The sequence below is a fragment of the Ceratotherium simum genome, chromosome 12 (assembly GCF_057802395.1).
Source record: "Ceratotherium simum simum isolate JZ-2026a chromosome 12, ASM5780239v1, whole genome shotgun sequence".
NCBI lineage: Eukaryota > Metazoa > Chordata > Mammalia > Perissodactyla > Rhinocerotidae > Ceratotherium > Ceratotherium simum.
In genome coordinates, this window is record NC_141911.1 from 44,619,031 (window position 1) to 44,731,691 (window position 112,661).

The 112,661-nt window shown below is 37.0% G+C and overlaps 1 protein-coding gene across 20 annotated transcripts; it reads left to right on the forward strand.

Moving 5' to 3' along the window:
- The first annotated feature begins 14,868 nt into the window (after positions 1 to 14,868).
- On the forward strand, positions 14,869 to 110,220 carry ELF2 (E74 like ETS transcription factor 2). 20 transcript variants are annotated; one of them, XM_087437605.1, is made up of 12 exons: positions 14,932 to 15,029; positions 40,545 to 40,632; positions 42,133 to 42,371; positions 59,770 to 59,935; positions 93,904 to 93,957; positions 97,380 to 97,493; positions 98,900 to 99,073; positions 101,358 to 101,396; positions 101,763 to 101,849; positions 105,870 to 106,062; positions 106,947 to 107,294; positions 108,015 to 110,220. In XM_087437605.1, exons 3-12 carry the CDS (start codon positions 42,300 to 42,302, stop codon positions 108,640 to 108,642), a joined length of 1,875 nt encoding a protein of 624 aa, XP_087293731.1. In that variant the 5' UTR covers positions 14,932 to 15,029; positions 40,545 to 40,632; positions 42,133 to 42,299; the 3' UTR covers positions 108,643 to 110,220. The 20 variants fall into 20 exon arrangements, with proteins under 20 accessions (XP_087293743.1, XP_087293731.1, XP_087293733.1 ...); XM_087437607.1 differs by having other exon boundaries at positions 98,936 to 99,073; XM_087437606.1 differs by lacking the exon at positions 14,932 to 15,029 and adding an exon at positions 15,650 to 15,667.
- The last annotated feature ends 2,441 nt before the right edge of the window (positions 110,221 to 112,661 follow it).

The window sequence follows — 112,661 nt, forward strand, 5'->3', positions numbered from 1 at the left end:
TGCTCCAGTTCCTCCTTCTTCGGCCCAGTGCACTCCAGTTCCAGCTTCTTTGGCCCAGTGCACTCCAGTTCCAGATTCTTTGGCCCAGCGCCATTTCAGCTGCAGCTGCTTCAACCAACCCACACCCAAGCCCCAGCTGCTTCTGCCTAGCTGTGCTCCAGCTCCAGCTGCTTCCACGCTTCCTCCCCAGCAGCCTACACTCAGCCACACTGCAGATCAGCCAGGGGCGGACAAGAGTGCCCATGGATTGAGGTGGGCCTGAATACCTAGCCCTTGACCCCCACCTAGCGGCAGCAAGAAGAAACTGCGACCATATATTTTCACTATGAGGAAAGGTAAGCCAACACTAACAGGTACCATGCAAAAATATATTAAATCTCCAGACCAAAAGGAAAATGACAAGCACCCAGAAGTCAACCCAGAAAGCACAGAAATGTATAACCTTAATGACAGAGAATTCAAAATAGCCATCATAAAAAAGCTTAATGAAATACAAGAAAACACAGACAGACAATTCAGTGAAATCAGGAGTTTCTTCACAAAAGAGATTGAAACTATGAAAAAAAACCAATCAGAAGTCTTAGAGATAAAAAAAACAATAGAGGAGATAAAGACAAATCTGGAAGCCTTAAGCACCAGAGCTGACAATATGGAGGAAAGAATTAGCAATATTGAGGACAGCAATGCAGAAGTGCTCCAGATGGAGGAGGAAAGAGAACTAAGACTCAAAAGAAATGAAGAAACTCTCCAAGAAATATCCGACTCAATTAGGAAATCCAACATAAGGATTATAGGTATTCCAGAGGGAGAAGAGAGGGAAAAAGGAGCAGAGAACTTGTTCAAAGAAATAATATCTGAGAACTTCCCAAACCTGGGGAAGGAGCTGGAAATACTAGTGAATGAAATAAATAGATCCCCTAAATATATCAACATGAAAAGACCCTCTCCAAGGCATACAGTAGTAAAGCTGGCAAAAGTCAATGACAAAGAAAAAATATTAAGGGCAGCTAGACAAAAAAAATAACATACAAAGGATTTCCTATCAGGTTCTCAGCAGATTTCTCGACAGAAACTTTACAGGCTAGGAGACAGAGGAACGATATATTCAAAATTCTAAAGGACAAAACTTTCAGCCAAGAATACTCTATCCAGCAAAAATAGTCTTCAGATATGATGGAGAAATAATAACTATCCCAGATAAACAAAAGCTAAGGGAGTTCATTGCCACAAGACCCCCACTACAAGAAGCGCTCAAGAAGGCCCTCATCCCTGAGGAAAAAAAGAGAAAGGAGATTCAAAGTTTTGAACGAGGAGGAAAATAGGTCGACAAAACCAGAAAGATTGCAGTCCTCTATCAAAATAGATCAGCAAACACTTAATTATAAAACCAAAGATCAAGAGAAGGTAAGCACCAAGCATAAATATAACCTCATCATGTTAAACACGAACTCACAACACAAGAAGGAATAAGATGTGACAACAATAACATAGAAGGGGAAGAGAAAAGGGATCGAATCGACTTAGTCTAAGGGAATAAGAGGCCATCAAAAAATGGACTATCACAGCCATGAGATTTTTAATACAAACCTCATGGTAACCACTAACGAAATAATCAGAACAGAATCACATGTGATAAAGAAAAAGAAAACTAAGAGAACCCACATACAGAACTACCAAACTGCACTGGTAGTCTGAAACACATGGGACGAGAAACAAAAGAAATGCAAAAGAACCGGAAAAAGAGTGATAAAATAACAACAACAAGCTCCCATGTATCAATAATTACCCTAAATGTAAATGGACCGAACTCTCCAATCAAAAGACACAGAGTGGTGGGATGGATTAAAAAACAAGACCCAACAATATGCTGCCTCCAGGAAACACATCTCAGCTCTAAAGACAAACACAGGCTCAGAGTGACAGGATGGAAGACAATACTCCAAGCTAATGGCAAACAAAAGAAAGCAGGTGTTGCCATACTTATATCAGACAAAGTTGACTTCAAGATAAAACAGGTAATGAGAGACAAAGAGGGGCAATATATAATGATAAAAGGGACACTCCACCAAGAAGACATGTCACTTTTAAATATATATGCACCTAATACAGGAGCACTCAGGTACATAAAGCAACTATTAACAAACCTAAGAGGAGATATTAGCGACAACACAATAGTAGCAGGGGATCTTAACACCCCACTCTCATCAATAGACAGATCATCCAGACAGAAAATAAATAAGGAAATAATGGACCTAAATGAAAAACCAGATGAGATGGACTTAATAGACATATACAGAGCACTCCATCCAAACACAGCAGATTACACACTCTTCTCAAGCGCACATGGAACATTCTCAAGAATAGACCATATGTTGGGAAACAAGGCATGCTTATATAAATTTAAGAAGATTGAAATCATAACAAGCATCTTTTCAGACCATAATGCCATGAAGTTAGAAATCAACTACAAGGAAAAAACCAGGAAGGTGACAAAGCTGTGGAGACTCAACAACACGCTACTAAACCACCAATGGATCATTGATGAAATTAAAGGAGAAATCAAAGCATATGTGGAGACAAATGAAAATGAAAATACACCGTACCAACTCATATGGGATGCAGCAAAAGCAGTCCTGAGAGGGAAACTCATAGCAATAGAGGCCCACCTTAACAAACAAGAAAAAGCCCAAATAAGCAACCTCAAACTACACCTAACAGAATTAGAAAAAGAGGCACAAACAAAACCTAAAGTCAGCAGAAGAAGGGAAATAATAAAAATCAGAGCAGAAATAAATGAAATTGAAATTTAAAAAGTAGAAAGGATCAATGAAACAAAGAGCTGGTTCTTTGAGAAGATAAACAAAATTGACAAACCCTTAGCCAGACTCACCAAGAAAAAAAGAGAGAAGGCTCAAATAAATAAAATTAGAAATGAAAAAGGATAAATTACAACACATACCACAGAAATGCAAAAGATTATAAGAGAATACTATGAAAAAGTGTATGCCAACAAATTGGACAATCTAGAAGAAATGGATAAACTCCTAGACTCATACAACCTCCTGAAACTGAATCAAGAAGAAATAGAGAACCTGAATAGACCAATCACAAGTAAAGAGATTGAAACAGTAATCAAAAACCTCCCAAAAAATAAAAGTCCAGGACCAGATGGCTTCTCTGGAGAATTTTACCAAACATTCAAAGAAGACTTAATACCTATCCTTCTCAAACTATTCCAAAAAATAGAGGAAGATGGAACACTTCCCAACACATTCTACAAGGCCAACATCACCCTGATACCAAAGCCAGGCAAAGACAATACTAAGAAGGAAAACTACAGACCAATATCCCTGATGAACATAGATGCAAAAATCCTCAACAAAATATTGGCAAACCGAATACAGCAATACATTAAAAAGATCATATAGGGCCGGCCCCGTGGCTTAGCGGTTAAGTGTGTGCGCTCTGCTGCTGGCGGCCCGGGTTCAGATCCCGGGTGCGCACAGATGCACCGCTTCTCCGGCCATGCTGAGGCCGCATCCCACATACAGCAACTAGAAGGATGTGCAGCTATGACATACAACTATCTACTGGGGCTTTGGGGGAAAAATAAATAAATAAATAAAATTATAAAAAGATCATACACCATGATCAAGTGGGATTTATACCAGGGACACAGGGATGGTTCAACATCTGCAAATCAATCAATGTGATACACCACATTAACAAAACGAGGAATAAAAACCATAAGATCATCTCAATAGATGCAGAGAAGGCTTTTGACAAGATCCAACATCCATTTATGATAAAAACTCTCAACAAAATGGGTATAGAAGGAAAGTACCTTAACATAATAAAGGCCATATATGACAAACCCACAGCCAACATCATACTCAATGGGGAAAAACTGAAAGCCATCCCTCCGAAAACAGGGACAAGACAAGGGTGCCCACTCTCGCTACTCTTATTCAACACAGTACTGGAGGTTCTGGCCAGAACAATTAGGCAAGAAAAAGGAATAAAAGGAATGCAAATAGGCAACGAAGAAGTGAAACTCACGCTGTTTGCAGATGACATGATCTTATATATAGAAAACCCTAAAGAATCCATTGGAAAACTATTAGAAATAATCAACAACTACAGCCAAGTGGCAAGGCACAAAATCAACTTACAGAAATCAGTTGCATTTCTATATACCAACAATGAACTAACAGAAAGAGAACTCAAGAAGACAATCTCATTTACAATTACAACAAAAAGAATAAAATATCTAGGAGTAAATTTAATCAAGGAAGCAAAAGACCTATACAATGCAACCTATGAGACATTATTGAGCAAAATCAATGATGACATAAAGAAATGGAAAAATATTCCATGCACTTGGAATGGAAGAAAAAACATAGTTAAAATGTCCATACTACCCAAAGCAATCTACAGATTCAGTGCAATCTCAATCAGAATCCCAAGGACATTCTTCACAGAAATAGAACAAGGAATAGTAGCATTCATATGGGGCAACAAAAGACCCCGTATAGCTAAAGCAATCCTGAAAAAGAAGAACAAGGCTGGAGGCATCACAATCCCTGACTTCAAAACATACTACAAAGTGATAGTAATTAAAACAGCATGGTACTGGCACAAAAACAGACACACAGGTCAATAGAACAGAATTGAAAGTCCAGAAATAAAACCTCATATCTATGGGCAGCTAATCTTTGACAAAGGAGCTAAGGACATACAGTGGAGAAAGGAAAGTCTCTTCAATAAATGGTGTTGGGAAAACTTTTGCAAGACAGCCACTTGCAAAAGAATGAACGTAGACCACCTTCTTTCGCCATACAAAAAAATTAACTCAAAATGGATCAAAGACCTGAAGGTGAGACCTGAAACTGTAAAACTCCTGGAGGAAAATATAGGTAGTACACTACTTGCCATCAGCCATAAAGGGACCTTCTTGAATTCCATTTCTACTCAGACAAGGGAAACCAAAGAAAAAATAAACATGGGACTTCACCAGATTAAAGAGCTTCTATAAGGCAAATGAAACCAGGATCAAAATGAATAGGGAACCCACCAGCTAGGAAAAAATATTTGTAAACCGTATATCTGACAAGGGATTAATCTCCATAATATATAAAGAACTCACACAACTGAATAACAAAAAAACAAACAACCCAATCAAAAAATGGGCAGAGGAAATGAACAGACACTTCTCCAAAGAAGATATACAGATGGCCAATAGGCACATGAAAAGATGCTCAACATCACTAGTCATCAGGGAAATCCAAATCAAAACCACACTAAGATATCACCTTACACCTGTTAGAATGGCTATGATTACCAAGACAAAAAGCAACAGATGCTGGAGAGGCTGTGGAGAAATGGGAACCCTAATCCACTGCTGGTGGGAATGCAAACTGGTGCAGCCTCTATGGAAAACAGTATGGAGATTCCTCAAAAAATTAAAAATAGAAATACCTTATGATCCAGCTATCCCACTGCTGGGTATCTACCCAACGAACCTGAAATCAACAATCCAAAGAGGCTTATGCACCCCTACATTCATCACAGCGTTATTCACTATAGCCAAGACATGGAAGCAACTCAAGTGTCTCTCAACTGATGAACGGATAAAAAAGATGTGGTATATATATACCATGGAATACTACTCAGCCATAAAGAAAGACAAAATTGTCCCATTTGCAACAATGTGCATGGACCTGGAGGGTATTATGTTAAGTGAAATAAGCCAGAAAGAGAAAGACAAACAGGGCATGATTTCACTCATATGTGGAAGATAAACCAACACACACACAGATAGAACTGTTTGGTGGTTACCAGGGGCTAGGGGAGTGGGGGGTGGGCACAAGGGGTGGAGGGATGCACTTATATGGTGACTGATAAACAATAATGTACAACAAAATTTCACAATAAAAAAAAAAGAAAAGTGGAAAATAAAATTAAATTAAAAAAATAAAAAATAAAGTGTTTGTTACCTAGCATACTGAATGATTTTGGGCCTGGTAAATATATACATATTTACTGTAATTTTTCTCCTCCTTTTTTCTCGATTAGATCTTTGAAATCTTTTTCCTATAAGAATAGAAACAGGCAGTACACCTGGAGTACACAAAAGACTCTTGCTTTCTTATCTTACGTTTCATTCCTTTACCCCATTCATTTATCTCACCCCAAAAACCAGCTACTAGAAGACAGGATCCTGGCTAAGATATTTTTGTGGGGAGAGGGTTTCACAAAGTCAATCACATACACCACGCTCCTGTGAACTACTCATTGATCTCCTTTGGAGATATCTAGACCATTTACAGAAAAACATACTGTTGCCATTTGAAAATTTTACACTCAAAAAACTCAGTGCTACTCACTTGGTCTGATAACCAGATGTGCATCTTATTCAATACAAATTTGTCCCTTGCTCTTCTCAGCAGCTGTCATTTGGAAGTTCAGTCCTTTAGGGCCTGAGAGGCAGGATTTAGTGCCTTTGCTCTAGTGTCTAGCTCCTGCCTAATTTAACAAGTATTACATTAATAATTGAAGGGCTCTTCGGGCTAATGGCAAATAAAAAATATTAAAGACTGAAAACTTCAATAAAATAAGAATAATTAAGTGTTCCTTCATATAAGTGTTGGAAAAATACCAAAATTGGCTTATAATAGATATAAAATTTAAAATAAAAATAAATAGGACATCCTGGGGAAAAACTGAAAAGCAAAATAATTTTGAACATATAGATATGGCTAGCTATAGACAAATTGTAAAGTAGATAATTGTTTACATTTGAGTCCACAGTTTGCCTGGCCAATTTTAGTTCTTTCCTGAGATTTTCATTAGCTCCCTAATTTCCCTACTCTTTCCCTGCCTCACAAGATCCAGCATGTGGCTGTTACTCTATACCTGGCTTCCTGCCCCCCTAACACCATCTCCCTCCCGCCCTCCCTCTCCTGCCCTGCCCTACCTAGTCAATTAAAGGGAGTCGGTTATTGCTAAACTTCCTCCTCTAGGCTTAAGAGCATCAACATTTCCAAAGACCTTCCTCTTCCACCCCCTCCCTTCCACTTCAGTGACCTCAAAAAGGGAGCTTGTAAAAAATAAGAAAACCTGGATTCAAATTCCAACTCTGCTTAACTGTATTAATAAAAGCGAAGCATTTAATTTTTTAGGCCTCAATGTCCTCAACTGTGGGATGATTGAGTTGGAGTAAATATATATAATATTTCTGACAGATCTAAGAGACTAAAAGCTGGAGGTTGGGGCCTGCAACCTTGCCTCTGCCATCTGTCGCAGCTTGCTTCTCTAGTTTGTGCTGACCACAAAGGCACCTGCTTTCTTCTCACACTGGGCTGTAACACAACTAATCCTTGTTAACATATTAATTTTCTTTCCCCACCCAGGTAACCAAATAAAAATGCAGACTTTCTAAGTGGGCTCTGAAATTCTCTATTAGTAGAATGTAAGCCTTTTTAGGCTTGTTGAATTGTGAACTGGGCTTCTTCACCTCCCTCAAATCATGCTAAAGGGATTGGCCTATTCGTGAGAGCATACTGTAGGGAGAAGCTGGCCTGACCACACCTTCAACCTCAGAGATTACCGCGGAGGAGGAGCAGGAGGCAGCTGAGCAGAGGGTTGGGAGCATGGAGTCTGGGGCCAGCCTGCTTGGCTTTCCTGCCCAGTTCCACTACTCACTTGCTGGTGGTCTTGAGAAAGCTGTTCTACTCCTTCAGTTGCCTCAGTTTCATAATCAGCAAAATGATAATAATACTTTCCTGACTGGGTTGTTAAGAGGATTAAAAGAAAGTACATATTCAGTCAACACTATTAAGACGATGCTAGATTTCAAAAGCATTTTGTTGGTATTTAAGACCCTGACCATATAAGCACAGATATAATCAATTACTATACCTATTCATGGACTCTTGAATATTAATTTTAACTATAGAATTATTTTTATTTCCCTCTCTCCTTTACATTATGGGAATGTCCAGTCTTTCATGCAGATTCACAATATGTTAAAACTCTCAACTCCTCTTCCCATTAATTCCATTCTTTTCTGTCTGGTATTCACATTTTAATTATCATCCTCCTGTGAGCCTTTTTTTTTTTTAATTTTATTTTATTTTTCCCCCAAAGCCCCAGTGGATAGTTGTATGTCACAGCGGCACATCCTTCCAGTTGCTGTATGTGGGACGCGACCTCAGCATGGCCGGAGATGCAGCACGTCGGTGCGCGCCCAGGACCAGAACCCGGGCCGCCAGCAGCGGAGCGCGTGCACTTAACCGCTAAGCCACGGGGCCGGCCCCTCCTGTGACCCTTTTATCCTCCATATTGATTGGCTTCTTATCCTGGCCTTAAATTTCTCTCTCTCTTTTTGCTTAGCAGTCAGTGTCATCAGCAGATATGGAAAGTCTATTCAGACACAGCTCGGCAGACAGGAAGAACAGGATACAGGAGCCACAGGCTGGAGCAGAGGAAGTTTGTTGGCAACCAGTGAAGAAGGGAGTGTCTGGAGAGAGTGAGATAGGGAACATGGCCAGAAGCACTCAACCATCTGAGGTAGTGCCTGCTATGTTAGGCAGAACAGGGATGCCAAACAGAGGTGAGTAGGGCTGCAAGGTGGCAGCAGTGCCCTATGAATTTGGGGAAACAGGACAGGTGGCTAGTGTCAAGGCTGAAGCAGAGGGCAATACTTTTCATCCTTGATGTCTGAATATGAATAGTTGAAACAAGGCTGCATTTTAGAAATACTAGTGGTGAAGAGCACAGGCTTTAGAGAAGGATTCAATCTCGAACTCCACTGTCTACTGCGTAACTCTGAACAAGTGGCTTAACCTCTCACCTTACCTTCAATGTGAACTGTAAGGTGAAGATAATTATAGGAAACTCAAAAGATTATGGTTATTATTGCTGTTATTTTTTACTATTACCAAAATGCTACCCACTCTGATTAGCTGACCAGTAGGAAAAACTCCCAGGGAAGAAAGCAAATAAATAATGGGAAAGACAAGGCTTTTGGTTTACTTTTCTAATCTTTAGGGTGATCCAGGAAATGAATGGAAAGAAAAATTTCTATTAACTCATTTTAACTTAGTAGCGTGGAAGAAACAGAGTTAAATTCCCTTGAAAACTAATCAGGTCACAAATATGGAAATTTATTTCAGATCTTTCCCTATGGAAGATATTTATCTTTGTGTTTTAATTAACTACTATAGCATTTATCCTGAATTTTATTAAGAAACCAATTTTATTCAGAAACTTTAAAGATTAACAGGATCTTAAATCACTAATAAAATGTCTTTATGTGCATTTCATTTGGACTTTTAATTTTATAATAAAGATAAGGAGGCAAAATCTGCTTACAAAAATTGGTTTTAACATTGAAAATATTAGAAATTCTAACTAGAATAAAGTGTAATCCATCTTAAACACTTCAAATATTTTAATAATGCAATAAAATGTTCTTTAAAAGTAATTTGTGGATAGAATTAATAAGATGCTTCCAACTAAAGCACTATTTTTATTTTTTTTTGTGAGGAAGATCAGCCCTGATCACCCATGCCAATCCTCCTCCTTTTTGCTGAGGAAGACTGGTCCTAAGCTAACATCCGTGCCCATCTTCCTCTACTTTATGTGGGACGTCATCACAGCATGGCCTGACAAGCGGTGCATCTGTGCGCGCCCGGGATCCCAACTGGGGCCGCCAGCAGCGGAGTGCGTGCGCTCAACCAATATGCCACACAGCTGGCCCCTAAAGCACTATTTTTAAAGAGAAGTCTGCTTTTAAAATATATCAAGAACTCCAATTATGAGATTATAAGTACTTATTTTGCTAGAAAACATTACATGGTAAAATTACACGTGCAACTTATGAGGATTTAACTTCCCTTCTATATTCAAAACTTTATACCTTCTGCCTGTTTTACCTGATTGCATTTGATGGTACAAATTGCATTCTCAAGAATTATTTCATTGGATTCTGGAAACTTCACATGTCCACCCAAAATTATCTTGATTTTGTTCATTCTCTAAGGCAGGCCTCTTCTAACTTTTTTTTTTTTAAAGTTTTATTTATTTATTTTTTTCCCCCAAAGCCCCAGTAGATAGTTGTATGTCATAGCTGCACATCCTTCTAGTTGCTGTATGTGGGACGCGGCCTCAGCATGGCTGGAGAAGCGGTGCGTCGGTGCACACCCGGGATCCGAACCCGGGCCGCCAGCAGCGGAGCACAGGCACTTAACCACTAAGCCACGGGGCCGGCCCTATAACTTGTTTAATATACAATATTTAAGAGATTTTGATTCATGAAAGGCAAGATGATACCTAACACAAAAAGTGATTTTGGGGACTGGGTTCCTTTGCAGACCCAGAGTATGGGAGAGTTATAAATCATCATCTTTGGAGAAGCCCAGAAAGTGGCAGAGGGAGGGATAGATATGGTAGCTCACAAATGAGGTGGGTTAACACCAGAATACAACTGGACAGTTGCCCAGAATCATTTATTCTTTAAGGAGAGGCAAAGGAAGAGATTTTTCTGGCTGTTCTTGTAAAGTTTACAGAGTTGTTGGTAACCTGGGGATTTGCCCATCTGCAATGAGGGAATCCAACAAATTTAAAGATTGTGTCAGTCCCTCAAAATTCACTACTGTGGAATGCCCTTGTGGTAGCCAGCTTCCAATATGGTCCCCCAGTCAGCCTCATCTCCTAGGATTCATGTCCTTGTATAGTGCCCTCCCACACTGAATTAGGACACTGATTTGTACGACCAACAGAATATGGCATAAGTGATGGGGTGTGACTCCTGAGGCTAGGTCGGAAAAGGTAGCACACCATCCCCTTATTCTCTTGGACTACTCACTTTGAAACATTATAAGGGAAAATATAGCCTTATTTAATCAACTATATCTCAAAGTGCCCAAGAATTAGCCCAAGAAAGAGAATTTCCAGTTTGGGAGGGGCAAATGATTCACTGGCTACCATCGGAGAATTTAGTCTTCTCCTGTGTTTCTCACGTTGATTATCAGTCCCACCCCTACACTGGGCCCTAAAGGGTCCTTCTCTCATTTAACATTCTAATATAAAAGCAGGAAAACTTTTTCCCTTGGTTAGTCTATCATACTAAAGACAGACTGAAATTTAAAAAAGACTTTCTTGGATAATTAGAGAGAACAAAGGAGAAATAAACAGAGAAAAGCAGTACAAAAGCATTCTACCTAATACACATATTATACAATTTCATTTATATTTAATCTATATAAATTCGTGTATATGTATCTAAATGCACATAAAAAAGTCTGGAAGCTTGGGGCTGGCCCAGTGGCGTAGCGGTTAAGTGCGCGCGCTCCGCTGCAGTGGCCCGGGGTCCATGGGTTTGGATCCCAGGCCCGCACCGATGCACTGCTTGGCAAGCCATGCTGTGGCGGCATCCCATATAAAGTAGAGGAAGATGGGCACGGATATTAGCCCAGGGCCAGTCTTCCTCAGCAAAAAAAGAGGAGGACTGGCAGATGGTAGCACAGGGCTGATCTCCTCAAACACACACACACACACACACACAAAAAGTCTGGAAGCTTAAATGCTAAACTATCATTTATGTTTACCTGTGGAAGGGTAGAGGGATAGGATAACTGGGTCTGTGGAGGGTGAGAAATGGAAAGAGAAACAGAGATGGAAAGGAGATTTGGCTTTTTAAAAAGTTTATTTTGTATTATTTGAAAATTGATGATGAGAATGTATTAATGAACCACTTGTATAATTCAAAAATAAATTGTGGAATATTAAAAAATGGAAGCAAAAGCAATCTACTTACAACATAAAGATCTCGTATTTTATGATCATTAGCATGTTTCTAGGACTACGGGCCACATCAGCCCTTTCCTGCTGAACCTGAGGTCTTTAGATGCTTTGCTACAAACTTTCTGGGTTTCTTACTTGGCCAGCTTCCGCAAGGGATGTGTCCTTTCCAAGACCCATTATCAAAGAGCTGCCTTAGAGACATCAAGTTTGGCACCTTCAAGGCCAATACCAAGAGAGCAGATTGCTCCATCTCCTATTGTACCAGTCAATGATTGCAACACTAGTTGTGGGTAGCAAACCACCCTAAAACACAGTGCTTAAAACAACAGTCCTTTTTGTGTATAGGTCACTGGCTCCAGGCTGGGGATGGTTCTACACCTGCTTCATGTCTCTCATTCTTCTTATACCAGCAGACTAGCCAAGCATGTTCTTCACCTTGAGAAATGTAGGCATGTGATAGAGGCAAGCAGACACATGCAATACTTCCTAAGGTCAGGTTCAGAACTGTCACACTGTCACTTCTGCCCATATTCCTTCGGCCAAAAGCAAGTGGAATGATCTAATCCTGACATCAGTGGAGTGGAGGAACACACTAGTGAGAGGAACACCAAAGCCACATTTTGAAAGGCATGCATGCACGGAGCAGTGAAGAATTAAGAACAATAATGTTATTTACCACTGTTATCCACCTGGAACTTTCCAGCTTACTTCCAATTGGCAGTAGGGGAGATATATTTCTTCTCATGGTAGCTGAAAACAGGAATGATTTGACCCAGCAGGTGAGATCTGTTCCTAACTATAGAATTGAGGCTTTGTCCTTGCATACTCCTTAATATGCCATGTTATTGTCATGGAGATGCAGTAGTAATGATTATTAATTCTATACAAATATCAAAGTGGACAATCGTTCCCATAAATGATAGGTTATTTTACAGGAAATAGATTAGAAATACTGCCCTAGAAAGGGTGCTGTTTGTATTATCCTGTTTATTGTGTATTAAAGGTTTGAATGTTATAAAGCGTTATAAATCCTTTAGTTCAAAAGGGTACCAAGAGTCACCATATTTTAGAACTCAGGAATCCATAAAATTTCATCAGAGTTAATGGGACCTCTTTGACTAACCCTATTTGCTATCCAGGATTCCCCTATGTTTAAAAGTAAAAATCTTTTAGGAAAAGGAGTCTCCGGAGTTGCTTTTTAAGATGGGAAAGGAAGAATTACCCCCCCAGTAAATGAAGAGGCATTAAGAGTTTTAAAAAGAGAAAGAGAAGATCACTAAATTCTTAGGTTCTTCAGAAACTTAAATCAGCGGGGCCTCCTGTGGTTGACTGACATTTGAGCCCTAGTCTAGGGTTATTTCCATGGTTCCCACGTTACTTTCAAGAACTACCACTTCTGTTCCTCCGGGTTTCTTCTTCGCTCAGGACTTCGCTCAAGCCGCAAAAAGAGGAAGGCTGGAGCCCAGAAAAGAACCTGGTGCACACAGCGCCGGGGCCATCGGAGTGCGGCTGCAGGAGCCCGAGAGGGGGGCGGAATCAGTCCCCACGCACACCGGGACAGCCACTGCTCTTTGTTAAAGAAACAAATACGAGAAAACGCGGCGGCGGCGAAGTGTGGTGGGGGGGAATAGACTGAGGCGTTTGTATGCATAACTGTGCGTAAGAAAGATCATTAATGAGGCGCTCCAAAAGCAGGACAACCCAGGGCACCGTGTCATTGGCTTTTGTGCACTTGAAGGCGCGTGAGTGCCCTGCTCAGAGGTTCCCCTTTGTGTGAAAGTGGGAAACCAGAAGCGCGCAGCAACTGCTGGGTTTTCATTTTCGAATTCGTAGGCACTTGGACCAAAATGCTCCCGCACCAATACACTCCCGCAATTCTCACGCCAACAATACTCGGACTTTGAGTTACTTCTCCGTTGCTGACCGAGCGACGAACGACAATGGCTCGGTGCGGGCGCCCGCAGCTCCGGGGGCAGCGCCAAGGGGCCGCCCGCCGCGCTCCGCAGCTGCGCGCTGAGCCCCGCCGCCCGACACTCAGCAAACGCGGGCACCAACCGCCGCGCGGCCCGGCCGTTGGGCGGGTGGTAATTTCTGGGAATGGGGCGGGGTCGGCGGGTGTACGAGGCCTGGCTTCTGCCAGCGAGGAGGAGGAGCGGGCGGCGCCGAGGGGCGCGAGACCGGCGGGGCGGTGCGCCACGAGCGTCACCGGCCGGGGCGGGGCCGGGGGCGGGGCCGGCGGCGCGCTCCTGCCCGCCCGCGCCCCCACCTTTTACTTAGTGGAGGCTGAGGAGTGCAGACGGGAGAGACGCGGGCTAGGAGTTTTTCCAACCCCCCGGCCCCCAGTAACTGTCAGACTGCCCGAGTGCGGAGCTGTCCCTTGAGGAGAAGAGCGGGAGTCCAGAGCTGGGGATGGGGTGACTGCCGGGGCGCACAGGGGACCTCAGAGAGTGGCGAGGGTGTGAGTGCGGTCCCGGCCGGCTGGGAGAGGCGGGCGGCGCTGCAGGTGCACGCGCGGCCCCGCCGCCCCCACGCGCCTGCCCGCGCGTTGGAGTCCCCGCACCGGTCCCGGGCCGGAGCAGGGAGCGGGGTGGGGGTGCCCCGAGCAGGGAGCGGGACAAGTGGCGAGAGTCTACCTGAGAAGGCAGGTTTGGGAGAAGTTGGGGGATAAGGGGCGGGCGAGATTCGAGAGAGCCACCGAGGCAGGTTGGGCGGGCTGGCGGGGGCCGAGGGCGGCGGGGCCCCGCGGGGTATAAATAGCCGGCCAGGGTTTGACAGGCGCGGCGGTGGCTGGCGGTGTCGCCCCCCTCCCCCCCGCCGCGTGGGGAGGGGAGGAGCGCTCGGAGCGGGCGGGGTGGGGGAGGCGGACTCGAGTGTCCTGGTGGAGGCGGCAGGCGGCCGAGGGGGAGGAGCCGAGGCGGGGGGTGGAGGGAGGGGGCCGGGAGCGGGGCGAGGGCGGGGGCCACCATTGCTCCCCGCGCCGGGCTCTGTGTCGCCGCCGTCGCCTCGGCGGTTGGGGGTCGGTGGGGCGGCGCGGGCGGGGGGCGCTGCGCGGGGCGGCGCGCCGCTGTTTTGTCTCCTCCTCTCCCAGTGGAGCGGCTCCGGCTGCCGGGGAGGCCCCGGCTCCCTCCGGACGCCCGGCCAACGGCGGCGGCGGTGGCGAGTCCGCGGCCCTGCCGAGAGGGAAGCGACGCCGCGGTCTTCCCAGGCGACGCGGACAGCAGGTAAGAGCGCGGGCGGCCGAGGCTGGTGGGAGGGAGCGCCGAGGGCGCGGCGATAAAGCCTCGCTGTCCCGAGTGCCGCCGCCTCCCTCCGCGCCCCCGCCCCGCGCCTGTGTTGTTTGCTCCGGGGTTTGCGGAGGGGTTTTCCGGAGCCTGTGGCGGTGACAACGGCGGGGAGCTGGGGCACGGGGCTGAGTGCCCCGGGCAACGGTCGGGGAGCGGGACTTGGAGAAAGGGGACGGCGCGCTGCGCGCCTGCCCGTGGGGGGCGCGGGGCGCGGGGCCGGGCTGAGGGAAGAGGTTACGGACCCCGGCGAGGGGGATGGGCCGAGCGCAGCTGGTCTCGCTGTGTTTACATCTCTGCGCGAGTCACCTCTGCCGAGAAGCGGACTGAACTGACCCGCCTTATCCCGCGGGGAGGCCAGGGCGGGGGTCCGGCTCCGGAGGAAACGCGTCCTGGGAGGGTCGGGGAGGGCGGGAGGCTGCGGCCGGCGCCGGGGCAGGGCGGCGGGCGCGGGGCGGGACCGGGGAGGCTCCGGCCGCTCGGGGTGGCGTGGAGGGCTGGAGACCAGTTTCCTTCCCCGTCGGGCCTTCTCGCCGCGCCTTACCTTTCCCTCCCTCCGCCGCTGGCTCGCACGGCAGGTTGTATTCTTTTATTCTCGCTCTCCACGCCGGGGCCCTTGCTGCCGGTGCCCCCTATTCCCCGGGGGTAGGGAGGCTTGGCTCTGATAGGAATCTGTTTTTTAAACAAAACAAAAACGGGCTCTGTAACACGCGCGTCCAGTGACCGCCTTCGGGATCTCTCTTCGCGAAGCTGGCCCTCGGGGACGGCGCTACTGGATGTTTTGGGGGCGCGGGAGGAGGACGGTGAGGGCTCTGCTAGGGCTGGTACAGACCGCCTGAGCAGCTTTGCGAGCAGGGCAGCCGAACCCCTTCTCTTGCTCCACTTGAGCGTTTTTATTTCGTGTCAATAAAGGACAGAGAAAATATTTCATAACGCCAAGAGTAATCCAGATTGCATTTTCTAATGCTTCTCGTGTGCCAGCGTCTTGGGCTTTCTTTTTCTAGGAGCTAGATTGGCTGCAGAATAGCGTTTCTTTAAGTTCCTAGTACTTCATTAAATGAGGAAGGGGGGGACACTTCATTGTAAAATTGTAAATTTTCCCCCTTTCTTGTGTTATTGGACATTTACTTCAGCTATGGTTTAAATTTTAATCTGCTGGTGATAGAATAGTAATCGTGTGTTTGGTAATCAGATTTGCTTTTCTTTTTCTGTGAGTCTCTATCGAGAGGTAAATTATGCACTTTTTCTAGTGCCATAATCAGAGAATAGTGCCACAATCACAGAAGAATGTACCGTTTTCTAAGATAGGATTGGATATTTGTGTTTCAGCTTCTTCCTTTCTTCAAAAGGTAGAATGACTTTAGATAGGACTGGAAACTCTCGAATTACATTTAAAGGAATTTAGGAATAATTAGAGTTTATATATAGTGCAATACAGTTTACACATTGCTTTCATGTGGATATTATTAAGAGTTCTAGTAAACACATGAGTAGAAAATTTGAACATACTGGGCATTTGAAATTTGAATGTTTAATGTCAACCTATTTTTTAAGCAGTGATATAACTAATTACTTTGATGAATCATTGAATCTCATTTCAGACGTGTATACTCATTTACAAAATAATCAGAGTATGGTTGAAAAGAATTTGTAACTTTGAGATGTTCTCTTCTGAGTAAATAGATTGGTGACTGGCTGTGGTAGGGCTTACCAGTGTTGATGGCTCTACCTGCTCACAGATTGTACAGCAAGTTTTTTTTTTTTTTTTTAGTAACAGCTTTATTGAGATATAATTCAGTACCCTTCACCAATTTAAAGTGTACAGTTCAGTGGTTTTTAATATATTTACAGAGTTGTGCAGTTACCACCATAACCAATTTTAGAACATTTTCATCACCCCAAAAAGGGAACCCATGCTCGTTAGCCCTCACTCTCCATCCCCACACCCTCAGCCCTAGGCAGCCACTGATCTACTTTCTGTCTCTATAGATTTGCCTATTCTGAACATTTTATTTAAATAGAATCATACAATATGTGCTCTTTCGTGACTGGTTTCTTTCACTTAGCATAATGTTTTCAAAGTTCATCCATGTTGTAGCTTGAGTCATTACAGTCAACCCTCCCTATCTGTGTATTCTGCATCAGTGGAGTCAACCAATCTATTCTGTATTATATTTACCATCTGGGATTGGTTCAACGTGGAACCCATGGATACAGAGGGCTGACTAAGGGACTTGAGCATCCATAGATTTTGGTATCCTCTGGGGTCGTGGAACCAATCCCCTTGTGGATACCAGGGGATGACTGTATTTCATTTTTTTTGTCCTTGTCGTTGAGGAAAATTCACCCTGAGCTAACATCTGTGCCAGTCTTTCTCTATTTCGTATGTGGGTCGCCTTGACAGCATGGCTGCCGATGAGTGGTCTAGGTCTGGGTCTGGGAACTGAACCTGGCAATCGAAGTAGAGCACACTGAACTTAACCACTAGGCCATGAGCTGGCCCTTGTATTTCATTTTTTTAAAATCGTTGAGTAATATTCCATTGTATGGATATACCACGTGTTATTTTTCCATTAATTGGTTGATGAACATTTGAGTTTCCACTTTTTGGCTATTGTGTATAATGCTGCTATGAACATTTGTGTACAAGTTTTTGTGTGGACATGTTTTCATTTCTCTTGGGTATGTACAGTTTTTTAAAAAATTAGCTTTTTGAGTTATTTAATACCAAAAATTAATCCATTTTGAGTGCACAAGTCAATGATATCTAGTAAATATGTAGAATTGTTAAGCTATCACCAGAAGCCAGTTTTAGAACATTTCTGTCACCTCCAGAAATTCCCTGTTTGTAGTTAACCCTCATTCTCATCCCCAGCCCCATGCAACCACTGATTTGTGTTGTCTCTATAGATTTGCCCCATGCAACCACTGATTTGTGTTTTGTCTCTATAGATTTGCCTTTTCTGCATATTGCATATAAATGGAATCATACAGCATGTAGTTTTTTGCATCTGACCTTTCACTTAGCATAGTGTTTTTGGGATTCATCCATATTGTAGCATGTATCAGTATTTTGTTCCTTTTTCATTGCTGAATAGTATTCTATTGTATGGATATACCACATTTTGTTTATCTGTTGACCAATTGATGGGTATTTGGATGGTTTCCAGTTTTTGACTGTTGAGAATCATGTAGCTTAAACATTTGAGTACAAATCTTTACGTGGATATATGGTTTCATTCTCTTGGGTAGATACCGAGGGATAGGATTCCTGGGTCATCTGTTTAACTTTGTAAGAAGCTGCGAAACTGTTTTCTCAAGTGGTGGCACCTTTATGTTCCTAACAGCAGTGTGTGTGAGTTCCAGTTTTTTCACATTCTTGCCAACACTTGTTATTGTCTGTCTTTTTTATTATAACTGTTCTAGTGTGTATGAAATGGTTAACTCACTGTGGTTTTAATTTGCATTTTCCTGAAGACTCAAGGTGTTGAGCATTTTTTTCATATGATTATTAGCCATTCATATATCCTTTTGGTGAAATAACTATTCAAATCTTCTGCCCATTTTTTGTCTGTCTTATTATTATTGGGTTGTAAGAATTATATATTCTGGATGCAAGTCCTTTATTAGATACATGATTTGCAAATATTTTCTCCCATTCCTTGGCTTGGCTTTTTTCATTGGAGTCTTTTTTTTTTGTGAGGAAGATTAACCCTGATAACATCTGTTGCCAGTCCTCTTTTTGCTGAGGAAGATGGCCCTGGGCTGACATCCGTGCCCATCTTCCTCTACTTTATATGGGATGCCACCGCAGCATGGCTTGATAAGCAGTGCATAGGTCTGCGCCTGGGATCTGAACCCTTGAACCCTGGGCCACCGAATGGAGCGTGTGAACTTAACCACTACGCCACCAGGCCGGCCCCCATTGGAGTCTTTTGAATCGCAAAAGTTTTAATTTTGATGGAGTCTTATTTCTGAATTTTTTCTTTTATAGATCATACTTTTGTTTTCATAGGAACTCTGCCTAATCCAAGGTTTTGAGGATTTTCTCCTTTGTTTTCTTCTAGATATTTATAGTTTTCTCTTTTATATTTATGATCTATTTTGGGTTAATTTTTATGTATGGTATGAAATAAGGGTCTAAATTCATCTGTTGCATATGGATTGTCTTAGTACTCTTTGTCAAAAAGATGTCATTTTTCCATTGATTGTAAATAAACGTTTATTTCTGGGTTCTCAATTCTGTTCCCTTATCTATATGTCTGTCCTTATGCCGGTACCACCTTGTCTGGATTACTGTGCTTTATGGTAACTTATGAAACCAAGTAGTATAAGCCCTCCAATTTTGTTCTTTTTTTTAAAAATTGTGGCTATTCTTGGTCCTATATAAAAACTTTAGGATCGGCAAATCGGTGTCTGCAAAAGTCTTGGAATTTTGATGAGGACTGCATTGACTGTGTAGATCAGTTTGGGGAGAATTGCCATCTTAAAGTATTGAGTTTTCTAATACATGAACATGAAAATTTCTATTCATTCATTGATCTTTAATTTTTCACAGTGATGTTTTATAATTTTCAGTGTACAAATCTTAAAAAAATGTTATCTTATTGTGGTAAGAGCACTTAACATGAGATCTACCTTCTTAACTTTTTAAAGTGTACAATACAGTATTGTTAACTATAGGCACAATGTTTTATAGCAGATCTCTATATTTATAGAAGATTTCCTTTTTAATCTTCATTTGTTCAGAGTTTTTAATTATGATTGAGTATTGGATTTTGTCACATGCTTTTTCTGTATCTGTTAGTGTGACCAAATGTCACAGTTTGCCCAGGACTGTCTTGGTTTTAGCACTGAAAGTCCTGCATCTTGGGAATACTCTCCCAGACAAACTAGAATTGGTCACCTTAGTGTCTGAGATGATCATGTGGTTTCTGTGTTTTATTCTGTTGATATGGTGTATTACATTAATTGATTTTCAGATATTAAATGAGCCTCATATTTCTGGGATAAATCCTACTTGGTCATGGTATATAATTCTTATTCTGTGTTGCTGGATTTGGTTTGCTAATGTTTAGTTGAACATTTTTTGTCTATATTTATGAGAGATACTGGTCTATAGTTTTCTTATCTTGTGATGTCTTTGGATTTTGTTAACATGGTAATACTGGCCTCATAGAATGAATGAGAAGTGTTCCCTTTTCTGTTTTCTGTGAGAGTTTGTGAAGGTTTGGTGTTATCACCTCTTTGAATACGTTTGATAGAATTCACCAGTGAAAGCATCTGGGCCTTGATCTTTTTTCTTTGGGAAAATTTTAAACTACTAATTCAGTTTCTTTGCTTGTTATAGTTCTATTCAGATTTTCTGTTAACTTTTGAGTTAATTTCAGTAATTGTGTTTCTAGGGAGTTGTCCATTTCCTCTAAGCTATTTAATATTTTTGGCATACAGTTCATAATATTCTTATACATGCTTTTAATTTTGCAAGAGTGGGTAGTGCTGTCTCTCTTTCATTTTTCATTTTGGTAGCATGTGTCTTCTCTCTTTTTTACCTGGTCATTCTAGCTAAAGCTTTGTCAGTTTTGTTCCTCTTTTCAAAGAAACAAGTTTCAGTTTAATTGATTTTTTTTTCCAGTTGTTTTTTTGTTTTCTATTTCACTGATTTCCATTTTAATCTTTATAATTTCTTCCTTCTTCTTGCTTTGGGTTTAGTTTGCCTTTCTTTTTCTGGTTTCTTAAGGTAGAAGCTTAGGTTGTTGATTTGAGATCTTTCTTCTTTTCTTTCTTTTTTTTTTGTGAGGAAGATTAGCCTTGAGCTAACATCTGTTGCCAATCCTCCTCTTTTGCTGAGGGAGATTGGCCCTGGGCTAACATTCATGACCATCTTCCTCTACTTCATATGTGGGATGCCACCACAGCGTGGCTTGATAAGCAATGTGTAGGTCCATGCCCGGGATCCGAACCTGCAACCCCCGGGCCACTGAAGCAGAGTGTGCAAACTTAACCACTACGCCACTGTTTTTTTTTTTCTTTATTTTTGGTGAGGAAGATTGGCCCTGAGCTAACATCTGTGCCAGTCTTCCTCTATTTTTGTATGTGGGATGCCACCACAGCATGGATTAATGAGCGCTGTATAGGTCTGTGCCTGGGATCCAAACCCGCGAATCCTGGCCCATAGAAGCAGAATGCATGAACCCAACCATTATGCCGCCTGGCTGGCCCCCTTCTTTGCTGATATCGGCATTTAAGCAGCTATAAATTTCCCTGTAAACACTGTGTTAGCTGCATCCCATACATTTTTATATGTTCTGCTTTTTAAAATTTTCATTCAGTTCTGCATATTTTCTAATTTCCTTTACCCATGGGATATTTAGAAATGTATTGTTTAATTTCCAGATTTCATTGTTGTTGATTTCTAATTTAATTGCCCTGAGGTAGGAGAACATACTTTGTATGATTTTTATCATTTTAAATTTATTGAGACATTTTTATGGCCTTGTATGTAATCTATTCTAAAGAATGTTCCATGCGTTCTAGAAAAGAATATGTATTCTGCTCTTGTTGGGTGCATTGTTCTGTAGGTGTCAGCTCAAGTTGGTTTATAGTTTTCAAGCCTTCTATGTCGGGTGCTGATTTTTCTGTCTAGCTGTTACAGCAGTTATTGAGAGTGAAATATTAAAATATTATTGAGCTATCTGTATTTCCTTTCAGTTCTGTCAATTTTTGCTTCATGTTTTTGGGGCAGTGGTTTTAAGTATGGTATACATATATAATTGTTTTATCTTACTGATAAAATTGACTTTTTTATCGTTATGAAAGATCCCTCTTAGTCTGTAGTAATATTTGTCTGGTATTAGTGTAACCCCTCCAGCTCTCTTTGCTTACTGTTTGCATTGCATATCTTCTTCCATCCTTTTACTTTCAGTCTATTTGATTTTGAATCTAAAATGGGTCTTATAGACAGCATGTAGTTAAAATGCTTTTTTTTTTTAAATAGTCTGACCATTTCTGCCTTTTGATCGGAGGGTTTAATCTCTTCACATTTAATGTAGTAATTGATAGTCAGATGTATGTCTGCAATTTTGCTATTTTCCATATGTCTCAGTTCTTTTTTTTTTTCTTTCCTCATCCTCTACTGCCTCTTCTGGAGTTAATGGATATTTTCCAGGGTATTATTTGAATTCCTTTCTTAGTTTTTTTTTTTTTTTGGTGAGGAAGATCAGCCCTGAGCTAACATCTATTGCCAATCCTTCTCCTTTTTTTCCCTTTTTATCCCCAATGCCCTAGTAGATAGTTGTATGTCATAGTTGCACATCCTTCTAGTTGCTGTATGTGGGACGCCACCTCAGCATGGCCGGACAAGCGGTGCGTCGGTGCACGCCCGGGATCTGAACCTGGGCCGCCATTAGTGGAGCGCACACACTTAACCGCTAAGCCATGGGGCCGGCCCCCTTTCTTAGTTTTTTAACTAGATTTTTTGAGTTATTTTGTGAGGTTGCTCTAGGGGTTGCAATGTATGTCTTAATTTTTGACAGTCTACTTTGGATTGACTAGTTTAATTATGGTGAAATGTAGAAACTTTGCTCCATTTCTTCCTTCCTTCGGTCTGTTAGTATTGTCATGTGTATTAAATTTTTGTGTGTTAGAAGCCTAACAGTATGGTTTATAATTTTTTAAGGCAATTGTATGTCTTCTAAAATAGTTAAGAGAAAAAAAATTTAAACAATCTTGTATATTTACACATGTATTTACCTTTTTTGGTGCTTTTTATTTCTTTTTGTATATTTAACTTTATGGGCTGGTTATTTCCTTTCAGTCTGATGGACTTCCTTCAGGATTACTTGTAAGGCAGGTCTGTTATCAATGCATGATCTCAGTCTTCGTTTTTTGGGATTGTTTTTATTTTGCCTTTATTTTTGAAGAGTATTTTTGCTGTATATAGAATTCTTTGTTACAGATTTTTTTCTTTCAGCATCTTGAATATTTCATTTCCTCCTTTCTGGCCTGCCTGCCTGCCTTCCTCCCTCCCTCCCTTCTTTCCTGTCCTTCCTTTTTCTGTCTTTCTTATTAATTATCATTTAATCTTTTCTTTTTTTTTTTTGGTGAGGAGGGTTGGCCCTAAGCTAACATCTGTTGCCAGTCTAACTCTTTTTGCTTGAGGAAGGTGGTCCCTGAGCTAACATCTGTGCCTATCTTCCTCTGTTTTGTATGTGGGACACCACCACAGCATGGCTTGATGAGCAGTGTGTAGGTCTGTGCCCGGGATCCGAACCCGTGAATCTTGGGCCACTGAAGGGGAGCACACGACCTTAACCACTAAGCACTGGGCTGGCTCCTGGCCTCTGTTGTTTCTGATGAGTTGATTTTCTCTTTGTGCTTTCATGATTTTCTCTGTCTTTGGCTTTCATCAATTTTACTGTGATTGTGTATGCGTGGATCTGTTTGTGTTTATCCTACTTTCAACTCATTAAACTTAAATCTATAGATTAATGTTTTTCAGCAATTTGGTAAGTTTTGACCATAATTTCTTCAAATATTTTTTCTGTCCTTTCCTCCCTCTCCTTTTCTTCTGGGATTCTCATTGTATGTATGTTGGTATGCTTGGTATCCCATAAGTCTCTAAGGTTGTGTTCATTTAAAAAATTTTTTTCTGTCTTTCAGAATTGGTAATTTCTATTGATAAATCTTCAAGTTCACTCTTTATTCTGTCATTTCAAATATGTAACTGAGCTGTGCTCAATTGAATTTTTAATATTGGTTTTTATACTTTTCAACTCCAGAATTTCCATTTTATTCTTTTTTGATAATATCTGTATCTTTATTGAGATTGCCTATTTTATGAGTTATAGTTTTCATACCCTCCTTTAATTCTTTAAACATGGTTTCTTTATTTAGAGATAAAATTAAATTTTAGATAGATTTTATCCATACTATGCATTAAATTTTAAAATGATGTTTCTTTTACTTCTAAATTGTATTCCATATTTTTCTTCTGTATTTCATGATATGCATGAAAGTATGTTATTCATAAATGCTAAATTTCATCTTATAGTTTTTATTTAAACATAATTAACAATTTCCTTATAATGTTTATTGACATAGGATCAGTGTGCAATTTGAAAGACATGCCATTAATTCTGAAACCTTAGGTCAGTCTGTGAACTGATTATACAGTATAATGTCTGCTTGTTTGTCCATATTTCTTGCTGATCAGTTCTCTCTTGATAAGTGCTAATAGGTAGAAAAAAATGGAAGAAGCCTAAGAGAGCAATATAATGTGTTAGAATGATTACAGAGTATCAGAATCTTTATATCAGCCTGTACATTTAATAGTATAGTATTCATTCATTTTAGTTACTTGAGAGATTTCAGTAAATAAGATAAATACAGTACCTGTTCTTATGGAATTTATATTCTGGTGGAAGAGACAGACATTAAACATATAGACACTGATAAATATAATGAAGAAATAAAATAGGGTAATGTGATACCAAATAGAAACTGTTGGGGGAGCTACGTGGAAATTGAATGTAATTTGGGGGAGGGGAGCCATGAGGGAAATGTCTCTTTGAAGGGATGGTATTTGATGTGGGATCTGCATGATGAGTCAGGAGGACTCAGTCTGTTGATGATCTGGAAGAGCTTTGTAGCCTCGAGAACAGGAGGTGCAGAATAAGCTTGGTGTGTTGGAGGAATAGGGCCATTGTGGCTGGAGCTTAGCAAGCCAATGAAGGAGAGATGAGGGATGAATGAGGTCAGAGAAGTGGAGTGGGCTAGCCTTGGGTTGATCTTTATAGAGACCATGTTAAAGAGTTTAGATTTTTCTTCTAAGTGTGGTGGGAACCCACTGGAAAAATATTGCAATGACCTTCATTGTGTCTAAAGAGTTAATTTACAGCTCAGTATGTTTCTGAGTGTAGTAAACATATGTAGGATTTTCTGTAAATGATTTTAGCTTTATAAAGAATAGCAGGAAGATAACTTTTTCCTTGTATTTCTTCCTTGAAATTTAATTCTTTAAAAATAAAGTAAAATACCAATGTCTATAAAACTTGGAATTTGTAGTACAATTATAGTAATGGCAAAAAGTCTTGTGATAACAACTTTAGCCAATTTATGTTAGTATTATGAAATTACACTCTCAACTATAATTATGGGCTAAAATATACATTCATGTAGTTGTATGATTGACTTTCTAAATAATTTGGTATATAAACATGTTTTCTTTCACTATTTCACTAGTAAAAACAGTCACAATTATTTTTGTTTGGCTAACTAATATTAACATAGACTAATTATGACTTAAAATGATCTCAGATTAGACAGTGTGGAATATAGTCTTTCAAAGCTTTATGTGAATAAAATTTTTGAAGATAAAACTACACTTTCAAGGGGCTGGCCCCGTGCCGTAGTGGTTAAGTTCAGCACACCCCACTTCGGCAGCCCGAGTTCGGATCCTGGTTGTGGACCCACGCCACTCGTCAGCCATGCTGTGGTGGCGACTCACATACAAAATAGAGGAAGATTGGCATGGATGTTAGCTCAGGGCTTATCATCTTCAAGCAAAAAAAAGAAGAAGATTGGCAGCAGATGTTAGCTCAGGGAGACTCTTCCTCAGCAAAAAAAACCCCCCAAAAAGCAAGAAACCAAAAAACAAAAAAAGCTTTCTTTTCAAAGTACCACTATTGGTTATTAAAAAAAAGTAACCCATGGTTTTTATAAATTGAACAGTAACCTCCAATATTTCTCTTTATAATGTCATATATATTTTTAATATTTAAAATATACCCTTCTATAGGGAAACCAAATATGTTTCAAATAGACTAGATATATCAAGTCAACCTAGATATACTATAATTTGGAAGGTATTTTTAAATTACTCCATTTCTTTGTTAATATTGATTTATAATGAGTATCTGAATATTTTTCGTGCTCTTTTATTTAGTAGCCGTTTATTCTGACTGTATTCAGTATTATATGTATGGTTGTTAAAAGGTGCTTATTTTTCCCCAAATGATTTAAAGTGGCTTAACAAAGGACACATGTATATTAGAGATAATAAAATAGAAGAAGGAAACCAGGCACAAGAAAAAGTTGAGTTAGGTAAAAATTTTTTGTGCTGGCCACTGTTATGAGAGGTGTTATGTGCAAAGGTGATTATAATAGCTACAGCCGTACTCTAATGGAGCTTCTATTCTATTTTGTGTTGGTGGAGTGGGTAGAAAGATAGACAGATTTGCAATAAGCATGTAAATAAAAACCTCACCTGCATCTCATTTTAGAGGAATGACAAAAAGCTGGTTTGGGGCAGGATAAAATCCAGACAATTAAAAAATATTGTGTCTATTGCCTGATATCTTTAGTATCTTGAATATGATTCAGTTAAAGTAGGGTAAAGCTAATTTGTTTTGTTTCCTGAGCTAGCGTATGTTAATTTGCTTTATTGGGTTATAAATTTGGCCCAAGAACAAAACCAAAAAACTTCTCTAATTTGGTAATTTATGTGGTTTATAGGCATCTACTCAGCCATAATCAGTGAAAATGAGGAAACTTAGAGGGGCATTGTGGTGGATTGATTATAGGGCTAGGCTTTATAAATGATGTAAGAAAAAAAGCTCAATTTGTGGATTGGGGGTATAACAAGCAAATAATATAATGATTACAGAATTAATATTAAAACTGAGAATCTTTTGGGTTCTTATCTAACTTGAAGGCCAAAGTCCCAATATTTTCATGAATAAACTTTCCAATTTGACTAATTTTATTTTAACCTTGCAGTGGGTGCCATTTAGATACATGAATAAAGAGGTAGGTTTTCCTTATAAAACTCAATTCTGTGTTAAACATGTACCATTCTAAACTTTAAATTTCATGATTATCTTAACTTAATTTCAGATTATAATTAGTAAGAACTAGAAAATATATTCATTTTAAAAAGAATTAGTAAATTATTTCCACTTACATTTTCTCTACTAGTGTGCTTAAATAAACTTTCAGAACAAGTTCATTTTTTATGTTTTATTTCATAATCTGGATGAGTTTAGAATGTTTCGGGAAGTCCACCTTCATGAGTTTTTACTCAGTTCTTGGAAGTGGAGATGTTTTTACTATGCCATATCTAAGCATTTAAACTCAATCATGATATCACTCTAAAATAAATGATAAAGCATTTTAAACCTCCCATATATTTTACGAGGGAAAGACGGGGTCTATGTCTTCTTCATTCCAGATTATTATGGTTTTTATCTTCCTCTAAAAGTTGTCGCTGGATTGAAGTTTAAGTTTTACATTATCTTTAACTTTCTGGAATCTTCTTCATCACTGTCATCAACTGATCTTTATGAAGTCTTGCCATCATACTAGATAACAATACCATGAGAATTACTTACACTGTAATAATTATGGTAGCTGTTAAGTAGTTTCTATTATTTTTTGCTTTTTACAGATGAGTGTGAGAATTTTGAGAAGTTAAATAACTTGCTGTTCAGAAAGGAGTTAATATCTCAGATCTGAGACTGCTATCCTTAGAAAGGTCTGCTTGCTAGGTTGGCCCTTGGCTGGCATCTGGAAACTGTCTCTCAAGAGTATTCCCGGTAACTGATAAGGGTGATTCTCTGTGCCTAGATTGTTTGTACAAATAATGTGTTTATGTTGAACACTTGCTTTCCTTCTGGGGGTTCTGGAATTTTGGTACACATGAAGCAGAGGGTGACCATGTGACTAGCCCCCAATAAAACCTTGGGTACTGAGTCTGATGGGCTTCCCTGGACAGAAACGTTGTACATGTGTTGGTCATTTTTCTTGTTGGGGGAAGAAGTAAGCTCTGTGTAACTTCTCATGGGAAGGAGAGAGCATAAGGAAGCTTGCAGATGGATTACTCTAGATTCCATCTGTGTCTTTTTCCTTTATGACCTGCTGTATAGCCTTATTATAGCTATGAGTACAATTATATGCTGAGTCCTGTGAGACCCCTGACAAACGTCTTCACGACTAAAAGAGATTCTGCCCTGCTGAGGGTAAAGATTTGTGTTTTAGTTTCTGAGAAAGAAGTTTATTTCCTTTTGCCTGGTGATTAGCGTCCCGGGTACAATGGAGAAGATGACATTTAGTCCTTCAAATAAAAATAAGCATACATTTTTTCATTCATCCATTTATATACATTCTATAGGCCCATAAATGTCCATGTTCCAGGCCCTGTGGAAGAAGCTATAAACCTTGGCTTAATTAGGTAAAGGGAGATAATCTTGTAAATAGTTTAGGCCTCAATATGGGAGACTAGGTACACTTTTTCCCCCAGTTGCTTCTGCAAGGGGCCTTTTTATTTAGCACTATGTAAAAGTTTATATTTTGGTTCCAGGTATTCTTTTACTTGAAATATGGTAAACCTGAATTAGGATATGAGGCCTGTATCTGAGAATCTTTGTTTCATGCTAATATAGAATTGCAGGGCCGGCCCTGTGGCTTAGCAGTTAAGTGCGCACGCTCTGTTGCTGGCGGGCCGGGTTCGGATCCCGGGCGTGTGCCTATGCACCGCTTCTCCAGCCGTGCTGAGGCCGCGTCCCACATACAGCAACTAGGAGACTGTGCAGCTATGACATACAACTATCTACTGGGGCTTTGGGGGGAAAAAAAAAAAAAGAATTGCAGGCCAACATTTCTTCTAAAAAACAAACAAGCTCAACCCTGAAGAGAGCAAAGGAGAAAGAAATTCTGTCAGTTTCTCCCTAAGGCCTACAGAACTTCTGTGAGAGAATTCGTGAGTTAAAAAATCGTTTACGCCGCCCCCCCATCCTTGTTTTTTTTGGAAAGTGAAAAAAAAATCTGTATACTTACGTAATTTCCATTTAATATATTTTAAACCTTCTAATCAGCCCACGTTATGAGCCAATAAGGAAGTGGGTAGAAAAATCTCCCAGGGTGGGGTGGGAGAGGTTTTATGTGATTCTTTCACAGTTTTAATTAAAAAAAAAAAAACTTGTGTAATCATGAGGCACAAAAACTTTAAGATTAAGAGCATGGACTTTGGAGCCAGACTGCTTAGATTGAAATTCTCACTCTGTCACTTACCTGTTGTTTGATCTTGGGCAAGTTACTTACATTTCCCCATGCCTCAGTTTCCCCAAATGTAAAATGGGGATATTATACCTGTTCTATAGGATTGTGTAGATTAAATAGATTAATCTGAATAATGAGTTTAGATAATACCTAGCATAGAGTAAGTACTCTATAAATGTTAGCTATTATTATCCGTTTACTGTTTGGAAGAAGAAGGAAAAATATTCTAAACTAAGCTAGTTATTGACTTTCTTCTAGGATAAATTCACTTTAATGGATTCTTATCCTATCAAACCAGAATATTAAAAGATTCTTGTAAACGGCAGGTCTTTGGGCCGGCCCCGTGGCTTAGCGGTTAAGTGCACGCGCTCCGCTACTGGCGGCCCGGGTTCGGATCCCGGGCGCGCACCGACGCACCGCTTCTCCGGCTGTGCTGAGGCCGCATCCCACATACAGCAACTAGAAGTATGTGCAGCTATGACATACAACTATCTACTGGGGCTTTGGGGAGAAAAAAGGAGGAGGATTGGCAATAGATGTTAGCTCAGAGCCAGTCTTCCTCAGCAAAAAGAGGATTAGCATGGATGTTAGCTCAGGGCTGATCTTCCTCACAAAAAAAAAAAAAAGGCAGGTCTTTGCTTCCTTTTTAAATCATGAAAGTGAAGAAGTTGGCTAAAGTTTTAAAAATTGTGTGCACTAGGGTCTTTAGGATGGCAATTGCTGGATTGGTGATTTATCCCTCCTTAAAAAAGAAAAATTCTCCCAATTTGCTTTGTTGAATAAACCTTACTAGATTCTAGGTTTTCTTAATGATTGGGAATCTGCCAAATATCCTGATCACCTCTAGCTCCAGTCTCGTATAAAGGAGTTGCTTGACTACCGTAAGGCAGTTAAAACAAGTCTTTTATGTCTCTCTCTCTTGTTCTTTTTTTTTTTTTGCTGAGGAAGATTTTCCCTGAGGTAACCATCTGATGCCAATCTTCTTTCTGTATGTGAGCCGCCACCAAAGCATGGCCACTGACAGGCAAGTGGTGTAGGTCTGCGCCCAGGAACTGAACCTGGGCTGCTAAAGCAGAGCACACCAAACTTAACCACTAGGCCACTGGGGCTAGCCCTCGTGTCTCTTTTTGAATATACAGGAGGCTGTTGTGACCAGACTTGAGACTTCAATCATCTGAGCAACGGTCAGGACAGAAGCCTTGACTTTGTTACTTTTTCCCTAACCGAATCTCCTAGTACATGTCATTTTGTCAGGTTCTTACTTGACTTGGGAATTTGCTTATTCACAGAATATACATGGCTAAACACATTTATTTCCACAATTTAATATTTCTTACAAATAGTTCATGGCTTAAGTCTAGGAGTGAATATTCATATAAATTTAAGGTTATTGATTAGTAGTCAGACCTTTGTTGTTTATCTTCAGCCTCAAGACAGCTTGGATTCTAAGATGTGCTTAATGTGATCATTTCATATACTTATTCTGACCGTTATCATTGCTGCCGTAGGATTTGACTGTATGTAAAATGGTAACAGAGAGATTAGGAGGATAAAAACATTAAAGGAGTGTAGCTAGGCAGCAATATCATTTTTAGCTCCAGTGGTGACTGTGGGCAGCCAAGTCGGGTTGATTTTGTCTTGCTGTCTCTTTGCTCATCAGTTCTTTAAATAACTGTAGAGTTTGATTATTCAGAGTATTTTTAGATGATACTTCACTGTTAGATTGTCAACATCATAAAGTAGATTGAATGGGTCAACATTGATTAGGTTATGCCAGGGGAACCTGGCCATTGTTGTTCTTTGATGAAGAAACCAACCAAAACATGCCTGGCAAAGTTTTAAAGCAAAAGAGCTTTCATGCAATTTCTCTTATCCTGTAAATTTCTAGCATCCAATTTTAAATATCTGGATCAATCACCTTGCCCTCAGGTAAGTCCCATGATATGAACTCCTGCTACCCAAATTATTTCCAGTCCTGACTTATGGGCCCAAATATTTGTAAACTGTATACTCCTTAGACTTAGTTCCCTCAAAATGAACTCATTCGCATTTTCACAAGGGAATTCTTCTTTCTTTAAAAGATTCATTAATTTACTTTTTATCCCTTTAAAATGTACTAATTTTTGCTTTAACAAATTATAAGAATGAGCTTCTCAATTTTGCTGAGGAGCAATTAGATTTTAGGTATTATCTCTTCTGCTACTGCTTTATTCTTATATGAAGCATTAGCAATTTGATACAGCCCTGACTGATGCTGTCAAAGAGATGATGATAATAAATTAAGTGACATTCATTCAATGCTCATAGCGTGCCAGGCACTTTATGTAAAGAATGAAAAGAACTGAACACACCGATTTCCCAGAGTTGTTTTACTATCTTTTTATAGATGAGGATATTGAAGTGTAAAGAGATGAGTAACTGTCCAAGATTACATAGTCAGAGGTAAAGCCAACAGATATTTATTGAGCACCTACTGTGTTCTGGGGATACAGTGGCCAATAGGCTCTTAACTGTTAAATCATATTAGCTCTTAAATATAAAGCATACTATCAAAATAGTTTTCATGTAATAAGGGGGATAATTATACCTATTTTACAGGGCCATTGGAAGGATGAAAAGACAGTGCATAAAAATGATTAGTTCAATAACTAGAAAAATACATGGTTGAGATTATTATTGAGACCACTATTATATTAGCATTATAAACTACATGTATAATTCCTGTCAGACTTGGTAGATAATTTCCAAAAATAGGACAATGAAGATATGAATCAGAAGTATTTCAGGAATTGAGTTCCATATTTAAAAGTTTAATTTTACCAATAAAATGGCTAAGAATAGTAAGTTTTTTTGGGGGGAGAATTTACTGATCCAGGCAGGAACCAGTTGGGAATTTAAACTTTACATAGATTAAGATTACAAGCTACAATTCTTATTATTATTGTGATAATATTGTTAATGTTGAATAAGAATGTCTCTTTAATAGATTAAATTCTAATTGTCAACATTGTCCTCCCCCTCTTTTAAAGTCAGATTTATTGAAGTTTAATTTACATATAGTGAAATTCTTCCTTACATTTCCATGAGTTTGACAAATTCATACTGTTGTGTAATCATTACCACAAGATATAGAACATTTCTATTACCCCAAAAAGTTTCCTTGTGTCTTTTGAGATCACCTTCTTCCCACTGATCTGTTTTCTGTTCCTACAGGTTTACTTCTTCTTGAATGTCATATAAATGGAGGCACCCTTCCTCTTTCTGATCTGTTAGGTTGTTTACATGTGGTTGCTGCAATAGCAAGTAAGATAACTGACCCCTATGCTGATATAGTTTTCTCACAAGTTAGGAATTGCATCAAGAAGCAATTAAATGAGAAAAAATGAACACGATCTGTTGGAAAATTGTAAAAAAAAGAGAGTTTGTTAAAGGATTGGTAAATATATTCAATTTACATGACATTTAAAAAAGAACCAATTTAGGTGAATAGTTTTCACACTTTGGATGGGAAACTAATAAAACTAATAAAATCAATGCAGTTCCTTGGACCCCAGTTGTACAAAGTTAGATGAATCATAATCCTTGATTCATGACACACTTAAATAATTAGCCCAAGCATAGCTGTTGTTTATTTTTAGTAATATAATCAACACACATAAATCTCATTTAACATGAGAACTAGAATTCACATCACATTCACCTAGGTAGGCCTTAATATAATTTATTTTAAAATCATTAATAGAATTTTGGTTGTGTATATTATTAATTAGTAGGAGTTCCTTTTCCCCTCATTTTTGGGGGGAGGGGAATAACTTTTTCTAGTCTCTTTCAGTTTTGTTTTTGGTTTCTGTTGTTATGAATTAAAAAAAATTTTGGTGTAGTCAAATTTAGTAATCCTTTGTTTTTTGCTTTCCATGTCTTATCTAGTAATTTTTCCTTAACTGTGAATTCATGAAGATATTCTGTATTTCCTTCCGTTTAAAAAAAACATTTTGTATATTTAGGTCTTGAGTATAGCTGTAGCAAGCCCTCGTGGTCTAGTGGTTAAGATTTGTGCTTTCACAGATGTGTTGCTGTGATGCTCAAAGCTATGCCACTGGTATTTCAAATACCAGCAGAGTCACCCATGGTGGACAGGTTTCAGCAGAGCTTCTAGACTAAGACAGACTAGAAAGAAGGACCTGGCCACTCACTTCTGAAAAAATTGGCCATGAAAACCCTATGAATAGCAGTGGAGCATTGTCTGATATGGCACTGGTAGGTTAAGAAGATGGTGCAAAAAGACTGGGTGGGGTTCCGCTCTGTTGTACACAGGGACACTAGGAGTTGGAATTGACTCAACAGGAGTAACAACAACAAAGTACACCTGTAATTTATTGTGAATGGTGAGAGGTAGTGATTTAATTTTTTATCTTGTATGGATAATCACTTGTCCCAGCATCATTTATTAAATAGTCTTTTTTTTTTTTTTCCACTGATTTAATGTTGCATCTGCCCTACACAGTCATGCGTGGCTTAATGACAGGGATACATTCTGAGAAATGTGTTGTTAGGCAGTTTTGTTGTGCAAACATCATAGAGTGTACTTACACAAACCTAAATGGTATAGCCTACTACACACCTAAGCCATATGGTACTATCTCATGGGACCAGTGTCCCAAGTATGTGGTCCGTCGTCGACTGAAATGTCACTATGTGGCACATGACTGTATTTCCAGTATGCATGGGTCTTTTTCTGGCTTCTATGTTCTGTTCCATTGGTGTATTTGGTTCCATTGGTGTGTTTGACAATATCTACACCATTATTTATGCTGAATTACTATAGACTAGATAGAGCAATTCTTCAGGAGGGTCTTGGCTAACTTTTGCCCTTTGCTCTTCTACATACTTTTTTTTTTTTTTTACTAAGTCAAATTTTTTGTAAAACCCTCTTGGAATTTTTGACTGGAAATATATTGAATTTATTAGATGAATTTGGTGAGAACTGACATCTTTAAGATATTGAGCTTTCCTATCCATGAACATGATATCTCCATATATATAAGACTTCTTTAATTCCTTTCAGTAAATTTTATGATTTTCTCCACAGAGGTCTTTGTACATCTTTTGTCAGATTGGGTCTTAGATATCTTATAGTTTTTGTGGTTATTGTAAGTGATATCCTTTTTAAAAATTACATTTTCTGTTAGTCACTGGTATATAGGAAAAGTTGATTTTTATATATTGATCTATATCCACATACCTTGCGAACTCTCTTATTCTAATATCTGAAGATTCTTTTGGATTTTCTGTGTGGATAGTCTTAGCACCTACAAACAATTATTGCTTTATTTCTTCTTCTCCATTTCTTATGTCTTGATTTTTTCTTATCAAACTCTACTGATTAGGATTGCCAGTGTGGTGTTGAATTGAAGTGGTAATGGTATGTATATTTGTTCTGTTCCCAGTATCAGGGGGAAAGTTTTAAATATTTTGCCATTGAGTCTTGGCTGCATTTTTTCTTAATTATGAAATCTTATTAAGTGATTTTTATTGCATCTGCCATGATGATGTATTAATTATCTATTGCTGTATAACAGATTACCTACAACGTGTTGGTGGGGATGTGGAGAAATTAGAACCTTTATACATTGCTGAGGGGAATGTAAAATGATGTAGCTACTTTGGAAAATAGTTTGGCGTTTTTTCAAAATGTTAAACATAGAGTTACTATATGTTTCAGCAATTCCACTCCTAGATATATACCCAAGAGAAATGAAAACGTATGCCCACACAAGAACTTGTGTGTGAATTTTCATAGCAGCATTATTCACAATAGTCAAAAAGTGGAAACAACCAAAATTTGCATCAACTGATGAATGGATAAATCAAATGTGATATGTCTATGCAATGGAATATTATTCAGCAATAAAAAGAAATGAAACACTAATGCGTATTACACATAAATGAATATTGAAAACATTATACTAAGTGAAAGAAGCCTGTCACAAAAGTCTGCGAATTGTATAATTCTATTTATACGAAATGGCCAGAACAAGCATATCTCTAGAGATAGAAAGTAGATTAGTCGTTCCAGGGACTAGGGGTTGGGGAAGGATGAGAGGTGACTGCTAATGGACATCGGATTTTTTTGGGGAGTGCTGAAAATATTCTAGAATTAGATTGTGGTGATGATTGCATAACTTTGTGACTCTACTACAAACCATTGAATTATATACTTTAAGTGGGTGAACTGTATGATATGTGAATTATATCTCAATAAAGCTGTTTAAAAAAAGGTAAGTGCGTATGTGGTTTTGTTAGATATTGCCACTAAATTCCCCTCTCAAAGTGTTGTATAAATTTACATTCCCACCAGCAGTGTATAAGTGCACAGTTTTACCACAGAATATGATGTCATACATTTTATTTTATTTTTATTTTTTTATTATTTCTTTAAAAATTTTTTTTGGTGAGGAAGATTAGCTCTGAGCTAACATCTGTTGCCAATCCTTCTCTTTTTGCTGAGGAAGACTGGCCCTCAGCTAACATCTGTGCCCATTTTCCTCCATTTTATATGTGGGATGCCTGCTGCAGCATGGCTTGATAAGCGGTGGGTAGGTCCACGCCCGAGATCCGAACCTGCGAACCCCACGCTGCCAAAGCAGAGCACGTGAACTTAACTACTATGCCACCAGGCCGGCCCCTGGTGTCTTACATTTTAATTTTCTCCAGTCTGATAGGTGAGAGAAGTGGTATCTCATTTTTTAAAAATTTATATATCTCTTTGAGTGAATTTGAACATCTTTTCATATGTTTAAGGGCCATTTTTATATCTGTTTCTGTGAATTGTGTGTTCCCTATTTTTCTCTTGCATTTTTTGGTCTTTTATTCCTCTATTTTAAGTGTTCTTTCTATTTTAGTGATATTAGCCCTTTGTGATATAATATCCTATTTCTAATATCATAGATTGAGTTTTCCTTGTCTTTGTACTTTATATAAATAAAGTCATGCACATAAACTTTTTTGATGAGAGTGTGATCTGTACTCTAGGCAACTAAATTATAGTAAATATAGCAGAATTTACTTCTGAGTGATACTTAGGTTTGCTATCATTTTGCATAGATTTTTTTTCAGTTCTCAGTATTCACTGTTCAAAGTTGTTTCTCTTCTTGCTGTGCCAATTTCCCCCTCTTCTTCTAGTCCCAGACTAAATGGTGGCTCCTTTCTGAAGTCTCTCTAGAAACTCTGAGGCCAGGGTGGGTGTTCCTTTTTTTAAGTTCTCACTGTACTTTGTAGTTTCCTTTATGGCAGTTACATTATTGTAATTGCTTCTATGTGTTTCTCCTTACTAGACCCTTAGTGGTCTGAAGGCTGTCCTGGCTTCATTTTTGGGTTCCTGGCATAGTGCTGTGTTTGGTATATAAGTGCTCAGTAAATATTATTCAAAGAACTGGTATAGTAAGAGATAGGAAAGACGTGATGTCATTATAGGGAAAAAGCTGTCTTTGAGGGACAGGTGGAATTTGAATAACTAAGGAAGAGGGCACCTCTGGTGAGAGAAGAACACCAGCAAAGGGATAGGGATAGGAATTAGCTTAGTATGTGTAGTTAGCAGTGAAGATACTTGTCTGGTTGAAACATGTTTGTTTATTCTTGTAGTCATCACATCTATACCCTGTATCTACTATATGAAAGACACTGGTTTAGGTGGTATAAATCACAGATTTTTAAAACCTGGATACACAGATTTTTAAAACTTGGTCCTTTGGGAAAGTAGTAGGAAGTGAGATTAACAGGTAAAAACGAGCAGGATTTTAGAGAGCACTGAAAGAAAGGCATAGGTGTTGGGCTTGATATGGTTGATAGGAGGTGGCAAGTGAATGATCTGCTGGAAGCTGTTATTTCCCTGATGTTTTTGTGAGGGAGGTATGTAATGTGGATTGGGGGAAGAGAATTACAGAAAATGATGTTGAGCCCTGAGGGGATGAGGTTGCACAAGAGCTGAGACATGTAAGACAGCTAGGAATTGGCCAAATGGGCAAGCAGGGGAAGGATGTTCAAGATGAGAGAGAAGAATATAGAGAACTACAAACAACTGTGGTATAAAGTTGTATGGAGGGAGTAAAGGAAGATGAGGCTGGACAAGTGAGCATGGATTAGATTCGTGATTCCCATACCTGAGCACATCAGAATGAACATTTCATAACTTCTGAGAAATAGACCTAGACCCTTTGCTTATTCCTTCTAAATCAGGATGCTCGCAAAGAGGTTGAGATTTCATCCTGCAAGTGATGAGGACCTATTGAAGAATTTTGAGAGAGGCCTAACATTATTCCATCTTGAATCACCCTGATATTGCAGTAGATGGACTGGAAGGGAGGGAAAATTAGCAGCAAGGAGGCAAAGTCTGAGGCTATTACAATATAGAAAAATGATAATAAGGAAACTCAACTAGGGCAGAGGATATGAGATTAGAGAGAAGGGATCAAGAGTGAGAGTATGATGGTGGTGTTGGAGAGGAGTTGCAGATGACTTCAGGATCTCTGTTTTTTAGGCAACTTGTGTGGATGTTGGGGTAGCTTACTGAGCTAAGCACAATAGGAGAGGTAATGCTTTTAGAGTGGTAGCGGAGAAAAAAATGAGTTTAGTTTGAAACATATTGGACTTCTCCTCCCACACTTTACACCATCACATTTAATGGCAATTCCAGGTGCTCTGAGTGATATCTTTAGATTCATTTTTGACTCTTCTCTTTATTTCTCACCCCAAATCCAATTTGCTAGCAAATCTTGTCCATTTTATGTTCAAAATATATCCAAAAGTTGACCACTTTGCACCTTCTCCAGAACCTACCACTATGGTCCTAGCCACTATCATTTCTCACCTAATCATTATAGTAGCTTCTTAATTGATCTCCCTGCTTCGGCGCTTGTCCCCGTATCTGTTCTCAAGACAGCATCTGAATGAGTCTTATATTAATCAAGTCATCTTTCTGCATACAACTCTCTTTCTCCCTGGAGTAAAAGTGAGAGTCCTCACAGAGGGCCTACATGGCCCCCTCCCTTTACCTCTTTGTCATCATCTTCTATTCTTTCTTCCTGTTGCTCGCTTAACTCCAGCCACATTGGCAGTCTTTGCTGATCTTTGAACTAGTGAGGTGTACTCCCACTTGAAGATCTTGAATATTCTCTTTTCTTTGACTAGAAGCCTCTTCCCCTAGTCATTGCCACAGCTCACTCCTACTTTCAGGTCTTTACTCCTATGTCACTTTTTCACTGAGTCCTTCTTTGACCATCTGGCTTGAAATTGCAATCCTCTTCCCTGACAAATACATTAGTCTCTCCCTTTGATTCATTTGTCTCCTTAGCCATTATCGCCATCTAGATTTATACTATACATATTTTGCCTATTTTCATCTCGCCCCACTGAAATTTAAGATCTATAAGGACAAGGACTTTTGCTTTATTCACTGCTGTACCTCTAGCACTGAAACTGTGCTAGCATATAATAGGTGCTCAGTTAATATTTATTATATGACTGAATTAATTATTGGAGTGCCTGGGATACCTTGGAATAGATACTATTTATTTATACCCTATTTAATTTCACAAGGAAGTAGAGGCAAGGAAGTGCCTAGTAGACAAACTGGAAACTATAAAATGATTTAGACTGGAACAGAGATTTGAGTGAAGCCATGGCAGTACATGAGATAGCTTAGAGAGAGTGTAAAGAGTCAGAAGAAGAGTAGGGATGGGATCCTGGAAACACCTACATGTAATGGTTGACCACAGAGTAGCACTGTCCTTAGACTTAGCCGAGTGGGAACCCTGCTCTGGGCCTTGTACTTTGGAGGTCCTCATCTGGCCTTCCTCCACCTACCTCCTCCTGATAGCTTGAGGATTTTGGGAAGCCAAGGGAATTAGTCCATCTGGTACATATTTCTAGATCAAGCTCTAAGTATTTGAACCCCAGAATTCTCTGCCCATGTTGCCCCTCACAGGCTTCTTTCCTGATTGTCTCCTCTCTTGACTGTACTACATGTATGGGCTAGGCCTAAAGGATGGCCTAAAGGATGCTGCTGTTCGCAGGCATGTGGCCAGAGCTTGGACATGTGGTCTCGGATGTCCACACGTATGTGTATGAGGCTCTTTGTAGTATGGCATGGAGCCAAAAGTGGGAAGAGAAAAAGGGACAGGCTGCAGGCCAGGAGAAGGATGTATGGTCCTCCCGTGCCCCCACAGAACTCGAGGGAGTCTGAGAATTCCAAATCGGAACTTAGCCTTTAAGGTAGTTATAAAAGTGTATGTGTCAAGATAGGAGGATAGAATAATAGTTTAACAGCTTTTTAGCTTCATTTATAACTTTAAAATGTTTAGACATTAGACAGGGTATACGGGCTTCCATTTGTACTCTTGCCCCGAGCCCTTTGAAAATAGGAGTGGGCCTGCAAGAGGGAATTGAAAAGGAGTAGCTAGAGAGGGAGAAAATATATTCAAGAGAGTTTCAAGCAGGGAATGATCAACAGTGTCAGATACTTCAGAGACATTAAGTCCTATGAAGACAGAAATGTATCCATTGGATTTGACAACCAGAATTTAGTAAAAATTTCACTTGATGGTGAGGGATGCCAAACTTCCATAGAAGGAGGAATACCTGAGAAATTAGGAAGTGGAGACAGAGTATAGATTATTTTTCTAGAACCTTATCTGAGAAAGGAAGGAACAAGAGCAGTAGCTGGAGGGGTATGTAGGGTCATGGAGGAGGACTTTTCCATGTTTAAGATGAGAGAGCCTTGTAAATCTTTAGATGTTGAGGGAAAGGACCCAATGTTAAGTAAGAGAAGCTTAAGGAGAAAGAGGGAATAATTGATGGAGCAAGGCCTAAGCTCCAGTGCATAGGTCAATAGATTAGCCTTTGAAAGGAGGAGGGCTGTTTGAGGAGGCTTGGGATGTGTGGATGTGTATGGATGCTAAGTTTGGAGGGTGAGAGCAGGAAAGTGACTTATAAGCAATAATATATAGTTAACATTGTTTTATAGTAGTTTTTTGGGTTAGTCTTTTAAACCTTGATTTTATACTTTTGGGGATCTGGGGTTATACCTGCAGCCACTTGTTAAAATCCTATTGGTTGACTGAAATACAGCTCATAATATGGGGCATAGGCTATGTATGTTGGATCTGTCCCTACCCTATGCAATAATTGTTATTTAGTAGTGACTTAAAATTTTAAGTTTGATAAAAACTTTTGATTCCTCCATAGCCTAGAAATAATTTCTTTATCATGTTCATCATATAGTGTGTGTCATCAGGCTTTGGAGATGGCGTATTTTAATAAGTACGTACTGTGTGAATCATACCTATTTTGGGCAAAATATTTTTTAATAGAATTATATTAATACTGTCTTTTTCCCCCCACTAGTAGTTCCAAAGAACTGCTGGTTTATATTTTAGCTCTTGCCAAGTTGTGAAAATAGTGAAGGATGCTTAGACTACTTAACATTCAAATTGTAAGTAAAATTTATTTCTGCTATTATTATCAATATGTTCAGAAAACAGAAATTGAAAATAGTCGTTACCTTATAGATAATAGTGAGCTGTAGTATGATGGGACTGTGGGATGGGACTTTTTTTTGTGTGTGAGGAAGATCGGCCCTGAGCTAACATCTGCCAATCCTCCTCTTTATGCTGAGGAAGACTGGCTCTGGGCTAACATCTATGCCCATCTTCCTCCACTTTATATGGGACACCGCCACAGCATGGCCTGACAAGCGGTGTGTCGGTGCACGCCGGGGATCTGAACCGGTGAACCGCCATCCGCCGCAGTGAAGCGTGCGCACTTAACTGCTTGCGCCACCGGGCGGGCTCAATTTTTATTCTTAAGATACAAACACTTCCTATCCCATTTTCTGTTAATAAGATCAAAAAGAAGACTAATGATACTTAATGAGTCTTAGGTAGTGAGCTGAAGTTTCTCCTTATTTTCAGGCATTTCTTTATATTGTAGAAGGTTATGGAAATTCTTTATTTTTATCCCATATCTGTATGGTACTAGTAGTCAAATAGGACATAATATTAATGGAATGATTTATTAAAAATTTATGTTCTTTCTCGTTAAATATGCTTAATTTTTCTGCATTCTTTAATTTTTACATGAAAAAATTTTGTTAGAAATAAATCTGTAATTTCTCTGAAAAATTTAAATACACAAAATCAAATAAACTGTAACTTTTTAGGAATAGACTAATGCATAAATCTAGATGATGCACATACGGACATTCATCTCTACTAGGGGAAAATAAGCTTGAATTATGTTTACTTGAAACCATTTGCTATATTGCGTTTTGAACCAATAGCAAAAAAATTATTGAGGAAAGAATGATCAAGTAATATTAAAGGTATTCCAAGTAATTTCACTACTTTGTTTTCAAACTACTCTATTTGAAAATATAAGCAACTCAAATTAATGTTACACTCCTTGTAAAGCATTCAAAATGTGAACACAAAATGAGATTGCTACCATAAGCAAAAAACAATTCTAATTATATTATTCAAATAAACAAACTAAATGAGCCAAAGAAGAAGAGTGAAATATTTACAGACCAATAAATCATTTAATTTGTTAAATAGGCAAATAATTTTTGAAGTTGTCTCAGTCCGGCACATTTTATGTTTTCAAGGCATAAAAGATTTAAAAAATTTCTACCGAAATATTGCAGGAATAAAAGTACATCTTCATAAAGGGAGAATGTTATAACATTTTATCTCTTAGAATGTAAATATCATAACTTTACCTATGTGCAGTAGCTTGGTGTAAGACCTTATTTCAGTATATTCATGAACTTGACAACTCTAAGAAGTAGAATTCTGCCCTCTTTTGACAAAGCTGTATAAGCCTATCTCCTTTTTCTTAGTTTACAAAAATGTTAAAAGTTAGATTGCAGAATAGGTTGTGCTTTATATCCTTCCTGTATATTTTTAATAACTTTTCAAATTCTTCCTCTTTTTAGGCTCTCTGGTTAATCATCTTTAGAAGACCGGATTTTTGGATATCTACTCCACTCCATCTGTATTGACTTTTAAAACATGATAATGCAAACCTGTAACACTGGCAATCATCCATGAACTTTTAATTACATTGATTAATAGCATTTGAAGCTTCCTCAGGGAATAAACAATGGCATCAGCAGTGGTTGACAGTGGAGGTTCTATTTTGGAGCTTTCCAGCAATGGAGTAGAAAATCAAGAGGTTAGGCATCCAATGTATTACATTTCTGTTTTGTTCATAGAAACCAATGCATGAACTAATTTTGAAATTAATGGGAAACAGGTATTTGAGAGTAGAAATGTACAATGCATGAAATTGTACATGTACATGTCGTGTGTCCTCATGTAATTTAGGTAATAGAAGGTTGAGGAAAGTACTTCTGGGCTCTCCTGAGTTGTTAGAACATGCGTATATTAGAATGAACTGGGAGGAAAAAATTGAAAGAAAGAAACTGTAGTATTAGTTGAGAGAGAGATTTAAATTCCTGATAAAATCCATTGTTTTGGATTATAGAGTATGTAGGTATGTACTGTACCTAAATACCTAAATTAGATTCATCATAAATTAGAATTTGGTATGTCTTTTAGTTGTCATCTTTGTTTTTTGGTTATTCTGTTATATCTGATTCGATGTGGGGATCCATCATATTTTAATCCAATATATACACTTAAGAATTTAGATAATTTGTAAATCGTAAAAGAAATTCAGATTTTGAAATTTTATACATGTAGAATTTTGCATCATTAGCATATTTTATTTTCTTATTATTGATAATTTTAAAGAAGAAGAGATGGAAATATAGAAAAATAACAGTACCAGAAATATATATACTTCCAGGGCCTGGCTTCTGTTCCCATCGTTCAGTAAAGACTGAATATTGAAAGGATCTAAATTAAAATATAATAATGCTGTCACAATAGGGATAAATAACTTGGTCAGAGATAAGGTGGGAAAATGGAGAGTTTACTGTATTAAAAAATCTGTTTTCTCTATATTCTGTGAAAGATACTGCTGTTACTGGTAGTTAGTACCAGCATGACTGAGAAACGAGTTAAGACATCAGGCTGTGTGTTCTGGAGTCTGTATTCTTTTTCCTTCTTGCTTGGTGTCTGCTCAGTCTTCCAAGATAGCTATCGGCAAATCGAGTGGGAAGGGGATAAAGTGAAGGTACTGCTTTTCCTTTGTTCTCAGTGGACTTGGTAACTCAAAAGTTCTGTCATACTCGAATCTAAAACTGGTTCAAAGTCCGTTAAGAGAAGCCACAGCTACAGAACATACTTTATTCTCATAAGCAATTTCTACTTCTTCCTTGAAGATTCACTTTGTGAATGATCACTTCCAGGTATGATTCACCAAAGAGATCAGGGGCTCGGGGGACTTCCATCCCCTCCTGCATCACCCAGAGCAATTATTGCTTCTACTTCAAGTGCTTTCTCTTTGTTCTATAGTTTTACTCTGTTGGTATTTAACCCTATGAGGGGAGCTGCCAAGAACTATAGGCAGAATATATTTACCTTGGCTGATTGGGTACAGTTAATATGGGAAAAAGAGTACAACAGTTTGTTTCTGGAAGACTCCTTATATTTTTCTTCCTTTACATGGAACCCCAGGTGTTCATGGCCTGGAGCACTGATTATTATGAAAGAAAGAATCTGATAAATGAAATCATTGTACCAAGGCATTATTGACTAATGATTTATGTGGTAGCCTTATAGTGTGGTCACAGGCATTTTAGGTAGTGTGGCACCAGAGTTGGGGAGACTATTCTTGGGGAACTTTTTCTCAAGATTATACTGTGTAGGTACCCATTTACTTTCATTTGTTTGTTCCTCCAACAAATATTAATTAACCACTTAGCGAGTGTCACATACTTTTCTGGGCACTGAGGATAAAGTATTTCAGAATGGCTATGAAGAATAAATCAGAGCTAGAGATGGATGGAGAGGTGGTAGGGGTATTTTAATTAGGGTGGTCAGGGAAGGCTTCTCTGAAGAGGTGGCATTTTAGTTTATACCTACATGAAGTGATGGATAGGACCATAGAAACATCTGGGGGAGGAGAATTCCAGAAAGAAAGAAAAGTCCCTAGTATCTGAAATATCTTCTAATTTTACCAAGGGAGTTTTGGGGAAAGTGGTATTTGAAGTGGTATTTGTCTTATAAGCAACTTTTCAGGAATGTGTTTCATATATATATATACACACACAATAATATCTATACTCTAAAACGTAGGGTAGGGTGAGAAACTGACTTGTCAAGATTTTATAATCAATGTTCCAGAATCTGAAGAAAAAATAAATGTTTAAGAAGTAGTGGACATTTGGAGAGTTATTAATGATTTTCAGGCTTTATTTTTTATAACCTTATTCATAAAGTTATACATTTCATAAAGTTAGGATAATTGTATTTCTGACAAAGATCCCCAAAAAAGTAAACTACAATCTTACTAATGAGTATAGATGCAAAAATCATAAAGAAATAGTAATAAATATATAAAATGCGATCATATATTTAAAAAATCCAATTACCAAATAGGATTTAGATACACAAGGATAATTTAATTTTAAGAAAACCATTAACATAATATATATCCCTACTAATATGATATATGACATATGATATGTTAGTAGGGATAAAATACTTGATAAAAATGGGATTTTGTGAAATTCAGTATCCATTCCTGATAAAAACTCTTAATAATATAAATGTGAATGTATATTTCCTTAACATTATAAAAACAACTGTTACAAATCAACAGCCAGAATTCTGTACAATGGTGAAGTACTCTAGAGTATTTCCTTTAAAATTGGAAAGAGGACAAGTGTGGACACTACCATTACTATTATTTAATATTTTCCTGCATTCAGGCAAGATAACAAAAACATATATAAATATTATAAAGGAGACCTAATTATTATTTGCAGATAATATGGTTCTTCACCTGGGAAAACCAGAGGGAATCCACTGAAAACTCATTAGAACTAGTAAGAGTGCTTGGTAGTTTGGTGGGTACAAAATTAACATAAAAACTAACTAGCTAGCTTTTGTAAGGATTGTAATTAGTTAGAGGAGACCATGGAAAATAAGATCCCTTTCAGAAAATTAACAAAAAAATATAAAATGTGGGGGAATAAATATAGAAGATATCTGGGATTTATTTGAAGAAAATTAATTAATGACACTGATGTACATGAAAGAAGACTGTAGTAAACAAAGAGATATACTTTGTAATTGGATTGGAGAGATGAGAAGGGTCAGTATTGTGGAGGATGTCAGTTTTCCCCAATTAATCTATATATTTAATTCCATCTCTATCAAATGTTAGGGCAAGTTTGGGGGAAATTGATTATATGAACCTAAAGATTGTATGGAAGCATAAATATTCAGGAATAGCCAGAGCAGTTTTTGAAAAGGAAACGTGTAGCAGGTAGGTCTCATAGAAATGGGGAATTAATGCAGAAAAAATAAAAAGAGAATTTAAATATATATTTTTTTATTTTTTATTTTTATCATCAAAGCCCCAGTACATAGTTGTATATCCTAATTGTAGGTCCTTCTAGTTCTTCTATGTGGGACGCTGCCTCAGCATGGCTTGATGAGTAGTGAGTAGGTCCATGCCCAGGATCCGAACTGGCAAATCCTGGGCCGCCAAAGCAGACTGCGCAAATTTAACTGCTACGCCACCAGGCTGGCCCTAAATATATTTTTAATAGCACAGTGAATACAAGTTTTAGAGGGCATTTGCTTCTACACAAATAAGATTGGGAGTTCTTCCACTTCAGATTGTGATGGAATAACTAAGACCAGACTTATACTCCCACCATAAACAATTACGAAAATGAGCAAAAAATAAGAAACCACATTTTGAAACAGTGGTGCTATGTCTGCAAGTTTGTGTCCCTCCAAAATTCATATGTTGAACCCTGACTCCCAAAGATGATGGTATTAGGCAGTAGGGCCTTTGGGAGGTGATTAGGTCACGAGGGAGGAACCTTTATGAATGGGATTTGTGCTCTTATAAAAGGTTTCAGAGAGATCCCTTGCCCCTTCTGCCATGTGAGGATACAACAACAAATCTGTGACCCAGAAGAGGGTTCTCACCAAGTCATGCTGGCACCCTGATCTTGGACTTCCATCCTCCAGAACTGTGAGCAGTAAGTTTCTGCTGTTATTATAAGCCACCCAGTCTGTGGTATTTTGTTACAGCAACCTGAATGGACTAAGACAGTTGGACAACAGGCAGTGCAGGACTGTGCTTCCTGAGAGAAGAGCAGGTCATCTCTGTGATTGCCCTGGCTTATTGCTTGGAGCCACTTTTTGGACCACAGTGTGGGAAGGAGGAACCTAAGCAGAGCAAAATAGTCTCATTGAGTTGATGAAACAAAGTTTGAAATTGGGAGAGGCTAATCTGAGAGGAAGAAGCTGCCCAGAAGGAGAATATAAGAACTTTGCCTTGGGGTCCCTGGGTCTTTAGCTGAATGAGCTGCTCGGGTGTGGTATGAAACTCCATGAAGCCAGTCAAAGAATGATCAGAAAGGTGTAAACTCAGTAATTTACAGAGTTCACTCAGGGCTGGGAGATAGTAGAGTTCCAACCAGTTAGAGTGGAGAGTCCTTGTTAGATGTCCAGGCATTTATTAGAGACTCCAGAAGTGTCATGCTTTATGGTAGGGCTAAACTAGTGCTAGAATATAGGGTAGTCCAAACTTGCCCTAAGAAGGTTTAAAAACAAGCCTTGAAAGTTGCTCCATAAGTAACTTAACTGTCTGTCATAGTAAACATTATTAAAATAAGAGAACAAATGGCAGCACCCAACAATGTAAAATTTACATATCCAACACCTAACCATGTTAAATGCAAAGAAGTAGGAATAATATAATCTGTAACTTGGAGAAAAAACTGTCAGTGAAAACAGAAACACAAATGATAGAGATGATGAAATTAGCAGAGAAGGCTTCAAAACAGCTATTATAAATATACTCAAGAAGTTAAAACGTGAACCTCAGAGGAGAGGCATAAAGGACATAAAAGAACCAAAAGAAACTTCCAGATATAAAATATATACTATCTGAAAGAAAAATTTACTGGATAGGATTAAAAATAGATTAGGTACTACAGAAGAAAAGACCAGTGAATTTGAAGAGAGCAGTAGAAACTACGTTATGAAGCACCAAGAGAAAAACTGGAAAAAACAGAAAGACGATTTGGTTACCTGTGGGACAATATCAAGTTGTCTAACATACATGTGATTTGAGTCCCAGAATGAGAGGAGAAGAGAACAGAAAAAAACTTGAAATGGCCATAAAATTTTTCAAGTTTGCTGAAAAGTGTAAACCCATAGATCAGAGAATCTTAAACCCCAAGGAGGATAAAGCAGAGAGCAAATAGACACTAAGGCACATCATAATGAAAATTGCTGAAAGCCAATTTGAGAAAGAAAATCTTAAAAGCATCCAGAGAAAAAGATGTGTTACATACAGAAGAACAGAGATAGTGACTACAGACATCTCGATTGAAACTATGCAAGTCAAAGATAATGACTCCTTTAAAATGCTGAAAGACTAGAACTTGTTAACCTACAGTTATGTATCCAGTGAAAATGTCCTGCAAAATGAAGCTTTTTTTTCAGACCAATAAAAGCTGAGAGAATTTATCACAAGCTGACTTGTGTTATAAGAAATGTTAAAAGAAGTTCTTTAGGCAGAAGGTAAATGATACCAAATGGAAACCTGGCTACCTAAATGAATGAAAAGTACTGGAGAAATGGTTAACGTGTGGGTAATATAAAATACTTGTAAAAATCAGTTTCTAATTTTTTTAAAAAGATAGTTGTTTAAAACAAAAATAATAATAATGTATTGAGTTTACAATGTGAAGAAGTAAATGTATGACAACAGTAGAACAAAGGATGAGAGGAGGGAATTGGAAAAATACTATTGTAAGCTTTTTACTTTATACATAAAGTAACATTGTAGGTAAACTGTGATAAGAAGCATATCATAAAATCTAGAGAACCACTAAAAAATAAAGCAAAGACATATAGATAATAAGTCAGTATTTGAATTAAAATGGATACTAAAAAGTAGTCAATTCAAAAGAAGAAAGAGTAAAAGGAACAAGGAATAAATGAAGCAAGTAATGAAGAAAGAGCAGGATAGTAGATTTAAACCCTGTTTTATTGATAATATTAAATGTAAATATTCAAAAAAATCCAATTAAAATGCAGATATTGTTAAATTGGGTTAAAAAAAGCCAAGCCTGTTTATGTTTCATGCAAGAAATTCATTTTAAATATAAAAACACAGTTTAAAAGTAAAAGTATAGAAGTAGATATACCATGCAAACATTAATCATAAAAACGCTGAAGTGGTTTCAGGACAAGAATATTACCAGGGATAAAGATAGACATTTCCTAGATGATAAAAGGACTATTTCGTCAAGAAGACTTTACAACCCTAAATCTGTACACTCAATATTAGAGCTTCAAGATACATAAAGTACAAACTTACAGAACTGAAAGAGGAAATAGATAAATACACAGTATTAGTTGGAGATTGCAGCATTTCTCTTTCAGTAATTAATAGAAAATTAGACAGAAAATCAATGAGAATATGGAAGACTTGAACAACATTATCAGCCAGCTTCACTTAATGGACATTTATGGAACACATTACCTAACAGTACCAGAATACACATTCATTTCATGTGCACGTGGCTCGTGATCCAAGATAGATCATATGCTGGGCTATACGTCTCAATAATTTTAAAAGGATTGAAATCTTACAGAGAAACTTGTCTGACCAAAGCACAATTATATTAGAAATTAAAAACAAAAAGATACTTGCAAAATCTACAAATATTTGGATATTAAACAGCTCACTTTTTTTGTGTGTGTGTGAGGAAGATCAGCCCTGAGCTAAAATCCATGCCAATCATCCTCTTTTTTTTTTTTTGGCTGAGGAAGACTGGCCCTGAGCTAACATCTGTGCCCATCTTCCTCCACTTTATGTGGGACACCGCCACAACATGGCCTGACACGCGGTGTGTCGGTGCGCGCCCAGGATCCGAACCCAGGTCGCCAGCAGCAGAGCACGTGCACTTAACCGCTGCGCCACAGGGCCGCCCCTAAACAGCTCACTTTTATATAAACCATGGGTTAAAGAATAAATCACAAGAGAAATTAGAAAATATTCAAACTGAATGAAAATGAAAACACAATGTATCAAAATTTGAGAGATGCAGCTAAAGCAGTGCTTAGAGGGAAATTTATAGCTTGAAAACTAATAACAGTCCTGCATTGCCTAATGACAGAGATGCATTCTGAGAAATGGATTGTTAAGTGGTATTGTTGTTGTGTGACCATCGAGTGTACTAACACAAACCTAAATGGTATAGCCTACTACATGCCTAGGCTCAATGGTACTGATCTTATGGGACCACTGTTGTCTATGCAGTCCGTTGTTGATTGAAACATTATGTGACGCATGACTGTATTAGAAAAGGAGAAAAGGCTAAAATAAATCATTTAAGCTTTCACCTCAACAAGCTAGAATATGAAGATCAAATTAAACATAAAGTGAGTAGAAAGGAGGAAATAAAGTAAAAACAAGTCAATGAAATAGAAAGTGGACAATAGAGAAATTAAACCAGAAGCTGGTCCTTTGAAAAGATTAGTAAAAAGGATAAATGTCTAAGTAGACTGCACAAGGGAAAAAAACCAAAAGACAAAAATTACTAATATCAGGAGTGAAAGATCAGGAATGAAATGTATATATTATATATATTATACATGTATAATATACTATACATATTAAATATTATGAACAACTTAATGCCAGTAAGCTTGACAACTTAGATGAAATGGACAAATTCCTTGAAAGTCATTCCAAAAGAAATAGAAAGTGTGAATAGCCCTCTGTCTTTTAAATAAATTGAGTTTCTCGTCAAAATATTTTCTGCAAAGAAAACTGCAGGGGCCGGCCTGGTGGCGTAGCAGTTAAGTTCGCGTGCTCCGCTTCGGCGGCCTGGGGCTTGCAGGTTCGGATCCCGGGAGCAGAGTGACGCACCACTTGTCAAGCCACGCTGAGGCGGCATCCCATATAAAGTAGAGGAAGATGGGTACGGATGTTAGCCCAGGGCCAATCTTCCTCAGCAAAAAGAGGAGGATGGGCAATGGATGTTAGCTCGGGGCTAACCTTCCTCACACACACACACAAAAGAAAACTCCAGGGCTAAATGGCTTTACTGATGATCTGTCAAGCATTTAGGGAAGAAATAATACGATCTTACACAAGTCCTTCAGAAAATAGAGGACAAGGGAGCATTTCATAACTCATTTTTTTATATTACCCTGTTACCAAGACCAGACAGAGATATTATAGGAAAAGAAAACTACGAACCAGTTTCCTTCATGAACATAGAAACAAACATTGTTAATAAAATACTAGCAATCAAATCCAGCAGCATATAAAAAGGCTCATATGTTTCAAATGGGATTTATCCCAGGAAGGTAGGTTTAATCAATCAATGTAATTCATCATATTAACAAAAAGGAAAAAATCATGTGATCGTATCAGTAGCCACAGAATACCCATTTGCCAAAATTCAACATCTGTTTATTATACAGATTACCTAAATTAGTAACAAAGAGCAACTTCCTCAACCTGATGTGTTCATCTGTGAAAAACCCACAGCCAACATCATACTTAATGGTGAAACACTGAATGTTTCCTTTGTAAGGTTGATAGCAAGGTAAAGATGTCTGCTCTAACCACTTCTATTCAGCGTTGCACTGGCAACATTGCTACAGGGCAAGAAAAATAAGACCCATGGATTGGAAAAGAAGAAATGAAACTGTATTTCTTAAATGATACAGTCATGCACAAGAAATCTAGCCAGCTGTTAGAACTAATAAATCTAGAACAGGTGAATAGTACAAATCAATTGTATATATGTATACTAGCAAAATACAATTGGAAAATGAAATTTTAAAAGCAATACTGTTTAACAGAGCGTGAAAAGAGCATAGCTATAAGTTTAATGAAATAAGTGAAAGACATGTACGCAGAAAACTACAAAATATTATTGAGAGAAATTAAAGACCTGAATAAATGGAAAGATATACCATGTATATGAATTGGAAGAGTTATGGTTAAGAACAAAGTTGGAGGGCATATACACCTGATTTATAGACTTACTCTGAAGCTCCAGTAATTGAGACAGTGTGGTATTGGTAAACCAAAAGACATGTAGATCAGTGGAACATAATATAGATCCACATAAGGCTGGCTGATTTTCAGTAATGGTGCTAACGTAATTCAGTGGAGAAGAGTCTTTTTAACAAATGATGGTGGAACAATTGTATACCCATATGCAAGTAAATGAACTACAGTACCTTTTCACATTGTACACAATGAATAACTTGATTACAGAATTAAATGTTAAAACTAAACCATAAAAACTTCTGGAAGAAAACACAGGAGAAAATTTTCTCAACCTTGAAATAGGCAATGATTTCTTAGATTAAACACAAAAAGCATGAACTTTAAAAGAAAAAAAAGATGAATTGAACTTCATTTAAATTTAAAACTTCTACTGTTTAAAAAATTCCATTAAGAAAATGAAAAGGCACACCAAAGATTAGAAAAAAACATTTACAATACATATATTGACAAAGGACTTATATTCAGAATATATAAAAGAATTAGTTGGAGATAATCCATTAAAATGGGAAAAATATTTGAACAGATAATTATATGAATGGCCACAAACACATATAAAAATGCCCAATATTATCAGCCGTCCAGGGAAACGCAAATTAAAACCACAAGGAGATACTACTAAATACTTAAACAGAATGGTGAAAATTAGTGTGATACCACATGTTGGAAAGGATGTAGAGCAACTGAAACTCTCACACACTGCTAGTGGGAATGTAAAATAATATAACTACTTTGGAAAATAATTTGACAGTCCTTTTAAAATTAAATATATAGTTTACCATATGATCTGGTAATTTGACTCATAGGTAAATATGGAATAGAATGGAAAGGAAGGGAGGGAAGAGCAGGGACATTAATAGGAGCATTACAGTCATATGAAGACAGGTGAATAGATAAACATTTGATATATCCATACAGTGGAATTCTCAGCAATAAAAAGTGAACTACCTATATATGCAACAACATGTATGAATCTCAATATTATGCTAATTTAAAGAAATAAGACATAAAAAGTACAAATTTTCGATTCCATATAAAATTTTAGAAAAGGCAAGTTTATAGGGTTAGAGAGCAGATTGGTGGTTGCCTAGACCCGTTTGGGTAGGAGGGTAAGGGAGTAGGTGGTGGTTGTGGTGAGAGTTTGACTGGTATAGGGGTATAGATTTATATTATGCAAATGGTATTTTTTTTTTAAAGTTTTCAAATTACTCCTGTTGGCTTTAAGGTTTTTTGTTGTTGTTCCATTTGTTATTTTTAAATGAAAAAAATAGAAGTATTTTGATTTTTTTTCTTAGTTATACAGGATCATTTTAAAAACCAATATGGGGCCAGCCCTGTGGCTTAGTGGTTAAGTGCGCGCGCTCCGCTGCTGGCGGCCCAGGTTCGGATCCCGGGCACGCACTAACGCACCGCTTCTCCGGCCATGCTGAGGCTGCGTCCCACATACAGCAACTAGAAGGATGTGCAGCTATGACATACAACTATATACTGTGGCTTTGGGGAAAAAATAAATAAATAAAAAATTTAAAAAAAATAAACACCAATAAACTCAGACATACTGAAAAGATGGAAATCCCTCTTTTATCTGCTCCCCTGTCTCTTACGAGATTATTAATAGTTTGAGATATATTTTTCCAAACTTTTTAATGCATATGTAAAATAAATATTTATGTAAATGGACTCGTACATTAGTATTGTTCTGTTACCCATTTTTTCCTCCACTTATTTGTATCGTGGATAATTTTCCATGACAATACAAAAATGTCTGCCTTAACCTTTTAATTGATGCTGAAAACAGTCTGTCATTGTATGGATATACAGTAGTTATTCAATCCATTTCTGATGGGTTCATGTTTTCTTTTCTGTATTGTGAACATCTTGGTTAGGGGACTTGACTTAAAACTGTGTTTGCATAGCAAGCACACTGTTTTTATTTTAGTGACATATTTATTTGGAATGACTTCTGGGGTGGTAAATAGTTGGGGGAGATTAGTCCCCCAGAGCCCGATGAAGCTTTGAAAGTGGGCTTTGTCTCCCACAAAAGAAAAAATGTGCAACAAATTCATGTATTTTTAATATACTCCTGAATTTCATGTCTTTCAATGTATTTCTAACGTACAGTGATAAAGGATTACAGTACCATTGCCTTCAGCCATTTTATGGTATTTGTCTTTGGAAACTTATAATACCTGGAGAGCAATGACTTGAGCACATTATAAAAGCACTTTTTGGGTGAACACTGCAGTGTTGCACTTGTCCTGCCTCTTTAAACTAAATATCTCTCTTCTTGAATAGAAGTTTTTGAGATTACTGTTAGTGCTTATAGTAGGATTGCCAGATAAAATACAGGCTGTCCAGTTAAATTTGAATTTCAGATAAACAACAAATAACTTTTTACTTGAAGTATGTGCCAAATATTGCATGGGATATTCTTATTATTCCTTGTTTATCTGAAATTCAGATTTAGCTGGGTATCCCATGTTTTTATTTGCCAAGTCTGACTACCTTAGCTTATAGGGAACTAGGTAGGTTGTGCCAAGACCTGCTGAATCTGGATTTCATGCATTTTAATTATTGCAGATTTTGGTGACTTGAGCAAGATTATAGTAGTCTTAAATAAAATAACATAGTGGATATGTAAGTTTTTACTATATTATTGTAAAAAACAAAGACTCCTGATTCCTTGGTTTTCCACCCTTCTTCCCCAGAAAAAGTAGCTAGCTCTTCTACACAAATACCAAGCACTAATTGTCTGCATATCTGTATGCAGTGGCCTGTTATTTGGCAGAGAAAGATCTCATGAAGTTACTTGCCATTATAGATTAGCAAATGTTGAATCTATGAATACCTGTTAATATTAAAATTTGTTGAGCTTTATAATTCTTTGAACCAAGCTACAAATACTTAAATGCCACTTCAGTTTATATGAAGTGCATGTTGATGAGGAGGATATAAAAAATGACTAAGATGTGGACTCTTGCTCTCAAACATCTTACTATCTCATCAAGAAGTTGGATATATAAACAGATAATTATAATACAGGATAATGAACAGTGATAATATTAGGCAAACAACTTGTTCTAGAAGTACCTGGGATGGAAAAATTGATTCAGATTGGGGGATTATGGAAAACTCCCTGGAACTGAGCCCTGAGTGGATGAAAAGGATTTGGACAGATATGGAAGGTAATTTCAGGCTACAAAATGAACGTGAGCATAAGTCATGGAAGCTTTCATGTTTGGGAATTAGCACAAAGCAAATAATCAAGCAGCTATGTGAAGTAATGTAGGAAGTAAGGCTGTAAAGGTGCTGTATTAGTTTCTTGGGGCTGCTGTAACAAAGTACCATAAACTGGGTGGCTTAAACAGTAGTTATTTATTGTCTCACGGTTCTGGAGGCTAGAAGTTTGAGAGGAGGGTGTTGGCAGAGTTTTGGTTCCTTCTGAGGGCTGTGAGGGAGAATCTTTTCTAAGCCTCTCTCCTAGCTTTTGGTAGCTTCAGGCATTACTTGGCTTGTAGATGGTGTTCTCTCTGTGTCTTCACATCATCTTCCCTCTGTATGTCTCTCTCGGTGTCCAAATCCCCCTCCCCCCTTTTTTTTGGTGAGGAAGATTAGCTCTGAGCTAACATCTGTTGCCAATCCTCCTCTTGTTGCTGAGGAAGATTGGCCCTGGGCTAGCAACTGTGCCCATCTTCCTCTACTTTATATGTGGGACGCCAGCCACAGCATGGCTTGATAAGTGGTGCGTAGGTCCGAACCTGTGAACCCTGGGCTGCCGAAGCAGAGCTGGTGAACTTAACCATTACGCCACCAGGCCGGCCCCACTAAATTTCCCCTTTTTATAAGGACGCAGTCATATTGGATTAGGGCTCATCCTAATGATCTCACCTTAACTGGGTCATCTGCAAAGACCCTATTTCCAAATAAGCTTAGATTCACAAGTACTGAGGGTTAGGACTTCAACATTTTTGTGGGGGACACAATTCAATTCTTAACAGGTGGGTTGAGAGTTATATTTCAAAGAGTATTAAAAACCATTGTTTAGTATGTTAAAGTTTCCTTTTAGACAAACGAGGAGTCATGAAAGCTTTCTGTGCAGAGGTAATACAAACAATTCTGATTGTAATGTAAAAAGATGTCCATCAAAGTTGAGGGCAAATAGTAGGTGTGAATCCTATTATATTGTTACAATATAACAATAGCTATCACTAATGGAGTACTCACTCTCTGCTAGACCCTGTGCTAAGTACTTTGTGCATAGTTAATTTTCAAGGGGCTTTGTGATGTATGAACAATCTCTTTTCAATGTGAAGACACTGAGGTTTAGAGAAGAACAGGGTGGGGGAAGAGGGGGAGATGTTGAGAGTTTGTTCCATTTTGACACGTGAAGCTGGAGTATTGGCTGAATACTCCTGGAGTAATGTTAAGTTGGTAGTTCAGGAGATGGGTCAGAGTAGAAGACAAATATTTGGTAATCATTAGCATAGTGTTGCTATTTGAAACCTTAAGAATGAGTGGGCTTGCCTGGGAAGGTAGTATAGATTTAAAAAAAAAAAAAGGAGATGCTGGGACAGAACCTTAGTAAGTTGGCTACATTTGAGTCACTGGAGATGGAAGAAGAGTCAGAGGAGATGCTTAAAAGTAGAGTGGTAGAAAGAGAACAAAAAAGATAGAAGAAATAATTTTTAAGATGAGGTGATGGTCAGTGTATAAGAGTCTGCAGAAAGGCAAAGGAGGATGAAAACTGAAATAGAAGTTGGCCCCTATTTGACATTTTGAGAGAATTGTTTCAGTGAGGTAGTGGGATCCAGATTACAAGATATGTGTAGATAGTAAGTCAAGGAGTTAGACTATCTTTTTGAGAAGTGTATACAAATATAAGAAGCAGAGATCTGGAGCTTAGTTAAGAGAAAGGAGAATTGAATTTTTTCTTCAATAAAAGAATATTTTTGCTTTTTTATGGTTAAAGAGAAGGAACCATTGAAATAGTAAAACAAAACAAAATCCAACTAAGATATAAGAGAGAGAAGAGTGGGTCCAGAATTCTAATTGGTGGGGAAGAGAGTATAGATAGAGGAATTGGCCTTGTATAGAATTCTAGTCCTCAAGTATTTCATAGTTTAGAAAATTTGATTTATTTCCCACTGGTAGGGTGGGAGTGGGGAGTTCATAATATAAAGTAATCTCAGATTAATGTTACTATTAAAAATACCGTTAGATTTCAAAGGAATGAAAGAAGTTATAAATCCCTTTGGATAATATATAAATAAAATAGTCACTGCTTGGGTCAATGCTAGTTCAAATGCTACTTATGATGTTGCTGAGTTTCTAATGAGTGGAGACCTCATCAGTCTTTACCTATCCCATTATTCTCATTAACAGCTATTTTATAGCTAGGTGGTGCTGCCTGTAGGCTGTGGTTATAAAGCTGAGCAAGAAGCATGGAGATTCAACTGTTGGTATATCCGATTAGTGGGAAAGAATTTTTTTTAACAGTAAAAAAGTTGGACTCACATTTTTTGCCTTATACAGAGTAGGAAATTCACTGTTAATATTCAGCATGTACTTTCTTTTTTTAATTTACTGTATCTTCATTTTGTAATTTATCTAAATTTTTTGTGCAATGTTTCATCCAAAATGAAGAGTGTATAAAATATGTTTCAGTTTAAGAATAATAAAAAGAATACAGGGCTGGCCCGGTGGCACAAGCGGTTAAGTGCGTGCGCTCAGCTGCAGTGGCCCAGGGTTCACGGGTTCGGATCCCAGGCACGCACCAACGCACCACTTGGCAAGCCATGCTGTGGCGGCGTCCCATATAAAATGGAGGAAGATGGGCACGGATGTTAGCCCAGGGCCAGTCTTCCTCAGCAAAAAGAGGAGGATTGGCAGATGGTAGCTCAGGGCCGATCTTCCTCATACACACACAAAAAAGAATACATATTACCTGTTACTCAAGTTAAAAAATAGAAATGTCTAATATTTTAGAATACTAAGTGTGCCCCTCTCTCATATCCCCATCCCTGTCCCCAGAGGTGCCATTATCCTGACTTATGTGTTAATCCTTTACTTTTCTGTATAGTTTTATTGTCTGTGGATATATTCTTAAATAACATATTGTTTACTTTGAAATAGTGTACCAAGCTAACTGAGTTAGGAAAGGGGCAGCATTACTTTAGTTAGATGAAGCCTTCCAGGAAAAAGGCTGACTAGTGTGGCATCAGGTTCACTGAGTTTCAAAAGCTTCTACTCAGGTAATCAGTAAGCAATGTCATGAGTTAGTTCTTGGAAACAGAGGGCCATCTTGGTCAGGTATCTGGCACTGCTACAGTATGGACCTGGTATTGCAGGTTTGTTCAGCAAGTATATTGTCACGCAAGAAGAGTGCTGTTCTTCATTTTTGGTTTCTAAGCTGTTTGTGGTCTTCTTCTAGCACTTAGGAGTAGATCAAAGCAGGACATATCTGGGAGGTAAAATGAGTGTTCTTAGCTGATCCAGGTAGCAAGGCAAGGTGGAGTGAGTGGGTACATCAAGGCAGCCAGTTATGCATAAAAATCTGAAATAGGCTTATCTGGGCGTTCTATCGTTAGGAACAATGTCAGTGGTTATCTTGGTGATGACAGTTTATCATGCTATCTCAGGAGTCACATTGCTACAATATGGATTGGTTACCCTTTAAATCCAGTGCACAGCTCGCATCCTGGAATCTCTCTTCACAATCCTCCTTGAAGATTACTATCGTTTCTTTCCCATGTTGGATCTCCTGTATTCTGTATCCTAAGTTATTGTCTTTATTAAAAATTTACTATTTTTTTTAATAGAATACATGCTCCAGTTGCTTCTTGAGAAAGGGTGCATAGAGAGTAAATATTTTGAGATCTTTCACGTCTGAGAAAATACCTTTATTCTACTTTCATAAGATGATTTGACTAGGTGAAGAATTCTAGGTTGGAAATAATTTTCCTTTATAATTCTGAAGAAATGGCTCCATTGTCATCTTCCTTCCAATATTACTGTTGAGAAGACTGAGGTCTGAGTCCTGCTTCTTTGTAGGTGATCTGTATTTTCTTTCTAGAAGCTTGTAGAATCTTCTCTTTGTCTCCAGTATTGTGATTTTTCACAATGGTGTGCCTCAGTGTAGGTCTCCCTTAATTTTTTATACTGAACACTTGGTAGGTCCTTTCAAATGGGCAGCTCATATCCTTCAGCTCTAGAAAGTTTTCTGGAAGTTTTTCATTTCTTTCCAACATTTTTCCCCCCTATTTTCTTTTTCTGGAACTCCTCTTATTCAGCTGTTGGACCTCCTGGACCAGGTTCTCTAATATTGTTCTCTTTGCTCTCTTATTTTCCATTGCTTTATCTTTTTTCTCTGGTTCCTGGAAGATTGCCTCAATTTTATCTACAAGCCTCTGTTATTTCATTTCAGCTATCATGTTTTTAATTTCTAAGAACTCTTTATTTTTTAATGTTGTTTATTGTATTCTGTTCTTGTTTTATGGATATAATATCTCTGTGAAGAATATGAACATATATATGTGTACGTATATGTATATACCCTGTGTTAGAGGCTTTTCCTTGGATGACTAGTAATACTTGGCTGTCTGCTCATGATTAAAAGTGGAGAACTAAAAAGCTGATTGGAAATTCTGTTTTTGATACAGTACTGACGCTAGCAAATGTGCCTAATATACCTCAAAGATGCTCTTGTTTTTCCCTCTCCAGAAGGTAACTCTCCAGTCTTCTGCTGAGGTGAGGGAGGGCTGGTTGACATGGAGGAGGGAGCAGGTCTAGGAATCGAAGTGCTTTTCAAATAGCTTTAGTGGAATCTTTCTTGTTTTAACCTCCTCCTCTTTCTGTACCACCTGCTGCTCCTCCATTTCTAGAAGTAATTGGTACTGCCTTTCTGTGGATTCTCCAGTGTAAAATGTATTGTGTCAGCTTTTTCTTTTGCTGCCAGGCTATGATATTTGGCTTTCCTCGGTCTCCTAAACCACTTATAATAATACTCATCCATCCACTTTCAATCTTTCAAGATTTTCTTGGTTTTATCTCTTCTCCTTATGGGTTTATATCTAAAAGTCTTTTACTGCCTTTTAGTGAGCTTTCATAAGAGAGTGAAATTATATGCATGTTTTTAATTTGCCATCCTAATCCTAATGCCCTGATTATTTAAAATGTTTAATCTATGTCTCACGTCTTGAGACTTGAAAAGATTATTAAAAGTTAGCCCTTTTCATTTCTTGTTTTGGTTTTTACGTTCATATTTATAATACATGAAACTCATTGTGTGGACTCCTTGAGACTATGTGAACTCAAGGATTTATAAGCGAATCCAGAATTTGTGAATAAAAAGGTTGATTGTTTTTTAAATTTGCTCTTGTAGGAAAGTGAAAAGGTTTCTGAATATCCAGCAGTGATTGTGGAGCCAGTTCCAAGTGCCAGATTAGAGCAGGGCTATGCAGCCCAGGTTCTGGTTTATGATGATGAGACTTATATGATGCAAGATGTGGCAGAAGAACAAGAAGTTGAGACCGAGAATGTGGAAACAGGTAGACATCTCATAAAATGTTCATTGTTTATAACTTTCTCATTTTATGTCAACATTACTCTTGCCAGATGAATAATATACCAAAGAACCTTTTTTTAATGCTATTTAGTATAGCTTGGAAACCAGTGAAACATCTCTTGTTTAAGGGAATTTATATAGATATAAGAAGTTCTACATTATAATTCTTTGAAGTATAACGGAGTCTCATAATCATGGACCCTAAGGACAAAATTACAGGGCCATAATAATACAATTATTTTTCTCATTTTTTATGGGAGTGTGAATATTTACTAGTTGTTATTTACTGATAGAAGTCAATAGGCTAGTATATGAGGGTAACTTTTTTTAATACAAAAAATAAATATAACATTCTCATTCTATAACAGATTAAGAGTTTCTTTGAATCAATATCGTGGAGCAGTATGATTCCTTTTTTCTTAGGTCAAAAGCATCTTTGTAGTAGTCTATCAGATTCCTTCTCCCTTTTTGTCTTAGAAATTTTGGTATTTTTGTCTGTCTCTGGTGAGATAACTATATGTTTAATTGGGGATTAGTATGTATAATTCTTGGTGAAACTTTTTCGTTTTTGCCATTGACCATCAAGAAAATAGAGTATTTTACCAGCAGGATTGTAGTGACTATTTTATAATAGTAAACATGAAAATTTATCTCTAGCTATTAATGGAGAAAAAGAATCTTTATACTTGGTTTATAATCTTAATAAAAATTCTAAAGTATTTAGATAAATTTCCATAAATGTGGCAAAGTCTCATGATTAAAAATTTTGAATATTTGATTCTTTCTGCTTGTTGAGGCCCTGTAGCACTCCCTAGGACTACTAGCTTCTTCCAGCTTAAAGCTGTTCTTCCTCCAGTTTTACTTTTTGTTGAGCTGAGGGATTGGAAGTTACCTTGCTCTTCAGAGCAATGAGGACAACAGTGCCAGCAAACCCCATGTGAAGTGGCAGTAATTCACAGGTAGCTAAACACTCCATATAGGCTTTGTGACTGTAGTCTGGAGTGGTACTTGATTTAGAGTAGACATTGCAAGTGGCAGGAAGATACATGTGATTTTTTGAGTTTGGAGAGTTTTCCAGTCTGAACCTAATGTAGTGGTAGAGATTTTCTTCTTGAGGAAAAGAATAGGAAGAGCAGGTTGAAAGTATTATGCAGGATGATATTTTGAAGTAGATATTGTACTGATTTTATTATAGGAGTATAACTAAGTAGAAAACTAATAGCACAAGAAAAAAAGTAGCTTAAGTTGATACTTAAGATGATAGCTTAAGTTGAATGAAAAAAATATATAACCTGTTTGCAATTTCTGGAAAATGTCTTGATCAAAAAAATAAGGAAGACTATGATTTTGGTAGAAAATTGGAAACCTTGTAAAAAATGAAAAATACAGTGCCAAATTTGCATCAGTAGAAAATTATGATATTTATCACATTAAGATACCAGAGCAGGTGAGCCAGATCTTATTGGTTGTATAATTGATGGTCAGCACGTCATTAATTTAAATTATTCAGGTAAAACAGTTCCAAATAGGAAGCAAATATAATCCTTGTAAGGGATTTTATTTTCTTAGTCTTCTTGAACTCTGAGGGTGATGATATCTTTTGCAGGGCAGCTCTGAGATATGAGTGATTGTGATATTGAAAAAGAGGATATACAAAGTCTGGGTAAAAGAACAGTTACTTTTTGATATTTTAAATGTGGTTTTTGAATACTTGATAATATTTATTTATTTTTCTTCAACATTGAAAGGAAATGTTAGTAAAAAACTTACATTATTCTAAAATAATCTAAAAGTACCTGAGAAGTTCAGGTTACATTTTTAATTCCATTCTGGCTCATGGATTTTTTTTTTTTTTAATCTATGCTTGCTCTATTACTTCTAAAAATAAAGAATAGTATAGTATAGCTATTCTTGTCTCTCTTTACAGAACACTGTAAAACTTAGAATTCAGATACAGCTGTTTTACAGGCAATGCCAAATTCACACAGAAAACTGCTGGCTCATGCATCTATAATCAGAACAGTTTAAAACCTTTGCATTTTTTCATGATAAGGCATGCAGAAGTTGGAGACTACAATTATTTTAAATTTTAAAAGACGATGGCTCATGGATTTTTCATGTAACTTTATAAGGATTGTTACTGTATATAGATTAGTTTAGAATTACCTGATGTGAGCTTAATTTTGTTTTTATTTAAAGAATAAAATGCATTTTTAAATGAGTTAAAATCTAAATAAATTTTGATTCTTCTGACATCTAGAACATAGAAAGATGAATAAAGGTAGTTATGACTTATTGTAATGCATGTTTCCTTTTAGGTAGTGGATTAGGATCAGGTTCATTTCTTGTGGTGATAGAAATTTTAAACTTAAATTCCAGATATGTGTAGGTTTTGCAGAAGAAGCTGACTGGGAAGAAAAGGAAAGGCATATTTATAAGATGGCTATAGCATTTTTATTTGGTAAATTGGCGGAAATCAGATCCATATAGAATAAGATTTCTTTTTGCACGTCTAGGAAACACTTCTTGGAATGCTTCTACATTATAACTTAGGTTATATTAGTCAAAAAAATGTTCAACGTTATATTTATTGACTTGTTATATCAGTTCTCTGCATGTTTACATTGAGGTTTTTCTTCTTTTATTCCTATATACCCGTATGTATATATCCATACCAGAAACAATGTTCATGATATCATCCAGGCAGGAGTACTAAAATCATGTAGTGATGTACATTTAGCCATCTTCATTATTTTGTGTATAAAGGGATTTCTCATTTTGTTAGTAGTAATGATAGGCTATTTTGCTTCACCTTTTTATAGACTTAAAGACTACATTTCCCTCACAGAGCTTGTGTATAATAGTAATTCTCTCTTAAATTTTATAGGAAAAACCACATATGTTTTGAAACTTTAAAAATAGGCATATTCATCTAAACCTATAAATTGCTTTTTGATGATAATTGAAGATTAGCCATCATAAAGAGCCTTTGAGGAATAGTAATGAAGTATGGATGAAGGGTGATCTTGACTCTGGCAGGCTGGAAGTACCTTTGCCAGTGGCTGCAGACTCCACCAGTTCTGCAGCCTGCTGGTAGACTGATTTGGTGAGTTGGGGGTGGAAAGCTGGATTCCCTACTGACATTTGAAAATGCGGTTTTTATGTACATTCTTAAAAAAATTATATATATAAAGAAAATATAAATTTTAAAAGGTTATTACATATTACCATTTAAAAAGTAATAAGTTTATACTACTTAAAAAGTAACAAGTTTATGGGGCCTGCCCGGTGGCGCAAGTGGTTAAGTGCGTGCTCTGCTGTGGTGGCCTGGGGTTCATCGGTTTGGATCCCGGGCGGGCACTGACGCACTGCTTGGCAAGCCATGCTGTGGCAGCGTCCCATATAAAGTGGAGGAAGATGGGCATGGATGTTAGCCCAGGGCCAGTCTTTCTCAGCAAAAAAAAAGAGGAAGATTGGCAGATGTTAGCTCAGGGCTGATCTTCCTGACAAAAAAAAAAAAGTAACGAGTTTATACCAATGCAATCAATAATAGATAAGTTTTTATAGAAATCATTCAAGACTTGGCTGAGAAGATTGAGCTGTTTAGGATCTGCTTCTTCATCTTGCACCGTAACTTACTATATTTATCCTCTTAACCTCCTACTTTAATTTATAAGAATATATCAATAAATACTTTGCATTTGTTATGTACAAGGGCACTGTTTTCAACATGTTTCTTTCCCTCAGGGGTTAATAATTTAGTTGTGGAGATAAAATATATATATTATATTCAAAATATAAAGCGGTATAGAATCAATTGAGGGCTATTTACAAATCCAAAGAAATTCTCAGAAGAAGAAAGTTCAATTTACAGGATTAGGAAATGTTGTAGAGAAAGTAAAGGAGGGGGACAGATGGTAGGATTTGGATGGGCAGATAGGATGTAGGCAAAAGGCACTGTAGACTGAGGGAAATATAATTAATAAATGGTTGGAATATTAAAATTCGAGGCATGTTTACAAGATTTGAGTAAGTAAGACATTGGCAGGAGATTCCATTAAGAGTTGTGACTAAATTGTGATTTGAACCCGAGTTAGTAATTAGGCATATAAGAAGCAGAAAGATTTGGAAGGTTTTGAGTAGAAAGTACTATGTAATTAGTGTCTCAGTAGATACAGGATGAATTGTAGGGTAAAGATGAGGCAGGAAGACTAGCTGTTGTATTATGAGTCAAGGGATGACTTGAGAAATACTAAAACAAGGCAGAAGCAATAGGAACTTCAGAAGGGGCTTATGGAAGTGGTAGTACTATGTAAGATCTAACAAGACTTGACAGATTAGGGGGAGAGGCATAGTTAGGTAAGATATTACTTAGTTTTTTAATACTATTGCCATAAGTGATGGCGATAATATCATATAGGCATTTGAGGAAGGCAAGACTGTTTTGGGAAGCAGTTAAGTTTAGTAATAGGCATGTTGATTTGAGTTGAAGCACAGCATCTAAGGGGAAATATTTAGGTATTTAAAGATGCACAAATGTATAGTCAGGGTCCCATCACAAAAGAGATGGCCTACTCAGATTAGGATAATTTAAGGGATGCTTTAATAAATGGCTAGTTAAAAATATGTGGGCAAGCATAGGGTGACCGTAAGAGATAGGGGTAGTACTCTATCCAGAGCTAGCAATAGCAGAGCTGTTTCTGTCCTTTGGCCTAAGGACTGGAAGAAGAGAGCCCTGGAGAGAGGGACAGGGAGAATCTGGGACTTTTGGTCAAAGGACACAGCTGGCTTGAGGGTGATCCCACAAGGAGGGAGCCAGGGAATAAGTACTCTGATTTTATTCTCCTTTCTCTCTCTAATCCCCTGCCAAGGATCTCCATTGACCAAACGTAATCCGATGCCATGGGAGCCCTGTTGATGAAGTCGGCCTCCTGGAGCAGAGTGAGGGAGGGTGGAGAATAGATCTGGAGGGGCAAGTGGAAGATATCTAGTACAGCTGAAGCTTAGTAAACAAAGGCCAAGGAGAGACTGATTTGGTAATCATCCTCATTGAAGCCTTGGAAATAAATGAAACCTCCAAGGGGAAAGGTATTTGAGAGATTTCAAGGGGGAAGATATTGAAATTATGTATTTGTCTCTCTGTGATCTAATCACGGGGCACAGACTTAAGGAATTAACCTTAGGGAATGTTTACATTTTGAGGAACATGAAGGAGAGCCAGAGAGTAGTCAAATATGATAGAAAATCCTGGGTGACTATTCCTGAGCTTAATTTTTTTTTTTCTTTTTAGCCTTTTTAAGTAGCTCTCTTTAGTAGGAAGGGGAAGAATATTGATTGGGTTAGTCCTGGTTTCAGATTTCTGCTTTATCTCTTACTTGGCAGTATTTAACCTTTTCAGAGTCTGTTTCACTGTCATAAAATAGGAATTCATAAAATAAATATATAAAGCACAGAGCTTGTGACATAGTAACTGCTCCATAAGTGTTCTCTTAACTTGATTAGGACCTTTCCTGTGCCTTCAAATATGGAGAAGTTCTTTTATACATTAAAACAGAACAGTTGTTTACTTCATTATTGTATTTTTCTCTTCTCTTACACTTCTACTTTTTAAAAAAATAAGTGCTTTATACCTTTGGTCTGTACTTTTTCCTCATCATTCCTTCCTTAACTTGCTGTGCTTTGGCATCTACACTTATCATTCTCCTGATGCTCTTTATCAGATTTCAAAGGCCACTCCTCTGCCAAATTCAGTGACTCACAGAATCATCCAGAAGTAGATCCTTCCTAATCTGGCGTTCTAATCTACTGAAACACTATATTCTAGCTCTTTTCCTTGCTGCCCCTTGCAAGGACTATGCTATTTATGCATCTGAACTTTTGCTCAAATACAGTTTTCTATCAAGAATCTGTTCAGGAATTATCTATTCTTTAAGGCCCAACCACATGAAACTTTCCACAGTGATTGTGGCCTCCATTAAAACACTCCCTTTCCTCATCTTCTTTTAGACCATCTGGATTTAGGCACTTGATCTTTTACTTTCTTATACTATCCTTGTGTGTATACCCCTTTTGTTTGCAAAGTGAGCTTATAAATCCCTTGAAGACAGAGACCGTATTTTTTTATTTTGTTGAATATAGTATATAATACAGTGTTTAACACATAGCTGTTAGGAAATATAGACTGAAACAAATTAAATTTTGACTTAGTATTGTGGTATAATCAAGAATTGTTTATGTAAAATCTTAAATATATTTTATTTTTTTGTTTATATGCTAAATATTGAGTACCTTAAGGTTATTTAAAGTATAAAAAGGTAGTCATCCAAAAAACATAAATATAGTCATCCAGAACATACCAAAGGCATAATGTTGTCATAGATTAACTTCATCTTAAAATCACAGTAAGTTTTAATCATTCTTGCTTACATCTAAATTTGATTTTTTTTCTTATAATAAAAGCAATACATGCTCATTGGAAAAATTGGGAAGTATTGTAAAGAATAAACAAACCGTGAAAATCACCCATAATCTTACCAGTAAGGGGACAGTAACTACTGCTTTTCTACATTTCCTGCTGGTCTTTTTTAATGTACATTTTAAGCATAATTAATATCGTGTTATGTAATACAACCAGACTTATTAACCTTTACTAACAAACATTGGCTGAAACGGGTCTAGGAGCTTCCTACCTCTCTCTTCTGATCTTTGGGACAGGACTTTGGGTTTTAGCCAAGTATCAAAACATAAAAAGTTGGTCTTACTAGTTAAAGTAATTATCAAGAAAATTTAGAAAAATTTTTTTCATGATCAACAAAATTGTGTTCAGAGGTTTGTTGAAAAGATAGGTAAGAGTTTTTATGTAATTCAACAAAAAAGCAGTGCTTTTTTTTTTTAATAAATGAAAGTTTAGGTTTTTAAAATGCAGTTAAAAATAATATAACCAGATTTCTCTCTTGATAAATAAAATAAAGAGCCAAATTTCTTTCTTGAAGAATCTCAAGACTAAGTTGACTTCTTGATGAGCTGTGATAACTTTGTATTTGTTATACTGTCAGAAATCCTCCCTGTGGCACAAAAGGACTCTTTTAATTAGAAAATATTGTTGCCACAGGGAGGTAGAAGATCGACATGAAAAACTGGGGATCTGAAAAGGAGCCCCTATCCTAGGATTACCTGAAGGTGAAACAGATTGAGCCAGAAGGAAGACAATGCTGGTAGGTTGGTTTTTAATTTATTAAGAATGTGTACAATTTTACATTTAATTACATTTATTTCAACTACCTCTACCATATTTTTGTTTAAAGGGTGACAATGATTCCTCCTTAAGGAGGGAGAAATAATACAATAGTATTTTTCCTCCTAAACAGTTTGCTCTCTGAGTTATCTCCTGCCATGTTCCTAATATTTGTTTCTTATAGATAAAGTTCTAGGGCTATTTCATGCCTCCACATCCTTAGAAGCTACTGCTGACTGAACATCTTCAAGTCTTTTCTTTTTTTTCATTTCTGTTATTTCTGCTTCTGATTTTTCTGGAATGTTTTTTAAGAGGTATTTTCTTCCAGTTATTTATTTTCTTGAGTTTAGTCTAGTCATTAGTTTTCTAAAAAGGTAAAATGTGAATCTCAAGTTCATTTAGTTTGATTCTGGAATTGTTTGAATTATAAATGTACTGTGATTTATCAGTTAGAAAGCATTATTAGAGAAAAGTTTTTAATATTTTAATAACTGTATTGCATTTAGCCTAAGATGCCACCAGTTGTAAGAAACATTACTTTTAGACCACTAAAAGAAAAATTGCTGCCAATTATAAATTTTAGGATACCATCAGTTGTAACATCAATTCTAAGATACGTCCTGATTTCAGAGATGTCAAAATGTGAAAAAATGTACATCTTAGAATTAATGAAATATGGTATCATGCAATTAATGAATCTTCTTGAAATTCCCATTTACTTGGGAATTGGACATTAAAATATCAGGTTTATGAAAAATGGAAGTGAGTTGCAGTTGTGGAAGTCCCTGTATGTGCTGAGTAAGATCTCTAAATGCTGTACTGTCTTTTAAGAGAGGGTATTTAATTTTGTTTAAATGTATACAAAATAACCATAAGGTATTAAATTATGGACAGTATAGAAGATGAAAAAGTATTTTAATATGACATTTACTTAAACCAATAAATAGAGTTTTGTCATAATTGAATGTCACTTTTTAATTGGATTTTGTGATCTAAAAAAATGAAATGAAGCTTCTGCTTTCTAAACTATCATTTTAAAACAGGATCCTTGAAAGGCTCTTTAAAATAGCCACTGATTTTTAGTGTACTTGAATATATGTTTTACAGATTATTAATTATATGAAGGAGAAAATAGTGGCCAAAAGCAAAGAACTACCCTGTCAATTAATAAAGCAGAACTGAAAAGGAATGATCTTAAATGGAATTTGTATACTTTTTGAGAAACATCTATTTTATGTAAAAGGAGAAAGATACCTAGAAAATAGACCACTGAAGGATGTTTGTTTGGTTTTGGAAACTAGTAGCATCCATTCCTTTCCACTTAGATTTTTTTTTTTTTTAAACACTAGTTAACTTTCAATTTTACTATATAACAATGTGTCTAAGTAATACAATTTTATTAATTCAGACTGAGAGGGCTAAATAGGATTATATAGAATTTTAAATGAGTGACGCATAAGGTTACAAGTGTTGCCAAGTAGGGACAGCTCAGGGTTCTTAGATGTACTAACAAGAGTACTTTAAAACATATCTCTAGGTAAATCCATATATCCATTCATCCTCTACCAGCTCTTCCTGAGGACCTGCAGCATGTCAGGCTCAGAGTTGAATATCTTGGGGTAAACAAGACCCTGTCTTTGCCTTCACTAGGCTTTCAGCTTTGTGGAGAAGATGAACAGTTAAACATGTTATTAAGTTAAAATGTGATGAGTGTTATGATAGGACTAATGAAAGATTTAGGGAGTATACAGCAGGGGGATGCATAGGAGGTCAGCGAATGCCTCCCTGAGGAAGTGACATTTAAACAGATTTAAAGGGTTTGAAATAATTAGCCAAGCAGAGAATAGCATGGTTGAAAGTCTGGAAGAAGGAGAACGTGGCTTATTTGAGTGGCAGAAAGGAACACAGTATGGCTAGAATATGGATTGTGAGATGGAAAGGGGATTAAAATTAGGCTAAAGAGGTAAAAAAATTTTACTGTTGAGCACTTTGTGTCTCTTGGGCCTTATCTAAAGGGCAATGGGAAGCCTTTTAAGAGTTTTAAACAAAGTATGTTTTTAATACAAATTTAGTTATTTCCAAAATAGTGAGTACTATAAAAGAAAAGTAAAATAAGACAAAGCATTACCTAAAATAAAGTCTGAACTTTTTAGCTCCTCATTCACAGCTCCCTAATAGCTAGTTAACTATTCTTATTCATCTTCCACTAAATTGTCTGCCTCTACAGATTTGGGCTATAGGTATGCTCATTGCCCATACTAAGCTAAGTTATAGAGATTAAGGTAGTCACACCTTTAAATTCTTTTTGGAATTTAAAGCTGGGTGCTTAGGTACAATGCTTTTTCAGGAGGCAGAGGAATCATTGTCCCTTATACATCCTTCATGTCCATTTGTAAACTGGGAAAAGAGTCTCTAAGTTTTCTCAGATTCCTGAATTCCATCTCTTAGAGGAGGTCAACACTTTTAACACAGCTATTGTTAACTTTTGTATGCTTTTTTAATCTTTTTGTATCATGGGCCTCTTTGGCCAGATGGTGAAGCCTGTGGACCTTCTCAGAATAATGTTTTTAAATATGTAAAATAAAATACCTTGAGGAAGTTGGGCACAGATGTTCGCTCACAGCCAATCTTCCTCAGCAAAAAAAACAAAAAACAAAAAACAAAAAAAAAAAAAGGAGGATCAGCATTGGATGTTAGCCCAGGGTTGATCTTCCTCACAAAAATAAATAAATAAATAAAATACATAGGATTACAAAGGAACCAAATATATTGAAATGTAGCTTTCAGACTGATTTTTAATTGTGATATATTAATGCATATGCTTCTTTAATAATGCATTAAATAATGGAGATCTAGTGGCAGATCTGATTTACTGCTGTAATTTCAAAGTAGTGATGACAATAAATTATATTTTGAGATATCTGTAACAACTATTATATGATATGAAAATAATTTATGATTTCCATTGGTCATAACGTCACAGATAACTGCCAAAACTACTGTGGTTTGTACCTTTATTAAAATTAAAGAGGTAAATTTCAGTTAAAGTCTAAATAACAATTTTCCCAGGTCTCATCCATGTATTATTTTAGCTGTCATCCACCTTTTTCTCACCCTTTCCTCCTCCATATTCTGTTCTTTTCCTCCTCTTACTTCTGTTCTCTTTTCTCTAATAACTGATAGTCTGAAAACCATTTTAAATGTGTCACTTATTGAATACAGTTTTATGATCCTTGCTAAGGAAAAAAAAGCCTCACTTATGTAGTTGCTAGGTTTTTTGTTTGTTTGTTTTTGTGAGGAAGATCAGCCCTGAGCTAACATCCATGCCAATCCTCCTCTTTTTGCTGAGGAAGACTGGCCCTGGGCTAACATCGGTGCCCATCTTCCCCCACTTTATATGGGATGCCCCCTCAGCATGGCTGGACAAGCGGTGCGTCAGTGCGTGCCTGGGATCTGAACCCTGGCCGCCAGTAGCAGAGCACGTGCACTTAACCACTAAGCCACGGGGCCGGCCCCAGTTGCTAGTTTTTCATGTCCCTTAATTGATTGACTTAATTTAACTTATTCTAAAACATTCTTATGTTTGAAAATTTAGTATATTTCTTTAAAGGCTCATTTAATATCCTCTGACCTTCTTATTCGTTTGAGATCCCTTCTATTTCCATGATAAAATTTTCTGTGGCCAGTGGTTCTCAAATTTGAGCAAACTTCAGAACCATCTGGAATGCTTGTTAAAATACAGATTACTAGGCCCCACCTCCAGAATTTATGATTTGGTGGGACTTGAGAATTTGCATTTTTAACAAGTCGTGCGCCGCCGCCCCTCCCCCCCCCCCCCCAGGCTGATGCTGATGCTGCTGACCCAGGGATCATACTTGGAGAACCATTACCTACACTGTTGGGAACGACACCACCAAATGGAGCTTCTGCCATTGTGAAAACCCAATTAATGCTGTAATTTCTTACTACGTTATCTTATACCCATCACAAAAGATTGTTATTGGGGGTAAAAAGATACTCAAGTTCTTTCAAGTTTATAAGAGATGATGTAATGCATTATTACTACTAATTAATTCATCAGTAAGTGTTCATTGAGCATCTACTATATGCCAGGCACTATTTAAGGCATGGGGCTAAAGTGGTAGACAAGACAATTAAGGTCTCTGCATTCATGGTGCTTAGAATCTAGTGGAGAAAACATCTAACTTCACCATACTGTAAAATAGCTTTGTCACAAATTAGATTACATAAATTAACAACTCCTGAAATTGTTCTTTAGAGTTAATATTTGCAATTAAGCTAAAATAATAAACTCATGAATCATTCTTTTCAAGCAGTTGCAGCAGCAGATAAATTCTCCCTCTTCCTCTATATGCCAGTTATTAAGTACAATTGAGATACTGGTAAACTTAATATTTATCATGGACCAAGTACTATTATATACAATAAAGTACTGTCATAGCTCCTAGGGAGTAAGTGATTCAATATTAAATAAGACATGGTGCCTGGCCTCAAAGAAGCTTACTAGCTAAATTTAGAAAAACAAGCATTCAAGGAAATAATTGGAGTAGACACAGTTGGGGAAATGTGAGGAAAGACAAAGAATTGCCAAGTATGGTAGTGAATCTAAAGGTTCCAGATTGCATTATTGCCATTATGGTGGGTCATATTTAAATTTCATCTTAAGGGCACAGTTGACAGTTAAGGCCTCTGGGTTTAGGGGCAGAGGAGCAAGTCAAATGGAATTAAGAATTCCTAAATCTCACCATTTTTATATTTTTATGTGTGGAAATAGTACCATTAGAAACATGAGTGACTTCTTTTTGCCATTCACAAAAATTCAGGGGACAGTACTAAGAACTCAACCTGTTTGCAGTGGTTAGTTATAGTTTGGGAGTGGGATTAGGAGATGAGGGTAAGAATAATTTTTATTTATTTTATTTTTTATATTTCTTTAATTTTTTTCATTGAGTATATCAAGGGAAGAAAGAATATAGCCCATTTCTTCCCTTTCCATTAGATATTATTATAGAGTACCAGTTTTTATAGTAGATATTCCATATTCTCCAATTTTAAGGTCACTGTTTGGTAATAATTGGGTGTTTGATTTCTTTTCACTTTGTAAATCAGCCAAAATACATACACTACTTAAAAGGAATGAACAACTAAATTTTTAAATTTAACTAAAAATAGTTTCATATGTTTTATGTTAGACTGGGTGGTGATAATATGTAGTCATCTTCCAGGACTTACTTAATATATTTGAACAAAATGAATTATTTGTTAGCCAGAATTTGATAGAGATTTTCTTATCACTAGATGAGCTTGCAAAAGCTCACTTTAGAAAGTTTTACATCAAAAAGAAAAGTTATGTCTCTAATCTAGTTAGCATAAAGGTACTTCTTGTTGTGCATGGTGTTTGACAAGACTTTTAGGAAATCTGAATCCTTTTTTTTTCCATATCACCTTTTTTCCTAGAACTTAATTCTCAGAAAATAAAGATTTATAATGAAAAAATTATTTTGAAGAGGAAACCAAGGATTTGGTTCCAGAAGAGAAAAAAATCAAAAAGTGCTGATTTCTTTTTTAGACATTTGCTTTCTTAAACTTTAACGTCCTTTTCTTCCTTTTTCTTCTCGAGAGACATTGGTCTGCAATTAGCCTCTATTTGGGTTTACAACATTAAGCTTTATAGCCATTTGATTTGGAAAAAACCAAGGTTGGGAAAATCACATTTGTTTTTAATTCCTTTGCTACCATTACATGCCTATTATAGGAGGCCCTCAGAAGTGCCACTTATCTACTTGAGACGGGAGGACAACAATTATTATGTCTAGGCTTTATCTGCAGGCCTATGTCCTGGGAAAAGAGGCCTGCACAAAAAAAAAAGGAAGAACTTTTGGTGAACCTCATCCTTGGGAATAAAAGTAAAGGGCAGTAGCCAAAGTGATTTAAAAAACATATTTATAAATTGAATCATGATACTCCCTTCCCTAAAACCTGTCAGTGGGTTCTAATTGTACTTAGAATAATATTCAGGATTTTTAACATGGCCTTTAAGACAATAATTTGGCTCCTCTCATCCATCTAGAAACAATAACAACAATAATAGCAATAAAAAACAAAACCCTAACATTTAAAATTTCTTTACTGTATTGCCAGGAATAGTTCTTAGGGCTTTACATATTAATATGTTTAATACTCTTAACAACCCTAGGCTGAACAACTTTTCCAAGGCTAGACAGCTTTAAGTGGTAGAGCAAGGATTTAAACTCAGAAAGATAGTGAGTAGGGCTCCAGAGCCCAAGCTCTTAAACATTATACTCTGATGAATTATAGCATACCTCCCTGCCCCCAAAATACACACACACTATTGTCTTTTTGCCTTGCCATTAATCCAAACTTTACCTTCACAGGGCCCTCACATATGTCATTTTCTTTCTGGAACACATTGCTTTCCATTTTTCAGCTTCTAATTCGTAGTCATCCTTTATATCTCAGTTTGAATGTCACTTTCTCAGAGAGAGAGAGATTTTAGCAGATACTCTTCCATCTCAATTAGGACTGTTGTGTTATTTTTGTCATAGCCCCCCATTTTTTTTTTTTTTTTGGTTAGCACGTACAACTTGTGATACAATACACTCCCACAATAAGGTAGTAAATAATTCCAAAAAATTTAAATCACATAAAATATAGCACTATTGTGAGTTTAATAAAATGACCGGAGTCAATTGATGTGAAGGAGAAAGTGTGTGTGAAATGGGTTCCAGGATCCAGACTAAGGTTACCCAAATCAGTCTAAGGTCTGGTTGTGGTTTGGTGCCACCTGGTGGTAGTTGTGTACCTCAGTGACTGCTGTTTCAGGATAAAGTGGAAGATAGGAGCCAATTACCAGTTTAACTTATGTGAATTCATGTATTCATGAAGTTTTACTCTATTATATTTTTATTTGTGTTTATTTTTTTAATGTTTCCACACGATGCTTCATAAATCCAGGGCTCATGTCCGTTTTGTTTGCTAGTATTACTCAGAGCCAAGCACCAAGTAGGTTTTCATAAAGTATTTGTTGAATGAGTCAGTGACTGAGAAGACATCATGAACCAGAACAGAATGCCAGGAGTTTTTTATTTTATTTTGAGATTGACAAGTAATGTAGTTTGACTAGAGATTAGGCTTTGTAGAGGCATATGGTTGAGAGAGATAAGGCTAGAAAGATAGAGTGGAACCAGATTGTGTTGGCCCTTGAGTAAAATAGTTAGGAACTGTGTGAAATATGATCTAGAGAAGATGAGAAGTGAAAAGAAGGACGTTTATTTTAAGCAACTAGAGCATACTAAAATAATAGAAACAGAAGGTATAGCTTCCAAAATACTAAGTTGGAGGGTAACTTAGGGAATAAACTAAACTTGACCAATCTAACAATGGCAACACAAGAGAAAAAAACTATGGAAATACAAATTATTAATCAAGATAGTTAAGTCCAAAATATCAGGAATTATATTAAAATCACCTATTGTGATCTTAACATGAGTCTGTGCTATTTTTAACACATACACAAAACAAAATTAAATAAAAAGAATGGAAAAATATATTTATCAGAAAAATACTAACCAAAGGAAGTTGGTCTAATAAAATAGAATTTAGGGTAAAAAAATCTTTAATTGGGACGAAGAGAAACTCTTTATGCTGCTAAAAGAAACAATCCAGAAAATACAATCATCATAAATGTATATGCACCTAACAACATAGCCTTGATCTACCATTTAAAGCAAAACTTTCATAACTGCAAGGAGAAGTGGACATGTCTACGGAACAGTAAGATTTTAACACACCTCTGTCAAAGTTGAAAAATCAAGCAGACACAAAATTAAAAATGGCATCAAAGAATTGAACTACAGGATTGACAAATTTCATAAACTGAAGATAATATAGAACATTGTACCTAACCTAATAAAATACAACCTTGTACGTTTTTTTTCAGTTATATATAGGTCAGTTTTTAACTGTGTACTAGGCCATAGAGGAATCTCAACAATGTCCAGAAAATCAATATCATTTAAAATATATTATTTCATCATGCAATAGAATTAGAAATCAACAATGAAAAGACAATCAAAATACTTCATAACATGGGCAACCGAAAACTCATTGCTTAACTTGGATGCAAGAGGAAATGAAAATTATAAAATATTTGCAGCTAAATAACAACGAAAGCATTGCATATAATAATTTGAGATCTGACTTAAGCAGAACTCATTGGGAAATTTAATAGCTTTAAATGTATTTACTGGAAAATAAGAAAGGTTGATATAATGACCATATGTTCAACTCTAGATATTAATAAAAGACCAACAGAATAAATCCAAATTAAGTAGAAGAAAGGAAATAAAGATAAAAGTCAATATTAGTGATATAGAAAATAAACAGAATGGATTATTAAGAAAACGATAAAATTGATAAAAGTGGATGAACCTCTGTAAAGACAGGTTAAGGAAAAATGAGCACTATGAAGAACAAAAATATGACCAACAGAATAGAAAGTTTAAAAATCATAAGAGAATATTGTGAACAACCTCTTGCCAAGGAATTTGAAAACCTGTGAAGTGGACAATTAAAAATAAATATAAATTATAGCTGACTCAAGAAATAGAAGACCTAAACAAACCAATAACCATTTAAGTTCTTTAATTTCACATATGCATCTTCTCATTCAAATAAAATCCGTCAGACCCAGGTCTCTTACTAAAATTTCAAGGGATATATAATCCCTATCATATACAAACTATCATAGAAAACAGTAAAGAGGGAAAGCTTTCCAACTCATTTTAAGAAGCTAGTATAACCTTAACCTTAAAACTGATCCACAATAAACAGAGAAAATTTCTTGTCAAATTTATGTATGGTCATAGCTACAAAAATTCTAAATAGAGGATAGCAAATCAAATCTAGCACTGATTAAAAATTACGTAATGACTAAATGCATACTAGGAAGGCAGGGATGGCTAAATATTAGAAAATCTTTAATGTAATTCACCACATGAATAAATTAAAGGTAAAAACCCATATAATCATCTCAGGAGATCCAAAAGGCATTTGGTAAAATTCATCATTTTCTGAGGATAAAGACTCTTAATCTGGACTGGGACTTGATAATGGTTATATTTTAAAAATCTATAGCAAATATCATAATTAATGGGGAAACAGGATGCCAGCTAGCATTATTACTGGGGATCCTAGCAAATGCAAATAAGAAAAAGGAAATAAAAGGCATAAAGATCAGAAGGGAAGAAACACAATTGTTATTTGCAGATGGTATAATTAACACAAAATTTAAGAGAGTATGTAGATTTCAAAACTCTTAGAGGGTTCATCGGGGTTGCTGTATACAAGAGCAATAATCAGAAAATAAAAAAGATCCCATTTATAATAGTAAAAAAAACTTAATTAGGTATCTAGGAATAAATATAATAAGCAATACCTTTATGAAAATAAGAATTTAACCTTATTGAGGGATATAAATAAATGAAGAGATATACAAATTACTTAAGAGGAAATAGAAGACCTAAACAGACCAAAATCATTTAATTCCTTTAATCTTTAACCCACAAACAGGTATGGAAAACCAGACATGGTAAAGTTGTTACTTCTTCCCAATTAATCTATAAATGCAGTACAATTCCAGTCAAAATCCCAAGAGGACTGTTTTTGGTGGAATTTGACAAACTCTTAGGTAAAGATCCAAAAATGGTCTAGACAATTCTGCAAAAGAACAAAGCAAGTGTGGAGTACTTGCTCTCCTGTCCATAAAGAATGATTCTAAAGCTATAGAAAAATTTAAAATGTATTATTGGCCCACAGACAAATAGTTTAGTAGGATAGAATAGAGAGCCCAGAAACAGAGTAAGCATATATTTATACCTGGTTTATAACAGAGATGGATTTATAAATCAGTGAGAAAGGATGGACTATTCAATAAATTTTATTAGGACAGTTGGCTTTTTTGTGTGTGTGAGGAAGATTAGCCCTGAGCTAACATCTGATGCCAATCCTCCTCTTTTTTTCACTGAGGAAGATTGGCCCTGGGCTAAAATCCGTGCCCATCTTCCTGTACTTTATATGGGATGCTGCCACAGCATGGCTTGACAAGTGGTGCGTCAGTGCGCACCTGGGATCCAAACCTGTGACCCCGGGGCCACTGAAGCAGAGCACATGCAGTTAACTGCTACGCCACTGGGCTGGCCCCCAGTTGGCTTTTTATATAGAAAAAAGTGCAAATTGATCCTTTATACCTTCTTGTTCTATTTATTTTTTGAACTGATTTATTTATTCCTCTTTATTTATACAACAATCCCATCTCCCTCCCTCATAAGCATCAAATTTAATTTGATTAACCAGTATTTTTTTTAGTGTATTGAGTGCATATATCCTATTGTATATATTTAAATTTATATAAATGGTGTTATGTATCTTACTGTTTCCTAGTTTTCTTAGTAAGTACTGTTCTTAATAACCATGCGTGTTGCTTTGTATATATGTATCTAATCTGTTGCTTCTAACTGTGGCACCATACTTCATGATAGACACCCACCACATTTTACCTTTCTACTTACCCTTCACTCCTTACTTGTATCAGCTATTGCTGCATAACAAACCACCCCAGAATTTATTGGCTTGAAACAAGAACCAGGTATTGTTTCTCCTGAGCCTATAGGTTAGCTCTATGGTTCTGCTGAGATGGGTTGGGCTTACTCTATTTGTGGTCATCTGTGGATCAGCTGGGAGCTTATTGGTCTGGGAGGGCCTCAGCTGGGACAACTCAGCCCTCTTTTCTTCTTTCCAGTCATCTAATTTCTTTTTCATTTCTTATGATGTTGGTCAAGAACTCCAGTATGTTAAAGAGTAGTGATACTAATTGGCATCCCTGTTTTGTTCCTAATCTTGAAGGGAGTGTATCTGAAGTTTCAACTTCAAGTTTAATGTTTGTTGTAGGTTCTGTATATGATATGTACCAAGTTAAGGAATTCCCATCTATTCCTTTGGTTTTGTTTTTGTGTTAGTTATACATAAGTTTGGAGTCCTATCAAATGCTTTTTCAGCATTCTTTGATAAGTCATGGTTTTTCTCCTTTAATCTGTTAATGTGGCCGGTAATTGATGGATTCTCAGACGCTGAACTCTCCTTGTGTTTGAGGATACATGTTGCTCATCATTTTGCTTTAAGTTAAGGACCTTTCATAAGTAATATGGAACTATAATTTTCTTTTCTTGTATTGTCCTTATCTGATTTTGGAATCAAGATTACATTAGGCTCATAAAATAATCCAAGCTGCTTTCATTATTTTTCTCTTCTATTTTCTGCAACAATTTCTATAAAATAAGAATTAATTTTAGAATTTGCCTAAAAAGACATTTAAACCTGGGATTTTTTTTTTTTTTTTTTGTGGAGAGGAGGTTTTGGACTATATTTTAATTTCTTTACTACTTACTATTCAATTTTTTTTCTTATACAAGTTATACAATTTCTTTATACAATTTATCCAGATTTCAACTTTATTAGCATATAATTTTTCATAATACTGGTTTATTATTTTGTGTATCTATTGTATCTGTGGTTATTTCTCCCCTTTTGTTCTATATTATATTTGCACCTTCTTTTCTTGATAACTTTTGTGAAGGTCTATTTTATTAATCTTTTCAAAATCATCTTTTGGTTTTGTGAATCTTCTCTATTTTGAAAATTATTGTTCCCTATTTCATTTTTCCTGCTCTTTATTATTTCCTTCCTTCTTATTTCTTGTGTTTGTTCTGTTGATTTTTCCATCTTTATGAATTGAATGCTTAGCTTGTTTATTTTTAAACCTTTTCATTTCCTGACCTCTAAGTACTGTTTTAGCCATGTCACATATAGTTTGACATATTCTATTTTTATTATAATTCATTTCAAATATTTCTTAATTCCTTTATGATTTCCTTTTGATTCCAAGGACTATTTAACGTACACTGCAAGGAAAAACACGTATTAATTTGACTACATCAAAACTTAAAATTTTTGCGCCGGCCCCGTGGTATAGCGGTTCAGTGCACGTGCTCCACTGCTGGCGGCCCAAGTGCGGATCCTGGGCATGCACCGAGGCACCGCTTGTCAGGCCATGCTGTGGCGGCGTCCCATATAAAAGTAGAGGAAGATGGGCACAGATATTAGCCCAGGGCCAGTCTTCCTCAGCAAAAAGAGGAGGATTGGCATGGATGTTAGCTCGGGGCTGATCTTCCTCACAAAAAACAAGAAAAAAAAAAAACTTAAAATTTTTGTAGGACAAAGGATACCATAGACCAACCAAATTAAAAGTCAAACTGCAGGCTAGCAGAAGATATTTGCAACACATGTCTGAATTATTATGTAGAATATGTTAACATTCTACAGATCAATAAGACAGAAAGTGTCATAGAAAAATGACAGAGGATATGAATAGGCACTTCATAGGGGAAATGTTAATGGCCCATAAGTATATGAAAAAATGTTTATCCTAGTACTTATTAAATATATGCAAATTAACACAACAGTGAAAAACTTCTTGTCACCCAACAGATGGCAAAAATTTTTAAAAGTCTGATTATATCTTGTATTGACAGGAATGTGAGAAAAATGGGAACTCTTAACACATCACTGGTGGGATTTTAGATTTGCACAGCTACTTTGGAGAGAGTAAAATATAAAATGAAAAATACACTTATTCTATGACCTAAAAATTCTGTTTGTAGGTACATATTGTGGAGAGATTCTAGCATCCATGCTTAAGAAAACATAGATTAAGAATTTTTTGCAGCATTGTTTATAAAAGTGAAAAATGGAAAATTTATTTGCCTACCAGTAGATAATCTGATGAATAAAATGGGGTAAATTCATGCACTGGAATAATTTGTAGTATCTAAAAAGCATAGCTGTATTTACTTATACCAACATGGATAGAATGTAAATATTTTTTTTTGTGTGTGTGAGGAAGATCCGCCCTGGGCTAACATCTGCCAATCCTCCTCTTTTTGCCGAGGAAGACCGGCCCTGGGCTAACATCCATGCCCATCTTCCTCCACTTTATATAGGACGCCGCCACAGCATGGCTTGACAAGCGGTGCGTCGGTGCGTGCCCGGGATCCAACCCGGCGGATCCTGGGCCGCCGCGGCAGAGCACGGGCACTTAACTGCTTGCGCCACCAGGCCAGCCCCTAGAATGTAAATCTTGAATGAAGAAAGTAACTTTTAGAATGGCATATATGGTATAATGTCATTTATGTACCCAAAATAATACAAATACAAAATAATACTACATATCATTTTGGCATACACACACACACAAAATATAATATATACACACACGAACATAAAAGTGTTAAAAATAAATTGGAAGAATATGCACAAAACTCACTATAGTCGTTTCTTTGGAGAGATGGAATGGTGAATGAGGACTAGGAGTAGTATTCAAAGATGTTATCTTCACCTGTAATGTGTTATTTCTTAGGGGGAAAAAACTTTAAGCATAAATAACAAAATGATAACAGTTGTTGGTTCTGGGTGGTGAGAACATGACTATTTGTTACAAAATTTTTTGTAATTTCATTTATGTTTTAAGTCCCCCTCAAAAATTGTATATAAGAGATGAGTTCCTAAACTAGGAACACAGAGGTCTCAGGTTTCTAGCCTGGGATGGTGGTGATGTTATTGATAGAGGAAACAAAGGAGATCTGTAGGTAAAAGACCTTTAGGTACCAGTGGATTATCCAAATAAAGATGTTTACCATACAATTGAAAATTAGAACCTAGAGCTAAGAAAAAGCTGATTTTTGAGTCAGTACAGAAATTATATTGAAAGCCCTGGTGGTGAATGGATACTAAATACCATTTTGAGATAGTGGAGAATGAAGAGAGAACGTGGCTAAGGATCGCACTTTGCGCGAATAGTCACATTTAAGGGTTCTGTAGAGGTGGGTGAAGTCAACTGAAAAGAAACAAACCGGAAAAAGCAAAGCCAGACAGTTTATTGTCATGAAAATCAAATGAAGGAGGCCGGCCCCGTGGCTTAGCGGTTAAGTGCGTGCGCTCCGCTGCTGGTGGCCCGGGTTTGGATTCCAGGCGCGCACTGACGCACCGCTTGTCTGGCCATGCTGAGGCCGCGTCCCACGTACAGCAACTAGCAGGATGTGCAACTATGACATATAACTATCTACTGGGGCTTTGGGGAAAAATAGGAGGAGGACTGGCAATAGATGTTTGCTCAGAGCAGGTCTTCCTCAGCAAAAAGAGGAGGATTAGCATGGGTGTTAGCTCAGGGCTGATCTTCCTCACAAAGAAAAAAAAAATCAAATGAAGGGAAGGATTTCAATAGGTGGTGGTCAATAATGTCATTTGTTTGGAGAGGTAGAGTCAGGTGAAGACTAAGAGGAGGTTGCTGGGTTTGGCAATTAAAAGCTCAATGTTGACCTTTGTAGAACTTCTCAATAGGGTGCAGAAGCTCTATTGTAAGTAGAGAAGAAGTTAGTTAATCTGAATATTTCTCTTGGAATCAATGAAAATAGAATTTGACTTATAGTTGTAATATATTTTAGTTAAGAACGCCATTATAGGGTAGGAGCTGGACCCGCGGCATAATGGTTAAGTCCAACGTGCTCCACTTTGGTAGCCCGGGTTCACAGATCCTGGATGCATATCTACACCACTCATCAAGCCATGCTGTGGTGGCAACCCACATACAAAGTGGAGGAAGACTGGCACAGATGTTAGCTCAGAGCTAATCTTCCTCAAGCAGAAAAGAGGAAGATTGGCAACAGATCTTAGCTCAGAGCGAATCTTACTCACCAAAAAAAATAAAAAGAACTCCATTGTAAATTTTTTCATAAACATGCTAAACAAGAATCATGTAAAGTTGTAAAGTTTCACAGGAATTGAAAAAAAAATTTCAGAGTATTCAAGATACTACTGAAGAACCCAAACCCATGAAATCAATTATCATAAATGTTATTTAAAATAGAGATCATTAACTATTTTAACTCATTTTGCAGGGCCTCATGCACATATGGGTTAATTCATTAATAAATTCTATTTGAAGACATTTGTTTGTCTCACATCCATTAGAAGAGACTAGCTGCAGTCATCAGTTGACAGTCTTCTAGGAGTGGCTGCTAGGCATTGGGAGCAGTGTTTTGCCCAGTATAAACCATAAAGTGAAGAATCAACAAGCTCAAGGAGAGTCTGGCCCAGGGATAACTTAAGTAAAATGCAGAAAACATGAACCTAAGCCAAATTATCAGTCTCAAAAATGGTACATACTGCATCCTTACTCATCATATGGTTTTGATGATCCATAAATGCATATGGCAAGAAAACTTATGATAAAATAACTTTTGGGAGTCATGGACCTCTTTGAGAATCCAAAAATAGCCATGACCCTTCTCTTCAGAAAAAAGCACATTTCACTAACAAAATTTTGCCTTTGTGAACCCCACAAAATGCATGCCTTATGAAGGCTTTTATACATATAAATAATTTAACTTTCCTGGGTAGTAGTCCAAAATGTAGCATATACCCACTATTCTCTAATTGCATGTACAAACAGTTTTGTATATCATACTGTCTCCAAGAATTTCACCCTTAGTGGGGGTTCTATGTGAACTGAGAAGGCTTAATTTTTTTCTTTTGTTACCAAATTTAGTGCTACCAGGTGTAGTAATAGGTGCCTACAACAGAAACTTGCTCAAAGTAAGTGCTGGATAATTACTTGTTGAATAAATGAATTGAATATGTGACTATTGGTTCAAACATCTTCATTTTAATAATATTTTATGAAACCTGACTATTAAATAAAGCAAATCAGTAGTGTAAAAACTCGCAAATGAAGAATTAAACAGTAGTATAAAACGTATGAAATAATTCATCTTTTCTCTTTGTAAATCTATAGACCCACTCCTGTACCTATTGTCTATCTTCCAATGTTGATGAATCAAGCTTCACTTAATGGTCTTAAGTCACTTGATTCTAGCTTGTTGTCCTTGATAGACATATTTTTCTTAGAATTTAGTTTTCTTGATCATTTTTTCTCCTGAACATGCCCAACACACCACACCCAAGTTTTGAATTTCATTGTTAGTTTGGTTGTATCAGAAAAGCTTAGACTGTTTGGCCTTCTCTTATAGTTCTCCCAGCATTCACTGCTCAAAAATTTTTTTGCATTTTTTTCTTAATTTTTCAGAAAGACACTTAACCATTGCTTTAGCTTTTGACATTAAAAAGCAAAACTTCAACCATTTTGCAATTTACTATTCATAAATGTAATAAGAGTAAAATGGATTTAACTTTTCATCTATTTTATAACTTCTAAGTTTTATAGAAGATTGTTTTGTAGAATTTTTGACCTTGAAATCATAAGATAATGTGTGATTTTGGGCAAATTATCTAACTTCTTGTGGCCTCAGTTTCCTGATGTGTAAAATGAGGGCATTGGACTAAATCGGTGATTCTCAAATAACTCTACCATTGGTGTTTAAAGAGCTGTTATTACTAAAATAGGAAATTGGCATCCTTCTCCTAACTTATAGGCAGATAACAATTAACGGACAGAATGTCTCTGTCCTTTGATTCCTACCCATAATTTTTTTTTTTTAATTTTAAAGCCTGTTGCCGTTTCTTTGTACTAGTATCTGATAGAGCACACAATTATATATTTGGTTTTTAAAGCGTAATATATCTAATTCATGGTAGTCAGGAAAAGAGATCATGATGTTCAGGTTATTTATTTTTTGAAAACCTCTTGGTGATGTGGTCTCTATGCTCCTTTCCAACTGTAACATTTTATGATTCTGTGTACTAGATAAAGGGAAAATACAAATGAAATCACCAGAGTAAGCTAAAAATAAAAACATTTAAAACCTATATGAGATTGGAAACAATTGTATATTTATATCTTTCTCAAGAATTTTTTCCATCTTGGTTACTACAGGAGCATAAAATCATTCAAATAGCCAATGATTATATTATGAAGACTTATTTTCAAAATGGAGACACTGAAGGATGAAAGAATTGATGCCCAGACTGTAAAGAACTAAGAAATGGAAAGAACTGCTCAGCACTCGGTAGTTGAAAGTTAGAGGTCATTTACGAACTTGACCATTTTCTTTCATTATCTAAACTGTGAAATGTGACAAATTGGGACTTTAAACTGCTCCTTCCTTCTGTATTAATTATCTTTTGCTCATGAACAAATTACCCCAAATTCAGCATCTTAAAACACCAAACATTTATTATATTGTACAGTTTTTAAGCTTAAGGATTGGGGAGTGGCATACCTGCATGGTGCTAGCTCAGGGTTTTTCATGAGTCTGCAGTAATCTGAAGGCTTGATTAGGGCTGGAGGGTCTGTGTCCTAGATAGCTCAGTCACATGACTATTGGCAGGATACCATGTTCCTTGCCTAAGGGGCCTTCCACAGAGTTACTTGAGTGTACTCATGACATGGCAGTTGGCTTCCTCCAAGAGAGTGACCCAAAAGGAAGAGATCAAGCAGAGGTCTGTTTCTGAAGTCGTATCACATCACTTCAGCTTTATTCTATTTGTTAGAAGTGAGTTATTAAGTCCAGCCCACACTCAAAAAAGGAGAGGGGAATTAGGCTCCACCTCTTGAAGGGAGGAATATAAAAGAATTTTCAGACGAGAAAATCCATAGGTACTAAATGCATCATAACAGATGGGTTTTGTGACTTTGGTGTTTGGGGAGTGTTTGGGAGTAAGGGCTCTCAAGTCAGAGTGCTTGGGTTCAAATCCTAGCCCTGCCTCCTGTTAACTCTGTGACCTCGGCCAAGGAACCTTAAGATTCCTCATCTACAAAATGAGCACAGTAGTAATATCTAGTTCATAGGAATGTAGAAAGGAATAAGTGAAAAAAGGGAAGGTTAGGCATTTAGCATAGTGGCTTTTATTTCAATAAGAGTTAGCTATTATTAATGGGCCGGCCCCGTGGCTTGGTGGTTAAGTGCGCGCGCTGTGCTGCTGGTGGCCCGGGTTCGTATCCCGGGCGCGCACCGACGCACTGCTTGTCTGGCCATGCTGAGGCCACGTCCCACATACGGCAACTAGAAGGATGTGCAACTGTGACATACAACTATCTACTGGGGCTTTGGGGGAAAAAATAAATAAATAAAATTATTAAAAAAAAAAAAAAAAAAAAAGAGTTAAAGAGCTATTATTTACCATTTTTTTTTCCTGCTAGGACACAGCAATAACTTGGATATAGGGGATATCTTTCTGTAATGTTATTAGCAGAATATGAATTTGCTCTAAAGTGTCTACCACTTAGTGGTAGTGAACTACCTATTTTTTTTTTTTTTTTAATTTTATTTATTTATTTTTTTCCCCCAAAGCCCCAGTAGATAGTTTTATGTCATAGCTGCACATCCTTCTAGTTGCTGTATGTGGGACACGGCCTCAGCATGGCCGGAGAAGCGGTGCGTCAGTGCACGCCCAGGATCCGAACCCAGGCCGCCAGTAGCGGAGCGCACGCACTCAACCACTAAGCCACGGGGACGGCCCAATGAACTACCTATTCTTACTCAGTTTTTTATTCTGCTTATTAATACCTCCTTAATCTTGAAGACTTGAAAAATGCAGGTATATGTGTGTATATATACATTTATATATACATATATTCAATTCAATAATATATACAATTATTATACATATATTCATATATACTGTATGGTTTGAGTCATATTATGTAGAAGTACATATATTTTTAAGTCCTGCCACATTTATAGTTTTAATATTTTACCACGTTGTTAAAAATTCTTTAAACACGTTTTTAATAGAACAATCCACTGAATGTCTTGATTATTTCCTTCCTCAGGCTAGGCCCTCGAAATGAAATTCCTAGGTCAGAATATATGAAATTCTTTTAAACTCTTGATATAATGCCACATTGCTTTCCTAAAAGTTTGTATCAATTTATATTTCCAGTAGCAACCTATCCTTACTTGCTATTCCCAGTATAGTATTATTGGTCTCTAAACAGTATTGGTGGCTTTTGAAAGCCTAGTTACAGTAGCAAGGTAGAATCACATTAAAGCCCAGGAAATTGTTTTTACAAGAGCTTTAAATTCATAGGAATATTTTTCAGTCTTTCTTCATTAATTCCTGTTATTATTATACACACACACACACACGCATATCTATTATGTGTATACATAACTGTGAAGTATTAGGCAGGAATAGATACAGCTTCTGTTCTCTTGGAATTTAAACTATAAGGCTGACATGGATATGTATAAACATGTAGAGAGTAAAATACATACATACTATTCACTTATTAAGATATATTTCAAGAAGCAAACAGTAAGGTAAAAGTTACGTATCAGGCTTCAAACTGACTCCCACATTGAGAAGAGTGCTCCTTCTTGATCCAAGTTAACCTGTCACCTCCAGAAAAAATAAACCTTTGCCTTATATTACTCTCTTCCCTTCTAAATTCAGTACATGAAAAACTTCTGATTGATAGGAGTGGAAATTCAGATTTGTTATCAATTCCCATGATCTGCCTAAAGCCAGCAGTTACCTCTTAGTGTTCCTTATCATCCCCCACCTGGAACCGTCTCAGTTTAAGATGCTGCCAATCAATGGATGATCTTTATTTTAAGTTGACTAGAAATAAAAAAAATAAAAGTTACCAGTCATACAGTTCCTTTTGTCCAATAGGTGGCAAGTTTACCTAATGCAAGAAAGAGATCCTTACTTGGTTTAAGGGTGTTGTACTTTGGAAATGGTATACAGGTTCTTTTTGGGGGGGCGGGAATCATGGTGGTAGGGCTAGGGGAAAGGACCAGGAGAATAAATTAGTATTTAGAAGAAGAAAAAAAAAAAAAAAAAGTCATGGGCTATGCAATTGGAAGTTGCACTGATATGTTGGGCAAACTTTTGTAAAATGATATTGCATTCATTTTACCCCTGGAAAAAATTTTTTTCTCTAGATTATCAGCACAGTTCATTCAATTCAGATCATAAAAATTATACTTCGTTATTTTAAATTTGTAACTGCCAAATCTTTTTTGTGTTTATTTAGCAAATACTTATTGAGCACTTACTCTGTAGGAAGCATTGTTTTAGGCAAATTTTGTGTAGAAATAGATTTAGGGCAACATTTTGTTTCAAACGTTTTTTATATTACGAAATTTTGAAACCAGGGAAGAATTTTTTAATGAAGCCTCATCTGAGTCATTGTATTGGATTGATATCGTGTTATCAATAAATTTATAGTCACTGGCAATTTATCTCCCTCTTTTATTGTATTTCAATTTGTAGTTTATTTTTAATAAGTTTAATTTCTATCAAAAAGATTTTAAAAAGTAGATGATGATATAAATGAATACGTTTGTTTCCAAATGAACAAAATAGAAAAGAAAGGGTATATGAATTTCATGACTAGCAAATTGGGGAAGGAGAATCTAATCTCCCAGAGGTTGGCATGTTGTTTACTAATAAATACCTGTTTAGTGTGCTCTTTTAACACTTCTGTAGTGGGGAAAGGACGAAGTCGGTCTGTGAAAGTAGTTGGAAGCTCCTTACTTTCCAAGTAAAGCTTTTAGAATATTTTGTAGGTATGACTTTTTTTGTTGTTATTCCTGTTTTAAAGTGCAGCTCTTTCAAGAGAACGAGTTACATGTTGCATAAGCCTTGAAACGGCCAAAACAAGTAAAATAGCCACCTTTATTTACAGCTGCGGGACTAGGTATTAGATCTCTTCCAGGAAGAAAATTTGATTAATGGCTCTTTTCCAGAGAGGGGACAACTGCAGACTTTTCTTTCGCAGAGCGTGAAATGTGCCTCTTCCTGCCGCGGGGCCTCGTCCTAGCCGCAGCTCCCAGGGCGATTCCCAGCCTCAGGTGTCTCTCTCGCCGCGGCCGCTCTCCGGGGCGGGCGTCCGGGACTTCCTGTCTGGGCGCGGGGCGGAAGGATCGCGTTGCCAGCCGAGGCGGCCGCCGCCGCCGCCGCCGCCCCTGCCGTTAGGTGGTGGGGTTTCTCAGCCCGGCGGCGGGAGGCGGGCCGGCCTCGGCTTCCTGTCGGAGGACGCGCAAGGATCCGGGCGTCTGAGTGTGTACGAGTGCGTGAGTGTGTGTCGGTCGCACGGTGTGTGTCTCCGGCCGCGGGTTCCGCCTCCTCCCCTGCCGCCGCTGCTCACGGTGTAAGTCAATGTGAAGCAGCAGCTCCAGCCCCGGGATAAACATGGCGACGTCTCTGCATGAGGGACCCACGAACCAGCTGGATCTGCTCATCCGGGCTGGTAAGGACAGGGGAACTTTTCTCCGGTGCATCGGTGCAGCAGGAGAGGGGGTGCACGGAAGGCGGGGTGACTCCCCTGTAGCGGTCAGTGCAGGGGGTACCGTGTCCACCTCAGTCACTGGGGCGGCCGGGGGAGAGGGGGGTAGTGAATGAAGTAATGGAGGCGACGAATCAGGAAGTGATCACCTTGGAGAGTAACCTGCCTCGAATCCGGCGCTGTCGCTTCAGGGAGGGTTTGGCGAGCAGCGGCGGCAGCTGCCGGGCGCAGTGCTGGCAGCGGGCGCCGGGGAACCGAGCCGCGGTGAAGTTGGGGACTCGGGGGCGGACGAGTTGTGCGCTTCACCCCAGTTGCTGAGGAACCAGGAAGTGAGTGAGGCTGTTGTCTCTCGGCTGCGCCTGCCACGCTGTCTGGCCCGAGAGGCCGCTGCTGCCCGCCGTCGGGGGCGGCGGGCTTCTCCGGGAGCGCTCGCCACCCCCGCCCTGCTTCTTTCAGGCCGGGTCCACGAATCCGTGACTTCCGCATGGACGAGGCGGCCCCGGCCCATGTCCGGTAGACCGATACCCGCCAAAAAAATGCTCTGAGCCTCCTCTCACATCCCCACCTTGTGCGGTCTCCGGAGTAACGGTTCTGGAAAGGGTCACTTAATGTGGAGTGGCCCGGGATGGTGTTTCTCTCGGGGGCCCGCCTCCCTTGCCTCATTTAATGGGTGGCTGCGAAGAAGTAGGCTTATGCCCCTTCCCTCGTGGATTGTTTTTTTATGGGGAAGAATGGGAAGGACACAGGCTATATTTTGTTCCCCTGACCTGGAGCGTTGGGGCGTCAGAGAAGAACGTTTATTTCTGTAAACAGTGGGTGAGTGTGAAGGAGTGGGGCGGGCAGGAGGGAGTCTTGGCCCTAGGGAAGTCTCAGCACGGAATTGCCCCCTTTTCCCCTCCCCCCCAAACCTCCCACCATAGCGGAAGCGCCTCGGAGAGGACAGAACGGACAGGATTGACAGGCCTCTGGTTCCAATCTGCTCTCTGAGATGTTCCAAATAAGAACGTTGATTTCTGGGGGCGGGACTCAGGGCCCGCGCTGGGCCAATGAAGATTGGGCGGGAGTGAAGCTGACAATGTACGCATGGAATTGGAGGGAAGAGGAGTGTAAACACGGAAGTGGCCGCGGGGGTGGGGGATGTGCAGCGCCACTGCTGCAGCGGAAGGGCACGGACTTAAGTTACATAGAAAAAGCAGCTTTACTTAATAGCACACAGAGCAGTGAGGGCCGTGAGTCGATGTAGCAGTGCTTGAGTACTATTCACCTACTGTGCTAATGAGCATACATGTTCCTTTCGCCGGGTTCTATTTCATATCGCCATCGATGGGAATTGGAAGATGGGGAATCTTCACCAAAGAATAATGCTGTAAAAGATCTTACCTTCTGTTTGTATCCATTGTTTTTAGGTAGAGAGCGTGAAATTAGTAGTTTGGTTGGTGAAACTGTGATTCAGTTCGATTGGGGGAAATCACGAACACGTGTATCTCTAAATTTAACAGAAGAACTTTAAGTTCAAATGAAATCTGGAATAATGGAACTGTATGTATTGTATAACACATAATGAGTGGCCAGCCTTTTATTCTGTGAAATGTAACACTACACGTTTCAGAGGTCCCAAAGAAAAATCACAGTTTACTGAGTAGTGATTAAAACACATTTGACAGTTATTTTCTGATCAGAGCAAGAAGTTAAGTATTAGTGAATAAGAGGCAGAGCATGAGGAGAGAACTTGGTTCCTTTGTGTATGTTCAGTCCATTAATAACATAGTATAATTGAGGGATGGAGTTTTTGGCCTTATATTATTAGTACTAGCAATTCTTATAAATTGTTTGGGTCGGTGATGTTTCTGTGAGTGTTAAACATGTACATTTCAAGAAATGTTTCCAGTGGTTGTGAACATACGGAGAGAACCTTAGAATAACCCCTGAAAATTAGAATTTTGAAAAATATTGTAAAGGTAAGAGGGCTTAATTTTGCCAATAAAAGATATTTTTTCATAAGCCTTTGGAATTATCAGCGAAACTGAATGTGACCTGTCGATATTTTGCTTGGAGTGGATACATACAGTCTAAAGTTCGAAAATACCAAGTTTTATCTCCCTGTGATGAGGGTTTTAAGTTAAATGCCATTTTCCAGCCCCACTGCATTTCTTTAGTATACACAGACCTTACAGTTTCCTTTATGATTATAATGTTCTGTAAAGAATACGTTTTACATATAATTGTTTTCAAATTATTTCTTCAATCATGTCCATGTAATCTGAAGCTCCTTTACAAGCCCTATTTTAGAAGGAAACTTGAGACAGGTTTGCAGATTTACCCAAGGTTTATTCAGTGAGTTAAAAGTTGGGGAGGAAAGGTGGCCTGGAAAATTAAGAATCATGCATCTAAATTTTTATTGCTGACAATTTCCAATGGTCTTGGGAGAGTAATGTTTGTAAAGTTTGTATTTGCAAACTGGACAGAATGATACCTTTTTATTCCCTTGAGGGAAGTCATCAAGTGTTAGACATATTTCTTCCTCACAAAGATTTTACAGTCTAATTGAGACAGATGAAAGTCTATATAATACATAAATGTTAATGTAACTGCAGTGATTGCTGTAATGGGTTGATGATTAGTGTAGAATGATATTAAGGAAAACTAGAAGAGATAGCTTTAAGTTGAATATTGTTAGCATAGCTGTTCTTTCTAAGTAAGTATAAAGGACTTAATATTACCACTACTATTGTTATATGTTAAGGTACTAGAAGATATAGTTTTGCTTTTATTTTTCTCCTTTAGAGGCTTAACTATCAACCTCAGCTTTAGTTATCAACATTTATGCTGTCAGAGAAGTTTGAGTAAAGAATGAAATAAATAAGCTTATTTGTTAAAAATCACTTTAATTTTAACATACAAAATATTTTTGTGGTAAAGACGACATAATTTATGAAACTTTCATTGGCAACATGATGTATGAGGAAGAGTCTTGACCTTGAAGTCAGGAGATGAGGATATACATCTAGCTGTCACTAAACTAGCTCTGTCCTAGTGACTTAACTTCTTTAAGGCTTCATTTTCTGTAAGAGAACAGGATTGACTAGGTGATCTCTAATAAATTCTAATTATTAAAGTTATAAGTGGCTCAAGTATTTAATGGAAAGCAAAGGCTTCTCTTTTTCTTAGAGTTCTTTACATTACACCATGTGAGTGAATGTGTCTGTAAGGTCATTACGTAATTGTGAGGTTAATTTCTTTCAGCCAATCTGTGCGACAGATTGGAACTTGAGGCCATATCTATATGTTGAGTAAGACTATGATACAGATTATTTAATAATTTAGGCTAATTTCATATGTGTCTGTGTATATAGCTTATTATAGGAAAAATGAATCTCTAGTCTAGAGGGAAAACAATGTTAATATTTATGTGAAAGTATTGTGTAAATATGGTCTGGATTTTCTGGAAGATTTTCTATTTAAAATATTCTGTCTTCTTATTCTCTGGTATAGTTTCCTTGACTTTTTTCTTTCTTTTGAGAAATTGGAGAATTTGAGAATTGAGAAATAGGGTCACCAGAAGTTTTGTTCTACTTTAATGCAGTTATTAAATGGGAGGGAGAAAATTTTATTGGAAATTTAGCTTAAGTATTTTCACTGACAGAACAAATCTGTCTAGTTTGTCAAAGTTCATTGTGAAATTTGAAGTTGAAAATCTTGTTTCTAATTTACTGTAAATTGGAATATCTAGTATTGATCTTGAAAAGATCATCAGTTTGAAAAAAATTTAGCAGAATGAAGAAAATGAAGCGTGTGTTAAAACTGGAAGAGTTGGCATTAATTTTTTAAAAAATTTATATGAAAATGTGTTTAAGAAATTACCCTTAAGAATTCATTGCAGCATTAGTACTAAAATTCGTATAAAAACTGAGTTGAAGAGTAACATCAGTGTGTAAATAGTCAATCAGGATAATTCAACATAAAACAATTTCCTTTAGAAACAAATTTGGTTGGTGGAGAGGGGCAGGCTGGAGAGTGTTCTTGATAATTATTTAAACTCCTTGTGTTATCTATAGCTTAAATGTTCAAAGAGATGCAAAGAAATATTTATGAAAAGCTTTTTAAAAAGTCCTTCATGTGTAAGTCGACAAAATATTGTACTTATGGAAATGGAATCATAATTTTTCATCTACACACTGATGTTTATATTTAGAAACATCAGGATAGAATTTGAGTGTTATTAATTACATTTGATAATAAATTACAGCTGCAGTTCTCAAAAACTAAAATCTCTGATCTGGGGATTCTGGGAGTCCCAAGACTCTTTCAGGGAGTCTGTGAAGTCAAAATTGTTTTCATAATAATACTAAGACATTATTTGCCTTTTCACTTTCACAAGTGTTCGGAGGAGTTTTCTAGAGGTTACATGCCTTGATATTTCCACAGATTGAATGAAGAAGCAAATATGAGAATCTAACTGTTTTCTACCATGTTTTAAAAAGATTTGAAAAAATGTAAAACAAAGCTACTCACTAAATTTTTGTTTTTGAAGTTATTTTTCATAAAAATATTACTTATGTTTACAAGTATTGGGTTTATTATTTTAAATGAATTACTAATAAATATTTTTGTTTTCTTAGTTTTAATTTCAAATATGATAAATATCTATACATAAGACTTATATAAACAAAATCTCTTTGCAGTCCTGAGTAATTTGAAAGTAAAAGGGTCCTTTGATCAAAAAAGTTTGAGAATAGCTGAATTAGAGTTTTATTTTGTCTACACTTTTCAGTACTGTAGCCACTAGACACTTGTGGCTACTGAGTACTTGAAATGTGGCTGAGAAACTTTAAATTTTACTAATTTAAACGTAAAAACTGAAGCAGTGGAAAACTTCTTTACAGTGATTATATGTTGAAATGACAATATTTTGGATATGCTGGGTTAAATGAAAGGTATTAATTTCACCTTCTGCTTTTTTTAATGTGGCTACTGGAAATTTAAAAATTATTATGTGGCTAACATTATATTTTAATGAGACAGCTGTATTTTAGAAAATAATTTTATTCTCTTTCTCTTTTAAACCTTATAACAGAACTATATTGATTAGAAAGTCAGAGGGGAACAGGTAAAGATGGAGTGTCTCAGACCTTTACTTTTCCCCCCCTTTTATTGCATTCATTTATATTCTTCACTCATCTATTACTGTTAGAGCCTAGGGGCATTAGGATAAGCTGTGGTAAGTCAGGTGTGGTAGTTGAGTGATGACCTTGTAATATTAGTTTGTGGTCTTGCTTGTAGGGAAATACCACTATCACCTAATGAAGTGTTTTCTAATTTTTTCCATTGCTCTCAAATTAAATTGCTATTAATTTTTATTTTTGACTTTAAGAACCTTGTTATGAACTAGATCCATTGCCAGCATTCTCTTCTGCAAAGCTGAGAGGTATGTCTCTTGTCAGACTTAATTACCAAGTTTGGTATTTAGTAACAGCTGTTGAGTGAGTCTGGAATAGTCTACCATACAAATACCAGTTGATTAGAAAGCTAGAAATGGAACAAGAAGACTCTTACCAGTAGTAAGGAGGGCATAAGTAAATTTAATTTTTGGCACTAAAACTAAAATTAAACTAGCTTTGAAATGTATTTGATACATTTATTTCTTCAAGGAGTCTTGACCAGCAACACCAACTACTGGTGGTAACTAGAAAAGGATAGCTGTCAGCTTACTTTCAGCTTCATTGTTTCTATTTTTAAAATGAGTTACTTATATTTTTCCTCCCATAAATTTCATATGCAGGTCTAGAAAGACAGCAATAAATCTAGTTTAAGTAAGAGAGAAGGAATTTTCAGCCCTTGCTTGTTTTGTAGCTTGCTTACTTTGATTGCATAACACTGTTAAATTCACGTTTATCTTTAAAAATTGTGCAAACTTTTAGTTTCAATTATATTTGAATTACTGATCTGAACAAAATAGTATTAAAAAGTTTTCAAAAATTACAGAAAATTGAATAGAAATAATTCTTCAATTTCTGTTATAAAAACTACCTGTTGACTTACGTCAACAAAAGACAAGTCAGAAGAGATAGTGCTCACTTTTACAAAATGGGTGAAGTATTCTTGGAAACTGTCATGGGTACATTATTGTAAATTGATCTAAGTGTGAGCTCTTAGGTGTTCATTTTTTTAAAAATGTGCTTAGAGTTATTTTAGTTAGTAAATAAAACTGACAAAAAGTAAACTTTGTAAGCATGAAAAAAACAAATCAGTGCTCTCCTTCACAAGCTGTTAGCTTACAGAGTAACTTTAAATTATTTTGCACCTTTATTTAATTTTGAAATATTTTACTTCCATTTATGTTTTTGATATTCTCTGAACTATTAGTATAAGCTTCATGAGGCCAGAGATCTCTTTACACTTGTATCTCAGGTTATAGCACCGGGTCTGGCACATGGTAAATGCTCAACAACCACTTGTTGAGTCTAGACATAGTATTAGGTCTTCTGATTGATAATTCATAGAGAATTTATGCATTTTTGATATTCTCATCCTAAATTTAAGTATGAGTACATAAATTTTCTTCTTGAGTTTGTATTTTATTTGTTTTACTCTGTAAATGTAAAATATTTCTGGGAAATAATATGTTGAATTTGGGGGAAAAGAGGAGGTTGGGGTCAGAAATATGAACAAGAAAATACATTTTTAAGAAAGAATTTCCAGTGACATAACTAACATGAAATCATGATTTTGAAAATGTTCCTCAAACTACATAAGAACTCAAGGCAGCATAATATATAACCGTTAGGCAAATTTCATTTTGTTATAACTTAAAACATTTAAAAATCTGGTAGAATTCTACTGCTGTATTATTATCAAATACTTGAAGCCCTGATTTTAGTACAGTAGAGTTTTTAGGGTGTGTGTCTTAATACAATTACATAAGGAATTAGTTTACCCAGGATGGTTTATTAATAGCACCTAAGACAACAGCTAAATTGCAACACAGCAGACTTTAAAGAGAATGAAGTTCCTAGAATAAATTTTAAAAACCTGAGAATTTGCTTTCCAAGGTTCTTTAGTGTATGTGAGTATTGTACGGAGGTACTTTGAAAAAAATACTTGAGAATGGTAATATATTTTATACTTACTAAGTTTCTTAAAGTTGAACTAGAAGGACTGATTGAATCCTTTGCTTCAGTGAGGCTGCAGATAAGAGTAAGCAGGGTCACCTAAAGATAGATTTACTTAGAGGTTTGGCTGCCTCTCTGGAACCCGTTAGCTTTGAGCAGATTTCCATAAATGGAAAGAGCAACTGGAGACTCGGTACCTTGGTTGAGAGTGTGGATGATGTGCAACAGGTGGTAAAACAGTCACTGGATTTTTTGTAAATGCTCTCCAAATGACTAGTGTTTAAGCCTAAGGCTTTAGCATTTGGTGAATTTTGAGACTAAGTGAAATTTTTTTTTTCAATTAAAAGTTTCCTGGAAACAGTTTAAAAAGATTCATATCTTTAGTGTGTAGAACTTGTGAATTTGTAATATGATTTTATGAAATTTGTATAAATATTTCCTTTTAGTTCCTTTAGAGGACATTTTGAGAAAAATCTATCAAATTAGAAATTGTTCCATGTTCATGTTTCAGAACCTCTTACCAAGTAGAATATTCAGTATTTTAAGTCAGGATATGAAATTAATATATCCTTAAGATAATAAGTTTGTGCTTGAATTGCCAATTTTCCTGTAAGGTCAGTGGGTTGTCTTTAATTAACTTCATTACACAAAAGAAATACTTGCGTGCCTACTGTAGGAAAAGTCTATGTTAGGAACTATAACAGATACAAAGATCTGAGATTGAGATAGTCCCCCTGATCTCAAGGAGTTGATAATCTTACAGGAGTGTTAAGAAAGTATCACCGTTGATTGAATTCTTATCTGTATCCCAGGCATTTTGCATGTTTTTTATGGGAATCACCTCACTTAAATTCTCACAACTATATGAGGTGAGTAATACTCCTGTTTTGTGCAAGAAGAAACTGAGCCTTACAAGATATTAAATTGCTGGCCTAGGGTACCAGAAATTATAACTGGCAGAGACTAGAACCCAAGCTGTTGGACTTGGAATCCCAAACCACTGCTGTACACTTTACTGCTTTGCAAATAATTTAATCAGCGAAGCATAAAGTAAGTGCTAGAAGAGAGTTACAATAGGTGGTAGAATTAGAAAAGGCTTCATGGAAGGAAAAGAAAAAAAGAAACTCTGAAAAAAGATTTTGTGAGTAAACAAAGTCTAGTGAGGTCCTGAAGAAGACAGCAAGGTTATTGTGAAGAAAATTCCCAAGTGCTCTGGTGCTAAAGCTAATGCACTCAACCACAAGGGTCTCTAAGAATTGAACTGCTTCATTAAATTAACTTAGAAACATGTGTTTCTTACTGATTATGCTAGGTATTACCCCTGATTTTAGTAGCAGTATATCAAAATATATAATTGACCTCATAGGACTGTTAATCTACAACCATCCTTTTCCCTTCAAGTTAGTTTTGGCTTAAAATTGATAAGGGTTCAAATATCAAGGGTCTTTCTTTGTTTTCCTTTGGATACGATTCAGAAATTTCTCAGTAATTTCTGATCAATCTCAATAGTTACTTTATAATCAACATTCATTTTACAAAGTAGATCCAGTAAGATACTAGATTGTGTTGGTTTTTAAATTATTTTTGTAAGTAATTGATATAGACTAATGTGTATCAATGATTTATTTAGTTATTCAAATGAGAGGTAATTTATATTTATTTCTTATATAGTGATGTGTTTTAATTTAGTAATGTGTTCACTGCATTTTTAATTGAGTAGAATTTATTTTCCCTCTAGTGGAAGCATCAGTTCATAGCAGTAATGCACACTGTACAGATAAGACCATTGAAGCTGCTGAAGCCCTGCTTCATATGGAATCTCCTACCTGCTTGAGGGATTCAAGAAGTCCTGGTATGTGAACTGTTCTTTTTTATCTTAAACATGTCATCACATTCACTTCATGTATAGAATGAAAGTTTTTTTTTTTTTAAATACAAGGGAAATTGTTGGTGTTTTCAAGGTCTGTTGTACATGAATACCTGTGACAGCTGTAATTGATCTTTGTCAAAGTTCCCAAGTCTTAAATACTTCAAATACTTGATTTTCATAATAAATGATACAGAAAATGCTTATTAGAGCAATTAGAAACAGACCAATGTTTATTAAATTGCTATTTATACTATCATTTCTTATTTCCTTAACTCTGGGTAAATTACAAACTTTTGTAGTGCTTAAGAGCATGGCAAATGGGGGCAGTTGCCTCCTGTGACCACTTTCAATTTTGTATTCAGTAATAAATAGGCAGTAGCTCCAGGGAACCGTCCATGGTAGAGAGAGAAGGTAGCACCACCATTTCCTCTCACTCTCTCTGGCCTGCAAGTTTTCCTTGTCTTTTGGTCCTTTTCTTCTTTAAGACTGCCTTTGAGAGTCATTTCGTCCTTATTTTAATGTCCAAATGTTACTTCGACTTAATACAGTAAGATTGACCCTTCTTAAAGGGATTTACAATAAATATTAAGAGCAACCATACTTTTTAGTTAGAATAGGATTCCCATGTATTATTCAGGGATATGAGAAGAAAATTAGGGTGTATTGGTCAGTGTCTAATCCATGATAGATTTCTTAAATGTCTCTTAATTGAAATAGAAATGTCATATCCTGATTATTCATGCATTTTGGAAGGAAGCCGGAGCAACATTATTGTATGTAATAGAATACCAAATAGCAATCTGTATGGACTGTTTTAGTACCCAAGATATCAGGACTGTTCCATTAAATAAAATTTTAAATATTGAAAGATGATATTCATTGGGCTGTAATGAGCAGGTTTTCCTTTCCTTTATATTTTAAAATGAACTGTAAGTGCTTACTTTTCACTGAATACATGTTTATTAAATATTTTAAATTTTGTACCATGTGCATGTATTACCTAGTTAGAGAATAATGAAGGGTACGTGGAAGGAAAGTAATTATTAAAGAACTCACTCTTATACTATTGTTTTATTTTCAAATGTTTTCCCAATTGTCAAAATAATTCAAAGACTTCTGCAGTGAGCTTGAAAGTATCTAAAAGTGTGAAGAATGGGGAGTGACTACTCATGATCCCCTCCTTACCCAGAGGATTTCAAGTCAGTTTTCTTTGCATTTATTTCCTTACGTACTTTAGATCATATTGCGTATTTAGCAAATTAAGTTCAAGTTCTTATCCTGCTTTGATGAATTCTTAATAAACCTCACTTCTACTAAATATTGAATTGTCCACATTAAGAAGCAATAATGGGGGTGGGAGATTTTAATTTTTCAACTTTTTTTTATAGTGGAAGTGTTTGTCCCTCCTTGTGTATCAACTCCAGAATTTATCCATGCTGCTATGAGGCCAGATGTCATTACAGAAACTGTAGTGGAGGTGTCAACTGAAGAATCTGAACCAATGGATACCTCTCCTATTCCTACATCACCAGATAGCCATGAACCAATGAAAAAGAAAAAAGGTAGAGTATATTTATAAATTTCTGGAAAAGTGAGTGAAATTTTTTCTGGTATCTTTTTCCCCGTCAAGGGACATAAGAAATACATGCTATAGCTTCATGATTGATGTTATCTTAACTAGATATTCTCAAAGAATCAACAAATTGAGATTTTAATTTTGTGTTTTAACATGTTCATCCTGTTTAAAGGAGTTAGTATTTGAGCCCTATAAGTAGTTCCCTGAATATGAGATTATGACAGGTGTTGGACACACAGAAGGAAGAGGTTCATTGCACGTTTGTCTACTTTCTGTTACTTTTGGGTGCTTGGTTACTTTTTAAAAACAAACATTCTTTATTTTCTCTAGTTTTCACAGTCTTACCTTCCTACTCTTTTGTAGGCGTTAAAATAAAAAGCCCAATTTTCTCCCTACCTTCTGTTTTAAAACACTAAATTTGCCAATAGTGACTTCTAAGTGGAATAAATTTACCAGTGGGTAAAGAGCATTTCCACTTACTGTTTGACTCTTGCTGAAACCTCTGCTCACCTGATTCCAGTGGGTGAGGCACAAGGCTCCAGCATATCTCCAACATCCCGAGGAGATGGGCAAGTTCTTTTCCTGTTTGAATCAAAGGTAAAACTTGAAAGAAATGAAATCCTATGTAAATGTGTACTCATCTAATTCCACTTTCTTCCCTCTTGCTTCACATTTTAGAGTGGGAAAAAAATCAAAGGCAAAAATAAGGGAAAACTTGAGTTAGAAATAGTGGTATTTTCTTTCATTTATTAGACAGATGTGTGTCAAATTGTTGTGATGTTCGTGGGTCTGTACTTACTGCTGAGAAATACGATGAAGAATAAGAGTGCCTTCCCTCAAATAATACACATAGATTATATGTATCTTGAGAGAGGTATGAATGAGAGAATTGAGAAGGAACAATTACTTCTTGCTGTAAATGTTTAAAAACAAAAGGGTACATATAAATAGCCCTGTTTACCCACTGCCTGCGGTAGCCTTTGGCTGGTTGTATCTAGTGGGAGCTATTACAAAATACTTCAGAAATTTTTAGATTTAAAAGAAGATAGAAAAGACCATGAAAAGCTGGGATCATTTAGGGAACCAAGACCTCTAGATAAACAGGTTGCTGTGCCTGGGTAGTATGATATAAACCAGGAAATAATTAGCCAATTTAATACTAATTTTTTATATTTGAAAATAAATGGTCTTAATGAATGATCATCTAAAAAGTACATGTAACACTATTATTTATTTATTTGTGGTTAAGTACATTTGGGACATACAAAGGTAGGTTATTTTTTAATAGCAGAGCCGCCTTGTTATTTCCGGAGCTTTTAGTATACTAATATGTGTGTGAATCTCCAAGAGAAGATAGCATACAGTGTTCTAAAAGTTATTTTGATTGGAGAACCCTTTTTCCTACTGATGAATAACCTGTTTCTCAAGGAATATGATTTGGGAAATACTGTTTCATAAGAAAATAAATTCTTTTTGTGCTAACCTTTCCATTAAAGAAGTTGTGCTTTTGTGCTTGAATTTAGGAGATGGTACAGATGTTAGTTTTATTACTGACTGATATGTACATATACATATTATTTAAATTAAGAAATTAAGCTCTATTTTAACAAGGAGACCAGTGAACTTTCTATTTTAATTTTTGCCACAGCACATTTATTGATTAGAATTACCTGAATGAAAGCCTACAATATATGAGACTGACGCGCTGCCTACTGCGCTAAGGAGGCAGGTTGCCTACAATATAATAGCTATGCATTTTGAAATATAAATTAAAACACTTTAGCTCTTTATTTAGCTCTAAATAATCCTTGCTAATGAAGAGTAGAGTGACATCAGAAATCCCAGTTGTATGATAATCACCAAATCAGTATTAATATATTTAATCTGAAAATATAATATACATGAATATTCCCAACCTCTTTCTTGAGGCTTCCCCTCACCTGTCAGCATTCATCCATCAGAGCTGAGGATTGAATACAACTCATCTCAGACTTTGGCCTTCTTTAGTGTAGAGAAGTATAGTTCTTGCTTTTCTGTTCATTGTGGATGCTAGAGAGACTTACGGCAGAAGTGAGGAGAAGCAAAAGGAAGAGAACAAACATTTATTAGACGTAGGAAATAATTACTTGGAACTTTTTTTTTACCCTTACAATGTACCTGCATATTGAGGTGGGGAAATTTGAACACTTATGCTTGAATTCTGGTGAATTGATTGGCTCAGAGCAGTAGAGAGTGTTTAAAATAACATTTTTTACTTTTCCTCATTTGAGCTCAAAGGGCTTCGCAGATTATCAGATCTTCTGCAATAGGTAGGTAAAGCTTTTTCTAACAATCCTGTAGAACAGAAAACAAAAGAGTTTGTACTAGAATTTGTTTCCATTGCTACATTATTGGAAAAGGATAGCAAATTGAGGCTCTGACCATGTAAATAATAGGTTACTAGTACCTGACTTGCCATATACATTGAGATTACTACCAACTAACTGCTGTAATCTAAAATTGCAGAAGTGCTTTTAATGCCCCTTTTAAAAGCAACTTTTTATATACGTGGAGTATATTAGTCCACAAATTAGTGTCCAGTTTCACAAATAATATGTTATCAAAGAGTCTGCTAATCACGCTTCTATTATTTTTCCTGTTTTCAATGTATGGTTTCAATATCTTATTCTTTTCAGTTGGCCGTAAACCAAAGACCCAGCAATCACCAATTTCTAATGGGTCTCCTGAGTTAGGTATAAAGAAGAAACCCAGAGAAGGAAAAGGTAATTTGGGGAGGGCTGTTTTGGAGGTGAGATAATTTTTTTCCAGTCAGGTGACATTTTTGCATTTGTAAGAAAGTTATTTCTAGTACATGCACATGTGGGAGTACTGTCTTTGGTAGTAGTTCTTAGTCAGGGGTGCATCAGCATCACCTGGGAAGCTTTTTCAAACTATCCATACCTGGTCCCTAGCCCCCTAAGATTCTGTAGTCATGGATATACTATGGAGAGTGGAAGAGGGCAGGCGTTTGTTTGTATTTTTTGGAAAAGGTCCTAAGTGCAGTCTGATGCACACCCTTCTTAAGAGCCATTGTTCTAGGGGATGTGTTTATGTATAATAGCACTCCTCCTCACATAGAGCCACTTAGAATTGAAAGGGGTTTACTGGGGCCAGCCCAGTGGCATAGCGGTTAAGTGTGCGTGCTCCACTTTTGGCAGCCTGGGGTTTGCAGGTTCGGATCCTGGGTGCGCACCGATGCGCACCGCTTGTCAAGCCATGCTGTGGCGGCGTCCCATATAAAGTGGAGGAAGATGGGCACAGATGTTAGCTCAGGGCTAATCTTCCTCACAAAAAAAGGGGGGGTGGTTTACAGCTAAGGCTTATTTCTGATACATAATTTCTTAACTAATAGAAGCAATGCAATAATTCAAGGAAAGCTGAATTTAATTTCCTAGTCAACAAATTTCAGTCATGTCAGTAGGGAGTCAGAACAAAAAATTTAACATATTTCGGCTTTAGAATTTGTATATTCTCGTTAAAAAGAAAAATAGCAATAAGCCTCCCACATTCTGTGTTCTCTTAATTTGTTGGGTAAGTTGATTTCAAGTAATATTTTAATAATGGTTTTAGGTGTGTTCTGATAACTAAAAATTTATCACTTCGATGAATAAATGTTTTCAGACCAATATTCAATAGTTGGATACATTTTGGGTTAATATATTCAAATTTATTCCATTGTCAACAGATGGTCTGACATATCTAATTTTAAATAATTAAAGCAAAAATTAAGTTTCTATTTAAAAAAAATTAAGTCTCTAGTAAGCCTACCAATAAATTTAGTTAGACAAAAAAATCCAGTTACAGTGAACTCTCATTTATTCAGGAACTGATAATTCAGTTTGAAACGGATTTAGGATACTTTTATTTCCTTGTCTGTCTTTGGTCATTTTACATTTCTGACATCTTAGGTTTTATCTTCCAATTTATATTGAAAACTTTAAAACTAACATAATAGTAAATATTAGAAAGCTCAACTGTAAATATACAGTTATTACTGTTTTTGTGTGTGTGTGTGTGAGGAAGATCAGCCCTCAGTTAACATCTACGCCGCCAGTCCTCCTCTTTTTGCTGAGGAAAACTGGCCCTGGGCTAACATCTGTGCCTGTCTTGCTCCACTTTATATGGGACACCGCCACAGCATGGCCTGACAAGCGGTGCATCGGTATGCGCCTGGGATCCAAAACCCGGGCCGCCAGCAGCGGAGCACGAGCACTTAACCGCTGCGCCACCGGGGCAGCCCCGCTATTACTGTGTTTTACAAAATTATCATCAGTGGTATCTCTTGTACTCAAAGACCTTATGCTTAACATTGGAGAAAACTTTGTGATGACCTATTTTTACCGATCAAAATCACCTTGGATTAAAATTTCAGTCTTATGTTACTAAACTTCAGGCAACATGTAATGTGAAAATTAAAGTCACACCTGGATTAAAAATCCGACCAGTGTTTCCTTTTCTGCAAAATTATGATAATGTCTGCATAGGCTTAATGAATTACCTTGTCTGATAAAGAAGGCTTCCCTTTCTGAATTCTCTTTTCCTTAAAACCAGAAATAGAATTATTAATTTTGAGTTGGGGATGGGGGTGGAGCATTTAAAAATAACCAGAGGAATGTTGATGACTCTAATTAATTCAACAGACATGGAAGAATCAAGATCCTTATTATGTACAAGGCATTGTCTATGTTGTACAAAAATTTCTTCCAGAATAAGTTCTTTGCTCATTTTTATTATATCCACTCATAGGGCTTGATAATCTCCTGGTCATAAACAAAATAAAAATCTCCCAGTTGTACATCTTGATGTAATTTTAAGTTATGCAGTTTAATAGTAAGAGTTTTTAGGTATTGATGCTGATGTAATAGAGCTTCAGAGACACAGATGTAACATTGTGAAGTTGCAGGTTAATCTTTTTAGGTCAAGAGATGCACACTGGGCTCAACCATGAGTTAATAGATTTATTGAATTTTCAGGGAAATCCCGAATGAAAATGAAATGCTAGAAGAAGAGCATCAGTGTTTCTATTGAGTAGCAGTGGCTTAGTTTGGAAGCCTCTCACCCCTTAGAGGTTCTTCCCATGTAGCCTGTTACTTGGATCTGGATTTGAAGATAATAAAGGGATAGTGAGTAGGAGCCTAGAGATGACCTGGTGACTCAGTGGTGGCATATGTATTCTAATCTTCTCCTCAGGATTCTTTTCTGTTCTTTCATCAATTTAAGAACCTCTGCACCTAGAGGCTTATGAAGGGAATAAAAGAAAGACAGTAGCCTGAAAAGCCTGGTCTTCTCATAACCACTTCCCACTACTCTTCCCCCCTTCCAAAGGAAAAAAAAGTGATGCTTTCTTCCTTTTGGGATTAAGTTCCTTATTTTACCTACTCAGATTCCCTCCTTTTCTTCTATGCTAATCTTACCCATCTTCCAGGACTTCATGATGTCTTACCAATCCACTTTATTTTCACTCCTGAAATCCCGGACATTATTTTCTATCATGCATTTGGAATATAAGTATGCATTGCCTTGTGAAAGATCTTATATTGTTTCAAACTGTTGTTTATTTCTTGTATTGTTGCTTAACTGGTTGTCTACTTTTTTTTTTCCTTCCCAACTAAATCGTAAATTCCTTGAGGCAGGGACCAGGTTTTAAAAGCTTCTCTATATTCTCTGCTACACTAAAGCATAGTATGTGATGAATAAGTTATTTTATTCTGCAGAAATATTTTAATATTTCCTCATGTTCATATCCTGCTTATAGCAGGATCAGATGTTATATATAGTTAACATTTGATGAATACTTGACTAGTTTAAGGAATTGCCATATCGCTTTTTAGTATTTACTGTTTAAGGAGTTAATATTTTAAGACTGAAGCACAGATGTGTTTAATAACTGAGTTGTTCATATATAATGAAATCTTGCTAATATATTACTTATCTTCACTGTACTGATCAGTAGAAAGAGATTAGCAATTTTGAAAAATCCGTTTTTGGAAGCAGTAGCTTTCATTGCTATCAAATCTAAATTGATTAGTAGTCCAGAGGATAATGAAAGAGGATGTTTAAAGGGTCATGGATAGTTAGCACTTTATAAGACATGTACCTCATAGTTCATGCCTATAGGTGAATCAAAGAAAAGTATGTTTCTTACAAAAAGGCCCTAGGACTGATACCTAAAAGTTATGTAAATTCCATTGCATATTGCTTACCTTTTCAATAAATTAATAAGTGCCTTTTGATGAATTTTGATCATGGAATTTGGGCTTATCATATAATAAACATATAGGTGCAAATAAATTTATTTTATTCAGAGTTTAAATCTGTAAATTAATAACTTTAATTCTGTTTAATTTAGGTTCACTTCGTGCTATGTATTATGCCATTGCCTTTACTGAACTCAAAATCTAGGGTAGGGTGATATATGACAGTACAAAATCCAGAACCTCTATTATATTAGTATCGTAACTGGAAACATATAGGGTATTATTTTTAAAAACCAACAAACAAGTATATTTAGGATTTTTATGTTATAATGAAAGATACTTTATATGTTATTTACTAGACAGCACAATTTGACACTGCAAATGATTGCTGATATAGTCAAGTACTTAATGACAGACTTAGTACATTTGTGTTTCACCAGTAATAAATGGATTGATTTTTATCCATCATAATTAGATACTTGCTTTTAATTACGTATTTAATTATGTAGATGAATTTTTGATCAATGTCTATCATTGTTTTCAAAGGAAACACAACCTATTTGTGGGAGTTTCTTTTAGATCTACTTCAAGATAAAAATACTTGTCCCCGGTACATTAAGTGGACTCAGAGAGAAAAAGGCATATTCAAGCTTGTGGATTCAAAGGCTGTCTCTAAGCTTTGGGGAAAGCATAAGAACAAGCCAGACATGAACTATGAGACTATGGGTCGAGCTTTGAGGTAAGAACACAAAAGAATGAGTTTTCAAACAAAACTTATCTCTTTATGTTGTCTGTTAGCTGTTTAAAGAGGAGCTCTAAAAATCCTTTATTATAACTTTTAACTTGGGGGGATATTCTAGGAACTTCTTTGATTTGGAGGTGGATGGGAAGAGATGAGTTTGGTCTAGAGGTCTAAAATTGCAATATCATTGGAGAATCCATTTTTGCAAAAAATGTGCTTTTGCACTTAGGACTATTCCTTAATAGAAATTTAAGTTGTAGACCTTTAAGAAAATTAAACCCAAAGGAAGCACAGTTTCCAAATTGTTAATTTGCTTTTTACTCCTGCGAATTTGTTGTAATGGATTTATCTTGATATGAAAATTTCTCTATAAGTTTTGTCAGTTTGAGAAACCCACAAAATGTAATGTACATGGTTTGTAATGTATTTGGTTTCTTCTAGGATGTGTATCAATGCATACATAGTTTATGTGACAGTATTCACATATCCCACAGATTCATCTCTACTACGCATGGCGTAGGTGATTTTTCCACATAACATCAGATTGTTTTTATAACGTATGTAAATCAGAGTTGAATTTTTACTCCATAAAATACAGTAAAATATTCTTTATTTAGGTTAAATTACTTCCTTTAAGAAAGAGAATGAACTTTTAGCAACTTTATAGATCTTAAGCTATAAATGACCTATGGCACCAGGTTCCAAGTTCATTCCTACTCCAAATTCTTAGCCTTTTGAACAATCCAGGCAGTAAGAGCTCGTTTTTCATATTTCTTACAGGAATAAGTGAATGTTCTGTTAGTATCCATGCTACATGGTGTTTTTTTTTTTGGTGGAAAAATGTAATACACTTGATTCATTTAGTACTTTTTCCCTTACAGATATTATTACCAAAGGGGTATTCTTGCAAAGGTTGAAGGACAGAGGCTTGTATATCAGTTCAAGGATATGCCCAAAAACATAGTGGTCATAGATGATGACAAAAGTGAAACCTGTAATGAAGATTTAGCAGCAGGTACTGATGAAAAATCATTAGAACGAGTGTCACTGTCTGCAGAAAGTCTCCTGAAAGCAGCAACTTCTGTTCGTGGTGGAAAAAACTCGTCTCTAAACTGCTCCAGAGCAGAGAAGGGTGTAGCTAGAGTTGTGAATATCACTTCCCCTGGTCATGATGCTTCATCCAGGTCTCCTACTACTACCGCATCTGTATCAGCAACAGCAGCTCCAAGGTAAGTGAGGGAAAAAACCATTAGGTGTAATGTATTGACTTTTTAGAAAGCTCCTTGGCAAAAATGATGTTCCTTTTTTAATATTAGCATTCTAAGAAGCCACTGTTGTCAGCACTTTGAAGAGTGCTTGATATTTTAAATGTATTTTGTTGTTATTAAAGTGGATGTCTCATCTAACCTGAATTGGTTTTTATGGTTTCAGAGATGGAACTTAATATGGGCTTTAGTTTTTTTTTTTTTTTTTCTTTTGTGAGGAAGATTAGCCCTGAGCTAACATCCATGCTAATCCTCCTCTTTTTTGCTGAGGAAGACTGGCTCTGCGCTAACATCTATTGCCAGTCTTCCTCCTGTTTTCCCCCAAGCCCCAGTAGATAGTTGCACATCATAGTTGCACATCCTTCTAGTTGCTGTATGTGGGACTCGGCCTCAGCATGGCCGGAGAAGCGGTGCGTTGGTGCGCGCCGGGGATCTGAACCCAGGCCGCCAGTAGCGGAGTGCGCACACTTAACCGCTAAGCCACGGGGCCGGCCCTGGGCTTTAGTTTTTTAAGTATATTTATTTCATGGTATTTTATATTCTAAACTTCAGGGATTGTCAGTATATCTATAAGATTTGGGAGCACTAGTTTTGTACATTTTAGATTTGCATTCATCTTTTTGCTCATGAGACCTATTTTCTAATTTAGTATTAAATATAATCAACTTTTTTTTTATCTACTAGGACAGTTCGTGTGGCAATGCAAGTACCTGTTGTAATGACATCGTTGGGTCAGAAAATTTCAACTGTGGCAGTTCAGTCAGTTAATGCAGGTGCACCATTAATAACCAGCACTAGTCCAACAACAGCAACCTCTCCAAAGGTAGTTATTCAGACAATCCCGACTGTGATGCCAGCTTCTACTGAAAATGGAGACAAAATCACCATGCAGCCTGCCAAAATTATTACCATCCCAGCAACACAACTTGCACAGTGTCAACTGCAGACAAAGTCAAATCTGACTGGATCAGGAAGCATTAACATTGTTGGAACCCCACTGGCTGTGAGAGCACTTACCCCTGTTTCAATAGCCCATGGTACACCTGTAATGAGACTATCAGTGCCTACTCAACAGGCATCTGGCCAGACTCCTCCCCGAGTTATCAGTGCGGTCATAAAAGGGCCAGAGGTTAAATCAGAAGCAGTGGCAAAAAAGCAGGAACATGATGTGAAAACTTTGCAGCTGGTACAAGAAGAAAAAGCGGCAGATGGAAATAAGACAGTGACCCACGTAGTGGTTGTCAGTGCGCCTTCAGCTATTGCCCTTCCTGTGACTATGAAAACAGAAGGACTAGTGACGTGCGAGAAATAAAATAGCAGCTCTACCATGGACTTTAGACTGTTAGTGATAGTACTAACATAAATATTTGCAAGGGATGTCATCAAGAAAAGTCAAAAGAAGACTTTAAAACATTTTTAATGCATATAAGAAAACAATCAAACTTACTGGAAATAAATTACCTATCCCATGTTTCAGTGGGAAATGAACTACATATTGAGATGCTGACAGAAAACTGCCTCTTACAGTAGGAAACAACTGAACCCATCAATAAGAAAAAGGATTGAGAGGGACCAAGCAACTCACTACAATATCAAGTTACACTAAGACTTGGAACACTAACATTCTGTAAGAGGTTATATAGTTTTTGGTGGGGAGGGGTTGGGATGGGTGATCTCATTGTTACATATAGCAATTTTTGATGCATTTTATATGCATACCAGCAATTATTACTGTGTTCACACAGAACTCACTTAACTGGTGCTATGTGGAGACTCTGCTAATATAGGTATTTTAGAATGTGAATTGAAGGATGGATCCAAAAACTTCAGAAAGAGGATAGCAAAAAAGATCTAGTGCGAATTTTTTTTATATATATCATATAGCTTAAGCTGATTTAAAACAAAGGCCTTAGACTAATTTTCGGTTTTCTTTATTGAAATAAGCTAATGGCTTGTTTGTGTAAAGCTTTTTTATTAAAAGAAAAATTTTAAAAATCTTGTACCTAGCACAGTATTGTTATAGAATTTACATGTAACATTTTATATGGTAGTTTAAGTCTGTCAGTTTCTTAATTGTGGACAAATTAACAGTTGGCTCTGGCCTTTTGCTGTAACATGCCTGTGTCACTCACTTAGCCCTGGCATCTGTGCAGACATATCAGTTTCAGTTCTACCGTCACTTGGAAGTTAAGGCTCAGCATGAATTTTTGTCAGGTAGCTCTAATACCTGGAGTTTTCTTTCTTTTTTTTGTTTTAGTTGAAGTTTAAGAGGGAAAGTACCAGTGTTCAGATTTGAACTATAATAGTTTGTATATTCAACATTTGAAGTATATTCTATTTTGTTGTACTCTTGTTTCAAAGTGTATTCAAGTAGGTTTTCTGAAATATAGAAATGAAATTTATCTTGTGTTTTGGTCTCTGGTGATATTTATAACAATATTCAAAAGCTAGTATAGAGACATTGTTTTAGTTAAGTAATAGAAGTCCTACTTCTCCTTCCCTACTACTGCGTGAAGAAATTCTACTTATTTTGTTCCATTACATTAATATTTGGCAAATACCTGCATGTTGCCACTTCCTTTCTAATTACTATCAGGAACTATAATGTTCTACTTTCATACCATAATGAGTTTACCATTTTAATGTTGGCCACACTTAAAGAATTTATATTTCAAATCAGACCATTTGTTTCTTGGTTAGACCTTTTGAAGGTTAGGAAGAACAATGTTTTTACAAATTTGGAAGTGGAGGTCCCAGAGGGATTACATGAATTTCCAAATTTCACACCAAACTAGGTCCTGTGATTCCACATCTTAATGCTCTTTCTACTACAAAGCAAAGTTGTCTATTTTTACATCTTTTAGAAATTTAAATAAACTGATACTTAATATTTTGTGGCCTTTAATTGTGCATTTGATCAGATACTACTTAGGTCGACAAATCTGTATAAGAGCTCCCTGCGTAATCTTTTATCTTTTCCATAAACATACCTGATGGTACTTTATAATAAAAGTTCAAAGAAAAACTCACTTGATTGTTAGCCCATTTGGGAGTTAAACTCAAATTCTGCCTCCTTTTAAAACATTTCCTAAATATTTCAGCTTTCGAAATCTGGACTGTATGCTTTGGCACCGCAGTTTCATTTGTCGAGTCCTGTAATAACTCTTTTAGAGCAAAGATGATAGCTTATACCATAACTATACCCCTCCCCAAGTGCTGAGCATATTTGACACTCAGACCTTTATTGATTTTGATAACATGTTTCCTGAGAATCTACGTCTTGTCCTATGGAGGAGAGCTAAAGAAACAAATTTTAAGTGAGTAATTCTTTCCCCCCATGCTATATTATTAATTCTAATTAGGTTAAGCCAAGGCTACCTAGCTTACCTCCACCACTCTACCAGAATATTTTTCTGTCTCCTTCAGAATAAGTACGCCTAAGGTCTAGATTTGGGAACATACATGTTGACTTATATGCTGATCAGAGTGTTTCTGCTGATATGAAATTATCAGTGGTATGGCTTTTAATCTCAACCCTTATAAACTATAAATCATTATAACTTATATTTGCTTTTTGTGTCCAGCATATTAGAGAAGAACCATGTAACAATGGCTTGATGCACTACATTTTTCAGCCTCACCAGGCTTTTGAACATGATCTGTCCATTTATTCCTTAGGTCATCTTTCAGCAACAGTTCCAGCCTTCACCACCTTGCTTACCAAATGACCACTATACCTCTTACAGAGAACATGGAGGTCATGAGTGTGAGTGAACTCCCTCCGTTTCTGGACCCCTTGCTATAAGACCATCTACTTATTCCCAAGCATCCACCTTACCGCCTGTCTCAGAAAGGAGGCAGGTATGCCTTCCTCCTGTACTCAGCATCTCCTCCCGTTTCACACCTCTTTGATTTCCTCATTCCAACAGTTAACAGCTCATCGTTCTGTCTCTTCAGTAGCTTGCAGCCTGAATTCTGGCTTAGAAACAGTTCTTACTGAGGTCTCTAATAAGTAAATGTCAAATCAAACAGACACTTCATTTTTTCATGTGATCTTGTGCCTCAGCCTACCTCTTAAAATTCTCCTTTGGTTTTCCATGATACCCTTCTTCTGGTTTACTTCCTGCCTGACCAACTCTTCTTAGCCTACTTTGCATTCCCATTTAGTGTTAGTGCCTAACCAAAATTCTGTCTCTGGGGCTCTTTCCCTCAGAGACTAGTTGTAAGAATTAAATGAGTTAATATGTTAGGGATTTAGAACCAGTGCCTGGCATATAGCAAGCACTCTATTAAATGTTTACTATTATGATTTCACTTCAACATAACTGTTTGATAATCTCTTCTGTGCATGTGGTTTCTCCTACCAAATCTATTGTTCTAGCCTAGACTTTTAAGTCTTAAATGGGTTTATCTGATTGCCTACTGGCTGTTTCCTTCTGAATGACCAAGTGAAATCTTGTCCATCTAGAATCTGTTCCTTTTAGCTCAACAAATGACATTACCAGCAAGCCATTACTCATACCAGAAGAAACCTGAGGGCCATTCTAGACCCCTTACTTCTTACATCAGTCATTCACCAAGTCCTATTGATGGTGCCTTCTAAATAGCTTCCTTTCCCATCCTCCCTACCCTTTATTACTGCTTTGTTTTATCAAGCCTCCCTCTAGTCCATTTTCTGTGCTTCCAGCTGAGAGCTTTCTGAAATGCCAATTTCATTACTCCCTCACAATTGCTTTCAATTCTTCAATGGCATCTCTTGCTAAAAAGATGAGAGTCCAAAGCATAACACTTCAAGTCCTCTGCCCATCTCCCACGCTTTATTCTCTTGTCACTCCTTTTAGGCTTTTGTGGGCTACAGACATTGACATATCTCATTTTCTCAGATATTCCAGGCACCTACACCTCACTGAGCCATTCCATCGATGGCTTCTCTCTGGACCACTCTCTTCCTTCACCTACATTTGAGTTCACTTTTATTTACTGAATTAGAGGTGACAGACAGCAAAATAAAAATTTCTGAAAGAGGCTTGAAAACCACTCGGTGGGGAGTGGTCTACTCTGAGTGAACTCTAAGTATAAAGACTGAAAAGCATGAAGTATATAAAGATAAGGGTTAGTGGAGAGGAAAGGAATCAGCAATGGAAATCAAGGACTGTTTATAGAGAATTAATGAACAGGACAGATGAGATAACATTTCAAGATATGGTGGGCAACAGTATCAAGTGCAGCAGGAAGGGCGAAGCAAATAAGGCCAAAGAAAAAGCCACTGAGATTATTGATATAGTGACAATAAAAGGGCAGTTCCAGTAGGCGATGCCCATGAAGCCAGAA

Excerpts from the sequence above, each read along its gene's own strand:
- ELF2 (XM_087437605.1), top strand. The coding sequence starts at position 42,300 with ATGGCATCAGCAGTGGTTGACAGTGGAGGTTCTATTTTGGAGCTTTCC. Across the intron at positions 93,958-97,379 it reads CTCTTCTGCAAAGCTGAGAG|TGGAAGCATCAGTTCATAGC; the intron begins GTATGTCTCTTG and ends TTTTCCCTCTAG. Across the intron at positions 107,295-108,014 it reads TCAGCAACAGCAGCTCCAAG|GACAGTTCGTGTGGCAATGC; the intron begins GTAAGTGAGGGA and ends TTTATCTACTAG.